Source organism: Caloenas nicobarica, chromosome 8 (genome assembly GCF_036013445.1).
Source record: "Caloenas nicobarica isolate bCalNic1 chromosome 8, bCalNic1.hap1, whole genome shotgun sequence".
NCBI lineage: Eukaryota > Metazoa > Chordata > Aves > Columbiformes > Columbidae > Caloenas > Caloenas nicobarica.
This window is the reverse complement of record NC_088252.1, coordinates 17,059,563-17,191,945: the sequence shown is the minus strand read 5'-3', so window position 1 is coordinate 17,191,945 and position 132,383 is coordinate 17,059,563. Positions and strand designations below refer to the sequence as shown.

Genomic DNA, 132,383 nt, shown 5'->3' with positions numbered 1-132,383 from the left:
AGGTGGCAGCAGTGTGAAATCTGCTTTGTGGTGTCTCTGCAAATGCAAAGTCAGCTATAACATGACTGTAGCCGTCACCTTGTAGCACCAGGTTCTCCATCTTCAGTTTTTCCATCTGTGAAATAGATCTAATTGAAAGGGAAGTTCAATTCCCTTTGAATTGAAGGGAACGTGTATATTTCTAAGCAGGGGCCAAAAAGAGAGAGAAAAATGTAGAAAATTCAAAAAAATATAATCATTTAGAAATGCTGATGTGGGATTGAAGCTCACCACTGCATTGTTCAGTGGAGATCATAACAGCCTTAGTCTAAAGTTGTCCTTCAGCTAGCAGCCCTGTTAAAGGACCAGCCTGAGCAAACCCCAGCCATGCCATCTCCTATGGCCACTCCTCCCAGTATGGCTGCTCCAAGAGATGAGCATCAGGCTCTCCTCCAGCCATACAGACTCGTGCCCTGGCATAGTAAATGGCTTTTAAAGTGCTGTGCACCCCTTCGGCACAGTCTGAAGTAGCACATGCATGGGGCAGTGACCATCTTACCCCAAATAATATATTGGAAAAGGGAACTCAAGAGGACAGTTATGCAGTCAACTTTTTTTCCTAGTTTAGGATGAAAAACTGGTTAAGTTGTATGGCCAGCTGTTGGTTTTTCTTTAAATATTTATCTACAAAACCTTTGGAAGCGCTATACCAACCACCAGCTTCGGCAATTCAAACTTGATATAGTTAGGGGAATGGTACGTGCTTGTCCTAATGAATATTTTCCCCAAGTCAAGGGAACATCAGGGAATCTGAGAAATGCAGAAAATGAGGCAAAATGGATTTACTGGGTAAACTGTAATTGTTTCAGATTTCATATGCTAGAGAAAATAAAGGGGTTTATGCCACTGTTTCCCTCAAAAAACTAAAGGTTCTTTACTTAAGGCTAATGAAAACTTTCAAAGTGAACTCTACCTGAACTATAGTAATTGTTCGTACAATGGTTAAAGTGATGCAATGTGGCATATTCTGAAATGTGCGTGTAATTTAGATTAATTGCACAGCATGCTGACCTTTCACAGCCTGCAGTGAGACTGTAGCTCTGCAGCAAGACATAATACAGGGAGGCAGGAGAACCAAGTTCAGGCTGAGCCCAACAGTGACTTGAGCTTTCCAGCACTTGTCGGTACCACTCATGACAACAAATTTCCTTGGTCTTCACTGATGAGCTGCAAGATCTGTCACTACTCATGATTCTCTTGAGTGAGTCATTTCAGCAGAAGGCTCTGACAAGAGACGTTTGGTCCGTTCTTACAGAAGGAACAGTAATAATTAGTCATAAAATGAATAAAATGAAAGCAATTGATATAAAACGCATTTTATAGAACTCGCTTCAAAAACTAGTAGGGCTCAGTCCTCATACTGTGTAAGCAAGCTCCACTGAAGTCAATAAATTCACCAATTTATGTCAGCTGACAACTGCCCCATTGAATTTAATGGGAAATTATTTCCTTTCTATAGATTTTTCTCTACTGCTTATAATGATAGTTCTCTCTTGAATTTTACAGGATGATTCAATGATCAACCTTCTTCATATCTTTTCTTAGAAATTGTTCAGCCCATAGTTTTGGAAAGCAAATGAATGTGAGACATTCAGAGCAGTTTTCAGACTAATCACAAACCAAAAGTTACTATTTATATTACTATGTAATGTCCAAAAGCTGACATTCACAGCCAGAAGTTTCTTCCAGTAAATACATGGGCAAATATGAACTCAAGGAGAATGGCACCGGCCATCACAGAGATTCACCTGGGTGCAGAAGCCTCCTTGTGTGCCTCAAATAGCGCAATCTACAGTTCACACTTCATCCCTTTTCAATGTCAGCTGAGTTCGTACACTATGTATTTAAAAGTTAGTATGGAATAGATCAGAAATCTTTAATGGATATCCAAATGCATTCAGAACTGAAGGGAAGTTTGAAGTTGTGGTGCCAATATTGTAATTTCTTTGGAGATGGAGAAAAATTTTTGGACAGAACCTTGGGTTATATAGTCAACCAGCTGATTTACACTGATCTACTCATTGCAGATAAGACTTATTAACATAAAACAAAACTGTGGAATTCATTTTTAAATGATACTTCAAAATCTACATAGAGAACAGACCCGTCAGTACTGCGAGAAGTAAAAACTGTCTCTTCCAGTGAAGTTGCAGATTAATTTTTCATAAATTTAAGTGATATATCTCAAGCTAGTGGGAGTTGCTTTGCAAGGAACTTTAGCGCATTTAACACACTCAGAAAGACATTAACCTCCCACATTTTATGTTACAGTGTTCCCTAGGTAACCTTGGGGCAGAAACACCTCATGCGATGATGCGCATTCCCCCGAGATGCTGTTACAAAGAAGATCACCCCAAGACAGCAATAGCATTCAGACATCGTCTTCCCTTTGTATTACACCCTCGTAACACCCATAATATTAATCTACTTTTCCTTCAAGTAAAGCAGAATCCTCCTGTTACAAGTAGAGAAACACACACAAAAGTGTTTAAAGAGCACATATAACTTAAAAAATAAACAAACCATTCAGCAAGCTAAGGATAATTGTGTAGGCAGATGAAGATCAGTGGTGAATCCCAGGGTAATGAAATAGTAATTAAAAATAAACAAACAGGAGATAAAAATAGAACTTAAGCAAAATATTTTCCCACAAGGGTTATAGAGTACTCAAGCACCCTATCAAAAACAGCAGGAGAAGAACAAATTTATTTCTATTTTAAGTAAAATTAGATTCTTTCATTTGTAGAAAGCAGGCTGCAACCTCAAATTAGGCCAAGTATCAAAAACAGACTAAATTCCTATTTTTGAGATTTGTAAATACTCATTATTATTGGAAAAATTCAGAGACAGTTTGCCTTTGACTCTGCAAAACTTGTTGGTATGACCCCTGCAATACACACCAGTCACACCCTCCTCTCTCACCTAAAAGAGCAGGAGGAACATGATGCTAAATGCCTTAGCCCACCTCCTGTGCCTTAGTTATTTAACACAAAATCAGAATGTAAGTTCAAGTGCCTTCTACTTAAATGACAGTCATTGCAAATGAGAGAGGGTACATCAGGGCACGTCATCAAATAACACAAATAAACTGGAAATCTTCCTTTAATTTCCTCTTTTTTCTGTACTTTGAGGAAGTGCAATGATCATTAATAGGTGATAGAAGAACTCAATAATTAGTGTAACGGACATGCAAAATACAGACCCACAAAAGGACACTCTAGCACAGTCCATTAATGGACCTTGTGCATATGATCTCTGTATTTTGCCTTTTGGGAGCAGACTCAATTTCAAGTGCAAAAATCAAAAAGAAAAATGGAGGGGATAAAACAATAAGGGAAATTAGTTTGCAGTTCGTTTTACTTCTACGTATAATTTCTGATACTTTATTACAGATAAGAATGCTCTGTGCAATTTTACTTAAACAGCTTTCATTAACAGTGCACAGAATAATTTAGTGTTAAAAGACACTAATGTGCAGCTGAGTTTAAAAAAGCAGTGTGTTTTATTTCTTGAGAAACTACACAGTGTCCAAAAAAGTAACATTTAAACGTGGAGAGGGACAGATGAGTTCAGCTCCTATGGTAGTCACCATTGGGCTATTTTCTTCTATCTATATTTATACTAACATTGTTACAGTTAAGCTATAGTTATTACTGTTCCATATCTTAAATCAGGTTCCTCAAGAAACATCCCTGTTATACAGCTGTGCTAAAATACTGCATGCCAGTCACCTTACATGCATCATAATTCAATTTTGCATATTGACAGTACCTCTTCTTTCTGGACACTCTGTAGGAGTAGTTACACTTATACAGTCCTAAAATTACATTTGGCCCTTTGAAGGCAACCACGAGGCTGATGTGCCCGCTGGTGAAAATGAGTTTGACACCCCTGCTCTAAATTAGACATAAAATTCAGCATAGATCTGAGGTGCAGTGTGAACAGCAACAGGGGGCTCTGGACCACAATAAAGGAAAAGACATTTAGGAAAGTCAACTGTCTTTAGAAAAGACATTTAGCAAAGTCAACTGTAATTCGCAATCTAGCAACTTAATATCCAGAGTTTTCACGCTCTGATCTGAAAAACCTGCTGAATATATACATCTTCTCTCTAATAAGATCAAGGCTCTGAAATGAGCCAAACCCACCTACTGCTTAGCTGGTGCTGAATCTACTAAAGTATTTTTTAGACTCATACATACTGAAAGAGTCTTGAAAAGTGCAAGCCTGGCTGAGGTCAACATGGGAAGGAACGCTGAAGCCCTGTTCCCAGCTTCCACAGAACAAAGCGGAGTTTTGCATCCAATCAGTCCTTTCTGCATCAATGACAGGAGTAGCTCTTCGCTGCTGCTTTAACAAGAAAATACTTTTTGCTTTTTTCATTATTATTGGAACTAGTGTTCTCGAACTCCTCTAAAATCACTTTGACCAAAAAATGGGTTTGTGATTGCAAAATGGGGGTAACAAGAACTGTTTTATCCTAAATATGAAAAAGCAACAGCGATCAAGGACAAATTGTTTCAGAATTGATGGAGAGTGGCTTTGCATACGTATCGCTGAAAAGCCCAATCACCTGTGTTGCGAAGAGCCAGCTGGTGAGCCCAGCGGGTGGCATTTCTGGAGAAGTTCCGTGCCCTCCTGCAGCTTATACCAGTCCTGTAATCGGGGAAGATCTGCCAGATTTTAGCAATGGCCTCGGACCGCCAGGCCAGAACCCATGGAGAGGTGAAAGGGTATTTAAAGAAGTTAGAAGTGTTCGAGTCAGCAGGAACTGATTTAATTTAGCTTATTTTCAGTCCTCAGGGACTACCTGACAGCACATTCCCAGCCTCTAACAACTGCCTTCGGGAACGCAGCAAAGAGAGGTGATATCCCAGAAGAATGGCACACAGCAATCAAAACAACTCATGATTAGAGGCTGGACTTGTGATACCGAGCGCTTTTTTAAAAACGGGCACCAGGTTTTGGCTGTTGCAAACTTTGATTTTCCGAAGTGTTAATATAGAAAAATTATGTTATAAATAATCTGGAATTAATGGAAATACCCAAGCACGTCCTGAAATGTGAAAAAAAGATACAAGTCATCTCAAGCTCTGAAAGTTAAACTAACCCATGGAAGCAGGACAAACTAGTGCTGCTTACACGACAGTTTACTGTAGGACTCATTGCATCTCTTTACTGTGTATATTGGCTTCTTCAAGAGCCAAGACAGTAACAGTTTGATCAAATATAGCCATTTCATTGTCCTGCCAATGATAAAGGTCCACAGAAACACTCCAGCAATCTAGTAAGTTATAGGTTAATTCACTTGAATACATGAATTGAGTTTTCACTAGCCTGGGGAGAACCGAAAAGTCAAATCAGTGAGTGGGTGGAACATACTTATATTTCTTATCGTACAACTCTGTCATTTTACCCTTGGTAATTTAAGTTATTGAGAAGAATCAAAACAAATATGGAAAAAATACCGCACCAATCCACATTGAGCAACTGCTAGTGTCAGATACCTTGTCTGAATTAACATTCTCTAGCCCAAAAGCGCCACTTTAAACCACAGTGTAATATTTTCTGTAATCTCTATAACACACTTGTATCCTTGTCAAAGTATGTAGCTATGTATGAACTTGGCAACATAAAAAATTGGAGTAACATAGGACTATATTAAATTATGCATAATACAAGAGCAAGTGGCAGATGGTATTGTAGAGTATGCCGAGATAGTGGTATTTATACAATAAGCATTAAAATAAATATGTCTAGATAAATGAGGTTATTTGCAGGTATGACGCACCTAATGCTGAAATAAATGTTTATTTTGGGGTTGTATGCATCATGTACAGATTATTTTAGAGGCTGCATCTGTCAGATTGCACGATTGATGTGACACAGAAATGCAGACACTAGTAAAGGGAGCTCACAGCAGCAGGTAGAGCAGAGAGATGAGTATAAGGAGACAAAGGCTTCATAAACAACAGCATGGAACAAAAAAGCTATCTCGACATCAGGGAAAACAGGAGGGACAAAGGGAGGTGGCAAAATGCTTCAAAATGCTTGAAAAATGAGATCAAGAAGTTAAAAGAGACATGTCTTGGGAAAATAAAATAAAATAAATAAAATTTTAAAAAAGGACTGTAAGATATAAAAGTAGCTGCTATGGAATGTGACAGCCACCTAGGAGAGAGAGAAAAACCCGAAGCTCACATTTCACGTTTCCCTCTTGCCCTTCGCTCTACTCTCTTGCTAATGAACATCACAAAGTAATGGCAAGACTCAAAGACAGGAAATGCTGTAATAAATCAAATCAGTGTCCACCTCCTCCAGCACCCTTCAAGTCCTCTCTATTTGGGCTTGCACTAATATCCTGGTACTGATGTGAGCAGCTGAAGTGTGGGTCCCTTCCACTGCCTTAATAAAAAGGACGTATAACAAAAATCCAGTGCAAACAGCTGGGTATAACGTTGCCTGAAAATACCCTGGCAACATTTTCCAGGGCATGTCAACAGATTTTTCACCTTAAAATCTGTTGCCTTAAATATATGCCTAAATCCCTCTGGTTATAAAAGGAGGTAAAGATGGACTCACAAAAACCTCCCGTATTTTTGTGACAGGCAGCAGGTGCAGAGCTGTAGGAGGAGAAAGGGAGGAGACAGGTCACATTCTGTTCTGTCAGGTTTCACTTGAAAGAAATTCAAATAATCAGGTGGGAATAACAGGAAGTGTTTGAGGAGAGTGGCAGGTGGAGAAAATTTGGTGGGGATAACAGTGAAACCTGGATGATAAAGAATATTAATGATGTAGGAAGAATGCAAATATCACAGCTTCTGAACAGAAAGGGAAAGTTCTCCTCTGTAGTGCCCCAGACACCCTAACAGCCCTGCGTGCTGAAGAGTTGTCCAGCCTTTCATCACTTTGTGATCACGTCACTGCTTAGTTTACCAGGCCCCTTTGGATACTAAGGGAGGCGAAGTGTCTATGCGCAAATGAAGCATTTTTCCTTTAAAAACATCAGAAATAAAATGAATTTATAAGTCTCATTTCACTGGTGCGTTTAGAAGTTCCTCAAATAGTCTATTCCAATTCCATAGCAATTCTATAAAATAAAATGAATAGCACAAATCCAGCAAATATATCTCCTGCCAAGATGAGCTCTCCTGTTTTAAAATCTTTTATAGCATCTAATGTATTTATTTGCATCAAGAGGGCATTATGCCAGTTAACATCTGTGTTCTCTAGAGTTGGTAATTCTGCCTCCCATAACCAGTCATCAATTCTGCAAGAAAATACACAACTGTCTTTCCACTATAGATTCTATGTGCTGCTCCATTTTTCCGCACACATTTAGAGAAATGTTTAGTGAAATACTTCTGCATTAAAAGATTTAGACAGGAAAGGATGATTCAAATGTCTTTGGACACCCAGCCCTGGTCTGGGGTTGTCATTTATGGACCTTTAGATTCAGATCAGATATTCCATTATGAAAAAAAAAAAAACCACAAAACAAAAGACCAAAAAAACCCCCAAATCTTCTGCTAATATAAATCAATATGGCTTATTTGAAATAGACAGAAAATTTCCCAGATGTCTGTCAGCTAAAGATTTCATCCTGAAACCCCGGGGCAGTTCACATCATGCAAATTAAGTAAATGCACATATACTTTAATGTGGATGAAATGACCACAACCAACAATAAAAATCAAGGCAGGTGTCTCCTCCTGAAAGGCAGACATAACAAATTTCACCAAAAGTAAGGAATTTTCCCAATTTAAAATAGCTTGAAAAACTAGGTGCCAGAATTGTAAACACATTCAATCTCTCTTCAAATTTAGGTGCCTGAATATCTTTCAGTGTCCAGCATTAAATGACCAGGAAAGAAATTACAAAGGAGAATCAAAGTCGCAGGAGACAAAGAGAGCAGTTGAGATTTGGACCAAGATCATGAGTGACTGGGTGGATCAAAGGTAAACGATGTGCCAAGCAAAATTATGTAATTCATTATAATGCAGTGAGTCAATTTTACTTCTAGCATCACCACAAATTTTCCTTCTTCGGCTGACGTTCCTGCCAGCCTGACCAAGTCCAGGGTGCAAATGCACAACATTGCTGACTGGCAACATCCCTAAAATTTGCGAACTCAAACTCTTCCTAGACCACCTAAATCTTTAACTCTCAGCCCTAAAATTCATTTATTGTGATGACTAGCTTATCAATGTCTATGTTCTTTGGACCTGGTTTTATGAGAAAAGCTTGTGCTCCTAGCAGTATACCTTCTATAAAGACTTACATTGCAACTAAAGTCTCTCCAATAACTATTTCTATGCATGCAGCCATTAAATGGAACCTCCTAGACCAACACATGGTCTGGTGACTGTCCTACTAGTTAGCGAACTAACCATTGCCTAAATGACAGGTAGTTCGTAACAGCCACTTACAGAGAGCCAGTAGAGTATTAGCAGAAGGATGACTGACCACTTTTCACCACTGAATTCAGTATTTGCAGTGTATATTTTATTGTCTGAATATCTCCCCAAGACCCTTTACGACTGCATGGTTGGGATCTGTGCTTTGGTTTCTGCATAGCTTCAACTGTACAAGAAAATAGCTATATAACACTTCAGCAATCACAAGAAGAGATTTCAGTGCTGTGTGCTCTGAATATCCAGAGAAGAAACATCTTAGAATGATGAGGTCAACAACATGCCCAGCTTCTCATCAAGAAAACACATAATAGTATTTACCACTTCTTGAGAGGTTTGTGAGGCAAATTATAGTTCCTATATTATTGTCAAACACAGCAATCAGGTTCCCAGTTTATTAGAGGCAGTCATTTTATTTACCTGTTGAGGTTACTGGTTTTTCTTTTTTACCTTCGGATTTCTCTTTGGCTCAGTGTTTTTTCTTGAAATTGTTCATATTTTGGACAAGAAAACAGATTTCTGTGATATGCTTTCAATTGGTGATATCAGAAAACAAGTAGAAAAATGTGATACAGGTTTCAGGTTACATGTAGTATCCAATTTTCTAGGATTAATGTCTCAATGAAGTATAACTTCAATATTCTTTTTAAAAATGTGTATCAAATCACACTGTCTCCGTCCTGGCAAATGCTTTAGTTATTTTACAGACCAGTGAAGTTCTGAGAGTCAGGTCTTTTTCTGTCTCAATCACAACAGGGTACACTTAATTTTCAAGCTTGTATACATACAGATTTCTTGCAGGAAGATTTATAGCAGTCCAGCTTCAGTCAATACCTTAGTTAAAGAAACAACAGGGCTTTCACACTAGCTATGACTGTAAACTACTCTTTACCTTACCATTCAGGTTATTAACTCAATTCATTCTTTTGTCCAGAAATCACCACCTTATACAAAGCCTTTATAGATAGTTCTCCAACACAGAGGGCTAAAGAAGAACCATTCAGCCAAGACATCTTTCGCCTTACCAGTCTCACTATAAATACTGAAAATGGTTCTAATTTAGTTTCATGCATTTAAAATAGGAAATGCTATACTTCTACATTTACCACAAAATGGCTTATATTGAGGTTTTTTGGGTTCTCACTGCATGATGCAAGAATCAAAAGCTAATGAGCAGATTACGAGGTAGGTGAAAAATCCTTTAGATATTTTTCTGACCCTTTCTAAACACTGAACTGTGGCAGTCAGAGACCTTTTCTAAGAAAAGCATTATACTGTTGCTGTGTATTCCAGCACGAATATACCACTAGCCAGAATGAAGGAACCGCGTACTAATCTTATGTGATTATATGAAATTCTCCCACACGGTTGAGTCATGGTCAAGCTGTTTAGCCTAAACGCATTGTGATTAATATAAGTAGCAAGTAAAATTGCTCTTCTCAGCCAGGATGTTTTGACTCCACCTAAATTTTTTTTCAGTTACCCAAGACCTGAATGCAAAGAAAAAAGGCCTAGGCAGAACCATCTGAGTAGTTCTGATACTTCTGTATAAGAAAGTGCTCTAATATTTTTTGGCAGGGACTGGTGCCTTCTGATCAACAGATCTACTTCTGCACAATGCAAACAGCAACAACAGGCACTGTCATTTCCCCTAGAACTGGAGTGCAAAAGCCCTCAATATGTTTGATTTTCTGTCTCAGAACTGAGATTTTCCAAGTTGTCCCTAAACACAACACAAAAGTTCTATTGTTCATTTTATAATTAAATATTTCAGCATTGTAGCTTATTGTTTGAATTGTAATGAAGTATTTTTTTATGTTCTTTTGAATGCTACTTTTTTTTTCTTTTTTTAAATTTCTTTAAACACTTGTTGTTGTTGAGCAAACTGAGGTATATTCCTGGCTGCTACACTACAAACAATTCAATTTGGCAGATGCTGCACCTGTCACTGTTCTGCGTGTCTCCACACAAGAACAAAGAATTGCATTGGTGCAAATGTCCCTGTTCTGTCTGTCATCAATGCCTTCTTTACAGTTTATGCTGGCATCCATCAATCCTCACTGTGTTCACACCAGGTGATACAGAAACACCACACATTCCCAATTCTGGTCACAGTATAATACAAACTTAAACCATTTATTTCTTAAAGGTCACCCTCCAACATCTGGAATAAAGAACAACTACAACGCAAATTCTTGAAGTATATTACTCTATTAGAAAATCAAGGAAGTTGGTTGTGCATCCATACGCATGAAGATCACATGTTCTACCAAAAGCAACAGAGCATGAGAGAGGTTAACTGCACTTTACTGAAAAGGTCATTATACATTTGAAATAGTAATTACTGAATCTATTCAGTATACCCTATGACATCCCTAATAAGAGAGTTCTCCTCTATCATGCCTCTCAGACAGTACCATTCACAGACACTGTAATGAGGAATGCCAGAACTTTATTATTGTTATTATTTTTACATTTTGAAATATTACTTAATACTTTGTGAGGGGTCATCTTCCTTTTATGAACCTTGAATGAGAAAGTGCAATGCCTAGTAGCAAAAACATTGACAAATATTGTTAGACTACTCTATAAAGAACTGTTAGTTAAACCTCAGAGCACTGCAGTGAGTTAAAATATCTGTTGCTAACTTCTCTATGTTAGAGACAGGAGAAGGCAGCGACGGGCCAAGAGAGCTATCCAAAGCAGAGATATTACATGATGCTCAGTCCATGATCAGCTGTTTCATAAAAACAAGATCAGACTACAAACAGCAGCAGCACCAGCCTAGCTGCACTTACCTTTTTTGTGTCACTGAAAAGACACTTAATATCAAGTTTAATCATCCAAGATTCTCAAACCCAGAGCTCTCTTATGGAAGTTCCTCTCACCGAAGGAATATGGAATGTTTTTTTTAAAAATTAAAGTCTTTGTACTTCACATTTCAAACACCTTTGGCTTTTCTTCTTTTTTGTACCTTCAGTGTAAGCTAAAAATATCTTTAATAGTGATTGCCATGGCAATAAGTAAGCTAAGCTCTCAATGTCTGAACTCCCAACTAACGCCTGACAGTTCAATGTTGCGCATTGACTCTGATTATTTATTACACCCAGGTTAACACCACAAACTCCACACAACACTGAGGTTCATCATGGCTCCACAAAGGGCACCACAGTGGGGAATTCACATCCAGCTGGGAAAGACACAAGGACACGTGAAGTAGTAGTAAGTAATTTCTTGAAATTAGCAGTGCTACACTTTAATATATGGAAATGCAGTCATAATAGTTTCTGCCCTCAGCCAGGGGACTGAGAGGTGGATATGGAGGAGTTCTTTCCATGGGCACCTCTACCCAATCCTACTGCTTTGCCTTTTTCTTCAGCATAAAGCCTGTTTTAACTGCATTTTTGCAGAGGCAATAAATCCAGTCCTAAGTGAAGACGCACAAGCCTTTGGAAATAAACTTGAATGTACTGAAAGTGCCTCCATGCCTTTGGTGAGATATCAAGAAAATGAACTTGCATTGATATCAAAGAAAACTGTTATTGATAAGGCATTAGGAGCAATTTTCTCTCTCTCCTTTGTTTTTAGTAAAGAAATATGGTATTTCTCTTCAAATCACTCTGGAATTTGGTATATGCTTGATTAAAGTGGACATAAAAGATGGGTGATCAAGAAAACTTTCAACGATTGTTCCTGCTTGGCTTGCAATATAAAGGGCAAGGAGCCTGATTTTATAGACCCTAAAATATAAAAAGGACTCAAAATCTAATATACAGCTTTTTGTTGTTGTTTGCTTCAATAAATCTACATTCTATCTTCTCTGCAGGGCACAAGTTTATCTTCCAAACACCGTCCATTTTCAAGATACACTCATCAGCACTGCAGTATAATTTTTTTTGAGAAGTGCTGCAGGATTTCTGACTCCTATGGAGTAGGAGTAACAGATTAGTATAAAGATTACAGCTTAAAACATAAGTACAGAAGAGTATATTTGCCCTCACCTTCTGTAACAGACAGTACTTCGGTATTCAGCCACACTGTTAGAAAATGTATAGCCTTACTCAAATTTGCAAGAAAAATATCAATATCATGCAGGTGTGTATTCACCAGGCATTCCAGGTGCAGGCAAATATGCCTGATTCTGAAACTACATGTAGCTACTCACCTGTAATTTAGAGTTTTTCACTGACTCACAGTTTCGCATCTCTATTTAACTTTCCTCAAATCAAAAACCCTAGCTCATCATACTGCACATTACCACTAGAACCTATTACCACAGCTTGATCCTTCATTAAGGTATCAATATTCATCCCAGCACTCTTTGCTCCAGAATCTTCAATTAAATTACTGCTTTAATTGTCTGCTGTCACTGACAGATAGGTAAGTGTATGTGCCTAGTCCACAGCAGTAACTGAAGCTACTTGCCTTAGTGTAGAATTTCAGTACAGATTTAAATGTTCTTTATGCATAAGAAATGGTCATAAATCACTATTTCAGCACAGGCATCTACAAATACTGGTTTTAATTTTTTTTCTTTTCCAAGTTGTGATTCACACGTGTACTTGCCGCTAGCCTCATTTAAAAGTTATGGTCCTTTCTGCTTTCCGATCCCTATCAATATTCTGAGACCATTAATAATCACAATAAGTATTTCTCTTAAAATGGAGGGAATTTTTTAAAGTGGTTTTCCATACTTTGAGTGTCTGGGAATCCTTTTTCTGTTTTGATGGACATTCAAGAACTAGGAAAGGGACTGACATGGACACACTGAAATTAAGTTAAAGGGCCAAATTCTCCAAGTTTCCTAATAAATAATGCTATTGTTTTAGTCAGGCTAAGCCTAACTCTCTGTTGCATGCAGAACAAGACCAGCCCAGAATGACTGGGAGCACCTGCCCGTGGTTAAAAGTGACAGTGCCTCCAACTACGCGGTATTCCTTTTATTTTTTTTTATTGTTTTATACTAGATCAGAGATTTAAATTGTGCAGAAGTAGTTTGTAGCTCTAGCTAAGTTAAAAACTGACGTTTTAATGGCACCTTTGAGGAATTTATGTAGACAAGTCATATGACCCTAATGTGATAGCTTAAATGTAGGCCTGAGGAATTCAGCCCAGACTCCAAGGGTTCAGGCAAAATCATAACTCTCTTTAGTCTTTGAGCCATTAAAATTGAGCTAGACTGTCAAGTTGACAGCTGTTTACTGTAAGGTTACCTCCTGCTTGCCAAATAATAGGACTGCTATTGGCACCCTTCCACCCTTTTAGTTGAGAAAAGACTTCTTTATAAGCAGAACAGAGCTAAAATGTTACATTCCTCAAGCTGGAAAGGTGTGTATCTTTAAATAAGCTTAAGCAAGACTGAACTGGTCCATTACCTTACTGTGGTTCTTATCAAAGTGAACGTTATCACAACATTTGAGTGGAATTTAAATGCCAAACTGGAATTCAGCCTAGTAATACTAGAAGACATGCAAGAAGATTAAGAGTAATGGACACACTCTTCCAGGGCCTCCTAGCTCACATCCTTCTCAGGATACCCACGTTGCTGTGGGAAGAACAGAAGGCTTCCTGGCTTGCTCTCTCGGCTATAAACCAAGAGAAATACTTTCTCTTTTGTCACATGGAAAAAAAAGCCATCATTTTGTATCACCAGTTTCCAAGAAGATGCATATTAACGATAACAAAAGACGAATGTCACGTCGAGGTCAAGAAATCGTGCAGAAATGTCAGCAAAATCCTCTCATTAGAGCACCAAGCCCCCTTTCTCATAAGTTTGTACTTCTACGTTTTACTGTTTCTAAAACCACTCTCATGGCTGTAGAAAACATTTTGCTTTACACCAGCATTAACTAAAAATAGGGTGGGGAACACAACGATTCCTTTCTAGCTTCCTAACTCTCCTGTGTGGTCTCTACTGCAAGACCATGATTTTTCACCCCCTGCCACAAAGTTTGTCCGTCTCACCAAAAAGGACAGACCCTCCTCATTTTCCCTCCTAGTCAGAAACACATGCTCAAAGGTACACTTTTGAACCACTCAGGATATGCGCAAACAACTAAAATCTTTCACTTCTCAGCCGCTCTAGCAGATTACATAAAAGGGAATAACCCTAGAACTGCTTCCTCTTGTTATATTTTCAAAGAAAATTAAGAGATATCTATTCATTTCTCTCAAAACCACAGAATACGTACATCGTACATACCTGCAATAGCAGAACTGGGCTTCTGATCCTCACGAGGAGAGCTGCCAGCCCACCAGCTGGCTCAGGAGCCCAGCCTTGAGGAAGGGGAGAGGCCCAAAACACCACTGCTTTTAGCATTTGCTGTTAATTAGCTCTAAGTAGCTTTTCATGCACCTGCCTTGCTTGGGTCTTAAGATCTGCGTAGAGAGACCCCAAGTCCCAAACTCAGCGTGGGAGTTGGCTGTAGTGAGCAGCAACTGCTGTGTGGGTGTGCCAGGAACTGACTGGGAGGCAGCAGAGCGCTTACTGATACTTGTAGTTTGAAGTCGTTTGATACTTCTGAAAATCTTATTAAAGTGCTTTGAACAACACCAAATGTCAGCAAAACTGCAATGCAATTAAGATACTCTTTGTGAACACAAAAAGCCCTTTCCTGAGTGGGTCATTAGGGAAGTGTTTCCATCTTAATATGAGCTGCAGAGCTGATATTTGTACAGTTGTATCGTGGAGGCACCAAGCCCAGGCTTAGCGCTGGAGCTGGTGCAGCTCTGACGCTGCGGGCTCCAGAGGAGCTTGCTGATGACAGTAGCTTTACGTGCTGTATGCCACCGCATCCCTCTCCATATTATCCAGTGAATTTTGATGGCCTGGGCCAGTACCCTCATTGTCTTCAGCATCCATCAATGGTCCATGGTTGTGTTCTCAAAAAAAAAAAAAAGCAATCTGCACATTTCATGGGCGTTAGGATCAACTATAATTCCCATTTATTTTACTTTTCTTGCTCATTATTATTTACCTCGCCTTCCTTGGCTTCTGTTTTAGTTCCTCTGTTTTCTGCGACTAAGATGGATGTTGAATTCTTTGCAAATGGGACTGTTCAACAGATGGCTGCTCAGTTCATGCTCTATTGGATTGATTGTTTGGTCTTTTTATAATTAGATTTTTCTGGTGCTTTGTATTATTTTAATGAATACTTATTAATGGATGGGACTAAACAAATAAGGCTTTTCTCAAGTGTAATGACTTTAAACAGTTAAGAGTATGCTTTCTTATATAACAGTAGTTAAAACAATTTTGGCCTGAAAAGCCATCTTCAGACTGTCATTGTGCGTGTGCAGGAAATTGTTTTGGATGCCATTATTTTTAAACACTTAATTAATTTTATTCAAACCAAGATTATTTTCTTCCTCTAATGAGAATTATAAAATCTGTCAAGTCTGAGGCTTCTATCTTTAGTCATTTTTTGGAATTATGCAAGTCCAGAATTTAAAATAGAACATATGGAGGCTCCTCGACTTGGTTCAAAAATGGCAGAACTAATTCCATAGAAAGATTTCTCAGAAAAAGCTAACTTTGAAGCCAAGTGGATCATGGAAAAATTTAGCAATAAGTATATTTTGAGAAGGTATGAGTTGCTTAAAACATTGTGTTGCATCTTAATCTTAACTTTAGCATTTGCTATCAGGAGTGCTATAATAACATTATAATTATCTATAATATCAGAGAATTTTCTGTTCATCCTACTTAAAGGTAATGCAGTGTGAGTCACTAAAAATTATGAAACCGAATTGCCATTTTGATTTCGGGATATCATTATCTCAACTTGGATGACCCAGATATACCTAGCTAGGCAGCAAGTTTTCTTATATATATATATATTTATATTTATATACATGTAGATATTCATATAGACCTTTGGAAAAACAGACTCAAAAAAATTTAACATCCCCGATATTTGGGGTAGTGTGGTGCTGGACACTGAGATGAAGTTACCCTGTGGTGCTTCTCTTCCCATCTGCTATTTCTCTCTCCGGCTCTTGGCAGTTTTTCCAACTGACAATTTGGCGGTGAAGGTCTGAATCCAGCGATCCGAGTGGGTGATATCTATCAATCTTGCGCCACACGTATGCAACATTGCTAGGCAACAGGTAGAAGCACGACACCCACATTCTGCAATTTCCTTTTGGTAACTGAGACTATTACTATATTAATTATACTGAACTTTATTTAATGTATATCAGGCATTGACTTCTATGGAAAATATTTTTTAAAACTCTTTAAGCTAAGATTGCTTTCTGTTGCGTATCGAATGAACAAATATTGGCAACTAATAAAGTCATCATTCTAACAATTGCTAAATATGAATGTGGTGCACGAAGCCTTCTAAAATTGCAGATAAGTGGGATATCAGAATATTTTGTGTTGAAGATAACTGCTACAAGGAAAAAAAATTGCAAGGACTTCAAAACACAGAAGACATAAAGACATAAAAATATAAAGTGAGGAGATAACTAGGGAGGAAGCTCCTTTTTTCTCTACTTGCTTTCTCTACTCTATTTTTTCGCTGGTTTCTCTTTTTCAGTGGTTAGGATGCTACAGAGGGACTAAGCTACAGATTTACTTTCATGCCCCATCACAGACTTTGTGTGACCACAGGCAGATGAGGCTGTGTCATACTACAGAGAGAACACAAGTGAGCTACACTCACTCTACTTCTCTTCAGTTAGCCTAGCTTAGGAAAAATAGTCAGCCCTTCAGCATTATTACACCCTTGCAGGTAATGTATTTTTCTATGGATCTGGGATTTCTCAAAGATGTGTTCTACAGTTATTTAAGCTGCAATAAACTGGATCATTCTCCACATTTAATTTTGAAATAATTTGCCTGTCCTTTCTGAATACACAAAGGAAATCCTTGAAATGAACTCATATGTAGCTAGTCTATTTGTTGTAAAGTGCTTGTGTTAGCCACTGATGAATAATAGTAAGTTCAGCTTTAGTTCGCACCCTCTGAGAAACCAGCCAAATCAAATTAGCAGCAGCAACATACTCATATTCAAAGTTTTGCAGACAGAACGCTATTCGGGGCAGCCCTTGAATTACAACCCAATCTTTGCAGCAAGACAAGGCTCTTTGAAGATATGATCAAATGATCATGAGCAACCAAATTACCATTAGTTGCAGAACTCCCATTGGTTTCTATGTTTTGGCTAACCATGAGTAACTCAGTATGCCAGTGTCATTTATGAGAACTTGAATGTAGCCTTCATCAGCTTGGGCTTTGAGTTCTCACCTGTATCACTTTCTCTCTCACAGTGTTTGTGAGCTGCTTGCAACCTACATGTGCAGGTACGTAGATCCTTGATATCTGCAAATGCTGTATCAGGGCAAATAGTTCCTTAGCTAGCAACTTAATTTTTGCTGTATTAAGATAAATGGAAAGAGGGAAGAACATTCCAAATCTTCATGTAATGTTTGGTCAACAAGACAGGTACACTTATATACCCTTTTAAGTGTATCCATGGGATACACTTGTCCCAGCATCACTTATTGTACAGTCATGACCAGCAGTTACATGTCTATCTGAGAGATACTTGCTGCTGTTACTCACCAGGTTTTATGTTTACTTTGTATCTATGACTGGAATGTACTTTCTGTACAGAAATTTTATCTGTATACAAAGGGAATGACTTCAAGAATTTGAAAGGCATGAAGAATTTATTCTTTTCTCCTGCAGCTTTCCTCTCCTGACATTGGCTCAACACAGCACACAGAAGTAAATTCCAAGTATGAACAGTAGACCTAAACCAGACAGGAAAACTGTTGTACGTAGCTGTGAGGTATATCAGGAAGAAAACAAGAGAACAGTTGCTTCGTAAGACATTTTACTTCTCCATTTAGACTTAGAAATTATTACTGGGATAGCACCAGATGGATAGCTTGCTTTAAATGCATTAAGTTCTCCTGGATAACGGGTGGTCTCCAGAAAGAAAGTCCAGGTGGACACACTGTCTCTAGCTCAGAGTGGCAGGTCAGGAGACAGCCCGTGTCTCCTTTGCTAGACTGCACCCTGGATCTGGTGTTGTGTGAGATACCTGTTACACATCCAGCTGGAATTAATGAGGCTGGAGATGAAGCTCTTCACTTACCAAACACGCCCTTCTAACACTGAATCCCGCTGGCCCAGGGGAAAGATGCAGCTTAACATACACACATAAAAATCTGGATGGGTTTTTGATTAGTTTGTTCCTTGTTGCTGCACATTTCTGTGCCAAGCATGAGCCCAATAAGAGCAGAAAAGCCTGCCATGCTTGCAAATACCTGTTGGTAGTCAAACAGGAGCACGACTTCGAGAGTCAGAATTTATCACTGAAAAATACTGACTCTCGAAGTCGTACTCCTGTTTGACTGTTTAAGCAAAAGGGTGGTTTCAGTTACCCTGTTAGTATTTGGATTTTCGTACTTTCCGTTAAGAATTTAACAGGCAACATCAAAAGCTTTAGCTTGGGGAATTCATAAGCAGGGATATGATTAATACAATTTCAGATGTATTTGTAGAAGATGCAGAACTTGCTGTAGGAACTGATAATTTAATTAGATTCTGGTTTATGTGATTCATATACCTAATATTCTGAGTACTATATTAAAAATAAATAAAACTTAATTTTTCATAAGGCATTGCTTTGTTCTGCTATACAAGCAAACAGTTGATTACATAGAAGGCACAGCTTTGATTGGCTGTAAAAATTAGGACCTCATTGTACTGTGAAATAGCTTTCAAATACAGCTAAAGAAAACAGGCTGCATATACATAAATACATAAAATCCCCAGGGGAAAATTAACAGCATATTTGGGAATTTTATGTTGAGTCTCACAAATCATATGAATTCTTGAATACCAGTAGCTTGAAGAGAAAAAATGTTCTTCATAAACTATTTATAATACACATTCCTTAAAATGTTAGCTTTCAGTTTTGCACCAAGATTTAATGCAACTGGCATAAGACTTTTAAATAAAACCTCTCTTGTATCTCTAGGCTACACACTGTGATCAACAAAAGTGCTGGCTTTATCATTTTCATAGACATGATGCAGCTATAGTTCTGTGGTAGTCAATGAAATTACACCAGCGAAAGTAAGAGAATCAGGCTCACATTCATTAAGTAGAATAGAAATATTTCTTTATAGATTCAGAAGATGCTTAATACATGTCTGGATGTAACTGATATACAGGGAAAAACAGTTTTCTCCTGGACTGACTGCATAATTTAAAATGTATATGCCCTGGGTATTTCTAAAATCTAATGTAAAACAAGTTTGCTGTATTTGTGGATAATGAGAAGGTCAAAAGGATTTTATAGACTTTTTTGTTATTTAAACAGTGCTTCAGTGGTCAAATTCTACAGATTTTGAAAACCCTCTAGCTACCTGCAACTAAGCAAAACTCTTACAATTTACAATAAATACAGTGGCAGAGTATCATAAATCTGGATATACATAAATGTAAGACTTGAAGATCTAAGAAAAAGAATTATTTGGCTGAAGAGACAATATTCGTATAGATTTTCTATACAAAGCCAAGATGACTCCCCTTCCAATTGCTTCTAGAAAGCGCAAAGGGCATTATGTGTGCCACCTATTGCAAACAGGTCATAATATTTGTTATAGTCCTTTAGAACCTATTCCATCCAGATTGGTGCCTCTGCAGAACCCCAGCTGCCGGTTTTTGTGTCAGGGAAGAAAGAACTGCAGCAAGTAAGCTGTAAAACCACAGACGTAGTGAATCAATTCTGCAGTGACTTGTGCAGCAGAGCGCTGGGAGGAAGCCATCATGGGGCGGCTGAAGTTGAGCTCCTACTACTGCGAAATAACTTTACCGTGTTGTAAACCTGCCATGTACCAGGAAGCAGAGAGATCAGAGACACATCCCAAATGGACCTATTGCAAAGAATTCCTCCTTTGTAAAGTGCCCATCGATGCTGCAGCTGAAATCTGCCCATGTCAGGATGGTTTCGTGCGTCAGGAGAAATGGACACAAGGGTGGAGTTGCAGAAAAGAAAGAACAGTATGATGAAGCTGTCCCTTATTTTCCGAGGGGACGTATTAAGTGAAACTAGTTGTTCCAGCAAATGTCAGTATTTTTTATTTTATTAGAAAGTACAGTGGGATTCAGTATGTTTATGTGTATGATTACTCTTTGTTTTCAGTTTTCAGATAAATTAAGTCTGAGAGCTATATGTTTCTAAAATTTAAAATATTGTTTACCAATCCAGAAGTATTTTGGCACTCAGAAGACATCAACATCTAAAGCAGCTTAGTTTCCTTTTGCCCTGCATGTTTTCCCATCCTTTACTCCTCATCAGAGTGGACAGAGAACACTACCAGACTGCAGAGGTGACATTTTGCTTATAAACAGGGCAGATGACAATAAAGCCAGGCAATATAGCTATGTATAGGGCATATGTGGGTTTCCTCCCAGTGCTGTGTGGTTGATTCAGCTTCACAGAGTGATGATTTTCTGTTTGCTTTTAAAAAGCTAGGATTATCTTGAAGCTATTTAGCCATTAAATTTCCTCAGTACACATATGCACACACAGATAATATAACTAGAAGACAATGAAAAGAATAGCACTGCTTGATTTCTTATTTCTTTTGTTGAATTGTTCCAAGTTCTCTTCTTGGAGGAAGATGTGTTTCTTATAGTTCCAGTTGGAATATACAAAGCTAATGATGTACATTGCTAATGTACAAAACAGATTTCCTATTACAAGGAGCCTTAGACAATAAACATATAATGAGTCCGCAAGTGATTTCTCACTGAAAGCTCACTATTCCAGAGTCCTTGACCCAAGTGTGGGATATTTTTGTCAAGATGGCCAACGCTATCACAAGTACATAAATTGAAAAAGGGCATAATGGCTATATCAATATGCCTAGAAAACTATTCAGATTTGTGAATGCAATCTACACTAAGATCAGCCAAGGTTATCAGTAGATGTTTCTTGTCCCACATGCCGCAGCTCGATTATATTGTAACTAATTCAGCTGAAAAGTCTTTCTGCAAGAACCGTGTCTTCAGCACAATTTCAAGCTTGATTTCAAACACCAGAAATCACTTCCGATTTCTTAAAACATCCTAGACAAATGTGAAACCTGCAGTTAAAGTAAGCCAAAACGTACTTATAAGAATTGCATTCAAAGTGCAGTATTCTCAAAGCAGTTATGATTAAAGCTAGACCTTTCCGCTTCAGAGACTTTGGCGTGTGTAGCACGAAGGCTTAGGGCCGCCTTCAGGAAAGTGTTTGCCCCAGACCATACTTCAAATTCAGAGGTACAACAAAAATTTGAACTCGGGTTTCTGCACTAAACCAGGGCAGTATCTATCCAGTTAGTCACCATAATATGAACAAACAAACAAACAAAAAATCAGCATTTCTTAAGGTATCTTTTACGGCTCACCCTCCATTTTTTATGGCATATCGGACCAAAGACCTACTATATTCTTGTCGTGAAAAAAGGCGCTTTTAGTTATTTGCAGTTTAAGGTCTGTTTAAAAATGAATTTCATTAAAGTCAGACACTCATTGGCATGGAGTTAAGATATAAATAAAACAGAACATATTTTATTGTAATATACCACTTCATTTTGTTGCAATATTTGCAGAAAGAGCACATTGAAATGCACTTCCAAACTGCCTTAAACCTAATTCTGGACAATACAAGCCTGAGACAAAATGAGATCTGTTAAAAATTATGGTTCTGGTTTTCAGAGGTATCGACTACCAAAGCCTATATTTAACTTCAGGTAGAATTGTGTTCAGCATGTCTGAAAATTGGGCCCTAAATTAAAGATAAGTGTTTTTACCTGGGTAACATCCCTTTAGGTACCACCCACAAATTATATAGTGATAGTTCTTCCCATAGGAAAATCGTCCTTTGGATTATCTTAAGATAAAAGCACAGAACAATGGCAGCCCTCTTACAAGCTGCATACTAATGTGAGGAGGAGAAGGAAGGATTTATTTGGAAACTTCTAATTGACCTCAGTAGAATTGGGTCTGGACCCATTAAAACATTTATGAAAAGCAGTTATGGAGCATGAATAGTACCCAATCTAAAACATTAACGTCTAGGTAATATTAAAAGTAATTTGTTTAAAAATAGCAAGGAGGGGAGAAGCAGGAGCCTGGTTGCGTTAAGGACTAAATTCCTCCAACTTTCTGTTGGTCTTTTTTATCATTATTTTTTAAACGGTTACAGAGACAGAAGTTGCTGTTTTTTCTTGGGCTTCTCCATCCCCAGCACTGAGCCAAGAGTTAGTGATACTCCTCATTTTCACCTCAGTCGTGCTTTGTCCTCATTTTTAGGCTAAGGTGCCAACACATCACAGCTTCATCCTTTCTCAGGAATGACGTAGGTAGTTAAATGCATTAAAATAAATAGGCCTCCAAAACTAATGCGTTTTGTAGGAAGTGTAGAGGTATCCAGAGCCAGAGGGTATGTTCAAGAATAGGGGGATTCAATTCCAAGGTGTCACAAAACGTATGCCATCACCACAGCATGGCAGAAACCTGTTCTTAATGCTATGATAGATGCTCTAAATATACCACTTACTCAGAATTGTTGGATATGGGAACATGCAAATGTACTGATAATGCAAAGACCTAAGCTTTATGAAGGGCGCAGCTACCAGAGAGATAACGGCCTCCCTAAGGATTTAGCAGGAGCTGTGTAACTCTGTGGTGTTTGAGTATGAGCCTCTGCTCAGTTTCATTAATCTTGATAAGAGAAGGGATTTACCTCCAATAAATATCCTAATGCTTGGCCTCTTGAAGCCAGTTTTCAGACAGCTCCTAGTCCTGACAACAGCTGCTGGTGGTGCATGATCTGTATCTAACAAGTACCTGTGTCATGGAGACAACCCAGAAATCAATTTAGGTGGGAGATAAGCTCCAAACAGACTTTGTTCTAATCAGAATGGTTTACTGGAGAACCAACTAGAAACGGGGTTTATCCAAAATTATTCGGCACTCCGGCAACATTTAATAAACTGCAGGTTCAATATACCAGTATGGGATATTATTAACATACAACCACACAAGAATGATGATCTCCAGCCCACAGGCCCTCAGCCACTTTCACTCAAGTGTACGCAGAAGAAATGATCGCTCGCCCAGGGTGGGCAAGGGCTCACTCAAGGATCTATCCAGAAGAAAATCATTCACCAAGGACAAGGTGGGGGCTCCCAATCGCGGGAAGTCTCCTCAGACGGTCCCTGATCTCGGGGGAGGCTCCAATCGCAGTCCCGCCGCTCCCAGACCACTCCAAAGCGGGCCGTGGTGAGGGCTCTGTTTATTGCCCGGTCGGATCTGGCTGTGGGCGTTACGAGCGTGGTCCAGAAGCTTCTCTGGGCCTGAGCGCCTCGTTGGCTGAGGACTCTGTCTGTTGGTCAGGGGTCCCACCCTTCCTGACCCCCCAGCCAGGGGTGGTGAACCTGAGGAGTCACCATGGCCGGGGTGGGGGGGACAGGACACAAGTGTAAACGTCAGCACCTGCACCGACAAAGGTGCATCTGTGAGGACAAGGACAGAGGCACAAAAGGTGCTAAAGAGCCATCACCTGCCTCACTAAAAGCTCTGGATCTCGTGGCGGGGAGGGAGAGGGTGGTGTGCAACTGCCACAACCTGCACAGAAATCCCCTCTGCTCCTTCACGACTTATTTCCAGAACCTCCCCAATTGAACAATGGCCGTATATACGTTTGGTTTGAACACACGATCGTTGGTGATGCATCTCTTCAAAAGCGGAAGGGCCGTGTAATCATCCTAGAACTATAAACCCCATACTTTGAATAAACAATGTAGCAGCACAGCTTTTGACCAGAAAATATCTACCAGATTACGTGATGTCAATGTTTCTTTTCTCTACGGCTGTCAGAGGGACATAGCAGCATAACAGCTCCATGAAGGCTGCCCATGCTGGACACCAATGCCCTGACACTTGTCCTGGCCCTCTCCAAAGCCCTCCTCTGCCTGCCTCTGACTACCTGTGATTTTTCATGGAAGTATTTAAGACAAGCCATTTTGGAGACGAAAAGCAAAACATTTTGATTTGAGAATTTTGTTTCAATGTCTCATGAAAGGTGTGGTCTCAACACTTCACGTCCTTGTATTTAATTTGTACTCCCCTGGTTGGGTTATATATCAAAGAGACCAATACAACCTGCTTCTTACGTCACTCGCATTTTAATCAAAAACAGCTACTTTATTTTCTTGTTTATTTTTCAACCAGAAGAGATATTTCTGGGGGTGCATATTTTCAGTGAAGGAACAAAATCTCCACTAAAAAAATACTTGATAAACATTTAACAAGTAGGCCTTTTTATTTTTTAAACTCTATTCCTAGTAAGGAGTCTTTGATGTAGTCAGCAAGACTTTTCTTTTGCCTAGAAGACCTATTGATATATAGCCAAACAGAGAGCAGAGAAAAAAAATCCACTCGTGTATGTCATTGGACTCTTAATCTATTTTATGAGCCTTAAACGCTACAACTCTTTGCACAGTAGGAATTTCAAAAGATCTGGAAACTCCATTTTTTCTCCTTATGTGGCTTTTCTAAACTTGAAGTTTTACTTTTCATGAATATTTTTAACCAGCACAAAGCTTTTTAGGCTTTTTCTTATATCTATCCTTTGTCGAGGAAGAAAGAAGCAATCCCGTGAATCAGATCCCATATGCATAATCACACCTCTATGCGAACTAATCGCATCCATAAAAAGCATTCGGTTCAAACATTGCTGTATAGGGAATGCTTAGCCCTAAAAATTATGCTGTTTGGACTAGCAACTTTGACTATATCTTATGAGCAATCCATCTGCATTAGTACTTTTTCTTTTTTAACTGAAATCAGGGGACTTGAGCAACCTGACAGTATCTATAATAAGCCTGCTGATTACTTCGCCTCTTGTGATTCTTGCTTCTTTTTTTGTTTCGCATTTCTGTTATACTAAGATTCACATAGTTAAAATGCTTTTAAAAATTGATCAGGACTTTATTGGCAATTAGGAAGTTTAGAGTGGTAACCTCAACCAAGTTTATAGCAAGTGTCAAATTTGTTACCCCTTATAGAGCCATCACCCATCGTAAATAATGCAAGTTGGATGAGCTACACTTGCTACTTATCCTGAGAGGACTCATTTACTGAACAAATTTGCCACCTTTGATTTCAGCCACTGAGATGTGGCCAAGCCTGGAGGCTCGCCATCCAGGTGAAGGAGTGGTGACAGGCAGCGTGGTGGCTGGGATGAGCGGTGGCGGACACATGGAGAAGCTGGGGACGTGGGGGACACTGGATTGTGCCAACAGGAGGAGTGTTGGGAATGCAGGGGACACAAGGTGGTGGGGGTGGAGGAGGAGCACAGGGTGGTGGGGACACTGGGTGGTAAGGACATGGGGAACAGCAGGGAAGCAGGGGAACACGGGGTAGTAAAGATGCAGGGATGCCAGGAACAGCAGGCAGAGACATGGGCAGGAGTGGGACGGCAGCTGGCGGGGTATCCAAGGAAACCCTGGAATGTTGTCTTTCAAACCCCAAAACATTCCGCCTGCCACTGCAGCTGCCAACAGCAGACGGAGACCTGTCCGGTAAGTGAGCAAGCTGCTTGTCTCTGGGCTACGCACAGACAGGGTCTAGGTGGGGCCTGGGTGATCGCATCTGGAATGTTTACCTTTGAGGAATAACAGTTTATTAACAGTTTCCTCTTCCTGAGCTCACTGTAGCTTTTGTGCTTGCAGTCCTGGGAGGGAATAGAGGGCTCCTGGCCATCAAAGAGGAAATCCACATCTCCTCCTCTATTACCGTCATGCTGAATAGGATGGGGACTAACGAGGGAGCAGCTTTTCATTTTCTTCACCTGACCCAATTTTACAGTCCCGCCTCAGGACTTTCCAGAGATTGCAATTGGTTTCTTCCAATCATCACCTCTCCCACTTACCCAAATCGCTTTGTTTCTATCACCTAAAACAAACCTCTGTACATGTCAGCCATCTCCACTCAGGGATCTCATCTGACAATACGGATCCTTTTAGGCATTTGTCTCAACTGCTCTCCAGTCTCTCTCCATCCAGAGTCTTTTTCCTCTCCAATTAGTAATTTTAAGTTTAAAACCAAAACCAAAAAACCCACAGCATCGAAGATTTAGGTAGAGAAGGTCCTTCTCTGTTTTTATTTCACTTTTGTTTCTGTTTTGCACCTTCCTTCCAGTCTCTCTTTATTCTGACTAGAAAATTTTTTTTAGGAAAAAGGTTTAGTTATTGCTTATCTGGATCTCCCTAGATCCTATCTCCAAATTACTGCATCATCAACAACCCCCTAAATACGCACTAGGAAAATTCACATGAGGGAGAGACACTGTGAATATTCCAACTATGGGGAAAGCTGCAATCAGAGCTTGCATGCTGTTAGACTCTAGAGAGCCCAGCTACAAAGGCACAGGAAACTTGGTTTCATTAATTCTATTCATCATCCAACTACATGTTGCACATTCCCATCATCTTCCCTTATTTCTCTATTCCCTCCTCAGATCTTTGATACTTCTCCCCTTTTACTGAATCCCAAGGCATTTCCATTTCATTTCTTTCCCCCTTTGTTGCTTCAGCCCTGCTGCACTTTTCCCCACAATTGTTTAGCTCTGCTCTGCACTTCTTTCAGTAAGTGAATAGGATGCAATGATTCATTCCTCTAGGTTTCACCTCAACTGCATAGCTAAAGTAGGAAAACTTAGATGCCATATCTAAGTTGCACCTGGGGAAGCAAATGTGCAGAGGAAGCAATAGGGCTGAAACTACTGAAAAAAAAAAAAAAAAAAAAAAAAGCTGGCCTGCCAGTAAATTTATTCATTTATCTGCAAAACAACATTTTTAGCAATATGGCACATTTGTTCTGAGATTTCGTATCTTAGCTACTTGATTAATTGTGCTGATTTTGCTTTGTGTTTCTTATTCACTTGTCTCCCTCTAGTCATGAGATTCTTTAGTTGTCGGTGCCTAGGAGAATAGCTTGGCACTGGGATGGAACTGATGTCTGTTAAATTTATGCCATTTTCCACTCTATTCTGAAATGCTTGTTGAACCTTTGTAGTGTTCCAAGTTGTGAACATAAGTCCAGTGTGTCTTCCCCCATCAGCTCTGTTTTGTGGCCTGCAGTTACAAGGTTTCTTTGTCTGGGTTAGAAGCAGCGTAGACTTCATATCTTACGGCATTTTTTAAATGTGTATGCAGAATTTCTTTAGAAAGTAAGGTTAACAAGTTGCTCTGATTTAAGTGTGTTCAGCAATTTAGTGTCTTGACAAATGAATAAGGACCTTATTTAAAATCCTTTTCTAGACCTATTTTAAAAATTTTTTTTTTTTTAATCACATATAATCAGTGGAGCTCGGGTCCTGATGAGCCTGAATATACCTCCTTCAGTGGTCAAGATGGGAAGAAACCTCTACTTACACTCAATGGTCTGAGACGCAGGTGATAGAAGTCAGCTTGTGGGGATATAGATTTTCCCACTATATAGAAGCAAGACACCTTCCAGCAGGTTCCCATTTTTAGAGAAAGGAAATGCAGGAACCCTAAAAGCAAGAAGATGATCTGCCACCAGTCTCCTCTGTGTCTCTGAGTAGGATTCATTTCTCTGTGTCTCATTTCTGTACTCCATTTTACCATAAAGGATACTCTTCTTTCCTCTGCTTGGTCTATTCAAAAACTACTTTTACAATGAACATGTAGAAGTATAATAGGAACCTGATCTCAGAAGGCACCATTTAATTTTATTGTAATAACAGTAATAAATGTACTAAGCACAAACAACGTGCACAATGTAGAAATAGATTTAATACATTTAACTGGATTTTGAAATTGGTTCTCCATGAATGGACACCCATTCTTGTTCATATCAGAAGTGGCATCTCAGATGCTACTTTGGAAGATGATAGAATACCTGTCATCCTCATACTAGGATAAAGTAGAGAAGGAACATTAGATTTCCACTCCAGGCCTGTGAAAAGATTTTTTTTTTTTCAGATACTTGGATTTTATTTCATTATGTTTCCTTTTCTTCATTTAATTTAATAATATGTTCCAAATCTATTTATCCAAATGCATCTGTTTTATAATGGGGGAAATACAATCTGAAAAGAAAATGTAACTTTTTTCCAGTAAAGTTTAAAGAATGGAAGGCAAATAATTTTAACATATTGCCACTTAATGCAATCTTGTTTGCTGATAAAATACATGGTAAAGCGTTTTCAGTAATCACTTCTTGAAACAAAACAGAGCTTTCCTGAGCTAATGAATGGAGATACATTTATTTATTTATTGGACGTTCATCATTCTAATTCCTTTGTGTGTTTCACAAATATTAGTAGGTTGATCCATGAGGCACTGAGAAGAAGTGAAGTCTTATTAACTCCATGAGACATAGAAGTCACATGATCTGCCCACACTTACCAGAAAGATATATGTGAAGTGTAATTAGAATGAAAAAAACCGTTGTTCTTATTGCAGTACCTAACCAATAAAACCCTTCCGCTGTCATTCAATATTGCTAACCTTAAACATTACAGATCCTCGGGCAAGCAACATCTAAATAGATAAAAATTATATGCTTTTTGTGCAAATACATTCTTTGATTTCTTTCTTTTTATTTCCTGAGCCTTTATATGATACTTGAGTTATAATTCCAAGCTTTTTCCTGCAGCCATGAGGGCTAGAGACATTATTTTAAAATAAACATCGAGATTATCATCTAATTGCATACCTTCTAGAAGTCAAGTTGTAAGCAGACTGATAAATAAGATGTCAGTTGTATTTCAAGGTGGCCATGCTGCTCATTCTGTACTTGCACTGATTTCAGGTATTAGAATACTTTAATTCATCACATTAGAATCAATAAATGAAGCATTTTATCGATATGTTCCCTTTATGGTGCCTACTCCTTAAAAAGTCACTAGTTATATCTGAGAAAATGGGTGGTATTGCCAGGATATCCATACCTAAGCTTGCAAAACTACTTACGAAACAGACAAAATGCTGTGGTTATAGTATTCAAGTGTTACCAATGACAAACTTATGGGTTGTCTCCAGACGCATGTAAAATTGAGTCCTTTAAAGCATTTTGCATTGGTTTATCTTTGCTCTGACAAAGTCACTGTGGCTTTTACCAACTGGTTGAAATGGTAAGGCAAACGATGAGGAAACTCCATGGATCATTGCTGTTTTGAAAGAAGATGCAGAAAATTCGAAGTAAAATGTTGTGTTATATTCCACATTTCTACTCTGTCACTGCTTGTTTGCATTTCTAATGTTATGCGACTCCGAGATTACTTCTATAAAATTAAGATGCTGCATGTGTGTGACCATGACCGCGAGGAATACTTGCTCAATGTAATAACTACCAGTTGAAAAACAAAATAAAAATCAACTCCAATTGTGCCATTTAAACTCAAACATTGAAAAATAGCTTAAATATGGTATTTCAGGATGTAAATGTTATAAAAAGTCTGAAGATTTTAGGATTCTGTTAGCTCTATATTCCCTCTGTAAATGAAGCTATTACATAGCATTGCTCAGATTGCCTTTGAAAATAATACAGCTGCAAGAGCAGCTGCGGCAAGTATTCACAGAAGCCAGGATGCAAAGCAGGCCCTGCTCAAAGTCCTGGTGTTAGCTTTCTGCTGTGCATTTTGTTGTTTAGTTTTGGTTTTTTCCCCTACTTATTAGCTTAATTCCAGCATCCTCTGAAATGACACCTTGCTGAGAATAACTGAGGGTTAAAGCTTTAATGGCTTTACTTAGCCTCACAAATGAAAAACCTGGAATTTACTCTTTTCCAACCCGAGTCACTCCGACAGAAGCAAATGCTGTTTTTTTCAAAATGAGCAGTTCATGGTTGGTCAACATTAAGACAGTAATAGTTAAAAAGAAAATTCAACATCAAAAAGAAGGAAAGACACCTTGCAATTATGTATACAGGTGTATAAGTACATCTTTGTGCTTCTGGTATTTAAAAAGACATTTATGCCTCTAGGCAGGAGCTGATGAACTCATAGGCTGCCACCTCAAACTGTTTGTAATGTGGCTGCAGGCAGGTTTTGAGGAAGGTGCAAGTCCAGCACCCACCCCTCTTGCTTCCTTTTTCATGATATACAGGGTGTGACAAGAACAAATTACAGCAGCAGAATGCTGGGCCCTGGGTAAACCCATGTTTTGATAATTCCAAAGGGATTTGCCACCGTCCTCACGCCATTTCCTACCCCTCAGGCCTGGGGATGATAACTGACACCTTGATTGTTGTTAGTTCTTTTATGGGCAGGTTGATATTAAATAAAAACCATTTAATGTAACTTAAACCCAACATGAATAAGTCACATCACTCAAATCTTTCATGGCCACCTTGTAAGACCTTCAGAAGAATAGCTCCCAGAGATATTTACAATAGCAGATGATAGAAGGAAGCAAGGTGTCATTCACCTTCCAAATCTGAATGTACCATAGCTTGTTAATTCAATAGATTGGGGTACCGGCCAAAAGTGACCTGTACTCAGGACACAAAAGCAATTTTAAACCCCTGTTCGTCTTTAAATCTAAATTTTGGAGCTAAGAGAACACCTTGGAAGATCTCTACTAATGGCCAAGTTTGTAACATGATGTTTGCATCCCAGGTGTAGCCATACCAAACACCACAGGTTTCTCCTGGCAAAATCAGCTAGATGAAAGAAACTGATATAGTTCTCTTTCAACTGATGTAACATGTTCGGTCACCTTATTACAAGTTAATATTCAGGTTGCAATATCTTGCATCCATTGGAGCTTTGCAGAATTTTCTCAGGAAGGTCATAAAATAAAACATTAGAGTAGCATAACTTAAAGGTTACAAAAGCATGGGCTACAGAATCAGCATTAGCCTGTGACAGCCTTGGCTCCAGTCCCAGTGTAGTTTATAGGAAATAAAGGCAAGAACCAACCACACATTTAATAAAATGAACAAAACCACATTACAATCAGCTGCTGGATAATTTTTTTTTTTTTCTGTAGCTCACCACCACCACTGGATTTCCCTTGGCTGTCATTCCTCTTACAAATTTGTGTCACTGCATACAAACATATGAAAGACCAGGTTCACTTGCACATCCTGAATAAGAAATTTGTACCTATAGAACTTGTACTATATACAAGGAAGTAAGAAAAACTTCCTTACTGTTCTTGTGACACTTCAAGGTTAAAATTCATTTTAACAAAAATAATGCAGCAGAGGTAATAAACATTCACAGAGACTGAAATAATTGCACAAAAGGCAATTTCTTCACTGGAAAAATCAAGACACCAAGCTAAAATAAGAAATTAAACCCAGAAGCCATACTAAGAAACTAAAAGCTGTCAAAGAACTGCCTTGAATGTTAATCTGAGGTATTTCAGCCAGTCCTTTTCCACCACCTTTTCTTTCCTGCTAACTTTTATGTTACAGCTCTATTACCTGTACAAAGTTGTTGAATTGAACTTCTGCCTGTCAGGAGCTCTCATCTGTGCATGCTTTAGCTCTCAGGTGTTGCTAGATTTGCTTCAGCTGCCACTGTTATACTGGTGCATGTCAAATTACAAAGCAATTAAGGGTGAAATGCATGGTTGCAATACACGGATTAAAAAACCTCCAGAAGCCCTAACTCTAAATTTTCTAGGTTTGCATTAACTTTGGAAAGCATTAAAATATCTTGGTAATTAGTGTAATCCCCAAATTACCAGCGTGTCCTTCACCCAGTGTCACATAAGTTTTTTATCTTTCTGCCTTTCTCTTTTCCTTCCTTTCAGGCGTGTTTTGTTTTGTTGTTGTTGTGTTTGTTTGTTTGTTTGTTTTGCCTAGGAATATTTAAAGTTCATCATTCCAAACTGTGAGAAATGGCATAAGCCATTTGCTAAAGTAGCTAATGAAATAAGGAAGTGGATAAACTACCCAAATGCTTTATTGTATATTCTGAGCTCTGAATTTTGCCACATTCTGAGTAACATTACTAAAGAAATACTTTATGTAAGACGAAATCCCTTGGAGGTATACCACTAACGTAAGGCAACTCTAGTGGTGGTGTGAAGGAGTCCAGAGGATGGATCAATGACAGCTGCCACCATTGTGCTCTGAATCAGGAGACAAGGAGTGACCGATGCACAGCTATGCCTAACTCGTTTAAAACCTCTGCTTAACATCTCTGCATCCCAGTGGGACTCATTATATTTAATTACATATCTAATGGGAAATTCAGCCTCACCCTGTGAGTTATTGTGCTTCCTTATTGGAGAAGCATAGCACTTCACAGGACTGGTCCTGCCATGAAAATTAATTAGTTTATGACTGAACAGGGCTTTCAACATACAGATCATTCTGTATGACAAAGTAGTATTAGATAACAAACTGAGTTATTCAATTGAATTATGGAGTCATAAGAAAATAGTCTCTTATTTTTAATCAAGCAGGCTCCAAGCCAGATTGGTCCCTGATGATGATGCTTCAGCTATTTTAACAGGTCTTATGGCCACCAGAAAAGTTCCTCTTTTTGCACTCGTGCACGCTGTATTTTGACTGCTGTATATATAATCCACTCAATACAGCCAGCTTTAGGTTTCAGGTTAGCCCTTACCTTCAGTGAACAGTAATCATTAAGACAGCTCCTTGCAGGTAAACAAAAAGCCTTGCTGGTTTGTTTCCAAACCTCTTCATCTTGTTTGGTTTAGTGGTGGTTTTCTGTTTGTTTGTTGGTTTTGGGGTCTTTTTGTTTGCTTGTTTTGTTTATTTCATTAACATCCTGTTTAACCTTCACTCACTGCAGGGATACCTGAGTCTAGAAACAGCTCAGAAAGTTTCAGAGAATTAGGCACCAGTAGTTCTGCATTTCTTTTCATGACATCAGAAAAATCTCAGGTTACAGATGTGCATATGATTTCATATGCATGAATGCTTCAGTGCCCTCCCACCAGTTATCAGACTTCTTATTAGCCTCCATAACCCAGGTAGAAGAATTTCAATACTGCCTTTAAGGGTCACTTGAGCAGAAGCTTCAACACAAATTGTACTACTGGGGTCATAGAAATTCAGTAGCTAATTTAGCAAAATAGAACTTAGTTTTGCTTGTTGAGGTATAAAGGTATATTGTTTGCCAGGTCTTCTTTGCAATGATTAATTTCTGATCATAGGAACTCATAGCTGGTCAAGAGAATCATCAGCTTCCAGCTTTCCAGGCTTGCTAAAATCTTTGGGACAGATCAATGTTAATTTATACCAGTGGAAGATCTGGACTAGGTCTTTAAGATTTTCAGTTTCTAATTTAAGCTGTGATCTCCCTGAACCTCTACTGCAAGAGCATCCTTATTATGAGAAGAGCAGGAGGGACTTGCCAGCATCCTCTGTCTGGTCTCTTGTTCCCTCATCCTGGATTGTACTTTACTGGATTTTTTACACTTTTTCTTCCATTTACTGCTCTTACATTGAAAATCAGCTACAATAGTCATAAAGAACACCACCACCAAATAAATAAAAGCCACAACAATAGAAGATGAGGAAAAGGAATTCCAGTTAATGACACCTATCTAGGGAGATTTCCCCTACAGGGAAGTGGAGCAATATGGAAGGACATACAGAAGGAAGATAAACACTCAGTCCACTAAAATTCACTTTGCATCTTGATATGATGGCCTTTCTAATATTTTTCTTAGTTTCTCAGAACCCTACTTGCTGACTCCCTTTTCTTCTTCCCATTCTCATGCCTTCCTTTTCTCCATGTTCCTCCTTTTGGTTGACTGATTTGAGGAATTTTTTGTGTTATTACTAGAGCAAAGAGTCAGGGACATAAAGAAAAATATTAGATTTTTTACTAAGTGCCCAATAAAAATGGCGACTAATAAAGCTCTAAACACTAGTTTGCCAATTTCTGTATACCCCAGCTTCATTCTAGTTACATTGTTAGTGTAACCAGAAAGAAGGATTGCTACCAAAGTTGTCTTTGTTTAAATGGGCTGGTCCTAGTAAGGAGTTTGGATGTCACAGCTGATGTTTTCCCAAATAAAACATCACAAGAGGTAGCGGTGGAGTTTTGCATTTGGTGAACAGAAACACCAACAGCTAAAACAGTAGCTCTCATCTAACACATCTCTTCGATTAACATGTGTTAATGAGCAGAACTGAGGGGACTGTAAGAGGACACCCATCCTGGGTTGGTGACCAGCACCAGGGGTTGGGTTCGATCACAGTAACCTGGCTGTCTGCTATAGCTAGAGCAAGAAAAGGATCTGTAAATCAGCCACCTCTCCTCTGCATTTGATTTCAGAGCCTGCAAGGTGCCAGGCATCTTCTTTGCTGTGGATCTGACGGCTGATATGTTTGTGCACCACACAATACATAATGGAAGTCGTTACCAATCTGCTAACGTCTCCTTTAGTTTTGGGCTTTCCTAGGGCCTGGTCCCATAGGAATGAGATTATTTTGTGAAGTGAAAGCAAGCGCTCTCTGTACTGTGAGCTCTCATTGAATTCCTGCCTCCTCCTGAAGGCAGGGCTGCCTAGAGCACTTCTGAGACGTAGACCTCTTAATAGCATGTTGGCAGATCTAATCAAGCCCACAGCACAGTCTGCACAACCCTCCTAAACCAAACTTTGCCCCTCTGCACTCGTTCTTTAGAAGTACTTGGCTCCCACCATTTCAAAGCAATCTTTTCAGAAAATCAATAGTTCTTCATCTCCTTCAGAATGAGAGCAAGTAGGACACTTGGACGTTTGCTTTGTAATCTCTTCAAAAATTGCTTTCTTGTCTTCCCAACAGAACTAGGAAATATTGCAGTAAGCAAAAAAAACCCCCAAACAAACAAACAAACCCACACCAAAAAAACCCCAAAACAACAACAAAACCTCTCAATCGTTTTCAGCACGTCTCAATGGTAGGACCAATCTTTGCATCACTTTTCATTTAGGGATTACCCTAAACTCACTGGTCAGTTTATACTTTAGGCACACGCACACATATCCTTGTTCCTCACACAGAGGAATTATCTGTTCTCACAACTCCCCTTTTCAGGAGCCTGCTGTAGAAACCTTCATAATTTTAAAACTTCTGTTTTCTCTCTCTTTCCTCTCAGTGGCCCTTTAGCTAGGAAAATGAACTGCTCTGCTCCCGCTGTGCTGAGCTGCCGGATCCAATCGAGGCAGGCTAGCAAGGCTGCACATTCCCGTCAGATACAGCCTTGACCTTTTTTTCCTAATTGACAATGCAGGGCTTTGTGCTAATAGGATGACATCATTACGCAGAGCTGAAACGCTTTCCCTGCTGTCTCTTTTTGTCTCTCAGTATTTTTCTCCCACACTTCTAGAGGAAGTATTTCACTAGGAGGGGCTCTGAGGAAGGCAATTACACAGAGCCTAAAAAACACATGCAGAAAACATTCTCAATCACTCTTTCTTTATTTTTTCTTAGTCACACTAGTTATCAATCACATATCCCAAACCCCCTCTATGTACTGAATCTTCCTTTTCCTTCTTCCAGGTTGTGATCACTGATGTTTCTTTTCTGTATCTGTTTGGCCTCACTGTCCTGAGAGATGCTGCTGGGGAGATTCTGATTCCTTCTTGATTTTGAATTGTAGTTGTTATCCTACTGTCCTTTTACAGCTATGATTTTATTCAAACAACTTGTGAATAAGATTCTTGTGCATCCCTACAGCAATAAATAGTACATTGAGGTGCCTGATCTTCTGTTAAATTGTTGGCAGTTAACTTTTGCTGTGATACTTAATAATACAAAGTTTTAGAATAATACTTTAAAGAACACATGGAGGGAAAGAAGCCCCAAAGAAAAGGAAAATACTAGTCTTTGTTTTAGCTCTCACATGACATTGGCTCACCCATTTCAGTGAGTACTATAACCTTTCAAGCAGCTGCCTTAAAGCTTAAAAAAATTGCCTTAACATTGGCTATAGATTGACAGCCATAGCCAAACCTGCATGCTTTGGTACAAGCCAACAAAACAAATACATATGATGGGCTTTCACTGGAGAAGACAGAAAAAGCAGTAATTTCCCACTTCTGCCTCTCTCCCTTTCTTTCTCCCCTCTCCTATGGCTGACATATTGGGTACTTCTAGCTAGTATGTATTTCCAGGCTGTTTCAGTGCCTAATGAAATAGATTCATTCAGATCCCAGGTATTTCTGTGAAGCTGTTTCAATTTGCACAGAAATGCACTGAGAGCTGCAGCAGTAAAAGAAAAGGGAAGTATTGGCCAGCTGGGAGAAGCAGCCCCTGAAATCACCCCAGCTGGCTCTACATGGCTGTCCACGTCTTTAATTCCAGAAAGGCAAGCAGGAAAGACAGACAAACCATACAATAAAGAAGGGAAAAGATTCATGAAGGAGAGGAAGCAAATCCCAGTACTATTCAAGACTATCCAAAGTTAGCAGGAAGAGTGATTTATCTATTTTCATTTTTTGCCCAATCAATGCCCAACTATTTCATAGATTCCCGCACACATGCCAGTGGTCCTCATGCCATCCTTTCCTTCCTGTGTTTAAACACTGTTCAAGAAGGGAATGACAACCATATTACTAACATACCTTGCCAAAACTTCTGTTGATTATTTTAATTGTATTTGCTGTTTCTTTTTGAACATTACCCTTAAAGACATGTTAAGTATTTTAACCAAGATTTGTTTCTTACATTCTGTTTCTGCCATATTTACCTTCAACTGTAGTTAACTTCCCTAAGCTATTGTAGTATAAATCATTGGAGTTGTGTTACTTTGAACGAGAGTAAGCCTAAGCTTACTGTCTTTGCATAAGAGTGCCTAGTAAACTACCTATCTGATAGCTATAAACAGTAACTATTAATAAAGTTTAATATTTCTCTTATGTCTGTAGCCGAATAAGATTAGTCTTTTGCTGTACTCAGCACCACTTAAACAATTAACATGTGAGTTTCAGCCTCAAAGAACAATTAGGATAATATAGTTAAATCTCTGCAAACTACTATGAAAAACACACAAACACCCTTGTCAAATTTCAGCCCAGAGCCCAATTATTTTTATTATTATTATTATTATTTTTATAAACAGGTTAAATATAGCGAGTGGAAATAGTGTTTAGAGTGGAAGTGCTGACAAAACCTTTAGTGTAGCAATGCACCTGTAATAATGGCAAGTGTGCCCTTATCACAGCAAGAAAAATGTAAGGAGTTCTGATTTTACACTGAATGAGCCATTACTTATGTCTATCACAAAGAAATAAGAGTACCGAACAAAAAAAAAAAAAAACACATTAAGGGTTGGGTTTTTTTTTCCAGAAAGAAAACTAAAAATAAAAAGATCAGATGTGACTCAGGCTTTCAAACAATAAAAATAGCAAGATGAAAGAACTAGGTTGCTTCATTGCCTAAAGAAATGGCTAGAATCTTAAAGTCTGAAACCCAATTGTGAGACTCACTTTATGGGCTGCTAAGAAGGTGCTGACCTTCGTCATCAATAGATTGTCTGAGCCTTTGTGGTATTCAGCAGTAAAGGAAGTGCTTAAAAAGTCATCCCGCTGAAAGATGGACTGGAAAAAAAATCTCAAGTTCAGATCTCAGCATAGCTGTCATTGGTGCACATGCTCATTCAGAACGTCTGTCTGTAAATCTAATACAGATAAATCTTGCTTCATTTTTAAGTAATAAAACTGGAGCATCCTCGCCTTACAGATGGATCAGGATATCTGGAATTCAATATAAGTGAAATTATTATAGAGGAGGGTAGCTAATGACTATCTGTTTTGTGGCTTTGGATGTGTTTTGTTATAGTACTATATTTCTGTCTGTACTAGATGACATCGAAGAAGTGAGATAACACTTGTACAAGTACCAGTGGTATAATTTTCTTACACTTGTTCCATAGTTTCGGATGCAGTTTCGCCTGTTCCAGCATTGGCACTGAAATGAACTGTAGCAGATGACCGCCCAGTGATTTCAAATGGCCTTCTGGGAGAAAAAGGCTATTATAGATGAAAGAGCTCAGTTCCTATATCTTTCTGGAAAAATCTCGTGACTGTCTGAGTAGTATATTAATACAGCAGTTGTCATTTTATGTATCTTCTAGCAGGGCAAGTTAACCTGGGTGGGGTACCAGGCTGGCACAACTATATGGTTGCTGGTATGCAAGTGAGCTCACTGAAAGACAGATGGAGTATCTGCACAAAATGCGTGTGTATTGCAGATACAGTCATGCTCTGGCTGAAAAATGTTGCCGTGTTATCCTCTAGAAATTATGCAGCACTGAACATTCACAGCAGAGAGCACAAAATACAGATGGACCACTAATGACTAGAGCTTCTGGGACAGCAGCTGAGGTACATATAGCCAGACCATCCCGAATGAGGCAGCTTGTACCTTATGCTGCAGAGGAAGTGGAAATAAAACAAAATAGTGACAACAGAGCTCTCTGCCAGTTCTGATTGGCGTGGAGGGAAGGAGAATTACTGCTCTCTCCTGATCTGATGCCTAATTTGTCTCTGAGTTTTAGCAAGGCATTTATGAGGCATGTTCAATGTCAAAGCATGGGTCCACTTGGACCACTCTTGAATGGTCAGCGTAAGGAACCTGCTTCAGAGTAAGAAATGTAACTGTTGAGTTGCCTTTCCACTTCACAACTGTCATACCATCTCCTTAGACCTCCAACCATGCAAGTGTATGATGCAGGAGGCCAACACTGGGGAGTCAGCAAGCTGGACCACTACCTGTTCCTCACCTGAAGCCACATTCTGCCGTTTGGAGGATGCTGTAACTTACACTTACTGTTCAGAGATCTCTCTGGGCCGAAATCTCTCCTTGAATTTGCTGCTATCTCCACAGCCTCTGCCATAAGAGGCAACTGTGATCCTCGGAAATAGTGACTTGTGCTGCTTGCTGAAAGATTGTACTGAAATTTTTACCTTTTTCTGAAGTGCTCCACAGAATTCATGCCCCAAAGACCTGGTAACGGCAATGTAATGGCCCAGTTTTGAGGCAGCTTAAGCCCCTCTGAGAACTACTGGAAGAAATTTCTCTCTCCTGTCCCTCCACTTAAATCAATGATGGATGTAGCCCAGTGGTTCTGCCTTGCTATATGCAGATTCAGGAAGACAGCACTGCAGTCTTTGGTGTTTAGAAAGCTTTTACTCACAACTCTAAGGGCAAACGATTTTTTGGGTTGAAATCAAAGTTTAAATTCTGAAGAAAAAAAGGCTCAAAGAGCTGCCAAAGAATTTAACAAGTAGGTACCAGCTCAAGTGCCAGTGTGATTTATCAGCAGGTTCTTCTCTAATCTGATGTGAGATAATAGGAGAAGGTGTTGAAAGCAGAATCAAACTAGATACAGAACAAAAAGCATAAGTAATAGGGTTCATAAGATCATGGACATAAGGAAGTTTACATTATCTAGTAGGCAGGCCACTCTCCCCAAGAACGTTTTCTTAGATATATTGGGAAATCAACAGACAAACCCAGAAGATTTTAAAAGATAAATGATCTTACGCTCCCTTTGCATTTGTATTTTTTTCAGGTAAGCCTCCCTATTTGCAGAGATGTGGTTTCCCTACCAATAGACCCAACAACATACTTAGCTGCAGCAGCTGGCAGTGTTACGGACAGAGGTCTCTTGGCAAAGATTAACCCTCAAATATGCAGAAAGCTGAACCTGCTTATGACTGATCAGGAAGATCATTCCTGAGAGCTCATAAATTTAGAGTAGCTTCCTTCTGATGATAGCACTAAATTGTCTATCTATATTCCCCTGCATAGTGATTCATTAGAAGAACTTTACAGTAAACGCTTCCAAAATAAAAAACCCGGACATTTTAACCAAACTCTCAGGAAAATACTTAACTGACAAAGATAACGATTTTCTAAAAGCTTTTCCCTGGATGTGTTTTTTTTATTGAGGCAGTGATTAAAATGAGCCTTCCTGAATTATAACATGCTTCCAATGCACAACCCAAAGTCATGTTAATCAGCTTGAATACCTAAAAATACAATAGAAGCAATACAAATCCACTTGATCCAGTGAAGTTCATTTCAGGTTCTGGTCCACTGGAAAAATATCATTTTAGTGATGAAAGCATTATTGGTCTGTATTTCACTGCTTGTGCTCTGCTTTTTTTTTGTTCCATGGCAAACAGCTTGGACCAGCCAATTTCCCATTCATGCTGATATCAACCCCACATCAGACATGGGGCTTTGCCTTTGTGAGCGTTCTGGTGAGGAGAAGAGTCCATTAATTTCCTTTGAGGGCTTCTCAGTACTATATGGTTGGTCAGAGGACAATTCCTGCAAACCGTTTTGTGATGTAAACACTTAAATCTTATTTTCTAGAGTTCTATAGGGCCCTCAGTGAACAGCCCACCCAAGAGGCTGTGAAAATCTTGTGTTGCCCCTCCAGAACATGGTATAGCCGTCTACTGCAGGGCCACATGGAGGTCCATCACAGGTCCCATATGTGATAGCTATGCTGGCATGACACGGCACCACAATCATCAGGCTCATCCCCTCAGCTGATCCTGGTGCTGGCTGGAATATATCTGCTCTGTGCTCTGCACAGGGAAGATAAATCATAATTTCCTAAATTACCTAGTGCTGAAGCCAGCACCGAAAAAAGCCGCTTCCAATCTTTAGGCTATGCTATGGTTTGTTTTAAAAAGGGATTGAATGTCTTACAAACAGGTAAAATTGCTGCCAGATGCAAGTACATTAGCCTTTTCCAGCTGCTTTACTGCTGCTATTCAAAATAGCTCGCTATAAATATGATTCCTTTGAGCTCTATTCTGACAAGTGCGGAGCACTATCTGGGAAAGGCCAGCGGTTTTCCATCCCCGTTGAACTCAGTAGGAGTTGCGATTGCTCAGCACATTGCTGAAAAACGTCTGCTGAAATTACCTTAAATCACGCAATTATCCCCTCACCTCTTGCTCTTCCTCTTACAGTCGTGGAAGGAGGAATAAATTTCTACAAAGCAGTTCTGCTAGAGTAAAGTTTTCAGCCTGGAGGTTGTGAACAGATGTCAAAAATCAACAGGTTCCCTGCTTCAAGGCTGGTGACAGGCCTGGCTGCAATCTGGCTTAGCCAGGACAGCGGGGGAAAAAAATATGATAGAGATTTGAAACTCTATCTACATTAAAATTTAGTATCAGCTTCTTATATGGCCTAAAATGCCTTCGTCTCTTCCCTTTATCCCTTTCTATAAATTTAAGCCCATTGCCTAATGCCCATTGCCCTAAAAAGAAAAGATTCACCATACCACAGCATCCAGGACACATTCCAGCAGCTTTGCCAAGCACAGTGATGCATACTCTAGGGCTCTCACTAGAACTCAACAAGTTGCTTATTGTTTAAAATCTGTTTCTAGCTGAACAGAAATGCATTTGTTATGTATCTTTCCTTCGTACAATCTGTACCTGTAGTTCAGTACATTGAACTGGTGCTAAACATATGGAGGTCTGTTAAACAATAACACAAGGTTAAAGGCTGAATGTTTATGCTTAACAAACCATGCTGTAAGACAGTCACCATTAAAGCTTTTTACAATTAAAATTTTTATAATTGATGGAAAACCTGAGAAGAAAATTATCTGTGCCTTACACTTTTTCACTCTGAATTCAGCAGAGGCAGATTAAAAAAAAATAAAAAATAAAAATCAACATTTCCTTTGAATTTGAGCACAATTATGAGTTTAAAATGCAGATCGAGTCACCTTGCCTGTTGTACAGGGACTGGTGTTGAGAAGAGGCTTATGAACTTGATTCTGCACCTTATGGTACCGGATTGAAATCACTATCTGTTCCCTGAACTAAGAATTAGGCTGTAAACTACTGGGCGAGGGTTGCTGCTTAATAGCAACAAACCAGTGTCCTTTGAGGACCGTTCAATAAGAAATGGCTTGGAAACCCAAATCCAGAGCTGACTTTGGCTCAAATGCAGCTGAAGTTGAGACCTCACCTGGAGCTCATGCCCATCTGGAATACATCTGTTCTGCTTGGTTTTTGAACACCCCTTTCTGACCACAGTCACTGTGCTTACCAGTTCCCAAAAATCAGGCCATGATGATTTTTTGCACCTCGTAACAACATCCAACACGCGTCGATCAGTCACAGTATTTTGGTTGTTTTTCTTTTGATTAAAAGCCAGACTTTCCCTCCTCATTGCAGATATAGAGAACTGATACACTGGCTTTACTTTACATAAACATCCATTATTGAGAGCAATCAAAATATTTAAGATGGCTTAAACTTATACACAGGAAAGGGAAAGTAATTACAGCGAGTCTGATATTCTATGTACTAACTATTGAAGAGTTTTCTCTCATAATGGTGCCTACAACATGCCTAGTGGAGAAAGCATTTGCATGCTTTTTTGGCTTTGCAACATTTGAGTATTCTTAACTTTTCTACATTTTCTCATAGGACTCTTTCTTTGGTGAAGTTATGGCATCAGAAAGCAACATTGACTTCAAAAAAAATCTTACAAGCATGGATGGCAAGAATGAAACCTCTCAGCAAATGCGTGGTAGTAAGAAATCAAACATAGCAGCAAACAAATTGAATGACATTCCAGAAGCATTGCAAGAGGTCAAAAACCACCTTGGGGATGGAGCAGCAGAAAATATAATGGAGAGAATAAAAATGACAGAGAAAAAGAAGAAAAAACAAAGTGATGACGTAGACGCAGTGAGCCGTAAACGGAAAGCAGAAAACAATGAAAAACTAGCTGTGAAAGAAGAAGAAACAACATTAGAGACTGGCAATCAGTTTATCCCAACACCTCTGTCTCATATTCCTCTGAAAATCCTAATGGACATTGAAATGGAGTTGGTCTACACTGATGAGGAGGAGATTTCCTTTGAGTTTGCTGAGCCTGTGGTGTCTACGAGCACACAATCGGCATGTCATGACCCTGAAAAAGCAGATGCTCTGAGTGCACCTGATGGCAGCACTTTGCCCCAAATTGACAAACAGCTTCAGATGACACTCTGGGAAGCCAGCGCTTGCTACAGGCAGGAGAACTACACAGCGGCAGCAGAGCAGTTCTCAACAGCACTGGAGGTACGGGGTTAAAGACGTGTGATCACCACAGCAAAGTAAATGAAAGGCTGTCATTGTCCTGACTGGGTGTAATAATATCAAAGTGAACAAGGAGCACAAACCTCGGATGTGTATGGTTTACTGAAATTCCACCCAAAATCTGAAAATTAAGAGCTATAAATAAATCACAGGAGGGAGGCACAGGACTGCATAAAAAAAAGAAATCTTAGGTGATTTTGTATTTTTCTCTAAGTATTCAGTTGTATTTACATATGGGGGAATTTTAAGTACCATAGAGTGGGGGGAAAAAATGCTTTTCTTTTTAAACCCACCTCAGGGACAAAAAAAACATCTCAATAATCAGGAGAGTTGCCACCCTGCCCCAGCTGTCCATCCACTACAAGGTAAAACATTTAATTCTTTGGTTAAGGAAAAAGTTCATTTTATTATCTTGTTTTCCCTACAACATTTCCATCATGCACTCTGTTCCCCGTTTTTCTCCAAAGCCAGAAGATTAATACTGAATCTGTGCAGAAATCCTTTTCTTTCTGCATGGGAAGGAACAGGTCCAGTGGTGTGCAACATCCTCTGGACATAAATGGCTTTCTCTGCAGCTGCTAAGAGTCCAAAAGCTGTTGGGTTGTGGGTTTGTTTCTTTTTTTTTGCGGGGGGGGGAGGTTGTTATGGTTTGGGGTGGTTTTTTGTTTGGGTTTTGTTTGAGTTTTTTGTGTGTGTAAAGACAGACTTCTTGCCTGCCTGAGATACTAAAGAAACAATATGACCTTGGCGACGATCTTTGAAACTGATCTGTAATTTTAATTACTTTCTGCCTTGAAGTGCTCAAACTGGAGCTGTCTTCAACAGTCTGTTTTTCAATAAGTAGTTATTTCTGTGTTTTTAAAAGTAGAGTCCTTTCCAGTTTTGGGCTGAGCCCCACTCCCCCCAAAAGGAGGTATCTAAAGACCTTTAGCATTTTTGAAAATCTCAGCAAGCCTTGAGTTTTTTCAGTATAAATTGAGAAGAAAAGAGTAAAAAAAAAAAGTGTTCCTAGCACTTTGGCAAGCTTGCAATTAATTTCACAGGGAGAGGGAAGAGAAGGCAGATGTAGGAAACCCCAGCAGGTGGGTCACGGTTACGTCCACCAGCCTCCTGTTTCCTGGAAGCCAGAGCTAGCAGCATTTACAGTAAAACTGACTGTTCAAAGTTGTATCATTGTTCCCAGATTTCTCTAGTGCTGCTAATCTCAGTTAATTATATTGGAAATCCCTTGTATTATGACCACGTAATTCATAATGTGCCAGCAGAAGTCATGGTTCATAATAATCACATAATGGGCGAGGACTTAGACGTAATCAGATTTTAGTTACCCTGTCGTGTTTCCATAATGCTGCTATAAAACCAACATAATCACAAAAAAGCCCCAGTTATTTAAACGTTTTTATCAGATTGATGTACAGTATCTTTCACTCTTTTTTTTTTTTAAACAATGTAAGATAACAAAAATTGGATTACAATTGCTGGGAACAGACTATGATAAACTGTTTGCTTGTGTGCAGAATGAAATTTAACAATGGCATCAGCCTCTCAATTTTTAGTAATGTTAAACCTGTTAAATAGTAGCACTCTGCAGCCAAATGCTGCTTTCAAAGAGGTAGCATTAGAGCATTTTGAAAACAGTACGTCCACACGCAGAGCTGTCTTATAAACCTTGAAAGATGCCCTATATCCTCACAATTAACCCAACTGCTAACATTTACTGTGCAGATGAGGGCTTGACTTTCTCCATGATACAAAAAAGCACTCTTAGCAGCATTTTAAAGGCCAGTGTCTGCTTCTCAAATAAAAAGCGAAGAAAAAAAAAAAAAGATACTTTCATTTTCCAGGAATATGGTTGGTGACTAGAATAGAGAACTTGCAAGCTGGAGTCTGGACTCTCAGTAATGTTTTATCTTCGCTCTGACCCCAATCACTTCAGCTATGCACTTGACATCCTCAAAAAGGGTCCAGCTGTACTTGTTTCAGTACCATACTGCCAAACTTAATTCAAATCATTTGTAAAACATGAAAGGTTTGCCGTTGACAAGTAAATATCCTATTCCTATTTTTTTCTACAATGCTGAAGACATTTTATTTTAAAACAATAAATATTATAGCGGTGAGTGAGTAAAATTAGAAAGTGCCACCCTCTTATGCTTTTTTTTGTCCTACACTCAGAAATGAACTGTGATGGGGACAAAAAAACCACTTGTCACTTGAGGAGAAAGGAGCACTTGTCACCCCCTAAGAGAAAATGGAAAGGCTAACAAAGAGACAAACTGGTGAAAGAATAAGTAGAGATTAAAGAATTCCTTCCTGGGATTGTGGGCAGACTGATTGGGAAATCACAGAATTGTAGAGCTGGAGCTTCTCAGCAGTCTCTTAATCCAGCTCTCCTCAGAAGCAAACCCCAAAATATCCCTTAAAAGACACTTCTGTACTCTGTTTCTAAAAATCTACAGTGAGACAGACTTCTCATCTCTATCAGCAAGCCGACAGAAAGTTTCTCCCAATCTTCTATGGTGCAAAACAGCCCATTGTGTGTTTTGTATCCTTGTTTGACACGAAGAGCAATTAAACACCACTTTACCTCTTTACTTGCAACCTCTTAGCATACCTGTTTTCAGTCTTCTCTAAATTAAGTAAATTCAATCACTGTAGTATCTCCTCCCAGGCCACATTTTATAAGCTTCTGTATCATTTTTTATGCTTTTCTCTGCATTGCCTCCATTTTGTCTATTCTGTGATTGGAAATGTGGTTGCTTGGCCCATATGGGTGAAGAGACGTGATACGTAACAAGAAAATTCAAAGTTATGGTTTCTGGTGTAAAAATGTTTACAGTCATTTTTCAGATTTCAGTGAATTAAGGTTTTTAGTCCGACATGACAACATTTTGAGTTAGAGACTGATCCAGAAAACCACATGCATAGTATTAAATTTCTATAGTATAAACTAGTGCTACCTTACATATCACAAATATCATGCACTTCTTGGCTCCTCTTTAAGCCAAAATTTTTCTAGATTCATCTATATATTCATGTGGTATCATAATTCTTTAAATCATGTTGTTTTTCAGATATGCAAATAACAGGCAGTTCTGAAGTCTAGCATTGAAATTATTGGATTGAAAAAAGAAACAGGAAAATTATTTGTCGGAAAGGAAAATTGAAATGCTTGTTTAATTTAAAGACTTCTACATGTTGGACAGCATGCTGCTGATTACCACAGACATCAGGAAGGCAATCTCATCAGAAGAATTGGTGGATTCTCACTATTTCTGCACTATTTAGCTACCATTAAATTAATCAGGAGGGACTTGGTGTTAGTCAGCTGCATTATAGTTGGCCGGGGAGAGGGAAAAAATAACGCTCCCTTGGAGAACTCTCACCATTAAAGCTTAAGAATCAAGTAGTTTCTGTTGATAATGAGGAAAATAGCAGAAGAAATTGGGGCAATAGCCCTCACTCTTCTACTTCCTATCTCAATAATAAATATATTATATATATTACAGTGAAAACCACTGTATATTTCCCTAAATTTTTGGCATCCATCTGCTAGAATATAGGGAAATAGGACCTGAACATCTGGACTCAGATACGAAGGGTACGAGAAATCCCTCTTTAGCTTGAAACCTCAGTGGAAGCCACATACGTATATCTATAAAATCTCTAGCCAATTAACAGCTTAGCAACAAAATAACATTAAACCTTTATGAGGATCGAAAGATCTTGTCTCAAACTAATCCCCTAATATCAGAGAGCATAAAAGACTTCAGAAACATCAGCCTGTTTAAAACCTGCACAAACTTAAATTTCAGACCCTGCTGTTCTGAAAGCAATCCTCCCCCTGTGATTAAAAAAAATAAATGAGAAAGGTTCATGACTGGCACACACAGAAATAAGTCCACAGTATCTCTGCACACAGCTTTCGGCATAGAATATCTCAGAGACATGAAATTCATCCCACGTGTGAGGCGAAGGCTTCAAACAGCATGTGATTAATTCACCAGAGTGCTGTTGTGGTGCCTTCCACAAGCTGGAATATCTCCATTTTCCACAGATGGCTATTATAGGCACCGTTCCTATGGCAGGGAGATAAACATTAGTGCCATCTTTTTTGCGCACCTTGAGTTTTAGATTAACCTTTTCTGCGGCTCATTGGCTTGTGATTCACTGCTTGCAGAGAAGGCTTTGTCAAGACCACACTGTCTCTTCCAAGCAACAATAACTGCAAAAAGGAAATCTTTTGAAAGTGGCTGTGGCACCGGTGCCTTGTGGACATAATTATGTCCCAATACAGGATCAGGCAGCATGGTTCGACCTAGCCTGCCATCAGTTTTGTAATATGACAAACAAAAAAATGAATATTTACTATATAAATACGTATGTGCAAAGAGGTTCATCTTAAGTACTCTACCCACTGGTAGAGCACGTTAGAAAAAGTGACAGACAGCTTCTTTTCCCCTTGCTTTATAGGGCATGAAGACTGGAATTCCTGATCATCCACAGGAATGAAAGGGGTTATAGAGTTTTCCCCGTCCCCTCTCACCATGAAGAGTTGTGCAAGGACTAGAAACAGTTTAACGCCATGAAAGTCCTCAAGAGAGAGAATATGAAAGGTTATATATTTATTTTTAGCACCAACTCTCTGGAGCTAAAAATCAGACTCATAGGTTATCTGTCCCTATCATCAATACAGGCCCTCTAGAAACGTCCTGGGAGTACATCAGGTCTTGGACAGAGAACATCAAAGATGACAGACACTGATCCCTCAAAGCCTGAGTGTGAGATGCTCACATTAGTGTCTAGAAATATACTTTTAACCTCTAATAACAACGTAATTTCCTAAATACAGCCTACTCATTTAACTTGCTTATTAAAAAAACAACAACAAAACAAGCCACAAAAAACTCATACACAAAAACCACCAAATAATCAGCAGGTTCTCTCTCCCTACAGTCCCATCACTACATTTTTAGGCTGCAAAGCCAAGAAATTGATTTTTTTTTTCCCTCTATTGATACTTATTGTCTTTTATGGCTGCAGAAGATTTTAGACCAGGAACATGAAGCTTACAGATGGCTCAAATCTGGCTTATGGGACAGAGTGGGAATCTGTTATAATGATCCATTTGGACATGGTCCCATTTTTTGATCACTGAATTTGAATCTATTAATCTTCTAGACATTTCCAGCATGCCTGTCACCGTGAAATAAAGCTGAGGAGCTGCGTGGCTATTTGTCTATAAGGATTTGTGCCCCCATCCTTCCTGCCTGAACTGCTGTTACGTATCTGGCTTATAAGGTGCTTTTTTTCCTCAAAGGAATACTATGTGTTGACCATAAAACAATGTATTTCTTCACCAGTGTGTATGTATAGGAGCAAAATCCCTGTTCCAGAATGGACAGACCATATTTTCCCATAATTTTTGTGCCAAAACAGATCAGCCAATTTCTAATTAACTCTAATCGGTTTCCTCACATGCTATTGAATTATTTACCTGTAAGTGACAAGTGCTCAAAGTGACCAAATATTTTCTCCATACTTTGTAAACATTATGCAGTATATTTCGTTGTCACAATCAAAAGCCTCATTGACCTAAACACACGCAAACCACGTGTTTTACAAACACTGAGAAACAGAGACAAGGTCCCTGTAGTATATTCCTCAGGAGGTAACACAAGGAAAAAAATTCCCTAGGTCCCTGAACCCCACAGCTCCCCACATGTATCACATGCATTGTGATACTGATAGCAGATAAACCCCAACATGTGATGCTGCCTCTTGTCTCTGAATGCAAAGTGGTGTCTCAGAGCCCATCTTTAAGTGGGGTTTATGTTGAGGGCCCCAAGAAGTTGGAAGTGTTTATCCTCCCAACTGCCACCTGCTCCTGGAAGGTATCATACAGGAATAGGGAGGGCAGAGCAATTTGCGGCTAATTTGTGGCTCTAGGTGCTTCCTGGCTAGAGCCAACACAGTGCAAAAAAAGCAGTGACAGTTGGCTTAATTTATAGCAAGAAAATTAGGCAAGTGAGGAGATTGTTCAGACACCAAAAGCAGCTAATACAGGCAAGCAGCAGGCACAGAAGGTATGCTGTTAAAGAATTTTCTATGTGAAATGTCTTTAAATCATATTGCTATGTACCTATATAGACTCTGCAGAGGAGAGGCAGAGACACAGGCTGAAGTGGGCACTGAATTGGAAAGCATTCATGGACTGATTTGAGAGTAACTTTATCCATGAGGACAGTTTAGAGAAAATGTGTTATTAAAGTACTTTATTTCCATTTAGAGATTCACACAGGCATACACAGACAGTAGGTGGTGACAGCTGCTACCAGAACCATTTGTTATCTTACTCCTGTTCAGCTTTGACAGGGTAAAATGAATATAAATGCTGAAAAGCTTTACAGAGGTGAACGAAACAATAAAAAGTAGGGGGGAATGAATTCTGGTTAGGTTACTTTAAGGAAGAGCTTTATTTCTGTTTATTCCTGAGGCATGGATATGTGCTGTGTTTTTAACACTGACAATACTGTTGAAAGGATTCTTGGTGGAGTTTGCCAAATCCACACCATCCTGAGGTGGGGAGAGAGGGGAGAGCTGGCCTTGCAGCTAACCTTCATGTCATATCCAAAAATTGCATGAAAATAACGCATCAGCAAATTATTGCTTTTCCCTAATAATCCTGTCCATCACAATGGAGTGAACCTTTCACATAGTTTGCGTTTAATAAAAGTGCCAGTGAGATATCTCTGTGTTTGGACTTAGCAGTAGCAAATCTCTTGGCAAAGGGATTAAATTAGTTGGCCTGAAATTATATTGCTTTTTCCAAGCAATCATGACAGCTCTCAAAATCTTTCTACAATATAGTCACATCACACCAGCTGACAGTTGCCTCCAAAAACACATTCATTTTGGCCAGCTCCTCCTGTGAACATTATCAACAGACTGGTGCTCCTGCTTTGAAGTCCAATAGGCATCTTGAACGACAAGCCTATCAAGAGGTGGTACTGGTATCAGTTTTGACTTCTAGCTGATTTTTTGGTTTTTACATGGAATATTTACACCATCCTTAGTTTGGTTGTGTGTTGGATGGACTTACAGTGGAGGACTGAAAGATTTTGTATTACAAAGGCAATCTATAACGGAGACTTCAGTATGTTGTACAAAATATAACGCTGCTCAGAAACTATTGTAGTATATTGATTCCACAATGTATGTTTCATTAGAGAGCTCTGGGGTTGATTTTTTTTTGTTTCTTCTTCTGTGACTACTCCTCTCACCCTGGCAATACTGATAAAAGGAACACTCCATAAAATAGGAATTGATAATGATAGGCACAGATTTATAGCACAGCACACAGATTAAGCTGAAGTCAAACAGATGATATTTTTCCAAAACCTTTGTTCCTCATTTAATGCTTCCAAATCAAATTATTTATAATATGAGAAAGACCCTTAAGTTTGCACTGGGGGAAAGTAAAGCCTTTATCTGAAGTGGGGCCAATAAACAGGAATGACTTCATCTTAGGAGTGCTGCAGGGGACGTCATTAGCTTCTGTAGGAGAGAAAAATTCAAATCAAGTTTATTTTTATAAAGCAGAATCCACGTAGGAAAAAAAGGACAAACTAAAACCCTATATCCTCTGAAGTTTGTGGGCGCTTGAAATCTTGTTTTTGCAAAGAGATTTTGTCTCCTGAAAGGCCAGAACAGTGACAGATTCACAAAACCTGTCAGCCTTTGGAGAACGTAAAATTTAGGTTCCAACTTCTCCAACATTCTGCCCCACCTGATCACCAAATCCCTTCCATGTACTTCTGGTTTCTGCAAAAAGGGCTGATTGTAGCCAAAGAAGAAATTTAAACCTAGACAGAGACAGGGCTTAAGACAAACCCAATGGAAACGTGGGGGGAGCAGGCAGAACCCCATGCCAGCAGACGCCATGGTGAAGGCAAGCAGCCTATTCAGTTCATCTGGTACAGTCAATACTTACCGGATCCAGGCTTTTCTGCCAAATAGTGGTTTTCTGAATAGAAAATAGGGATCATTTCTCAAAACTTATTATCTGAGGTATATTTGGCTCTCAGCCAATACTGCGTAACCACTAATATCCCCAAGATAGCAAATACGTTCTGTGCACGCATTACTATTACAGAATCCAGTGCTAACTCTGCATAGAGCAGCTAATATGCCAAAAATATCATATATATTATTTGAATTACCCATTGCAAAGCACATTGCAGGAAACCTAGTAAATTTAGTTGTTCTCTACCTGGCACCTGCATTCATATTTAGCAGTGAATTATATATTTTCAATATGTTTTCTAGCCAGTTATTTACACAAATCTCATTAGCAATAAAGACAGGGGGTTTATATACAATTCCTGCTCTGCTGACTGAAATTGCATACCAAGATGTCAGTATGACTTCAAATAGGAGCCGGAAAGTTATGCTGCATGAAAACGTATTATTGAGAGAATATCCTCTCTCTTTTTATTCTCCATACTGACTTTTTTTTTCTCTCTCCACTGAGACAAAACCGCTGTTAACTGGTTCTTTGTTACACTGGTTTCCTACGGTATTTTTTGGTAGTGCCTAGCAGTTGTAAGGACTGGAATACAGTGCAACATACAAAAAGCAGTTTGTTTTCGGCCCTGTGTGAGGCTTGCTATCAGGCTTTGAAAGTTATTTTCAGAAGTAGGCTTCCTTAGCAGACATTTTCTGGGATGTAGTTAGTGTTCAACTTGCCAGGTGCCTGATGTGCAATGCAGTGACGTTACCAGGCTGATTACTTGGATGGCTCTGAAGTGAAGGCATCTGGTTAGGACTGTTGGCTAGTCAGAAGGCAAGACACTAATTAAATATTTCTTGCCTTTTCAGGTTTGTCTCTCTGATTAGCCACTCTAAAAATCACCCCAGGGAAACCCACAAAGTAATCTTTAAAATGGAGAGGCATGATCAAACATTCCTCTAGTAACAACCACCACCACGACCACAATAAAACAAAACACGCAATCAGCTCCAGCAAGGCTAGCAGGTTACTGCTGTAGTCACGCTGACACTTAACCCTTTCAGTATGGCAGAGGTAAGCATGAGTGATCTCATGGAAGTTGCAAAAGAATCTCATTGATGCACACCATTTGAACCAATTTACCTGTTTTCCCAAGCTAAATTTGCTAACAAATATGTATCTATATCCACACAGGGAGATGGATATCTATTGGGCATCTTATTCTTTAAGGCAAACTGTATTCCTGAATTTAACAGACACCAAACCTATAGTAGCGATTAGTAAACTGTTACCATAGCCAGTTTCTTACACTCAAACATTTCGCCTTGTTTTCAGTAAAGAGTGTCCTGGCAGAAATGCAAATGTGCAGATGTACAAATCACCAGAGCTCTAATTTTATTTTTCCAAACACCACACATGCTAACTGGAAAGCTACCTTAACAATCAGCATTTCCACTGGTCTTTTACCAAAGTCATGGTGGGTTTGGGGGGACCTTTTCCTCACTTTCTTATTAGTCAATGCCTGGGAGGTCTTTACTCATAAAATTTCCTTGCTTGCTACTACCAGAATTAAAACCTTAGTACCAGAACAAGATCTATGCTAAGTTCATAGTGTCACAGACTTGTTCTGTGACCTCTGACAAAGTACTTTATCATGAACATTTATAAAACTCTGGTTTCAGCAATATATTTATAGGGTGCTACACATGGTAAGAGAAACTTCCTTTATCAGTGAAAGATAATTAGTGTCAGACACCACTTATACAAAAATTGCAGGTAACTGTTTCATTCCTTACATTTCATATACATACTCGGTAACTCTTTGGATGGGATAACAAAGCAGTCTTCTAAAGGATGTGTGATACACGTGCACAAAATCTGCATGACCGCTTCCAGTTGTAACAAGGGCCCCATAATAATATAAATAAGCTTTTGCAGGATTTTTAAAATTCAATATTATTTCAGGAAAAAAAAAAATATTCCTATCTACTGACAGGGGTACTCTCAGGTAGACCAAGTCTGAAAGTTAAAAATACTGTTAGTTTGCTAGCTATGGTAAAGGACATAAAATGGTACATTGCAGGTTTTTAAACCCCAGATTGGCTGTAAATCTTCCAATGTTTAAGTTGTTTACTCCAATTTCATAGCCTTAATAACCTTTAAGATATTGGCAATATTTCTGCAGACCAAAAGTTCAAAGTCTTGGTAAGAAGAACCCCCATATTTCCCAGTTTGGAATTAAAATAAAATTCCATAACATTCTGTTTCTGGGATAAGAAACCCTCAATGGTACAATATGTAATGACCTCTAGAAGCTCACATCTATATTTGAATGTCCTTGTGACAGGAGCTTAGGGTATTCAGAGGAGCAAGATGGAGCTGCTGTTAACTTTTACTCCAAAAACACTAACAGCCCTTTCGATCTTCAGAGGTAGTTTTATTGGGCTGTAGATTATAACAAGATAAGGAAAACTCAGTTCTGCTGGGTAAAACATGCAAATTGAAAACAACTCTCCTCCCTGCTCATTATATCTGTGCATGGCACAGCCTTTCTTCTTCCCTTGCTCTCAGTCCAGCAGGGTTTCCCAAAGTTACAACAGTCTGTAGCTACAGAGGTTCCTTTGGATCCCTAGGAAATTTTCCTTTTTCTCTTCCCCTTTGAAACTCAGATGTGAGTCTTTCTACAACTCCTCTCCACATCCCCACCTGTACTGCAAAATCCCAGCTCACTCTCTTTCCTGACTCACTTCTCTTCTGGGAACTTCCCCAAAAGAGCTTTCTCAGATGCTTTCTGGCACTGTCTTTGCCTCAACCCCCCAAAAACCACTCAGACTCAATATTCAGTGGCAGATCAGAAAACACAAGAAAACAGTCCTTCTCCTGATGCATAGACAAGTCCTTTTATCAGGAAGGCCAGCAAAATACAGTAAAGGGCGATGAAACACACAAAAAGGTGTCATCTCCATCAGAGTCTGGCAAATGATGACATGCTCATCAGTCTGTATCAAGATGGTTCACCCAACACAAACCTTTTCCAGTGGTGCCCATATTGCTACCAAAAAGATCCCTCGTATCAGCCAGTACATTTAATTGTGCATCTCACTAATAACAGACGCTAGGGCTATTTTGTATATTCGTAACCTTTCTGCTTAGTACAGAAGGAGCCATTTCTGTAAAATTAAGTTAAATCTTACTTCTGGTGCATGTTGCTGTTATTACTATGGAATTAGTGTGGATGAGTCCATCTCAAACACATTTATCCACTGCAGAAATGCTACATAAAAATCAGGAGAGAGCTTGGGTCTAAAAAAATGATACAATCTAGATAGTCCCAAACATAGGCACATCCTTTAAAATATTACTCTGATTTTTGTGAGATTAAAGATTGAGTTATTATTTGTTACTTTGAACTCTTACTCTGAGATGTCTTAGAGAAGACCTGGCAGAACCCAATCTTCACTGCATTGAAACATATTTTCTGAATCCTTATCTGTTCAGATATGGTTTACAGAGACTCATGTCTTGGTTTTTGTCAAAGATAACTGAGGGGTTACACAGGTCTATACATAACTCTTCCTATCAGCAGTAAGACTTGAGGAAACTCTGAATTGCGGCACTTTATACTGAAGAGATCCCTAAATGATTCTTTTCTTCTCACAATCATTCAAGAACTTGAAAATCCAAGAAGTAGCCTCAAATCTCTCATTCCCATAAATTTCACAGAGGTCACAGCATGGGCAATTCAGCTGAAAAGTGTTATTACAGAAAAACTTGACGATACTTTTATGTTCACTGATGTGAACATAATTCTCTGGGTCTTTTAGCTACGTATAGCACGTCTTATCCATAGAGACATTTCAGCAGATATATATGGCACCATGAGCAAAGTTAAAAGTGATGAATTCTCTGATTTATAACTTCTACTGATAACAAGATGATAGAAAATCTTAAATGTATGGGTGTTGTTATATACACTGTGTAACTTCACTCAGCAGAGAAGGGATGTGAAAAAGATATTTATCACACCTGAACTAGGGGCACAGTTTGCTGAATGACCCTTCTTGTCTGTAAACAATTGAGTCAATCTCTAACCAATGCACAAAAATCTTACATTTAGGGTTAGCTTTGTAGGTGCTAAGTGTGCATGTGAGTCTATAATCCTTTTTGCTTTGAAGGATCACACAGAGGAAGATGCATACATATATAGAAGAGCTTTTTTCTTGACAGAGTTAATCTTCTAAGGAGATCTCAAACTGCTGAGTTGACATGGCACCTCCTAAAAATCAACCACTGGATTTTAATTACATAGGCACAATAAACTAATTATTATAACTAAACTTATTAGTGATGAAGAGCCAGACAAATAGCCCAGAGCCTCCTCGTTCTATTTTAAAGCTTTGGTGACTGGCAAAAGTGGACTCAAGCGAAAGTCCCTTGGATATATCCATTTAAAGCAGAAGCTGCGTTCATCCACATGAGGCTGCAGTTGCACATCAGTGCCATAAGGGTCCTCAGCATTGGTCTTTGTGTGATCTGAGAGTTTAAGCACACAGCCTAGATAAATATTAATTTGTTAATCTTCGTTAGAAGTCTACTTTTAAAGCTGAATCACAGTGAAGTCACCTAGTCAGATGAAATCATCGCACATTAAACAAACCTCTTAGGGATGTTCAGCCAAGCAAAGGACCTTCGACTGCATTTTCATTAGTAGCACTATATCGTTATTGTCCTTAAAAGACAAGGCTCTTACACTTAATCTATTTGTTTACAGTTGTATCTAATTGCTTATAGTTGAATTTTCTTAAGAACTAAAAGTTAATTTTTACTACTCTTTGGCATTACAAAATCAGGTTGCCTGTAGATTAATGAAACAAATATTTGAGGACTGAAGGTTGTCCTGCCCACGATCATACCTCTGCTAGTGCTGAGGATTCTCTGAAACTTGGAGTTGTGGGTTACCCAATTCTAATGATGCACATTATCAAATAGAACATTATTTGATGGGAAAGTCATTGGATGTGAGTAACAGCAGGCAATTTATCTATCAGGAAGATAATTTTTTTTTTTTTTAAACAGAAGATATGTTTCTCTCTGCTAAATTCTGTACAGCTCAAGACGACGTAAAAGATGGTTTATCTCATCCTTGTTACTTCCTATGGCAGTTTCCAGGAAGGAAAAGTCCTTCCAGTAAGTGAGGGGGAAAAATTCTGGTTTCCTTGCCTTGTATCACACTCTGCTGTCCTACCCGTGAGACTAAGGCAGCAGAGCCTAAGGCAGAGCTCACCACTGCTTTACTGGAATAAATAACAGCCATCTGAGACTCCTCCTTCGACCTCTGTCTCAAGATGGTCATGGATTTTGGGAGCCTGAAGTTGAGCCTTCATTTTTGAAAACAGTGAAAAATATAGTTTCTTTCCTAAAATTGCTTTTTTGTTTTTATCTTATTATCTGCTCTCGACTATCCCTTTCAGGAGAATGACGTTGCATTTTATATTACATTCATACATGTTTGTACTGATTTTCATAGTGGTAACTCTAACTAGAGTCAGGGTATATTTTACTTAGAAGTCAGTTTTCTCCATTTATCAGTTACAAAAAGGTGTATTATAACATTAGTAAATATTGGTTGTGTTTCTTGCACAGCTTTGCAGTAAAGGTGCTGCTATAGACCATCCCTTTGAGTCATCTCCAGAAGACATTTCCAGTATCGCCAGTTTTATTGAGACAAAGCTTGTAACCTGCTACTTGAAGCTTAGGAAGCCTGATGATGCTCTGAATCATTCACACAGGTAAAAATAAATATTGATCAGATACACTGCTAAGACTGAAATCAAAAATTAAACAAAGACTATAAATCCTGGTGCAGGGAGAATCAGTCTAATAATGAGAAAACAGGAATCAATAAAACACAACTTACAAAGGGCACTGATGTATAGATTGGACTAATTCTCAAAATTCGAGCTATTAAGCCACAATAGCCATGCATACATTTACTGCTTTGATTATACAGCAGGTGAGGATATGCAAGTGAGTCATGTACATAGTTCAGGGCACCCTTAAATTGAAGCCAGAAAAATATAAACATTCTCAGTCTTATCTGACAGTAATGATACTATGAGCTCTTGATCTCTTTCAAGCCAGATTAGGTCAGGGATGGCTTCAAGTTATTTTTCATTACGTAATTCCTCATGTGCTCACTTGTGATCCACATCAAAAATCAGCACCACCAGCAATGCATAAAGAAGCCAGAAACAAAAGTTGCACATGGTGGAGATGAAATTCCCACTAGTTTCAGATGAGTTAGGATTTTGCTGGGTTTGTGCTGCCTTTAATTAGTATCCAGGCATAAGGATAGTTTTCGTCAAGCGCGTGCCTGTCCTGCCAGCAAGACTTCATTATTGAGGTCTCTTTTTTTTTTCCCCTTGTATGATATATATTAAGATTGACAATGCAATTAGTGCAGGGTGAGGATTTTTTCATACAATCATCTTGAATGTAGCTACGAAAGAGTAGTTACAACAAAAGAGAAGGCAGATGCTTATGCCTAATGCACAGAAAACAGTGGTGAAGAATAAGGTGCTGGTATAGAAATGCGATGCTGTCATGGCACTGGGTTCATTTAGATACACGCAAAGTCATGGGAAGTCTGAGAATCCTGACTTAATGATGAGGTCTTCTTCTCCCACCCCTGCTCCTCCACACCCCTCCCCCAATCATTTTTTATCTGTAAAGCTACACCTACCCAGAGCCTATCCACATCATGGGGGTGTATTCTTCAGACTGGTTCCAAGTACCATCTGAATGCCCATAAGTAGTTAGAGAACATTAGGTGCTCTCCCAGGGCACATCTAGCAGGGACACCACCTGTATTCCTTTCAGGTAGATTATTCTGTTATGTGAGCCAAAGCATTGGAAGTGGGAAAGACTGAGATATCACAATACAAAAAAAAAAAAAAGCAAACTAAAAACCAACCACATTTTTTCATGACTTCTTACAGACCATGTTAGAAAAGTGAAAAATAAACTTTGACTGGGCTCCCAACTTCTGGAAAAATGTAAAAATGTTAATGATCACTCTCTTCTTCTGTGATTTCCAAAAAAACACTAAAACAATGAAGCTATTAGGACAGTATAGATATAACTAGAACAGGAAATACTTGTCTTGACCTCCTTTAAATTACCTTGATTTCAAAATCATAAGGTGTGCTGACCCCAGTGCTACAGAAATTAAAGCCTATTCAGACATGCTTTGGTTTCAATTGTCTTAAAACAGAAACCCATGACCTACACAGAAAATAAATGCAGTCAGATTGAGATCACTGGAAAACTGAAGTAGGGAAAAAATCTTCACTCATCTTTCTTACATACAATTATAACAATTTATTCGTAACTCATTCAGTTACATAGCACAAAGAAAAGTGGCAGTCGGTAATGCCTATTTTCAATATAAATCATTGAATAACTTGCAGACTGGGAATAAATCTACTGACCATGGTAGTCACATTGTAAAATACAGGAACTGATATGATAGTATAGCAGCAAAAAATATTCTGCAGCATAATTAACACAAAGACAAAACTTGAAATATAATCAATAGCTATATTTTTCAAAAGGAGCAAATAAATTACTCCAAGCTATCCTCCTAAAAATAGCTTGCTGCCATCAGTTAACTAGTGCATATAGAATTTTTATTCCCATTGAGTTTTATGTCATCACCGCATTTTAACGGTTTGCTGGTAATCCTTTGGCATTAATCATGAATCCAAATTAAAATATTCATTTCTGCATTTATTTGCATTTACTGAACTATTCTTCCTTTAATTTCATGTAAATTTCACACCTCCTGCATTCATTTCTTAAGCCTTATTAACCAAAAAAAAAATCAGCTTTAACATTCTCACACCTAATTGTATCAAATATATAGAAGCGGGTTTTGCTAGGAAGATATCTTACAAGATATCACAACTAGACAAGTAGAGAAAAATGCCAGCAGCTCAGTTTTAAAGTGTTCAAGAACAGGCATCTTCAGAGGAATAGCTTTCCTATTCTTAAGAAGGGAAAAGAAGCACAATTCATATCATCAGCTTTATGTCCTGTATGAGAAGCCAAGTCTGAGTCCTCGTGAAAAGTGGAAATTGTGCTCTCTGGTTTCTTAATACCAAAATTTAAGGCTGCCTTTAGCATCACTGGCACAACTGAGGACACAGGCTGGGTTCCAATCATTTGTCAGGCCGATACAAAAGATTTACCCTTCACAATCAAACACTATTAAAATCACTTCTCATCTGTCAAAGCCTTAAACAAACATACCATGTATTGACCTCACCAGCAACATCTGCAGTAACCTACTTGACCACCACTTTTCATCATAAGATAGCCATCAAAATAATTCCTAATTTGCAGTCTGAAGCTATAAAATGAATCACACAATATTTACATGCCCTGCGGTCCTTTTGGCCCAGGCATTATGGCATACCAGGGTTTAATGATCTTAATAACCCCATATGGCTTGCTGAGAAATTAGATTTTTCCCTTTGGTTGCAGAAGGCAATTTTCAATTATAGCAGATGGCAAAACAGTGAAGGTCTGAGAAGTCAAGAACTGACTAAGAAACCACAGATTAATACTTAGGCCTTATGTTGCTCAGCCCAATAATGTCAGTGGTTAAATTTTTGCCCCAAATGAAAACAATCTTGAAGCAGAGCACAGCATTTCAGCAGAGCAGCCCCCCAATTATGCCTGCTCTTCAGAGGGCCAGGCCTAACAGAGAAATCCATAAAGCTGCAGTTGCATGTAACAACCCCCGGTGCATCACGTACACAGCCCAGCAACTGTTGAGATTTCAATTTTGCCTGAAACTGGAGAGAGTGATGCTGAACTCCATGACAATTGAAGATGGAAGAACCTTCAAAACATGAGATGCACTACTTTCTCAACGAGACTCTATATTCCTTTACAGTTTCTTTGTTTATTTTGCTTTTTTCCTCCAAGCAAGCTAAAATTAGCCTCCATTGACACCATGTGACTTACTGTTTGCACATGAGCAAACAACACAGGAACTTTCTATTGGAAATACAGTTTTGATGCTCCACTAATGCTTTCTCAGCTGCTGCGGTCCTCACAGCACACAAGATTTGAAGAATGACAGACACATGGCTTGATCCAGTTGCCTAAACATAGACTGCTGTTTGTAGAGACCCTGTACGTGGATTAAGCACTAGAACATATGGAAGAGCTTATCATCACCTGCCCAGCAGGAAGTGACAAAAAGCTTTTTGTTTCCTTTCTGCCTACTTTTGATCACCCCCTGCCCAGCTGCAACGTGGCTGCTGGTGCCACAGGGTTCCTCTGGAAAAAAAGCTCCTCAGCAGGGGAAGGAGGCTGCCCACCAGAGGTGAGGAGTCCCACCTCTTCCCAACGGGATAATCATCATGCCACGGGAAGCCCACGGTTGGTGGCGGGACATGCATTGGGAACTGCCATCTGGAAGGATGTTTGTTACCCACCTCCTCCCAGAGCATCCCTGGACTTTCCTCTCTGCCCTCCTTCCCTCAATCTGGAAATTCCGAATGTAAATGCTAAGGGGAGAAAGAGGTATCAGACATTGTGAGAAGTTTATTTAACATTTCCTCTAAGTAATGCCTGAAAAATATGTTCATGATAATGGGGACTGCTGTACAGAGCTATTAAAAATCTTAGGGGGTTAGCAAAGATTTTCCTGCGTCCTTGCAGATTCTACTCCACAGCATAGCCTGCTGCCAGTTCTCTCCCTCCATTCTGGAAAGGCAATGCATAGAGAATGTAATAAATCTGTAAAGCCTTTTCTACTCTGCCTTTTTATGTGTTCGGTGGAAGGCAGGGCTCCCTAATGCCTCTTGCACAATTCATAGGGAGACACATGAAGTAGAATATAGCACCTCTGTTAAGTAGTACATGATTGCTTTAGTGATGACTTAACAGAGGGAATTCTCTTATGGAGGCATGGTGTGAAAAAAATTTAAAACAGCTGAAGCCTCAGAGATTTAATTCTAAATCCTCTGCATTTTTCCCATCAACTTTTCAAATACAAAAGGTTTAAAATAATTATTGATGATCAAGCTTTATGCAATATCTGTCAGAAAAAAAAAAAAAGGCATCTCAAAACTTGGTCATTGTATTACAGACAGAATAAATCAGGACTCTTTAATCCAGATTAATTCAGAACTTCCAGACTAATAATTCAATATTCAGCTACTTCTCCATTCCCTAGCTTCCTTATTCTGCACCTTTAAAATAGGTCTACATTAGAGTAAGTTGAAGAATGGAATTCTAGTGAAATATTAGATAATAAAAAATAATGCAATGATGGTATGACACAGTGCAGGCAGTGGACAATAAAATGAAGACAATAGAAGAAGAGCACAAGAAGAGCATGGATTTTTAGGTAGAAGAAGAAAAATGAGAAACATAATGGCTGATTCAGCTCATCTGTGGGAAGTCTGTAGTGTAACATATACTTTTCTCTAAACTACTCTCCAAATCTCTTTACCTCAGAAAAGGGAAGAAAAGAATAATTAGCAGCATCTAATTACTTCAGGAATTGTGTTAGGTATATTGCAATATACATAATAGATGAGATATTATTAATACAAAGCTATTCCATTGAGATGCTCTGGATAATATAAACCAGAAGTATTCTTAAAATAATTCCTTCTCATGCAGTATTTCAAATATTTCTATGAACTTAAACTTTTTATTACTTTTTAAATGAGAAGGCACTTCTCTGGATTCCAATACTCAACTCTGAATCATGTGCTATTTCCAGGTTGATATATCAGTGACATAGTTCCTGTTTTATGGGCTGAGACTTCCTCCACTGAGGTCAAAGGCTATATTCCCCTTTACTTTGACGACACTACATTGCAAAAACACATCTACACAATGTGTGGTGGGATCCTATTTAGGAAAAGCATATTTGGAAAAAATAAGTGCCCCAGAAAAAATAAAATTCCTCGTAGAAGGAAAAATCTAGGAACATTGAACTGTTTTATAAGAGTTGAGATACATGGCAGCAGTCCTAATGGCATCAGAAAACTTGGTGATCAAGAAAGTGGCACATGGACAGCTGGAAAGTGAGTGGGCGGCACATTATGCAAAAAAGACAGGGAATGCAGAGTATCTCCGCTTGCGTTAAGATGCTTTGGAAGCTTTGAAACAAGATCTTTCTAAATATCTTTTTGTTCTGGATTGGAGAACATTCTCCTTTTTACCACCTTCACAGCTGAGGAATCAAGACCTATATAGCACATTTATCTTATGCTTGCAATTCAAAGCAAATTGCTGCTGCAAAGCCTTTTAGCATGGCAGTTATATTTCACTTTAGTGACAGAGAAAAGGCGTTGTGTGAAACCTTTTTTGGGAACCCACACTTCCTCCTTTCCTGTCTGTTTAGATATGAAAACTTCATGAGATGGTTTCTTTTTCGCACTGAAGGTCCTCACCCTTAGATGCCGTAACTGCATTTATTTCCAATTGGTTGTACAAAAATCCAACTGCACAAAGACAAGTCAGGTGTCCTCCTTCAGTGTAAAAGGATTTGGTCCCATTCTTGATCCGCATAAATTTACTAGAAGCTTTTCTGTCTTTGCAGGTGTTTGGTTGGTTCAACGGTGATAACTACATTAGAAGGGATCCCTAATGATTTATCAGATGGCCACCAAATACACGCGTTCTGGACTCTGCCAGATTTGCCTTGATAAGCAGTATTTGGTACAGCTACTCTTGTAGCTGCATCTACCAAGCAGCCCTGGCCTCTTCATCCTCCAGCTTTTATCCATATAACACAGATATTATGTAATTTTGCACGTTGCTTCTTTAAAAAGAGTGGCCAGGGCAGGGAGAGAAGGGTGCTCTGTCCTTCAGGGACCAGAGGGAACACAGGGGAAAAGGGTCCCAAGCACAGGGCAGAGTGGTCACAGTCTCAGCCAGGCATTTAGTGGCAATAGGTAGAAAATTCCTCATGGACTGATAGGTCTGAACCTGTCCAGCCACCAAGAGACTGAAACAAAACTCAGGAGAAAGGTCATACCTCTCTCACACGTCCATGCAGGTGGCTCTCCTCACCACAAACACCCTCCATCTCCATTTAATTATTAATACCCACTAGCACCGAAACCACCACTCTCTTGTCCTCTGGGAGAAAGTTACTTCTGCATGCCTGCTTTCACAAGTCTACCAAATATTTCCACCAGCTTGTTGCAACAGTGAAGTGGTTTGGGTTTTTTTTCCCCCCTCTTCAGGATGTCAGCTTTGGTAAACTCTCCCACAGAGCAAGGAAGTCCACAAGCTTTTATGTATCCAAGACGCATCTCTTAGTTCCCTACAACAGCACCAGGAGAAGCTGTTTAGCATAGAAAGTTGGCTACAGGCAAATGTACCACCATGAGGTCCTCAAATAACACTTAAGTGAGATCATAAAATAGCTGCACATGCACATTGCAGGAGAATATGTTAAGACTGATTCCTAGCTACCACAGAATTCAGAAATTTGACTGCCTCTAGTAGAGCTGAACTCTTAAACCAGCACTTGGGATCACAGAACAGAGCACAGCAGACTCAGACAGATGTAAGACTAGTACCACACTGCAGATAATAAGCTACCTGCCATACAGATGAAACAAGGAAAAAGAAGTTGAGGTTCAATATAATTGCACAGAATTTGTCAGGTTCATCTGTAAGTATATTGGGGCTGGATCACCAGCTCTACTGATTGACAGTATTCACTGAAGATAAAAGCATTGTATTAGTCCACAGAATCTGAATACGTGGTTCTGCTGAATACTAGTTGACACGTTACTTGCACTGACATTGTACGTAACGATGTGGTGAAGAGCACCTCAGCGACTACATCCGTGCAGTCACTATGCACCAGCAACACGTGGACCTGCCAGCAGAGCTTGCTGCCACACCGGCCCATGCTGGCTCCGCATCTCTCTGCAAGGAGGCACATATTGCTTTAGCACTGAATTTCCAGTTCTGATAAATCGCCTCATTCTTCTCTAATCATCAATTGTAATTGACTATCAAAATGCATTTGTATAGAAGACCACACTCTATCATAGGAAGGCACAGACAACTAAGAAAAAGCTTCTACCACTCTAATTAAAGGAATAACCGCATGCACCTCTACAAACCAGCCACCTTTTACTCACAGTACTAGCAAAAAAAAAAGTTCACCTGTTTTTTTCGTGAAGTGTATTTTTTTTTCCACTTGTTTCATCTATAGAATCATCTTATTGACTTTTTCTTGGCCTATAAAGGCCAAACACGGATGATGGGGTGGATAGTAGCAAAGGCACATTTCACATCAGTCAGTTTAGAGTTAAATCTCCATTGCATTTGGGAAGGAATTCAATATAGAATGAGTACCTTAGAGAAAAGGCAATGTGATTTCTAGCAGCTAGTTTTCATGTAGCAGAGTTTCTTGACACACCTGTTTTCTTAACACCGAGCAGTAAGATTGAAAGAAAAACTTGGAGAGAAAACCACAGACTAACGTGTGCCTAATGGGGAGAGAGTTGATGCCTTCTTCCCCTCTGCTCACAGTTTAAAAAAAGGATAATAGGACAAACACTGTATTATTTTTAAGAGAAGATGTCAAGATGAAAAAATGAAAATGTCAAAAACAAGGCTGATATACAGCATTACTTAAGGACTGGTTTGTTGAGAAAAACTGACCAAATGATTTACGAAAGGCTTTTAGCAGGGCAATCTTTGGATTACAGTGAAGATGAAAAATAAATGAAAATCTATTTCAAGTTTACTTTAGTCTAGTCGTTTGACAGATGGGGAAAAAACCTGGCAAGAACACAAGTTTTAATCTTCAGATGTAGTGACTTTATTTGCAGTTCTGTGGATTAGAAGTTTGCTCTGTGCAAAATAAGAGCTATCCATTTTCAGATGTTTCCTGTCAAAACTTTTTCTACCTGAAGCTCCCTTGAGAAGCACGTGAGTAAAAAGACCAAAGGGCTGATGCTTCTGCTTCTGGCACAAATTGCCACATACAAAGATTGTCCTGACTGTGATGCAGCTGGTGTGTCCAATACCTTCTTCCCTTCCTAATTTCGCTTTCAAGGCTCTCTCTTGAAACACATCCCTTCTAATTAATTACTGGGTTAACCAGCCTAGTATCAAGACTGCTCATGGCTGGAGGTGGATCTTGGAGCATGGACTTGTTCTCAGTATGCACAGCCTGGCACATTTCTGCCTGGCCAGATGGGTCTCCCATCTGCTCTTATTTGAAGGAGAACTTCCTGAAATTAGGATTTTCCTCTTAACCTTTGTTTGTGCAATTCCTTTGCTTCCTATTTTCATTCAGGTTTTATTTGTTTGAGGTTGAGTTGTGGTTTTTTGTTTGTTTTGGTTGGTTGGTTTTGTTGTTGCTTTTCTCCTTTTCACCAAAATCACCTGAAACACAGCAGAGTCAGTTTTAAAAGCCAAAGGAATGGCTCTGCACAATTTTAGTCACACCTGGCATTAAATTAGCACTGCTCTGCATAAAGGCTACTAAGCTGGAGCTGCATCAGTACAGCAAAGGGCTACTTTTGGGTAGAGTAATAATATAGCAGAAATTATTTTTAGTGTGTAGGCTACAGAGAGCCTAGCAACATCAAACCAAACTGCCAGGAGTCAAAGGTAGCTTTCTGATGTTTGTTTGAGCTATAAGGCATACTATAATATTTTTCAGTATAGAATTCATAGATCAAGAGAAGCAGTTGATCTTTTTGAGACTAGTAAAAAAAACAAGAGCCAATATCTAATTCTTTGAAAATCTGCTACAGTTCTATATTTATTATAAGCCTATCACAGCACATCCTGCTCAAAGACTTACAGAAAGTATGTTGCTAAGTACCAGGGAATTATTGATTTTTTAATTTTTTCCCCTCATAGTGCTATTGCTTGGCTGAGGTAGAACCAATAACTTGCAGAGGGGAGGAAAAAAAAAAAGAAAAATCAATATCACTATTATCAACTGTTGACTACAGTTTACAGCAGCAATAATCTCCTTTAAAATACCTTGCAGAAGTACCAGTTGCCATCTATGTAAGGTATTACCATTTGGGTCAAATCATTAAATACTCACAGTACTTGATCTTTCAATGATTTTGTTTTTGTTAAATTAAGTTTGGTGACCATTAGTATTGTCTAAACTTCAGATTTGAACCATGTTTGGCTGAGAATTGCAGTGTTTGCTGTTAGAATTATCTTTTTGTTACTGAAAAGAGTGATTTGTTCCTCTCACCAAGAGCAACTCCAGTAATGCTTTAAGTTACACGACTGGCACTAGTTTTCCCCCCACACCTTCTTCCCAGAGATATAGTTCCTGCAGGGTAATGCTGTGTCTCAATACAGTTTTCTGAGCTTTTTTTTTTTTTTTTAAATGATGGACTGGAAAAGCGTAGTTCTGAGATGGTTCCTAGTTCCTATATCACCCTAGAGTGGTCTTCAGCAAAGTTGCATCTCCAGAGCACAGTGCAGCTCTGCTCATACAGAGTAAACCCTTACTGTGCCAGAACAGAAATGTCTCTGGTTTCATGTAACTTACATTTGAGTTTAGCACAGTAGTAGGATTGTGATGCACTTGACCCAATTTCCTCCATTTCCTGCACACTACATGGTTCACAGACCATTTTTGGTATTCACAGACTAATGTCAGAGAAAGGTACCTGCATGTTCTGCATGTTCTGTGCACAAAATACAAGTAACAGCTAATGAAGACACAGGAATCCAAACCAAGGACGAACCTGCAAGACAGCTTTGAACGATATGTACTGGGACATTTTGTTTAAGGGAACAGATTACGTCTAGTCTGAAATAAAATCCCCAACTGCCTACAATATAGATATAAGGTCCTCAACATTAGCTTCTCTGATCTACTGATCCACTCCTAATATATCTAATTACTTGCAAATACAGATATAACCATTTGGAGCTTTAGGCCTTCTTCTGTATGCCTTGGGGAAAGTGCCTGCAGAGTGAACCTCATGCATAAGCCTACAGCATCTTGGAGACACTTTTAGGTTTTAACTGATTCTGAAAGTTTCCTTGAAGGCCCCAGACATACAGCCCAAGAGTGCTGAAAAACATATAGAAAAACCAGTTATTTGCCTTCTAAAATGCACTGGGTGTTTCCACACGTAACTTTATAGTTAAATGTGTTTACATATATATGTCAGTTTCAAGACAATAAATAAGCTTTAATAAATGATTTGGTTATGAAGAGGATTAGTTCTGTGGTTGTTAGACTGAAATCACAATAGCAGCTGTATTTAATGCTATCATGGTATTCAAAGCTATCAATGAGGAAACAAAAGCCAGTCTGCAAGTTTCCTTTGTAGTAGAAGGCAGCCTTAATCTCTTTGTTGACTTGGTAAATTACTACTGAATACTTAGTATTTGTCATTACATGCATGTTTTATAAAGCTTTGCATCCTAGAACACCCTTTATGTACCTTTTCTCCAAAGCTGGGGAGAAGTGCTGACCAGAGAAGCCAGTGACTTGCTGGAGATATCACAAGTGGAACTAATTAGATGTAGAAGGAGCTGTCACTGTTGCCCTCCCCCTGCCTACATCAGAAGGACACCCTGCCTGCCAATCTAACCGCTAAGCTTAGGCTATTTTTACCCTTTCGTTTTTTCTCATATTGACTTAAAGCCTGTAATTGGTTACAGCTGGAATTACATCTGTTGTAGTTAAAGGTCTGAGAAACATGCCAAGGTCCAGCCACATAGAACCTACCACTTGTACAGAAAGTATTTTAACATCTACTAAGCTAACATTAAAATACATTCTAGATGCACAGTTCTTCCAGGTAGACAGGTCAGACAACTGCCACTCATGTTAGTGGATGTAGGGTTTAACAAGAAGTTGTACTGCAGCATTTTGGCTTATGTTATCTGCAAGCTAAAGGCAATATATCATATTGCCACAGAACTTTTCTAGAACAATACACAAAACCCTAATGAAACTGCATTTATGATATAAGCTCAATACAATTTCAATAATTCTTGTTCATATATCACAGCTGTCAAGAGAAAGTGATAGTTCACATTACATTTGAGACATACAGTGCCAAGTTGCATAGAATAAGCGTATACAGTATGTGTCTTAGTCACAGTTTGCTTATCAGTAGCATTTAAGGATTTAAGAATCAGAAATCTAAACTTGTCCATCCCTCTTATCTTTTCAAGGAGCATTATTCTGAACCCAGCTTATTTTCGGAACCACCTGCGTCAAGCTGCCGTGTTTAGGTGCTTAGAGAGATATTCTGAAGCTGCAAGGTACTCCGCTGCTCGTGGATTTCTAATGGTTTCTCTGTATCTCTTTCATTTCAGCTCTCAGTAGTAAGGATATCATCTTATATCCAGGCTTTTCCGAAATCAGCGGGAGCTTTGCGTTGGCTTTGTGTATATGATCTCGCACGCAGCAGAGCTCCAATCCTCCCAGTTGGCATAACGTGAATAATCCAAATTATGTCCCTAGTTGGCAGTTAGACTAATGCACATAGGAGGACTTACTCGTTCTCAGGTGGAGGGGTGAGCCCTGGTCAGGTCCCAGGGCTGCACTGGGGGAAAAGCTACATGCACACAAGCACCTTCCACTCCCTGGTTTCACCACAGCCCTGGGCAGAAACTCGGGTGTGCTTAGAGTGGAATTGGGGAAGGAAAAAAAACCAAACAAACAAACACACCCACAAACCACATACAACACACAAGATCTCAGGGTACACTATGATATGCTTCAAAATTTAGCCTGTGTGCAGCTGATGAGACTGCTGGTGTGAACGGGAGCTGCTGGCAGGAGGAAAGACTGCAAGAGGAAGCTCTGCTCAGATACTTGCGTTAATGCTGCCAAAACGTAAAAGTTCCAAATGCAGCAGAAGTTTTTAACCATTTAACATGCTTAAAAGAAAATAATGCATGGGGAAATGCAATGGTGACTTGATATGTGTCGTCATTACTGCTAACCTTAGACACTTAGAGAGGACTGTTCAGCTGAAGACCATGAGGTGTACCACAAAATATTTCACAAATCATTAGCTAACTAATGGCAGAACAGTCAGTGCAAATTAGGCAAGAGACTGAAAGGGTCACTTTGCTCATAATTTAAGATTGATGTTAGTGGTAGAGCTCTGAAGCTATTAAAATAGCAGCAAAACAGTTTGTACAGGGAGTGGAAGATGACTTTATCCAAGCAGAGTTGCAGAGAGGATTTGAGAAGATGAACTTCAATTTTCTGTGCTGGATTCCAGCCAAATACTCCAGGACAAGCACTTTTCTTTCTGCAGGACACACATTGAGATTATGTCAAAGTAATCTGCACTAGCTTTCACATGTCAGGACAGGGAGTAGAATTCAGTTCCTCAAGACAAGGAAACAGCTCTTCTGAACTTCTTTAGAAACATGATTTCAGATAAACCTGGAATGTTTCACTTGACTGTTAACCCACCCACCCCTTCAAAAAACAACCAAACAAAAAAACCCCACCACACACAGCTCACTTCGCAAATAAAGCTGTTTCAAATGGAGAAAGTAAAACGCTTTGTTGAAAAACAATGAAGTGTTGTGATAGTTCCTATGTCTCCTTTTTTATCTCACTGATAGAGGTCTCATTGTCCTAAAAATCTTGTTAAGGCATTGATTCAGAGAGAAATTATGACCTACTGAATCCTCAACAGCTGAGATCCACTGATCAACCATACATTTTAAAGCTGTGTTAGGAGAATATTTTTTTGTAACAGGTGGGAGATCATGTCTAGTATACTTTCAAACCCCAAAATTCACTAATATTGCAACAGGTGAAGTAATACAAGGAAAAATGTTTGGGGTGCTGGGGTGAGGAAGGGAGATGGAAGGAGAAGGGGTTCTCCCCTTGAAGAAGTCACACTGAAGATTTAAAAAGAAAAAAAAATAGCCTTTCAGAAACTTATCTTTCTTGAGAAGCAATACATATACATGCCCATATTTAAGAAGACAGTATGAACACAAAGGTGTTCATAAATATGATTTCAAAATTTTAAAAAAATCATAGTTTGTGTTACTGCAGATAAGCAATCAGTAAGTTTACTACATCAGCAGGCAAGAAGGAACTTTGTCAGCCTTTTTTTTCCCTACATCAAGTAGCTTTCAGGAAACTAGATGATTTTAAATGAGATTATGTATTTTGTGAAAGAAAGGAACATTCTGACAGACTGAATCCAGAGTGGTTCCAAAAGCAGTGACTATAGCAGTATTCAGAGTTTAGCCTAGTTTAACATAGTGTTATAGCAACTGTGCAGAGCTGCTTCTGCAGATTGTGTTAAACTAAGCTTAGCACTACTTCTGTCATCTCACCAGAGTCACTGGTCTTAGTCGAACCCTAGTAATGGTGCAGAATGTAGTCTGCTCCTTACAGACATACTATGGCATACAAATATTCAGTTGCAGTTTCTGGAAATAAAAACTTGTTTTTTCTTAGCATAAACTGTCATTTATTTCTGCTTGCTTTTTGCACAAGAACAAGGTCACTGTACTTCTTTTTCTGCTTTAAGTATTCCTTACTTTCCCCCTCCACTCATTTGCTTTTTAAGTTATTGCATAGTCCATTAAATACACCCAGACCTGCATGGGTATGTGAACATGAGTGGCTGGATGTGAACAGTACTGCTTGGCACAAGCAGTGTAGCTAATCACATTTAACTCAGCCTACCTGTCAAGCTGAAATCCCCTGAGATTTTGTCTCTGAGGAGGTACCAGACCAAATTCTTCATTCAGAGAAAGTCATGGGCTAAAGTGGGGTCAACTGTAATTTAAGCATCTCTCAAATTCCTCTGTGTGTAATTTTGACCAGCACAGTGCAGTGTCAGGAGAATAAGCATATGAAGCAGTCTAAATACAAGGACATCTGAATTAATGTAAAGAGTCTGATATGCCCAGATCTGCATCACTTCTGAATTTTGTCAGCTGTGTAGCTATTCCTTTGGGATAGCACTGTGATAGGATGCCACCATGTAGAGTGCAGCCTAAGGCCATTTGGCATTGTAAAGCAATCCCAGAAATACCATGGTGTGGTCGCAGCATCTGCAAACAATGAATTCTAAAGTGCTGCAACCACTTTCACTAAGATGTCAGCTAGTAAATATATTTCTCCTCTGTTGGTATCTCTGATGTTAGGAGACTGCTCTTGAAAAACACAGTAAAGATTTAAACCTCAGAATGGGAGAAAACCAATTTCAGTTGAAAGACCATCCCGGCCCTTGAACAAATGGGCATAAGTGCACTATATACAAATTTAGCTTAGAAATTATCATGAAGTTTAGGCATTAGGATGCATTTAGGCTTAGGACCAGCTTCCAATAGCAGCTACTGAAAGTACCCTGCCAAAGACAAGGGGTCACAACTGATAAAAGACCACTTAATAACCAGAATGGAAAGTTCAGGAAAGGGTCCTGGGCTCACTTCTGTCACAAAACAAAATGCTCTTGGAGAAGGCTGAGGAGAACCCAACCTTCCTCACAATACAAGGACTGGTACTTTAGGGAAGGATGATATAAAGGACACATGTGCAAGGGAATGCATAAGCCACAGAAGAACCTTGGCAACCCGTGCTGTCTCAAGACAGCAGCCGAACCACCAGCCCTTGCTTTCAAGGACAAGAGTGCTAGAGAAAGAACATGCACCCAAAGGTGAGCCTCAGAGCTCCTGAAGAAAGAGGTGTCAGAGCTTGCGCATCCTTCAAGTCTCCAAGCCCACAGCTGCCTGTTACACAGCCACAGGAGAAGGTCTAACCAGATGAGCAATACGGCATAAAAACAATTTTTCTTCTTTACTCCAATAGTGAAGGCTACTCCTGACACTAAATAGCCTTGAATCAGTAAAGTGAAATTTTGTAACTTAAAGAAAAATATGGCCACCTTTGCTTTGAAACTAGAGTTTTAAACACAGAAGAGATTTTGCCCCTTTACATCATTAAGCTGCATAGCTCTCATCTTCCTGCTAATCAAAATGCTGTGCTGATTTAACAGTGTCAGTATGTTCTGTGAAATGCTTAAGATAGTTCTTTTATCACCAGCTAGAACACTAGTGACTTGAAATTAGTTGTATACATGAAGGGGAAAACAGACTGTCTGTCCCTCTGCCAGAACAAACAACTCATATTCATCTGACTGCACAGAATAGGGGTAAGCAATCCTTAAGGAAGTTTTAGGATCTTCATAGCTGTGGCATGGCTGACTCAGCTTTTTGACATTCCTATTTTAAAAAAAAAAAAAAGATAATCCCACTAGCTGAAAAGCAAACTAGGTCTGCAAGTAGTAAACCTCAGCCCTCTGAATGTGTTCAGGTCTGTGTCCACTTTTAGTGAGACTTGAAAATGCAGCAGGTGAAAGCTAGGTGAATAATTTGGGTTAGTTCGTATGTCCAGTTTTGTTTTTACAAAGCATAGAGTTGTATGACAGACAGATATATAAATAATTGGGATTGGGGATACAAGCTCAAGAGTCACCAGCTCACAGCCCACACCTGCCTCTGTGCTTCCCACCTTTGCATCCTGCATGGGCTTGCTCTTGGGGTTAAAAAAAAAAAAAAAAAAGGAAGATATTCTCTCCATCCTAATTTATTTCAGCTTAGGAAAACTGAAACGAACGATTAAAAAAAAATCAAATTTTGTTAAAAGAAAAAAAGAAAACCACCACATTGTTGCCATAGCAACGGACCCCCGCCCCCGTTAACACCGGGGTCTCTCTGCTCCCCGCGGTTCACCCACCCGGAGATCTCCCCGCAGCCAGGGAGCGCTCTGTGCACCCCGTCATTTCGGAGGCTGCTGGGGGGTCAGAGTCCAGCGGCTGCCCCGGCGGGGGGGGGCTGCGCAGCCCGGCCCAGCGCCGGGGGTGCCCCCGCGGCAGGAGGGGGCGCGCTCCCCGGGGCTGCCCCACGCGTGACTCCGACCCCCGGGGCCGCCCGCCCGCCCAGCACGGCGGCTTCGCGACGCGGGTTGGGCTGCGGCGGCGGGGAGCAGGGGCCGCCTCTCTGCCGGCAGGGGCATTGCACGGGGAGGACACGTCGCCCAGGAGCCGCAGGGAAAATGGGTTGTTTTTCCACAGGAAGGGATCCAGGAGCTTCTGCTGGTTTTTGTCACCCCTGTCCTCCCTAGAGTCACACTGTGAAAGAAGGCTTCATAAATTAGGTCTAGGAAAGCAGCTCGGCGAGTACCAGCATCAGCCAAAGCCCAAAGGAGAGTCCGCACGGCCTGCTATTCAATTTGACACCAACATCCGATGTTAGTCTGTGTCTAAAATTACCAGCCGTTATTTCTATGGCACACACGTTGTTCTTTATCGCTTGAGATTGTCTGAGCGTCAGACAACAGCTCGCTCAGACAAGGTCATGTCAGAGGCGAGAGGCAACCTTCAATACAACCTTCAACACCTCCTGCCAGGAGTAAATCCCAACACAGGCAGTACAAGGTGTGTCCCCAGCCCAGGGAGCATGAGGTACAAAGTGATACAAGAGAGCAGAGCAAGCACCAGCCAGAACAAGCACGGACCATGTCCCTCTGAAAGTGTCATTACATCTCTGTTGGAAGCAGTTCACCTCAGCTACACCATCCCTTCTCCAAACTGCTTGACTGAAACTAACACGGGCACTAGATGCTCCCACACCTCCTGGGATCTGTGTGTCGCATCCATGCTGGCTGCTGCTTCTTTCATACCAAGCTGTGGAGAGCCCAAGATCTTGCTGAACTTAGCAACCTATTTTCTTGAGCATCCCCTGCTATTTTAAAAGCCTTGTCCTGTCCCCTATGCATTGCTCAGCTCACATTTGTAAAGCATTCTCTGTATCCTTTGACAGCAGTTGCCATTAAATCAGAAATATTCATTATCACCACATAGCAATCTCCACACAATGTAGAGATATGTTACTTCCACACAACCATGGGAAAAATAGTAATAAATATAATGTTTGATGTTCACTGGTAAAATATTTTAAAAGAAGTTTTAGCCAGTCCTCTGCAGGAATTAGCAACATCAAGGTGTTAAGCATAGGTAACATGACATTTTGCCCCATTTTGGGGACGGTCTACGTATAGGTAAGTCTTGACATTAATAAATTCATTCCTGCTCAATATTCTGGAGTTCTATTTTTCTTTCATCATCAAGTAATGAGTTAATATTTATTTAGGATATATGGAGATGTTTAAAAATTAACTTATAATTTTGTTCACTTTTCAAATAGGATAATTGCATTAAAATATCCATCTCCTACTTATTCTGGTTATAAACATCATCTTCCTTTTATAATATCAGCAGAAAATAAGAAAGATCATCCAGAAGACAGCAGTCCTCTATTTTGCCTCTCAGACTCAGTACTATTATATTAAAGATCTCAAATAACCAGATATCTGCATTAGGAACATTAAAGATCCTGTTAAACTGAAAAAAATAGAAAAGCACTTACCCTTTCTAAACAGTAGGTCTGCATAGGGCTAGCATCACATAACAGTGGCTGAGGCCTCCTATTAGTACCACTTCCAGCAGATCCAGGTGAGATCACTTGAAGTAGGGAGCAAAGGTCATTTTCTATCACTTAATCAGCCTCCTGATCTTAGCAGCAATTAGGGCTGAATAGCGTAGCAAGGTGAAAGTTATTCTGATGTGCATGGGCTGTGATTATTCCTAAGGCTCTGCCATCTGCAGAGAAATCCCCCTCTCCCCTCCAGGGCTCCTCTTCTTTCCCTGCAGCTCAAGGGGAGCAGTCAAGTCCCAAGGCACTGACCTTGAGTCTTGCCTTCATATTTTTTCCAGTGTTTACAGTGGTAAATGAATACACAGGCATTTAGCAGCAATGCTAATTTCTTGTCTTCTTTGGCAATGTAGCACTTTGTTGCATTCCAGAAAACTCCACGTATTTCTTATACCTGTAGCATCCATTTTCTTGTCGCAGACTTGCGTGGCTGCTGCCAAGGAGTTGGCTGTGCGCTGGCTGTTAGTGCCAGCAGCTGTCATGCAGCACAAGCTACCTTTGACTCTTTTATTACAAGTCCTATGCGTGTCTGGAGATGGGCTGAGGGAGACAGTTTAGGATCTGTGGTGTGCTCTTTGCTTGCACATATAGAAATATATCTTATTGTTCTGCACCACCAAGTGGCCAGATTGAGCAGATATTGCAGGACACCTTTGGATCCGAACTTATTAACCCAGATGGGCTTGGCTATATTATGGAAGTTCATAGTGGCCCAAACTAGCAACTAGGAAAAAAAAAAAAAAATTGAATATAAATCTTCATGTCTTGAAAGAAGAAGGTGTCATATTTTCTCCAGCATCCCCTAAGGTGTACCTGAAGGTGTATTGTCAGAACTACTTCAGTTCTCATGTCAAACAGAGCTCTTTGGTGGGCTACCATCTGAAGCTCAGCCATGTTTTAAGTGTTTTAAAATGGTAACTCAAAACTGGAAGGTGGTTCTGTAAATATGAGGCCAATATTTCTGTACCGCACATGAAGTGATGGTGTCAGAAGCAGGAAGAGAATGCACACATCTTTGTTCTTTACCATTAGAGTTTGAGCCAAATATCTCTAAAAACCATAAAAATAAAACATGGCATTTCATTCAGAAAAATGCATTACGTGGTCTAAATGGGAGCTATTTTCCCATTTTTTTTGTATCTGATGTTCCTTCTGCTCAGGAAGGTTCAAAGTTGAACTCTTAAGTAGTCACTTTAGAGGTACAAATCAGAGTGAGGTCTGTTACTGGCCAACATCGCTTGTCCAAAATCTCCACATGACGTCAGAGCTGATCCCAATTGACCTCAACAGAAATGTCCTCCATCCAGCTCTTCACAAACTCCCATTTCCCCAGGACCCGTGATTGCAGGAGGTGGGAAGAAGGACCTACTCCGGTCTTTTCATACTGCAGAAATGCTAACATCGTTCTGTATATACTATCCTAAGTCATATATAGTATATCTAACATCCTAATATGACATATTTCATACATCAGCCATGTTGATAGCATGACGAGAGAAAAAGATGTTAATGATAATGGTTGAAGATCTTAAATAATAATTTCTGAAATAGTATTTCTTTAAATAGTATTTTACGGAAGACTCATTTCAGAGTGTGTCACGTGCTCATAAGTCTCTTACTGAAGCCTTTGTTTCCTGGATTTTTATGGGTGGCATGGACAGGTACTCCCCGAGAGTCAGGAACCCAGCTCAGTGCTTTAGGCCTTTGTGTATTTCAACGGGAGCCAGGCTTTTAACCTGCTCAAATATCTCAATCAGTCCTTTGGTTTCTGAGTGTTTACATCCCTAAGTATTTTTCAGTGCCCAGCCCTGTAACCATATTCACATAGCGTAATTTCACTTGTTTGCCCGCGTGTGGAAATTCACCGTTTTCTATTGAATGTGTCACTTTGGTTCTGTGAATTGAGCCTTGGAGGCCTCCAAAGAAAATGCTCTGACTTGGGCACATTTGGGGTTGGACATAGGCCATCCACATAGAGCCTTAGCATTTGTATTTCTTTTGAATGTGGAATTTTTAAAGTCCCTCATAAGCTTCGAGGTCACAGTAGCAAGCATTGGACCTGACCTGTGTGTGCTCCCCGGTGGCCGAGGAGAGAGAAGTAAAATTGGGATGGAGGCACTTGAAGGGCTCGGAGAGGTTTTGTGTATGTGCCTCGCCAATCCTGATGTAATGCACGGCAGTACGGGAGAAATCTAGCAGGGATAAAAGCAGATGTTGAAAAACTAAACACGAATGCTTGAAATGTAAATGCGTTTCTGATTATTTAAATAAGAACAAATTAAGAAGGAAGAATAAAGAGGAAAGGCGTTTGTCTGGAGTGCAGTGATGCCTGGAGACCTCTGCCATGATCAGAGTGACATTGTACTGAGCATGCTGCGAAGAATTAGCAAAAGATCGCGCCAGGAAGACTCACACACCAAATAGATAAATCAGTCAAATATGGTCGTCTGCATTTTGCAGCTGATGCTGAGAAACAGATAAGAACGAAGCAACCTGAGAACTGATTCCAGATTTGTCCAGGGCTCTGCACACATCTCCACCTCTGATAGCAGTGTCACAATGGGAGAGGAAAGCCTTGGCTACCACCGAGGAGTGGGACATCGCAAATTGGATGTCATGTTGTGCCACTGGTGGGATGCATCCTCACTCCAGCGGTCCATGGCCCGCAGTAGGGATGGCAAAGCACGGTGTGGGTGTCTGTGTGTCCAACACGTTCCACCCACGGCAGAGTTCCCACAGTGACAGGATGATGCTCAGGGTTAAGGATTTGCCAGTTTTAATCTTTGAAATGTCAGCATTAGGGGGGCACTATGTCTTTAGGAGCCCAAACTGCAAACGATGACTTGCAAATGCCCTTTGACTCCAAAATAGACAAGGCTTTAGTGCTTGAGAATTGCTCTAAATTCAGATTGAAAGTCCCTTCTTTCTGGTGAGGTGGCTACATGAAGCCACCACCACTTGTGTACGCTTCTGGGGACCGCAGTACCAGCTGCTGCCATTGCCACGGGAGCTGAAAGCTTTGCAGACCACCTCTAGTAGACCAAAGGCACAGAATAACATGGCAGATTTGGTTTTCCCCAGTTTTGTGCCACATGTTTATTTCCCTTTTATGCCTCAGGACACAGTGGATGTATTTCCTTAGAACTGTGGCTGGCATTGGGTCAAGCAGGCAGAGCTGGATGCTTTGCTCACCTTCTGTGTTTCATCCACAGGATCCATATGTCATTCCTGGGATTAAACCCTGGCACCATTTGGAGTCAATGAGAGTTTTGCCAATGATTTTCAGGGCAATGAGGATTTCATCCCTTGTTCATCCTGTGCCGGCTGGGCTAACGATGTTCAATTAGAAGCTGCTTTTTGTTCTAGTGCAGTCAAGAGGATCCTTGCCAACGATTTGAATGAGCATTGGATAAAGCGTATGGCTAAATCCAGTCCTTATGCGGAAATCCATGGATCCTGCTGAATTACTTTTCTCCTGGTGAAATTAATGGCAGCTGTGTGAGAACATCTAAGGGAAGATTTAGTTCCTGTTTGTAACAATATGTTACCCCCTGATACTGGGCCTGCTTTGAAATGTTTATTGTTAAATCCATGTATTTTTGGTTATATCTCATTAAGAACATAATACAGCCTTGGAAAGTACATTCTGAAAGGGTATTACAACAGGATTGGGATTACTGTTTGTGAGACACTTTTAACTAGGGGGAAATTTCAAATTCAATTTATGGTAATGTCAAAGAACAATTAATATATAGGCAATGATAAGGGGAACATGCAGAAGTACACACTGATAGCACTACATCAACAAATAAACTTTTGGTGTCAGTAATTAGGTACACAAGATTATTATATGTTTAATTGACTAAAGTGACAATTTGGAATTACATCTAGTCACATTTAATTGGATTTCGAATCTCTAGAGGAAAGGAAACAGAGAGCAGTGTGGAGAAGCAGCCATAAAAGCAAACTGATTTTCTAAAGTCTGTTAAGACTCTGCGTTAATATCCATTGCGCAATAGTTTTTTAGCATCCCTCAGTCTAGAAAGAGTAACGCAATGATTGTCACAGACAGCGGGAGTACTAAAGCATACTCAATTAGGTAGCGAGATAGCTGATTACTTTTGGGTTGGGTTTTTTTAAAGATATAGTTTAATCAAAGGTGAACTGTGTCTGTGTTTGCCATAGACGAGTGATATTCTCAGCCTGCCAAGCTACAGGATGTTACGTGTGTTGATGCTGTCCTGGAAAAAATGTACTTAGATATAAGATATTTTACCCACATATACTTTAAAGGAAAAAAAAAAAAAAAGGCAGACTAAAATATTGTGTAGAAGTCATTAAATATTTGCTAAGATGAAAATATGGAAAAGCTATTAAAAGAAAATGTAGGGTTGTTTGCTTGCAGATAGTTTAACTAGCTAAAAAATGTTTACTAATTTTGGTCTTGAAGTTATATGTAATCTTCTGAAACAAACCTCATGTTATAAGCTTTAAATATTGCCTCCTTTAAATACTGTTCTATACATCCTTTTCTCCCTGTACACTCATTTATTCTGCTTTTGTCACCAGGAGCGCCATGATTGCTGACTATATGTACTGCCTGACAGGAGGCACTGAGCAGCACATAAGCAAGCTCATCAAACTGTATTGGCAGGTAAAAATTGATAGCCCAATGAGGAAGGAGGTGCCCATCTCACTTTTAAGACCAAAATGAAGGATTACTGCTTAAAAGACTGCCGACAAAGGTAGCTCTTGGGCATATCAATCAACAGGACACTATATAGTACTACCGTATTTATAATGAAGTAGGTTTTCTTGGACTAATTTTAAGGGCAAAATTCAAGGTTGTTAACCCTTGGCTCATACTTCAATTTTATGGGCTGCTATAAAATTTAATTCTGGATACTATAGAGTCCCCTAAGCTATTTTTTGTGAAGTCTTCCTACCTTAGTGACACTTTCCTTTCACAATTTGCATGATACTAATCCTCTGACACCTTTCCAAACTCTTCAACTGGAAGGGGAGGAAAAAATGACTGTAAGGAATGGTCTCAGAGGAACCTAAAGAGCTCTGTGAAGGATGTCTAGGTAAGACCGTGGTCCACAAAGATTACTTATGTGGGCAGTAGACCATTGACTTCAATGAGACTCGTCTCTTTAGTGATACTTATGTGACATGGCTGTTCAGCCACATCAGCAGAAATTTAAGTTTAAGGGTACCCCCTGCTACTCTGAGGAGAGTTCTCCCACACTTGGAGGTGAATGGACGCTAGATCCATTGCTGGGAGAGGCTTATTGCTGCAGGATCTTACCACCGCCCATGGTGTCCCAGCGTTCATAGCTCCTGTTTCAATGCAACCAAAGTGCATTTCAGAGGGAATGCAGCCTTTGGGCCTCAGGTGGTGGAAGACCCTTCTGCCTTCCAGAGTGGACTTGGTCCTCCAGTCCTCCTTGTCTATACAAGGAATTTAATGATGCTAGGAACAATAGATGTCCATTGCAATAAAATTCACAGTCTGATTCTGATACCATTTATTTTGGGTTTATTCTGTGAGAACATCTGTGACATCTGTACTGTATGTGAAGTGGTGCAAAATATGTCTGAGATAAGCAAGACCAGAATCTGGTCTTTTACCTTCATTCACATGGTAAAGTCTTCCTTTTTAAAACTATTATTAGCTGCATTCTTATTGGTAAAATGGAATAAATCTCAGTCCTGGGAGCTGCTGAATTTCAGTACTGCTGTGAGTGCAAAGTGCATCTCATTCAGAGAATTACCCACTGGGCTAGTGTTTGCAGTGCCTGTGAACTTTCTTATATGCTTTCCAACAGAGAATTTCTTCTGTACAGAACAGTTTGATTTTTTTCCCCACTGGGTCAGACTCATTTTAAATCTTGAGTTCACAAATAGTTTTATGAAGGGGTCATTTCTTCAAATGGAATGTCTTTTTTTGTCTCTTAACACTGGTATCCATTGACTTTTCTTCTTGATGTCATGGACACGAAGCTTCAAAAAAACACCTTTAAAGGAGGAGCTGTCATAGCTGTCCTCTCCCACAGGGGTTCAGACTGTCCTGCCATGTAACAGGGCTGAAAAAGTGGCTTGAAGGGCAAGATTCATCACGGTGCCTCCTCACAGAGTCTAAATCAGAAGCTGTGGTTTGGCTAAGGTGGGAATGAACCAGACCAGAAGTGGGGCTACCGAATTGCTTCCAGCCATTAGCATCATTATACAATATTAGTGTCATCATGCAAAATGAATTTGGCCCTGGTAGGACTCTGTTTCATCTCTGCTTCAGCAGCTCATTTCTCCTCCTGATGGAGGGTTCATGCATGGGCCTTCTGGACCGCCGTGGTACCAAGAGGCGCCACCATGCTCTTTGTGCTTCATTCCCACTCCTGCCTTTCGCCTTAACCCGAGCTGCTCTCATCTTTGCCCGCAGAAGCTTTGAAATGTCAGTAGAGACCTAGCCATTTGTTTGATCCCCCACCATGCTTGTTTTTCACTGGAAGATGGAGGTTTCTCTGCAGTTTTGTGCCTTTTGTGCGTATGCCTTAGCGTGGGCTCGGGATTCAGCCGTATCGAGATGCTGACACACGTGGTCGAGGCAGCTGAGTGCCCGGTACCGCTCCCACTCAAGTTAATAGCTAGCACTTAAGAAACGCTGTTCATGAAGATATATCCCCAGCACCATCAACAACCTTTTCCTTCCCGAGCTGATGAGTTCTGTGCACTCGGCAGCAGGGGTGACTTCAATGTCATCAGCGCACACAGCAACAGCTATGCAGTATGATGCAGCATGTGACACTGCACTGGGACTTTCCACCACAGAGAGACCAAGCAGAGGTAACATAATCTATTTTATTAATATTCTCTCTATTTCATGGTGTAAAGCTGAAAATAACTTGTCACGACTATACATGCTCATGTGGCTTTGTAACCAAAGCAACAGCTATTGATGCACACTTTTCTTGCTGACTACTCCTCTGCCCCAGAACTCGCTAGTGTTGGCTCGCAACTGTGAGCGAAGTTTTCTGAGGAGGAAGGGAATAGACAGTGAACAGGACGGTTTGGTTTTTACTTTTGTGAAGAAAGATTTTTAGATGAGATATGTCACTCTCCACTTTGATCAGCGGGTCATGTATATAATCTTCTGGTGTGTCACTGACTACTTTTGTTTCCTCTTTCATGATTCTTTTAACTGCTGGAAAAGGCTTTTCTTCCTCACAGTCTGTCTTCTCATTCTTTCATAAATTCAAAACATTGTACACACCACTCGAATCCTTCAGCTGACGCCTTTACTGCAAAAAAATCAGGCCCTTAATTCACATCTGCAAAGCGCTTTATTATTTATCCTACTTCTAAATCACTGTTTTTCTCCCCTGATCTATTCCTCCTGCTCAGAGCAGTCTTTATCTTGTATCTCCTTTGGTTTTCATCTCCTGATTTTGATTTTATACTTTCCTTTGAACTACTTCTATCCCTGACATCAGCTGCCAGGAGGCCTCTTTCTTCAAAACTCCTCTTAAACATCCTCAAATCGCTCCCCTCCTCATTACTACCTTTTACATACTTTTTCTTCTTCAGCAGCGGTCTGTTCTATGTGACTGTGTACCTCCTCTTAGGCATACTGCAAGATTTGCACTGTCAGATTTTTAAGGCCAAATAGGATCATAGTGATGAATTATCTGACTTCCTGCATAAAAGCACCCCAGAACTGCACCCTCACCTTCCCGCACTGGTGCCAAGAAAGGCAAAGCAGAGACTGGTTTTGAGAAAGTTATCCAATCCCCATTAAACAGTTTAATAATATAATATTTACCATAACCCATCTAAACGATGATTTGTTGTTTGGTTGTCCCCTGTTTCTCCCCCAGTTTACAAACTGGGATCTTACTTGTCCAGTCCAAACTCCCAGCAATTTATATTAGACATTCAAAAGCTTAGAGATCCTTTAGTATTTGATATCTTCTCCCTGTATACATACCTATGGATCATGATCAAGGCAACTTGAAATATTCTTTTTGATTAGCTTTCTTTGATTATCCCCTGTAATGTAAACCATCTATTTCTGGATATTCTGTACAGCGATATGTAATATCTAATGCCCTGTGCTGGTTTTGAATATTAATACTCATCTTCCATTCTACTCTGAGATAAAGATATAATGCTGATGAGAGGTGAAAAAGTAATTTGCAATGGATAATATTATTCAGCAAGTTGGGCCTTTTCCTCTGTTCAAATATTTTATTCTATGGATTAAAAATATACATTCCAAGTTAACATATAATCAAATGGATAAATGGATGGGCTTTTTTCATAACCCACTACAGAATACACACTGATTCGTGTGCTGGCTGTTAGATTAAATATAGGTGAGTTAAATAAAGTTAATCACAATAAATAATAATGTGGAAGTTATTAAATGTATTATGGTAGATATCTTCAGAGTGGTAGCAGCAAGACAAAGTTTAAATTTACTTATTACTATGGTCAGATAAGCTCCCTAGCGTTTATGGTCAGCAATGCAATTTCTCAGCTGGTGATAGCAAAACAAACAATCGGCTTCAGATATTTCATCCCGCAGAAAGAGTCCCTCTCCAAATTCTCCAGTTCTACTCACACCTTTGTAAGCTACTAGCACTGGCTTGAAACTGTGCAATAAACTCTGGATGTTTCATTCCATGCGTAAAAATACATCACGCCCATTCTACAAAGTCAAAAATGCCTAACGATATCAAACACGAACTTTGCAAATATCTTGAAAGTCACAGCCTGATTTCAGGGATATCTGGCACAGACATCTTAGTATAAAATGCCTTTACTATGTAATTTATAAACAGCTCAGGCTTAAGTCATTAGCACGCTACAAATTTAATTGCTTTTACTATTCCATTGTGAAAATTATGTGGCCTTTTTTATACTGAAGGTTCTGCTTTAGCATCCCTTATGCACCTAAATCTGAAGTTAATCCCATCTAGCCCAAGTCTTACACTAAGTGCCATTGCACCAGAAACACATCACGTTGCAACAACTATCAGAATCCCAGGAAGGCATTTCAAAGCTTGTAGGTTCATATCTGGATGCTTCCATAACCACCTGTACTAAAAGCCTTAATTTCATAACGTTGTCAATGTGTATTTGCTACAGCTTAAATGGAGACATTTAATTATCATTGGAGCAAACTGGGCTTTTAGCTTTAGTTCAGTTCAACCCCAGTGTTTTAGCCAAGATTGCAGCCATCACAGAGCTGTTGTTAGCACATGGCAAATGCAGGCTCTGTGCTTCCTGCGTACAGAGCTCGTGATCTTGTGTTTCTCAGAATATTTCTGTCAGCTGAACTCAGCATCACAGAGAAAGCTTGCAGTAGCACATGCATTGGCTGACATGGAGGTTTGGGTATTCAGACATTTGTTTTGCTCTCGTGTTGCTGTTGTGAACATCAGGTGCTTCCATTTCAAAAATCTGGGCTGTTGCAAGAGCCCAGCAATACACACATCGCACAATATAGCAAACAATAACCCAGCCCTGCAAGGTGGCTGAACACCTACAGTGCAGCAACGAACGCTGTCAGGTCCTTTAGAGCTTTGTCTCACGCCTTGTGGGGTGATGATCCGAGGAAAGAAAGTCAAAAGGAAAAAGCTCTCGGTAGCCAAAACCACCTCCGCAGTCTCAGCCGGTGACGAGGCCCGTCAGCAGCCCTCCCTGCTCAGGCCTGACCCGTGTCCTGCTGTGGAGAGTGAGGCTTCCCAGCTGGCAACAGCTGGGATGTTTTGCAACCCTCCCGATGGAATGACTGATAGGAGCTGACAGGCAGGCTCCCTGGGCAGCCTGGCCATCATATCACTGAGAAAATGTGTCTCTCGTTAATTCCTGAGGCTATTTGAGCAGATCATGCTGTGCCACACTTCACTGCAGAAAAGTCCCTTCTTTAATCAAATCCGGGGGAAAATCCCATTGAGGTCAACGACTGTTGTAGGTACAGGCAGACCTGAGTGCCTAATATTAGTGTAAGTCTGTATTATCTCAGAGGTCTGTGGAGCTCGTTGCTGCTTTAAGTATTCATTTCTGAATTTTGTCATGTCAGAAAAGAAATAATGTTTCTCATCCCTCTTCATAGAAACAACAGGTAATCCTCTCTTTCTGTATCAATGGCCCTTTTGAAGGGCAACACCTGCCTCAAAGCACTGAGCTTTTAGTTTTCTTGTGGAAAATTAGGATGTAATGATTTTCCTCATGCTGTACATTACAAGAACAAGATGATTTTGGCCCATAAACAGGAAGATCAGTTCGTTCTTAAGACGCTGCACTCATATCCAGACAACCTCAGTGCAGCTTCAGACCAGTTCATAGGTTTCCTGTGTTCTCATTACATCATAGCTGAAGCAACCTGTTAAAAATAAAATTATTAACATTTCTTCAGGGCACAATGGGCCTCTTCACATGTATACCATTTCAGGGATTCAGACCAGTCTGACTTTGGAATACGCTGTTTGTAAGACCTAACTCCCAGCTGCAAAAATCAGCTTCATTCTGCTCTCGGGTACACTAGTAAAAATATGGAGTAATTGAAAACTGGATCAAGAATGCAAATAAAATAACACAACAGAGAGTTTCTATCATGTTGATACTTATTTGGGAGCTTTTTATTGCTGTTGTTATTGCTGATATTTCCATTCCAGAAACAATTCTGCATGTACAAACCCAAGGTATTTAACATTTTTCTTGTATTCTTTCTTCTTTAATAATATCTACCTCCACATATTTTCTACCTACTTCTGTTTTTCTAGTACCAGATCATTCACGGTAGAATAACTGTTGCTTGAATCATACTTATATTTACTTGCTAAGAGCAGTTATTAGTTTAAATGTCACAGTTATTGAAACAGATGGATTAATTGTCTCTAATTTCAGGAAAGATGGATTCATTTAATACTAGCTGAATGTATTAGGCAACACATACCTTGCTGTAGTTGGTAGCTGTTGAAATCCCAGTATGAAGCAAAATACCAACCCAATTAGGGTTTAAACTGTTAACAGAGGCCCATAAACCATGGCTCAAAGATGCTCAACAGGAACAACAGGGCCAGCAAAGCTCCAGACCATTAAAAAAAGCCTACAGGGCTGCTCAAAAGTAATGTGCAACTTTCCCAAGTAGAATTTTCAATTCATTCTGGCTTTTACTGGCTTGCAAAGCAGAGCTTTAAGATTTACAAAAGAAACCTGACAAATCAGCATAGAAAACCAGCCATTTTGTGCTCTTCTCAGGCCCTTATTTTTCCCTCAAGGTACAAAGGTCCTTAAGAAGTTACACATTCATTATCGTCTTCCCTTTCTTTGTATACCATCTCCTTTCTTTGGGGAGATGAAGCTACAGGCAGAGGTTTGTGCCGTTCCCAGGATCATTACTGGGTATGTGGCTTTCCAGCTCCACATCTGCTCTTGAAGAACTACATAGGACATCACACAGAAAGAGATGAAGTCACTTTTCAGAAACATCTCTATATTCAGTCAACTTGTCTTCTACTAAATTAGCCACCGCTCAGCCACATAAAGTAGTTCGCTAATGCAATGACTCAGGCATGATTTTCTGCTGCCTGTTTGAACAGTGCTGTCCATTTTACAGTCTAACCACATCAGTCACCATCTCTGGTTGTCTGATTCATCTCTTCGCATTTGAGTCAAGTTCCCAAATGATGTTGAGCTCAGTGCCAGGAAGGACTGACATCTCCTCCAGTTATTTTCTGCATTTTAGTTTCCTTCTATTTTTCTTTTTTTTTTTCCTCTCCTTTTTTTTTCTCTCTCTCTCTCTCTTTTTGGGCTAAAAGCCCTGAAAAGCCCCTACAGCAAGTATTCCACATCTCTCGCAGGAACATTTCCTTGCCAGGGTCACTCCCTGTCTCTCAAGCACTTGCCTGAATCACCAGATGGACACAGCATCCAGGTGTTGGCCAGCAGGTCTGACTATGTTTGTGTAAAGCACTCAGTGATGCTCAACCTTTAGCTCTGTCTGAGCTAAGATGTCTCTCTGAGCCCAGGCTACCAAAGCTGTTCAGCTGAGCACAGTTTATAATCCACTTTCACAACAAAACCCCTGCTGTTTAAACTGTGACCCATTCCTGCCATAGTGGGAGCCATGCAGAGCTGACCCAACACCTGCTGAGGACTCATGATGGTGAAAGGCTTCTCCCAGCACTGGAAGGACAGTCTTGCTGTTCAGACCAGTCATGGTGAATAGCCTTATTAGAATGAGGGTATTTCTCACCGTGAAAACTCTCTTATCTTTAAGAAATGGGAAATATTAACAAAACTGGTTAAAAGCTGTGGTTTTGGCCAGCAGGTTCGTGTAGAGGATAATGGGCCCGTTCATGGGGGCGGTTCATAGAATGTCTTGAGTTGGAAGGGACCCACAAGTACCATCGAGTCCAACTCCTGTCCCTGCATATGACAAGCCCACAGGTCACACCGTGTGTCTGAAGGAGTTGTCCAGTCTCTTCTTGAACACTGTCAGGCTTGGGGCCGTGACGCCTCCCTGGGGAGCCTGTTCCAGTGTCCACCACCCTCTGGGTGAAGAATCTTTTCCTAATGTCCAACCTAAACCTCCCCTGACACATCTTCCTGCCATTCGCTTGGGTTGTGTCATTGGTCACCAGAGAGAAGAGATCAGTGCCTGCCTTTCCTCCTCCCCTTGAGAGGAAACTGTAGGTACTTTGATGTTTGCAACCGCTACCTCACTGCCCCATTGCGAATTGATGTCTGTCTCTGTCACCATGCCAGGGAAGGGTGTGTGCACCGCGGCCAGCTGGGTGGCTGAGAGCCTGTCTGGACGAAATGTTGGTCACCCTGACTGTCCAAGGGAGCCTGGCTCACTCCACGGGACCAGCTCTACTCACGTCACAGCATCTCAGAGAGCCACAAAGTCCCGGCTGGGGCAGGGGCAGGTGGCCCAGGCCAGAAGACACCTCTGCAGGGATGCTCGGAGCTGGAGCTCCTGCCTGATTACAGATACACATGGTAGCTACTGATGGCAACAAACCATAATTCAAGCAGGGACACGGGCTCACCTTGTCGATGCCCTGGATCAGCTTCACAAAGCAACTATAGCCTCTCTTTCATTGGTTTCAGAGTTTCTCCACCATAGGAAAGAAACACGGAAATCCTTCACATTTATCCCTGGGCTGGGATGAAATTGTAGGATTCTCAGTTGGTAGCAAGTGAGACAAGAGCTGAAGACTCCGATAGTTCTCCGTGCACATGAGTTTGTGAGACCAGAGGACAGGCTTGTGATCAGAGAACCTCCCTGAACTAGAGCTGAATTCCCACATTCCTGCTCAGTCCCTGCTTTCCCACCTGGTGGCATCACCGACAGGGTGTTTCAAGAGCGACCTCCGGCCTTTTCCATCCTCTGTGTATTCCAGGGTTTTTCTCTAATGAATAGTGATCTCTGTGGAAGGATACAAAGCACAGATTTCTTTTCTCCCAAAACATAAAGAGATACTTATTGGAGTACCAAACACGTCTTGAAGCCCAAGGTAACCCATCTGCAATACGTCTGCCTTTCAGAAGTCAGAAGAATACAGGGATCTGTCACTGTGGCACTCTGCAAATCCACTTTCAAAGTAGATTGCATACAAAATAACTCACAAGGGCTTAAATACATTAATAACTTAAGAACCTAAGTAAGCTGATATTGGATGTGACCTACATTAATAGGGAGGCACTACATGGCAGATAAGCAACAAGTTCCCATCTATTGTATAGTATATGATTTATTCATACCATAAACACATTGAGAAAAGGATATGCTCTGGCATTCTCTGTACTTATTTTTCCTACAGAAAAAAAAATATGTGAGATCACATTGGTAAGAAGATATTCATATCACAACAGCAACAGACTTTCGTGGTAGGGCTGCTAGATACTTCTTTATGGTTGGAAAGATATAGAGAAAAGCACATAGGTTGCACCACAGTGCACCCATAATTCTAAATACCAGCCTAAGAGTGAAAGCAGTTCATAGAAGAGGCTAATGGCTTTACCCTGACTGATATAATTGCATTAATAAAAATCATCAATAAAAGCATCAATTCCTGCTGTACTGTGAATGAGACAGTGGCTAAGTGTGCACTGCAGCTGCAAGATAAGGCACTAGAAAGATATCTAAATTTTTGGCTAATTCTAGATGTCAAGATAATTGGATTTTCCAAATTAAACCTTTCTGTAGTTAAAGAGGATTAAGGTTAGGGACTGTAGCAGGGAAAGCTACTGTCACTGTTATAAAGGATTTGCTGCTACTGTACCATTTTTCTTCTTCTGTATCTGCTCTGAGCAGGCAAAATGGCAAGAACTTCATAAAAATATTGAAGTAGTTATATCATTTGCCATCAAAAGTTGGCATGGGAAAGCTTTGTTTCTTGTGCATTTACCCATTCATCCGAGCTCTTAACAGAATTTTAGTGGGTGTCGAAGGGTCAATATAAGATTATTTAGGCTGAAGTTTAAGTTTTATTAAAAGGTCTGTGAAATGTAACATTACTAGGTATGGTAGAATGTAAGATAATAGACATTGCAGAGCCAAGGTGCTCAGAGAAGAGGAGTATGTGGTGTTGGGTCAGATATATGTTTAAACCCTTGATCAAAACAAAGTTTGTTGTTGAGGAATGTCTTTTTTATTTTTAATTGTCATGATAGCAAAGTACATCCCTCAAATCTTGTGAATGCTTGTGTTTCATGGAAGGATTCATTGGCATTTTAATAGAAGTACTGACAATATAAATACTCCTTGAAACACTTCGTCTCCAGATGGTTTCTCTGCAGACTTTCTCTGATTCCTCACACTTTCAAAACAGGGATATAAACCTCCTGACATAGCAGAGCATGAGTCAGTCCCATAACTACAAAAAGAAATGTTCCCTATCATCAGATTACTCTGCAGCCTCTTCTTGAGCGAGTTCTTGCATCTTTGCTGAAGCAATAGATTATGTCTGCTGCTGAGGTAAACCACCAAATTCAGTGGACTCATGTCCATCATAGTCCTTACATTATTGTACATTGCCGTAGGAACTCTCATAGTTTAAGGTCATCTCAAGGACTTGACTTTTTCTGACTCTGCTGGAATTGAAGGCTGGAGTGTAATACTGTGTGATATTTCTGCAGAGCTCACTTGCAAGATATGCAAAAAATAAATCATCTTTTTTATCATCTTTGTCAGTTTAGCAGCTAGCCCTGTGCTAATGAAAGAGCCTGATACTTTTTCCACTCCAAGACCTGAATAGCAACATCCTCCATGATGTATCTGAGTGGACATTGCAGAAAGGACCTTTCAGATAGAAAGACACCAAAACCTATGCAAATGGGAAAAAACAGTTCTCCTGTCCTGTCTGGTGAGAGTCCATTGGAGCCCTTGCAATCCTCTCCACGGTGTGACTGTATCTTGAATAGCTGCACACTGTACAGCACAGCAGATGATGTTCTGTAGGCAACCCTCTTTCCTGGACACGTTGCCAGATATTCATCCACAAGTTTGGACTTCAGTGCATAGAGGCTTAAGGAGAAAAAAAATACTTAGGGATTTCATCGTATAAAGTTTTCTCCTCCAAAGTTTTTATGGCCTGAAGTTTTATATCCTTAAAGACTTCACCCCATAAAAATCCAAGAGGATAATAAAACAAATAGCATCTACATCCAGGGTCAGTAGCTTGGGGAAAAAAAATGCTGTTGGGTTGTAATACCTTCAGTAGCAGTATTGACCAGAAACTACAGATCTATTCTTTTCCCCCTTGGCTGACATTTTACCATTATTGCCCTCTGAGCTAGTCACTATTTGCATGCTGTGCAGAGTAGCCATGGGTACACGTCAATACAGAGAAATTGTAGGTGTGACTTCGAGCTGTTCTTGAGGATGATAAACCCAAAAGTGAACTTTGCAGGCAGAATACAGAGTTTGTCTGGTCCAACTGCTCAGGTTTTCAATTTACTGCCTTGCTCTATATATTTTAAATCTGAAGTGTATGGATATACCCCCAAAAACATTCACGTGCTCATATCAATCCAGATTTGGAAATGGCTGCCAAGCTCTAGAAAAATCAGCAGAATACCAAACATCTCGCACAAAATAAGGCTGACCTAATTCTGTGCCTCTATTTATACATGGAATTCAGTAAAACTTGAAACAAGTAGGCCTCTACTTTTTTTTAAATGTGCCTTGGAAAGCTAGATTGGTACCAATGTTTTGCTGCTGATCCTCTAAGGGCCCCAAATGACAAGATAATTGAAGTCCATAGAAATATGAAATCCTAAAATCACTTCCCTATAAATCAGTGCAAACTCATAGGTATTCCCACAGGGAGGAATGGGCACGGATCCATTCATGGGGCCCTGAGCTCTTGGCAGGAGGACACACTTGCTATTTTCTGGTCTGATACCTCCAGATCTGTGGCATTAACCATGGATAACACAGCTGTGCCCACAGAAAGGTGGAACTCCTCCTCACTCGGGGGGAACATTATTACTGCCCCAGGTGCTCATGATACTATTACACACATTTGAAGCTTGTTAATTTTCCAGGGCTAAATACTTCCCACTCCTGACTGCTTCCATTCCAGTAAATGCAAGATAATGGGCTGACTAACTATACTAATCTAAAATATAAGCAAATCTCCAGTGATAGCCTCAACATCCAGGCAGAGTGTTCAAAGTAAAAGCACTCAGGGTGCAGATATGGCAGCCCATCCCAATATCTGCCCAAAACAATCATAGCATTTCTATGGTATTTCTGCACACTCCACACCAATAAACAGGATGGAAATAAAATGGCATAACACCCTATCAGAGGATCTGTTGTCTAAAGCCATTAAGGAGAAGGACGTAGTTAAGAGGTTGGCACACTCAGCCTTCCATCGTGGGTCGGTGGGAGCAATTGTCAGCTTAACGAATGACTCACAGGGGCACACTATGTCTCGGATAATTTTACACAGGTGGAGGACAGACCGGAGAACAAAAGTGGGGACTTGTCAATAAAACACCAAGCTAGTCCCATAACGATACTTTCTGTGAATCACTTCAGCACATAAGGTGATCTAGGAGAACCATACACTCCATTAAAAAAATATATATATTTTCCTCTCACGCTTCTCTGACCACCTCTATTAACCTTGTGTTAGTGTTCTCACTATTAAGTGCGTTTAAGCTTATGCCGTCATACAATAGTGCAGCTCCTCCAGTTTCCAGAAAGAACCGTCCACGTCAGGAAGACAAAATCTTTGTTAACAACAGATGCAGCCGAAACAGTGCTGAACCTGGTCTTACCCAAAACCCACCCCAGGAGCAACTGCAGCTCAACCTCCCTTGCACTGATGGGCAGAAGTCCCAGCAAGGCTGTTTCCAGGCTGGTGGCTCCTCCGGGCAGTTCCAGCACCAGTTCATTGGGGTCCACTGACTGTGAAATGCACCTGTCTGCATAAGACCAGCACGATGCATCATTTCAGTCTTTCTTCAGGGGATGACAAGGTTCATAAGCTTCATGTTGCCCTCTGCACAGGAATGAATTTTACTCTTAATGCAAATGGGGTTTAAATGCAATATTTTAAGACCAATATTCTGTATAGACACAGCACCTGATTCATGCCAACCCAAGGAGTAATATGAATGCCTAGTATTGTTTAACCAGCTCCCAAGGACTGAATAAAACCCTCAGATGAAAGATGTGACCTTCAGAGAACATGGAATCACTTTTTCTTTTCATCTAAAAGATAATTTATCTAATACTTTTCTCCTCATTGAAGACATAGGCTCACTGCACTGAAAACTGTTTACAAATGTTCTTTCTCCATTAAATTGATTTTCTGAGTATAGATAGGCAGTGTTTTCTGGAGCTAATTTAAATTCCCCTCTAATTAATATTCAAGACCAAAATACGTTATCTTTGCATGACTGTGCAATTATTAAAGAGAAAATATTATCTGTGAAACCATTTTTTTTTTTAAACCAGCCGTTAACGGACATAAAACGTATCATTTCTTTGCCTTTTTTAGGCTATGATTGAAGAAGCCATTACTAGAGAAGAAGCTTTTTCGGTCATGTACACACCATTTGCGACAGAAGTCAAGGCTGGCAAAATAAACAAGATAAAGGACGTGTTTGCTAAAAAGCATCCTGATTACAAGGAGCACATATATACAGGTAACAGCTGATTTCACATGCTCTTAAACACTGTTTACTGTTTGTGCATATGGCTGACAAAAAGAATTTGAGAGAGTCTGGAGCACGAGCCTTTGTATTTCTACACTTCTTGGGGGGTGAGAATTAATGTCTGAGATTTGCTCTGTGATTGTACATGATTTAGGTAATCAACTCAGTACTTAGGCGAAGCACAGACTTTACACTGCAAATCCCCATAAAGATTATTTTTATCCATGAAGCCTCATGTTTCAGTTGTTAAATTTCATTAGTGCAATTAACCTTTTGTTCAAAGTTAGATTTGCAGTGTATTGTGGTGACAGGGAGACCCAGGTTCGTTCTCATCTCCGTGGGTTTCCACCAGTCACTGATCATCATCCCTGCCGCACAAATATCCTCCCTTCTATGAGCATTTATGGACTGACCAGCACCTTTGAAAGCATGTCAGCTGCAGGAATGGGAACAGATAACCAGGCTTCCTTTAGCCTGTTGATGACAAGTAGGATCCAGAGTGAACAAGGGCTTTGCAGAGCCTGTTGTTATCTCCAGGTAGAGTGAGCTCAAGTAGCATCTCCTGGAGCAAATAGACACTTAAATTCTAGTGACCACAGCCTTATTTCAAGAGGAATGGGTATGAGTTGAGTCATTGAGTCACCAGCCCTGGAGGTGTTTAAAAGACGTACAGATGAGGTTCTTAGGTATGTGGTTTAGTGCCAGATTTAGGTTATGGTTGGACTATGATCTTAAGGGTCTCTTCCTAACAAAATGATTCTATGCTTCTATGAAATTTTGGCAGAAGAGAGTCAGAGGGATGAAAGACATTTCTTACTATCATTAACCTGGTGACTTGGAACATAGTTAACCCCGATAATGCTTGGCTTTGAGTTGCTGATTGAGAAACAAAGGGAAAAGTACATTTCTCAGGTCAAATTCTGGAAAGCCTCTTTGTCACACAAATTAAATGTGTAGCTTACGTCCCACTGCCACTTCCAGCCAGGTGGTCCAAAAGGCTGAGATGCTGCCCGCACCCTGCGTGAGTTACACCCAGCTCAGAGGTGATGGCTTAGTCCTTGCAGCACTGCTGAGCCCCAGCACCCTGCAGATAAATAAGGCTTCCAAAAGAAAACATATTATGTCTTTGGGGAGGAAAAGAAAATCTATTTGCAAAACACAAATAGGAATTAGGAAACCAATTGTTTACCACAGAACTGTGCAAATATTTAACATGAATAATCTTGTTTGGTTCTTTTTTGTTTTGCTTCGGGAAAGCACTATAAAACTAGATTGTGTTTCGCAAGCTGCAGACCACCCATGTATTGTGTTTCTGGCAGTAGCTTTTAGGCTGTTCAAAGAAGGAAAATGGGGATTTATCTATCACAGAGGTTGTAAAATCCCCGTCCACTGTTTACTTGCTGATGCAACTTTGTGGAGAATTTCCAGGGACAAAATTATTGGCATTGGAAAGAGCATAAAATAAAACTCCCTGAATCTGATTCTTAAAAAGATAAATTCATATTTCGCATAATCCCCTCATACAGCAAGGGTGAGATATCCAGGAGCAAATAAGCAGCAAAAGGGTGCAAGTGTTGCACTAAAACTCAGTTTGTGTTGACAAATCACTGAATGACTGAAAGTGTCACCAGTCATTTTCTTAGTCTTCCCAATGAGGAAAAGGATGAAGAAAAAAAAAAAAAAAAAAGGTGGGGAAAAAAAGCCCTATGGTACTGTAGTCAATTATAAAAGAGATTGGACAGAGCCAGTTCTGCCATCAAACACGTTTGTTTACAAAAATCTATTGGTTAAAAGACTTGCTTCAATTTTATGCAAATTTCTCTGAGTGCAGGTTCTGGGATCACTGAAGCTTCTAGGAATTAAATGGGATAGATAGGCAAGAAAAAACAGCATGGATATCAGGCTTTTGAGAGTGCCGTGGCGTGAGAGGTCTCACGCAGGCAGAGCCTCTCCCAACCTCCCTCCGTTCCGTCCTGGAAACCCTCCTAGACAGAGCAGACATGGCTCTTTTTCCTTGACTCAATGCCGAGACAATTCACAACAGTGTTAGCTGAAGTCAACTGAAGCAGTAGGGTTTTCTCAACTTATTTATTCAGATCTGACCTAAAAATCACACTGCTCACAAAACCAAAAAAAACCCCAAGCAAAAAAACAAACAAACAAACAAAAATAAATCACAAGCAACAAGTTTAGCTCATTGCCTGTGTGATACCACTGAGCATTCTACCCGCAGGTCTGTATCTCACATAGGTGAAATTAAAAATAGGAGTTAGGCCCCATTTTAACAGGAAGTGTGAAATAACAGACATTATTTTAAATAACCTTTCTATTCTGTAGCAATCATCTATTCATTTTTAGTCCAAGTTTTGCTAGAGTGTAAGGACTGAATTGATTTCAAAGTTTTCCTTTTTGCCAAGGAAAAGGAGCGGATACACATTTAAATCCAAGCGTACAATGCAGTTTTTTGCAAAATTGAGATTCCATCAGAAGTAGAGCGTGCTGCAAGGGAAATATCAGGTCCACTCGCTTTGATTTATATAGGGGTAAGTCTGGAGAGCTCTGCGGGGGGTTCTCCATTTGTCACTGTGACCGCACTGCCTGGCATCTTAAAATCAGGTCTCCCTGAAAACAGAGCACTCCTTTGTGAAAAGTGACACTGACATTCAATCTAGGTTTATTTTTTTGCCGGGGAAGGGGATGGAGGAAAGGACTGGTCTGTTTCCCTAGGCAAAGGTGGTTTATACAATTGCTCTGAGCATCTGTCTTCACTGAGGTCAGGGCAGAGAGTCTCAGCTGATACACAGGTTTTTTGGCAGCGACGGTCAGGAGCTCTGGACAAGACACAGCACAGGCTGTCATGTGGCAATGGGGTGGATCAGAAAGGACACGCAGAAAGCCTGGGATTGTGGTGGTGGTGATGGCAAAAGAAGAAATCTGTAAGAAATCGAATCTCATTAACTCAGGGAATAACAAAACAGGGGGTTTTGCAGTTAAAAGATCAGGATGTTATGTTACTGAAGTGTTGAGTTATTAATGCTTTGGATGATCAGCACTGAAATGGAAAGAGCATAAATGGAAAGAATGTGTTTTATCTTGTATATCAGCAAAATGAAAGCTGTCGATGCAAAAGGTTGCAAAGTCTGGAATTTCAAAATCCAGTTACAGCTGGATGGGTTGGTTTAGTCACCTTTGTTTTGGCCGGCTTTTTGGGTTACATTTTACTCCTTAGACTTCCCTTCTTTTTCTTCCAAAAAAGTGACTTCTCTTGCAACTGGAAAGAAACGTGACGGTGGCAATTATTTTCATTTCCGTATTCCAGATCCTCATGGACTTCACATCTTACCGCAGATGGCTGGGTGGCCATCTCTGCCTCCCCAGCAGTACTTACTGACTCTGGGTTTCAGAAACAAACATATTGGAAAAGTCTTGGAAAGGTGGTCGAGTAGAAAACTGCCCATCTTTTCAGGTACGCCAACTTGCTTAATGGCTGTGACAGCTCAGGGGGGACCTCCATGATCCTTGCTAAATGGGGGGCTTTGGGGGGTTTCTCAGGACCCGTTTCTCTGTTCTGTCAGCCCTGACGGTCCAGACAGCTCTCCCCATCCTCCTCTCCCCTCCAGTTTGCCCTCCTCTCCTCCTCCAGTTTACCCATCATCTTGCTAGATCCTCTGTGGAAAATGTATATGAATAAAAACAGTATATGGTTTTGTGATCCCATTTTGCAGACCGGAAAGCACCTTTCTGTCCTCTCACGAGTGAAGAAACAAAAAGATATTGGGATAACACGGGGAAAAATGTTGTGCCAGTAATTGATTTTATAAGGAGCACCAAATTAACTGTGAGTATAAAATTCACTTTCTGGTGTGTAATGTGTGCGGTGGCAGAAGCCTGTGCATGTGTGAACGATGCGTCCTTTTGGGTGAGTAATTCATTCTGCACATGCTCCTCCTGTGTCCAGAAAGCTCAGTGAATTTCAATTGGAAAAGAGTTTAATTGGGTTTTCGATACTTTTAAAATGTAGCCCTAATTATTTAACATCGTACCCAGTTTATTTAAAATCACTCTGCATGCAATTGTCTCAAATCTTTATGGCCTATTATATTATATCCCTACTTCACATAACCACCAAAACTACTTGCTATATTTAATACACATAGTATACTACACATATCACCAGGACCTCCATCAAGAGTTAATAATTGCTACTTGAAGCTTTTCTAGTGATTTAGATCCTGATCCCTATGTGGCAAAGTATGTGAAATAACCTTCAAATCTATTACAACCACACTGAAGGTATATTAGTTAATTCTACTCTGTACTTTCTGCAATAATGTACACAGCTTTTTAGCACCATGGCTTTTGATTAGCACAAAAGGTCAAAAATCAAATTTGCATGTAGACTAGACTGTTTTAATGCAATTCTTAAATTATTCTCCTGAAAATAAGTGGAAGAAGCCTCTCCTTCCCAGAGTGTAAATGCTAATAATAACGCTTTTCCCCTAGCAGTAACCAGTTTTTAGTTTTCTGTATGTTGAAGGAATCACAGCCATTTCCTCGTCAGGGGTGCCTTAGCAAATCACAGGATTTATATTCTTAGGTTTTGATACCAGATAGGAGGTTGACAAAAACTGCTACTTAGCAACCCCTAGCAAGGAAGAAACATTAGCTAGATATTTGGGGAAACTATATCTCCTTTAGTCTCAGAGAGCAGCTGCTGAAACAACAGCAAGCGCTTGAACTGACGTGCTTAGTGGGAGGTAAAGGTGCTGAGTGCTTCGCCAAAATGGGTGCTCATAAAGCATCTGCATCGGTGTGAGGGCTGAGGGCAGACGACCCAAAGGAAACACACAGCTGCTTCTTTCCAGTTCTTTCCTGAAGCCATGTGCTATTGCCTTCAGATGACCAAAAGCCCAAGTTATTGATGCGCAGGCTAATAAAGTGGCATGTGTGGGAAAGTGAAACAGCTGTTATTGCCGTGTGCATTGCACCTTGGACATTTAGGAAGCTGGAAGTATAAACAGACAGTGGGTTGGGTACTGGATACAGAATAAAACCCTGGTCTTTCTGAAAGCCCTGGGAAAATTCCAATTTTCAACAAATTGTTTTGATGCCACAGTTCTCTCTTTGGGTACAAAGACAAAGAACTTTCAGAGGTGAGTTTCCTCTCTTGCAGTTATTCAATCTCTAAAGAGTATTGAGAAGAGAAAAAAACTTTGAAATTGGGTATATTTTGGATTTCCCATGACTACCCTATTCTGTATATTAACCTGAAGGAACAGGACCACATGGTTCAAGCAGAGATACGTGGTATCTAGTATCCAGGGTATAGGGAAAAGAAAACAAATAGATCAAGTAAGAGATGAGAGCAGCATGTGTTAGGATTGCTCAAGCCAGTCCCCACTAGCTGTATGAATTTACACTGCCCCCACACATAATATTTTCTACCAGCAGTAGACCTCACCTCATACTTTAAAATATTCTTGCTGAAACAGAAGAGGGTTCCCAAAAATACAGGGCGAAATCCCAGCACTACTGAAGTCAGCAGCAAACGCCTTTTTTTCAAGGAGGTCGGCATATCACGCACATGGTTCAGGCAAGGTCTACCCAAGTGCTGCCTCCAGCCACAGCAAGAACAGGATAACAGGTCTGAACTATAGTGTTATAGATTTATAACCAGCCACCAAGGCATCAGTATGGGAGCTTTAACGGAGAGGAGGAAAGTCCCAAGACACAAGAAATTATCACCGAGTTAGAACAAACAGCTGCCAGTTCCACATCCATTATCACTGGAAATATATTCATTTTCCCTTCAGTTTTCATAGTGTTGAATGATCCGGGCAAGACAGAACCTCTGACCCAAAGAGCAAATGACAAAGCCAATTATACCTGATAATACAGATAGGCACAGAGCCAGAACTGCTCTGGTACTGGTGATTAAAATCTCTTTATGGGCCTGGCAGTGATTTGGCCACTTTTGCTTCCTTGAAAGTATTCCAAAATTTTCTTGAGGCTAGAAGTACGATTCCATCGTGTTTCCATCACACACAAACTGAATCAAAAACTTCTAGAAGACAACCTTCAGATACAGACTCTAACTTTGCAACTTACTTTAAGAAGATAAAAGAATATATATTTCTTTCTAATAGAACAAACATTGCTTTCTGCCCTCTGCTTCATTTGCAGACGCAAACATACAATCCAAAATGCTTGTCCTAGTCAGGTTTTTTTTTCACAAAAATATCTCAGTGCTAAATCGGAGCTTATTAAGCCACGGCAACACTTAAAAGAAGTCAATTCTACTGCCTCAGTTTTGCAGCTACACAACTTAGAGTTGATTATATGATTTATACACGCACCACTGCTGGCAAGATGTGAAATAAAGGTTAAAAAAGAAGAATATTTTATATTGCCCCCCCTACTTCATAAGGAACAGCCAGTCTCATGTAAATCAAGGGGACATTTGTGTATTGTAAAGAAAGAGGTGTGCAAGAGAGGATGTTGCAGTCTGGTCCCTGCACAGCATCATCTGCTGCCGGTGGGGAAACGCCATAAACCTCATCCACCCAGAAATACGTACCATGACACAAACGTTATTGTGTGAGCCTTAATAAATATATATCAGTCAGACCTTCAGCTACTCATATTCCAAACAAGATTACCAGCACTGAGAAGCGCTTATTCTATTAAGTGATTTCACCGGTGTAATTTCTGCTGCTTTGTACACACCAAGTTTGTCTTTTTCCTGCTATAGTCCTGTGTCGATAGCTCATGATGCTATTTAACGGGAGAACCAGTGACCAGAGGGGCTTATTAAACTGCTCATGTTATAAAGGTGAACAAAACCAACCATATGATTCACAGCATGATGTATACATTTACAGATCTCACTGCTTTGTTGCCTATTTTTTAAGTAGAGGGAAAGTGTTTACTATGTACAGATTTCAACATACACATTTTCTGAAGGATACCAAGGGCATTAAAGAAACATTATGATGGATTTTTTCTGCTTATTATTGCAATACACTACAAAGCTGCTTGCAAGGCATAACTTCATTCAGATTTTGAGCTGAAAAATAGTGGTAGAGAGTCCACAATAGAAAAGAAGAACTACTAGGGGGCATTTCAGACTTTTGCAAAATGGTGCTCTTGAAGCTGATAGTTAAACATGCCACCCGTATTGGATATGACAGACCCTGCTTTAAATCCAGGCTGACCAGCCTCTTTGCTTTTCTTTTTCTTCAACACTCTGCAACTAAACTTTCTAAATGGAAGTGGCATAGAGATGACTCCTTTCTTGAATATAGAGAAAAGCGAAAAGTGGGGATATCATCCCAAAATTCTAATACATGAAAGAACACGATTCATTCTTCTCACATGCTTTACGGATCCTTTTTGCAATGAAAGCCTGACCTATCTTTGCTCTGGTTGTGAGCACCGGTTATTTAGCCATAGCAGGTTAAGTTCCATTCAGAGTAGGCTGATCTGCTTTGTGTAGGTGCTTTTGCATCCCAAGGTCAGAGAAATGAAAATTACCCAGGGCTGATCCTCAGACATCAGGACCTTATTGCTCTCCTAGAAGGAAGGTTTTCAAGGATGCCTCTGGGGATAAACACCCTCTTCTTGTGCGTTTAAAGGGAATTCGTGCAGCAAAAACTTTTCTGGGGACAGCTCTCTTGAAAGGACTCGTGCCTCAGGTGACGCTGCTCATTAAGTATAAAGTCCTCAAGAGAAAGTCATTTGACTGTTCATTTTTACTTTTTTTCTTTAGATTCTCCTCGGAATACCAGACAATAAGGGTGAGGCCCATTTAGAAAGTAACAGAATCGTAATTTAATCATTTATTGTCTTAATATGTTGCTACATTTCTAACCAGGATGCAACTGTGACTCCATATATTGCATATGTTGGTTGCTTTGCTACCTAATTCCTCAGATGCATCTCTCTTGTCTTTGTTAACGGGGCCAGCTCTTTTCCACTGAAGTCTCCATTTAAGTTTGCTCTTTACTTAACCTTCACCGTGCCCACCTGAGCTGGTTCCACCTTCATCTGATTGCTTGGCTACTTTATTATGGTTTTTACTGCAGCTTAGTAGCCCCTTGCATTCTGCTATAGTTCATGTAATTCTCATAATGTGGTTCAGCTCCCTGTGGAATTTTTTCTCCTGCCAGCAGCAGTTATTTACTCTCATTTTCTGCATTTTTCATTGTCACTGAAACGCCACCTCTGACAATGTTCGGCCTCCTCTAATCCCTCCAAAAAAACCCCCACTGTCATTTATTTATTTATTTACTTCCAACTTACTATAAACTTCAATAACGTTGCTATGTCCACAGAGTGCATGTTGGCACAGATGCCCAATTTGTTTCCCATAGCTACGTGGCATGCTCTCATATTTTTCTGGAGAGTCAAGCAGAGAAAAAATTGTTTTCTTTTTACCTCTACTTTCTTAATCATTAGAGAAGCCTCCAACAGACACAGCATGATGAGAGATGAATTTTACCTGCTTTCTTAGCTGATGACTCAGTATACTCATTTCTTTGTGCTTACACAAAAAAAGTTTGGTTGGATTTCAAGAATAGCAGAGAAAAATCTTTTGCTGCATCTAAAATGTTGTGAGACTATTTCATGTTGATAAGAGCTCTCTTTGTCACTAACTGATTGCTTCTCCTTATTTTAATGCACACAGCTCTCCCTGGGGACACAGCTATCTGGCTTTCAAACAGCGATGATCAGGTCGAGAAGGGGCTCCACTTTGCTCCTCGCTTTAGTGCCATAGTAACTGGACTGTGTCAGACTTACAATTTCACATACCAGAGATCACAGAGATCTTTTTTCTTGCTGATCTCTCCTACTAACGCTAGCTCAGGTTCTCAGAAAAGGACTCTTCAAGTGATAAAAATAGTTTGTAAGAAGATTGTCCTGGTCTCCCTTCTTAGAGGTGGGTCAACAGAAGTTCATGAGAAGATAGGCCTGGAAGGGCTCTCCTGGCTCCTCCAGTCAAATCATCTGCTGTTATACACCTTTGTGTCATGCAATATCCTATTCATAAATTGAGTAAAATCCATCTTAGAACTCGTTATGCTTTCTGCCTTTTCCACGGTTGATAAAACACACTGCAGACCTTCAGCCTGACTTATAAGAAGCTGAATTGCCACCCCAGACTTATTTGAACCTATTCATACACAATGGTCCTGTTATCATTGTCTTTTATCTCTCCTTCCCTGTTCAGTTGTTCGCTCTCTTTGGAATTTAGCCCTACATTATGTTTATCGAGAAGAATAATAAGCTCTTGGCATTTTCGTTAATAGACTAATCAAACCACGCTTCTCTCCAAAGAGGTATCTCCTACCGTGCTGGCTTCTCTGCTCTGTGATGCTTGGGTTTAAATTAACCTCTCCAAACACAGCTGACTGGAGCTATCTGCAATACTTGAGAACTGCTGACCAGAGCTCCTCTTCCCTGTTCTCTCCTTCAGCTAGTGGAAATACCAGTTCCTTGGCTCAGCTCGTTCTTTTTCAGTTGCTTCCATATTTGGAACTCCTAGATCACAGCTGCATTCCCGCCATTGGTCTCTGATGCACTGTCATTTATTTTATACTATTTTACAATTATATTAGGTATTATATAAAGGGAATAAAATTAACTACAACAGGATTATTTGTATTTTTTCTAGGGTTAAAAGAAAACTAAGCTTTTTTCCATTGTTATTCTTGTAAGATGTATAGAAAGCAAGGACAGAATTGTTATTAAATTCTTAAGCTTGATACAAGAACTATGTTTATAGCCATTTTGATAACATTTGATGCTTGCCTAGTGCGAATTTCTGAAAAACCAAGGTCAACATCAAACTAAAAGATCAAGATATTTTCCACGGAGAAGTTAATTTTAAAAAGAGGACATAATTTATTGAAAAATGTCACTCAAAACTTCCCATTCACCCTGTTCAATATACAATTGGACTTAAAAATCAGCTACCTGGAAACGGATGTTAATGGCAGCATCAGCAAGCCACCATATGCAACTGCCAGAACAAAGGTCTGCTAAAAATACTGGAAGTGGTTTTGAAAAATCAATGCCAATTCTTGGAATTTCAGGCACTTAAATATGTTCAAAACCCTGATTAGATGAATGGAAATTTCACTCGGAAGGGCTGAGCATTCATATATGCAACGGCTACATCTCGTGGGGAATCTAGGCCAAATTGCTTTTGAAAATCTCAGTAGGGTGCTTATTAGCATTTTTGGCAAGAGAATACTTTTGAAAATATGGTGGTAAGGCTGCCATCCATCAAACACTTCAGCAGGTGCTGAGATTTTATGCATGCGCTTGGCTGAGTTTCTGTATTCACATGCTGAAAATTTACCATGTGCCTAGCTGCCCGGAGGGTCAAAGACCACCTCTGCAGGTTTTAGTCCCTCAAGGTTGTATATCTGAAAACTATGGATTTGCCTAGTCTGCAAACATAAGCTGACACACTGTACAGTATCCTCAGCCTCTTCACTGAAACTTTAAAAGCAATCCATAAAAGTCAGATAATATTTAACAGAGGGGATTATGGAAAAGCCATTTCCAAATGAGAAAATTGCATCCATGTTTGTTATCTGCTGTCTCCCCTTCACATATGTTATGACTACATATTTATTTTTCTGATACTACTAGAGAGATTGCGGAAAGAAAGTCCTTTTTTTTCTTTTCTCTCTATAAATATCGCCAGCAGCATTATCTTAAAGGTGCTGGATGCCATATTGCTTGTAGTATTACCAGCACAAATATATATTATTATAAGCCTCAAGGCACAGAACTCAAAGGATAAGTGTATTTTCTGCTGCTCTCCTCTAACCCTCTTGCTTTTGCTGAGAAAACAGGACAATCGCTGTGCATGTTCACCTGGGATAGAGAAGCTGCATTACGCCAGCCTCCTGGGCCGTTTGGGAAGAGCCGAGGAACAGTCTCAAGTGATTAATCAAGCAATGGCTGAGCTAGCAACCATTCCCTACCTGCAGGACATCAGTCAGCAGGATGCCGAGCTGGTAAGTACTTATTTCTAATTCTTGTTTTGGCCTTTAAAGGCAGGGAGCCAGGCAGGAAAGGGTTGGGGCAGAGCACTGCGCTGCAATTTGCTCTGGAAGTCATTTTTCAGATGTGCCAGACCTGAAGTAGTTTTAAGATCTGACTGCAGTGCCTTGTCAGAGGAGGTGCTAATCACCTGCAAGGATGACTTTTATAGAACCAGCATGACTCATCCGTAGGCATATTTTTAAAACCTCTTCTTTTCCCTAAAACCTCTTCTTTTCCCCCAAACCTCCCCAGACCAGTCTGGGAAAATGATTGCAATTATTCAGATCATGCTATTTTAAGATATCTAACACCAGAAACCACCTGCAGCAAAACAGGCCAGATCAGGTTGAAGCTGTGGAGAGGAGGGAAAGAAAAGATTTTCTTTCCTGGCTCCATCTACGACTTGCTCCTTGTCTCTGAAGAAACCCGTCTTTCTGCTTTTGTTTTCCCTTTGTAAAATGAGGGCAGTGATGCTAGCCGGACTGTTGCAAGACCAGAGCCATTAATAGCTTGATAGTACGCTGAAAACCTGCAATCAGAAAGTGCCGTATGGTTATTCTTCCACAAGGCTGTCGGATTTTCTGATGGAGGAGAGAGGGAGCTCACATACATGCAAATTTTAAGCATTTCCTTCTAGAACAACAACAACGCTCCCTCCACAGTCCCTGCATTTAAATGCAGTCCAATTTCGATGATCCAACTTCGGTTCACTAAAAACTCTTGGTTTTCCCAAAGCCAGTCCCTTGACATTTGTCTGCAGTCCTGCAAAGCTCCTAAGCTCTGCAGAATTAAAGCTTCACAGCAGCTTGCTTTAGGGAAGAGGAGCAGCGGCCTGCAACTGCAGGAGGTGGTTGCCAGACTTTGAAGTCTGGGCTGGAGATAAGGGGAAACAGCATTGCAAAGAAACTGTGTCATTAAAAGACATTCTCCTTTTGATGCGAGTTTTCTAGTGTTAAACTTCAGCAGGCCCACATTTCAAGGCTGACTAAAGGGTCTTGAGTTATTGGTACATATTTCAGTGATAGGTTTCCTCCAGGGTACAATATTTTTGGTATATCACACGTTAGGCGCAGGCTATTACAGTGTTGCCTGTATCTTGTCATGTAGTAATCATAAGCCTGACCTCCCAGGAAAGCTTTTTGGGAAGGCTCTAAGCCACCCAAGACAAAGTTCTTCAGTTTCTTAGGGGTAGAACTGTGCAGAATGAGGGTCCATGCTGGGAGATTTAAGTGACAGACTGTAAATCTGCCAACAAAACACATACGCTTTGTTTACCAAGCTGAAGGTAAAAATCTTTTTTAAAAGAATAAAGGCAGAAAATCTCTACCAGCTATCCTGTCCAGAGCATTAAAATGTATTAATTCAGCATTCATTTATTCTTCCTTGCCCTGTCATCCTCCTATAAAATATTTCAGCCTGTGTGTGCAAATGGAAGCTCAGATGCTTCGTAGCTAGAATATTTTAGTAAACTTCAAGCACCATGGTGTTAAGGCACGAGACTAAAAGCAGGAACTTGCAGAGTGGCTTCACTGGGGAGTGACTGATGGGCTTTACCTTTCCTGGTGGCACCAGCCTGCAGGACACAGGTTCCTCTTATGCCAGCAGGGACCATTTCCCAACCGCATCCAACTGCATCAAGCACAGAACTTTGCTGCGCATCCTTGGGTCTACACACGCAAACCATCCAGGGAGTGAGTGGAAGAGCCTCATGTACTCAGCCTACCTGTCATCCTCCCCATTTCTCTGGGGTCCATGCAGGATGAAACCTGTGCAGGACTGGGCTGTATTGGTGTGATTCAGTGGCTCTCAGTGGATGCTACAGAGGCATCCTCACCATGTCCATGGGGTCAGAATCACAGCACCCATGCTGACTCCATGTGCTTCTCATTCTTCAGCAACATTTCTACGAGATATCTAAATTTTTCCATGTAGAAAATAGAGCTGGCCAAATTCTAATCTCACTTGTACGAATAAAAATTTAAAGTAATTCCTCTGAGGTCATTCTGACTTTACATTAGTAAAACTGAGATAAGGGTTTATGACCAGGCAAGGCATTTCAATTGTGGGAGTTAGAAAATGCTAGATGCCAAATGTTTAATATCACACACAGTATAACTTGCATGAAGTTTAATACACATTGAATTTATAATAATGCAATTTGCACTGATACAGCGAGGATCCCAAAGGCATATCAGTTATAAACTCTTCTCTGTAAACGTCTTCCTGTAACTAAATAGAGTCCTAATCTACGGCACAGAGAACCTCAGCTGAGGCCTTTTTAGATCAGTATTTATTCACAGACCCTTGGAAAATAAAGATTTCATTTAGCTTGAACAATTGAATAGGTGGGGGAAAACCCTGAAGAAAATCTCTCCAAGGTTTATGATTTCAATGTTACCATATTTGTGCATCATAAATCAAGATGAAATCTTGTTAAAATAGCGGAAATCTATTTCAATTTAAAAATCAAAGGAGGACAAGATGTTTTTTCGAATGCAGCATTTTTCCTTGGAGGGGATATTTTCCAAAAAAGATCAACTTTGGGAGAATTACTGTGGTTTGCCAACTGTCTGCTCTTGTAGGACGCACATTTTGTCTGCCAGCAGAGCTGGGGAAAAGCTTTGGGTGATAAAAATTAAAACCAGAGCACACGCTGGGCGACTTTCACTGGAGTGTATCAATACCAGTGAAAACTTTAATGGGAAAGGTTTACTCTTAACTTCAGCTTGGCTGGGCTGTCAGAGTGGTCCCTTGGGGGTGGCAGATCGATGTTCTGGTCCCTGCCCCAGCAGCTGCTGTTTGACCAGTTCTTTAGAGAGAATCACTCCATGAGCAGCAATGGGGAAATCCTGCCCTTCCCCTGACCAGTTCCTGCTCTGCCTGGTTTGACACAGGATCTGTGCTTTGCCCGCTCTGCCCTTAATGCCCTTAATCTCTGCGCTGTGTCTATTCTGGATTCATAGAAGGAGATTATCTGTCATGAAAGTATTGCGATGGAAAATTTCTGACAAGTTCTTGACTCTTTTTGCATTAAACTCAGAGGCAGAAATTTGTGGTTTTGTTTTTCATGAATACTGATGCATGACTTAAAAAAATAAAGTTTTTCCTCAAATATTTGGGCCACTAAGATTCAACTTAATGTCTGCACAAGCACAGAGAAAGCAGGCTGGAACCAACCATAACAAATTTATTTAGAGATTCAAAAGAAGATTCCTGCATCCTTTATCCAGTGTTGGGACACAAACAATTTTAACTCCAAAAGCCCGAATGCAAAGGTAAACTTGAGGAAATACAGATCTACTCCTTGAATCTCAAGGCATCATTTTAATATCTTGTGCAAATGAGCCTAAACACTGATGTTTTAAATTTCATCACCTTATGTACTCATATTGGACTGCTGCCCATCTAGGTACAGAAAGAGACGATTTCTCTAAGAATACTTGTGCTTATACTGTCCAATTACTTGCAATGAGTAACAAGTTTGGGAAGAGACACCAAAAACTATTGTTTGGGTTCACTTTAACTGACTAAACGTTTGGGAATAGATGTAATAGAGCACAGCAATATCACAGGTATTAAATATAAGTTTTTCCCAGTTTGTTCCTAAACACTGATGCTAATGGCCACTGACAGGAGGAGACCTTGGATCTGACCTTTTTCTCTCCATTACTTGAATTAAGAGGAACTGAAACATTTTCAATTGCTTGGGAAGGGTGCAGGGTGAGGCAAAGCTCTGACTAACCTGGAAGGGTACTGGAGTGAGGCAATACTACAACTAACCTGAATTTTAGCCTTCCCTCTAACAGTAAGGATTATCTTGATTAGCAAGTATTTTCCTACAGCTTCTTTTTATAGTTTACACTAGAAATTGTCAGCTTTGTTTTTATGCTCTGTTATGCTGAAAGATGGGGAGAAGGGAGGGTTTGCCAAAGAAAATGGAGAGTAAAAGCAGAGAAAATGAGCTAGATACTTGCAGCTACAGTAAAAGCATCTCAGCTTTAGTGTTGTCCTCTTGTGAGGTTTTACATGCTGCTTTAAATTATGATACATTAGCCTTGGGAGAAAATACTAAGAAGTATTCATGTACAAGACACAATATCCCAGAGAGCTAAAGAATGAAATACGGAGCCTTTATTCTTTACAACTCAAGTCTTCCTTTACTAAGTATAAACATTTACTACATTAAAACGTACAGGCTTGAATACAGTTTTTCCAGAGGATTTTTTTCCCATTGTTAAGTATTTTGTATCCACAATAATACTATGTAATGGCTGAAGCAAAGATGAGGTGGCAGTGCTCATTGTGTGAAAGATGAGTAATAAAATCATCAGCGTACAAATGATTTTTTAATTAGGTTTTAATCTGTGTATTTAGGGAAGTTATTTCTGTGTGAATTCCACACTGATAATTTTTATCTTGGTGCCACAGCTGCAGTCACTAATGGCAGATGCCATGGACACCCTTGAAGGAAGAAGAAGTGATAAAGGACGTGTGTGGAATAAAATTCAGCAGGTAAAAACCTGCAGCAAAGGGCAGGAGAGTATATTGTTCCTTGGGGAGTAAATGTGCACCTGAGTCATATCTGTTCAAAAGGTAGAAAAGAAAGCAGGTGCCATTTGAAACCTGACTGTGCACCTTGAGCTTGATTAGTGCTCAGGCACTAGCCACAGATGTGTATTTATTACTTGCTTTAGTCCCTATGATTGTTCATTGCCCAGGTTAATAGTCTGGTGTGGTTATCCAATGAGAGGGGAAAAAAAAAAAACAAACAACAAAAAAACCACAACACAAAAACCCACACGACACACACACAAACACACCACAACTGAATAGCTTATTTTTGGCTGATAATTATAATTCTTTTCCATCTTTGTATTTGGGGTAGTGTAGTAATTGGGTGGTAGGGGGGAGTTGTTAGGGAATAAAATTCAGCCCAACAAATTAGGTCCCTTAGTGGAGCTCAAATGAGACTTTGGTGATGTGAGAGGTAAAAGACATGTAAATGCCTTTCTGGAGTCTCTGCACAGCAACGGGTCAATTTAATTCTTAAAGGATTTGTGTGGAGTGTGGGAAGTTGGTTCTCTGCACAGATGAATCTGACCTGATGTAATGAATAATAGGTCAGGCTGGGATGTAATCTTACATTTTTACAAAGTTTTTCAAACCAGAGCAAATCACAGCTCTGGGCATTCAAGACCATTAACATTCAGCCACTTTTAAGGACAAGGACAGCAACACCTCACCAGGAAGGGAAAACATTGCTAATGGTTCAAATCCTTGGTCTGAGAGCAAGTCTGTGTAGGTGTATTACCCTGGTTACCTGTCAGATCTGTGGCTCTTAATACCATTTGCCAAGTACAGAATGTTTTCAGAAAGCAACGAAAACCTGAATGCCCCAAATTATAGACTGCCTGGGTTTCATATCTTTCAAATGCTCGTGAGGCAAAACAGAGGATAAATATTCCTACTGTTTTTACACTTCTCCAGGATAGTCTCTAAATCTCATACACCTGCCTACAGATCATATGAGAATCTTTTGCAACACAAACACTACCTATGATATAAATTATATATATTTATACTATTACATACATATTTCCTGCCATATAAAAAAAATTGATAACAAAATGAATGGAAAGAGTCAATGATATGTTTACAAATAGCGTATTCCCAGTGCTTCTCTAGCACTTATCCTTCCCATTTTTAGACATTAAACTTAAATATCAGAGAGAGTTTTTCAAAGTTTTTCCAAAAGTCAGGATTTTCATTCCCAGTTAAGTGTTTGAAGAACCAGCCTGATTTTCACAGCTCTGAACAACCACAATTCAGAGGCTGTTGAGAAAAGGTCACCGCTGAAAGTTAGACCAAGTACACAGACATCTCAATATTTATTAAAGGCTCATTAAAATCTGTTGGTGACACTGAAAAGATTCCCACGTATTTCGATAGACACTGGCTAATATTTAATTGTAAATTCAGTAAAGTATTTTCTTTTGGTGTTTTCGTATGTACATACGTATGTACACACTTTATATTTCTCTAAATACTCTTACTTTCAGTATAATCTTAATAGGAACCAAGCTAACATTTAAAAATGGACTGGTATCCCATGTTATGCCACATGAATCTGTGCATACTTCAATATTCACAAATAAAACTGAATCCATGAAAATCTGCTCTCTGACATTTTATAATCTGATGCTTCAAAATTTATTTGCATTCTAAACATAGTTTTGCATTTAATTTTCAAGAACTCAAATAACTATTTGGTTTGAGGTACCTTGTTCCAAGAGGAACTCAGTTTGTTTCATAATACAAAAATATTTTTCTATATTATAATATATCAGAACAAAGAAATAAAAAGCATCATCAAATATTTCTTCTCTAGTTTTTTCCAAAATTTGATTTCAGCATATTCGGCGTGTTCTTAGAGAGAAAATAAAAATAAAAATTGAAAAAAAGAGGAGACAGGAAAACACTCAGGGAGCTTGGTGGGGGTTTGGGGCTTGTTTGGTTGGTTGGTTTGTTGTTTTTTGGTGGGGTTTTTTTTACTTTGTTTTTGTTTTTCAATCAGCTGTAACTAAATGTTAAAAGAAGCTAGGTAAAAGAAGTTCAATACACCACTAAGAAGGAGGATTAAATCTGATGATTAAAAATGGTGTGGATTACCACATGTCACTTGTGCTAAGAACCATTTCGAAAAGTTCAGTATTTCTCCTTTTGCTCACCACGTGACACTGATTGTAGAAGCCTAGTAAGAACCTTCACATAGATTTAGTTACAAGGCAGTCATTTGTATTTTTTGCTATTGAATTAATTTACATATATTGGAAAGTGAAAAAGAACATAAAGGAGTTTATACAATCAGCTATAAACGCAAAACTCTGGGAAGCTGATAGCTATGCTACCACCAGTGAAGTTTGGCTTTTGCAATAGAAACAGCTGTTGCACCTAATGAAAGCACTCAAAATTTTTCTCTAATGCAGCAGAAATACAGCAGTGCCTATCTTCCAAATGGTTAAAGGATCTGTCAGAACTGCCATTACAAACTACTGTTTTCAGAGTGTTATATTCGAGAGTCAGCCGTAAAAAATTCATTCGGGCTGAAATCTGACATAGAAGGGCACAAAGTCTGACACCCAAACACTTTTTCTTTTGTCACAGTAGAGAGTTTATCAAATTAGTTTGAAATTAATTTGGGCAAATTTGAATTTACAGGAGTGACAAAGTAGCAATATACATGTAACTTCAAGTGTTTTGGGTGCCGTGCTGCTCACCCAATTCACTGACAAATTTATGGTTTTAAGCAAACTAATTTATCAAATGGGTTAATTATTTTTGGAAGCCTTAAATACAAAGAAATGAAAAATGACCTCATAATTAGCTGGAGAAAAGAGAACATCACTGCACTGAATATTCATTTCTCAGCATTACCAGGCTACACACTCTCCAGCCACAATAAGACCTGACCCAGGAGTGCCCATATTACTTTGGGAGATTAAGAAATATCCTCCTGCAGACTCTTTACCCACGTACTAGATATCCCTGGAAAATGCCTTAGAGGCAGGAAAAACGAGCTGTGTCAGTCTCCCAAAATCTCTATTTGCCAGGATTTTACTGACACTTTTCCTTGCAGTCCTCCAGATAAAATGTGAGCTTTGCATTAGCAATTTGGGGAATCAGACACCTGGGTCTAAGGTCTTGCAAGCAACTAACAGAAGGACTGAGTCCCATCCTACCTCAGGAACATCTGCCTAAAGAATTTTTTACCACCTCCTTTCTTTTTATGGTTGCTGGTCAGCTTGCTGGTGGCCAGACTGCTGCACTTAAAGAGGATTTAAGGCACCATACTAGGGCTTAGGAATTTTTTTTCATTACTGGCTCTGTCCAAATTGTGTCATAGGTTGAGTCGCGAAGGTATTTAAATATCACGCCATCAGCATGTCATGGGAGTGGACTTCTCTGAAGCCACCCTTGACTGGGAAGCCCTCCTAAAGTAGAAAACACTATGTGAAAGAGTATCAAACCCCCTCTTTAAAGAGGCTCCAGTCTTCACCAGTGAAGAGAGGTAGAAATATATTTTTGCTTACAGATTTTGAAGTGCCAATTCACTTCTTCATTCAAATTCTTGTTTTAACAAGACTGACTTAGCCCAGCAGTTGGAGCAATGACCTTTGATGCACAAGGCTCAGCAGCGATGACCAGGGAACTTCCAAGAGAGATTGAGGGGAACTAACCCGACAGTTCAGCTTGGTCCCACCAGACTCAGTCCAGCAAATGGGAGCACCCCCGGAACAGCCAGGTCTGGCCGTTATTGATGAGCTCCTTTGCCGACAGAGTTACATCTGAAGTGACATCTGACGTGAACACGAATGCTGGGACTAGTGGTAAAGCTTGGCCCTGAGTAACTCAAGGAACCACATCTCTGCATGGCCACTGCAGGACTCTATAGCAGCTACACACAGGCAGAGGGGTCTGGAGTATCTCAGATATATAAAACAGTAGGAAAGCTCCTCCTTTCCTCTACAGAGCCTTTGTTTCTCTGCACTCTTGTGAGAAAATAAATAAAAAGAGATTGCTTTCCTATCTCATAAGAATAAATTCATTAATAAAGCCTCACAATATTGTTGCACTGAGAGGCATTTCATTAAATAAATAGATACTTTAGAGCCTATCAACCAGAAACTTTTGACATCCAAAAAGAGGAGAGCCAAACAAGTGCAAGTGCCAGCATGGCTCTGCTTCCCCTGAGAAGATAATAATGTAGTTCTACTTCTCTCCTCCATTTAGCCCCTAGGCTTTCATAGCAGTTTCATAGGATCGTCTTAACATCATTTGAACAGCCAAAGGAGAGACAGGAGTTGGCAAATAAACACTTGCCTACACTTCCACATGTGAGACACTTCATAAAACCTTCACATGAGTTTACCTCAAGGGCATCACATACTTTGCAATTTAGATAAGTTATTATGCCCATCATTTGCTGAGCTCAGTGGAATGCCTGTTTCATAAATCTGAAAGCAGAGCAAACATGGATGAGTGAATAAAAGAACAGATGTAACTTACATAAGGATAAGTATATAACAAAAGCTGCACTAATATATGTGAATATGAAATGAAGTAAAATTAGCCTAACTTATTATATAATTTTTTAGCCAGGCACACAGATTTTCAGTAGTTGACCTCTGCTTACTACATCTCTGCTCTCTGCAACAGCAGGGGAACACTATCTCATGAACTGTGCTCTTCCACTGACACTATCTCTTAATTGAAAATCAAGCCATGGAAAAAGGCTGTAGACTTGCTGGGCTTTCGGTCAGCCAGAGGACCAAGGAGGGAGATTCATAGTACTTTAATGGAAAGTGGACACGTTGCCGAATAGCATTGTGCTGGCTACTACGGCCGTTATTTGATGTATATGACTTTGTAACGTCTTGTAAAGTCATCTTAGCCCATGCCACAGACATCAGCAACCACGCTCGTTCTCAGAGCATGGAGGCTTCAAAAGGTGTTTTTTTGGTGCACTCTCTTGGGTCAGTTTGGCTGCTCCTGAACTAACAGAAAGAAACTGGTTCCTGGTCTGTTTTGAGCTCTGGGCCATGATGCAGCCAGGTGTTTTGCGAACACATGGACCAGTTGTGAAAAGGGAGTGGGAAAGCAGATGGGAAAGGATAGGAAAAGCACATTTTCTGGAACAGGAGTGGAAGTCTAATATGCAACACCTGATGTGTGACGAATTCGGAAAAGTGCAAAAGCAAAATTTTAGCGGCACCAATTCAGGTAGAGTGAGAGTGAAAGAAACGAAGAGCAGAGCAACCAGTTAGAAGTGCAAAAATTTTTGTAAGAGTTGACCGAAGATTGGCTTCACACAAAGATTAGAGAAAACATATTAAGATATTCTGGAAAGGATTAACTCAGAATCAGCAACAGCCTTGAGAGGGACAAGAAGAAACTATGGCAGAGGTTTCTAGTCCATCACCGGGTACAGTTTTCGGACCAGGCAGAGGAAGTTGGGAGAGTGCATGAACAGAGAACGAGATCTGCCCCATTGAACGTGAGCCGATACAAAAGAAATGTAAGCAAACAGAAAGTCCCATTAATAAATTCGGCCCCACTCTAAGGACAGCAGAAGAGTGACAGCATTTGCAGAGCTCTTTGTCTAAGAGAGAGGTGACAATGGGATTTCCGAAGTTAATAATACTACTGGTCCTTGAAATAATTTCCTGCCCTTGCGAATCTCTGGGTTTTGTCTCTGAGACACAAGAGAAGAAAAGATGTGCCAGCGAAATGCCTGCGTGGCCCTGAGCTACACTGGAAGAAGCAGTTGCACTCCGCTCATTTCCCACCCTCCAGACACCAGTATCTACTACAAAGCTGAACTATTTAGTGACCACACGCTAAACAGCTACACCTCCTGATCACGGCTAGGCCAGCAATGCAATATAAAAAACAGAAGCTGTGACTACTAACAAACAGTGAGCTTTAGGGCATACAAAGTTTTATTCAATCTGAAGCAGACACAGGAAGTTTCAAGTTTGCTGTTCCACACCAGAGGGAAGTTTCTGTACATAAAAGCATGGGGTTTTTTTCCAGCTAAATTAGTTCATCTAACAACTGATATCATCTATACCCATAATTTTTAGGCCGTCACAGTTACAACAAAACACTCCTAATGCTATTGGGAAGGAGTGTTTTGTTATGAGAAAGGTTTTGGTCTATTCTACCAAGTGGAAGTCTAATATGCAACACCTGATGTGTAATGAATTCAAAAAAGTCACCGCAATAATTTTAAGTAGCAGCAAATCTAGCAACTGAGCAGTAAATGTCCTAAACATCGGAATAATGTAGCCGGTTGTAGCTGCCTGGCAGGTAAATCACAGGCAATTCTGGGCATTGACAATCCCCATGTAAGGATTTAGATAAACATTTCCGCAGCCCGTGCTAATCATGCTGTCAGTTATAAACGAGCCGTCTGCTTACCTGCTGCCCTCTACCAGAGAAGGTCTCCAGCCCTATAAAGGCTTGCTACCAGGTATTGTTGCTGCTGTGAAAAACAGCATGAGTCAACGAGACTGCTCATAGTAAACACTGCGCTGGACAGTGCTTTCAGGAGAGCTTATAAAGAACAAAAGGACTTGTCTGAGTTGTAAGGTAGTTAATAAGTGTAATTCATTACCAACATCAATGTTATTTTTATTCAGTTCCTCATCAACGAACACTCATCCATCTGCTTTTAGCACTGGAGCTTTGCTAGTGTGCTAAGAACCTGCTGGCAAACACTGTTTTCAAGTGGTTTGCTGAACTCATTCCTTTACCACAGAAATGCGGAACAGAGCTGCCTGTCAGATTTCTTTCTTTAAAGAACGGCAGTGGGTACGAATGAGGCATGTGAAAATATAGAAATGGAGAATGAGGGACAACATATTTATCTTTGACATCGGCATCTAAAGTGATGAACATTTCTAAAAGCAGGTCCAAGGCAAGAATTTCTGGGTCAGTCGGGTTACATCACCAAATGAATGTAAGGAAATTACTTTGGTCAGCCCATGGCAGTGAGGATCATGCACTATTGTGAAAACCCACCGCCTTCCAAAAGCAACCATAGCAGCTCAAATGAGCTCCACTTAACACACAAACAGTAAAAATCAGGATTTTTTTTCCAGATACCGAGCAACCATTGTTCTAACTGACCTTAATGGAAAGTTCATATTGGGGTTTCATTTTTATTAAATTATCAGTTGCTTTCCTGAAGCACATGCTCAGCTTTTCCTTCTCACTCTGTGCAGCCATCCCTACTTATTCATAGGCCCTTCAAGTACCGTTCCTTTGGTTATATTCACTCCAAAGAGAGCTTTAGCAAGTAGCTCTTGGAGAAAAAGGAAAACACTGAAAGGTACTTCATGTTTAAAGGCAGCTCATTTGCCTTCTATTACTAATCGCTCCCAAGCAGAAAAAAAAAAAAAAAAAAATCTGTATGCCAGAAGATCCTTTTTGTCATTACAAGGTATTTATAGCTCCTGCATATTTTTCCAAAAGCACCTGTTTCTTATTCGAGAGTGACTCCTCTGATTTGTATTGGGATTTAGGAAGTCTGGGTGTTTAGGCATTACAGAGAACACATGCACATGCATCCATGCAAGACATACTTCTACGTTTACATAGTCTGCTTGCTGCTTATCCATCTACATCTTTTTTCTAAACAAAGGTATTTTCCTACAGGAGTTTGTCCTTGTGGGATCCTGACTCCTCATTTCATTCTAAACTCTTTATCAAGTACTACAGCAGATATTTTCTATCCAAATTCATGCCAACCTTTTAAAAGAAGACGTGTGTTTTCAAGTTATCTTGTGACCAGAACAGGTCCTGCATTTTTGGATAAGCCACGAAGCTTCCTTTGGACAGTCAGTAAGCCCTCGAACATGGACATCTGTTCCTTGGAGCAACCTCCTTGCAGCAAAGGTTGACAAGTTTCATGACATCTGTGGCCCATCAGGACTTGGACAAAACCACGCTGAATGATGGATAGTATCGCACTGTTCCCCCATTGTAGCTGGTACTTATCACATAATTAGGAACCATATGTGGCATGTCTTATCCTGATGTGTGCATAGGAAGGGCAGAGAATATACTTGCTTTGTGGTATTTCAGGGCAAAACCAGAGGCATCCAGGCACGTTCAGAAGTGACTGGTAAGGCATTACCAGAAATGCAGTAAGTTTTTCAGAAAAAGAGATGTGAACTTCCCATAAAGCCCTGCTTTGAAGAGGAGGTTGGTCTAGATGACCTCCAGAGGTCCCTTACACTGAAATCTTTGGACGATTGTAATTCAGCAGCAGCCAGCAAGTGCTGCTTACACATCCCTCCACACCGCGAGCGAATCAATCAGGATGGCATCCAGGGAGCAGGGCAGAACGCTCACAGCGGCGACTCTCTCCCCTTTATCCATCACTGGACAACATGTACAAAAGGGCAGGATTAGAAATATTTTTATATGCTCCAAACAAGGCCTGTATTGTTCCTTATCTTTGTGTGGATCTATGAGGTAATTTTCAAAAACTCCTGTAGGTCCCAGTCAAATCCTAAACCAAATGGAAAGCACATATTGCCTCACCTGGTTAGACCTTCTCAGTTCATCCCTCCAGCTAAGCCTGCTGCATTGCCTGTTACCAAAGAGCTCTGTGTTTTCATTGCAGACATAAACTGCATTAGATAAGTGTACCAAAAACGTAAGTGTTTACAGGTTCTGCCCAGCCTTACAGAATGATGTAAAACCATTTCAGTTAAGAATGAGCTGATCACCTCAGTGTTCGCATGGACCACAGATCATTTTCTTCTCTCAGCAAACTCAGAACTGGAATTCAGAGCAGACTAATTGACTTACAGTCCATCCAGCTACTTCCGGTACACTAATTATGCTTTTCACCTCCTCGCTCTGTGTCAGAATAAAAACGCCTTAATGTGTGGCACTGGGGAAAGGCAGACACAACCTCACCCATTCACCTGATTTTCCGCAGCTCCCTGCTGGTGTCTTAGCAGCACAGCAAAGGCTGTGCCATCAAGGCCAGCAGCATCTTGGTCTGTGGGCACCCACGGAGGTTTTGTCCTTCCCATTCATTCCTCTGGCTTAAAAAATAGCATAATTCCCTTCAGGTGGTCAAATAAGTTTGCTTTTCATGCCCCATTTCTCATCTTCATTTGGCCACCAGCCTAGGCATTTCTCTATCCTACATTAATTCCCCCAAGCGTTAGGCATGTAGACCCAGCACCAGCACATTGCTTTGATTCCCCAGGTACCTCTATGGACTCGTGGATATAAAACTGAAGGCGGACAGTTGAAATGCCAACACTATATATCTGTACTCTTGCAGAAGCCCAGGTGTTTCCTCAGTGTTAATTCCTTTGCTTTTTGTTTTGCCCCTCCTCAAATCAACAACTTCCACCATTGATATCTTTCGCAACATATTATCAACGCAAGAATTTGAAGCACAAAGATAGAATTCTGGAGCAATGTAAAATAAATGCAATATTAACACCAAGAGCACAAAATAAACTCTACTGGGTATCTGGCTCATTTTCAAATTTCTGTTCCCAGGCATCTACACTTCTCTGCTTAGACTGATCCCAAAGCACCTATAGGTACCACACAGATGTGCTGTGGACTAAGCATGTAACTTGCTTTAAAGGCATCTTTTGTTTCTATTTCTTCCCTCTTTCCCTTTGATCTTCATCCTGTCCAGTCCCTTTTTTCCTCCTCCCTCCAGCTGATCGCAGGGGCCAGACTAAAGACAAAGAAAAATCCAGTGAAAGAAATAAGGTCAGGAGCAGCCTGAATTCAGGAGCTAACAAGGAAGAAACGAAAGGAACTTGAATGGAGGGGCAGTTGTGCACCGAGGAGCCTTCATCTAGGCCAAGGCTAGAGACATTAATCCAAAGTAAAAATCGTGCCACTGCACTGCTGGGAGCAACTGGGGTGGCAAATACTTAGGACATCTTGAAACTAAGATGTCAGAGCAGCAGAGGATTAAAAATAGATTGGAGTCAAATTTGTCTTCATAAGATCTCAGGTCACCAAGCACTTGAGAAAAAGATCATAAAGACCCTGTATATCCAGCTAGGTGGGAGAAGTGGTTTTGTATGTTCAGGAGAATATTTAAGGGACTTCTCTCCTAGTATGTCAAGCGGCATGTTCAGCTACCGGGAGCGGAGCACAGCCCCTGCAGATGGGACACGATGCTGCTGACCAGCTCCCAAGCACAGACGGTGGCACACGTGGACACTGCGTGGGTCAGGGGATGAGAGGTGGAGAAACATAATCCAAGCACAAAAGTGCAAAGGACCAATCCAACGATGTTGATCTCTGTGCGGGTTGCGATCAGACCCAAAATGAGCCTTGTGTCAATCCCAGGCAGCACCAGTAAGGAACACTCCATGGTGAACCAAGTCTTGCAGAGCTCTTTACACAGGCTCCAGAGCTGCGTTAGCCTATATAGTAGCTGCAGGGTTCAGTTACATAACCCTGGGGTTTGGTCTCAGCATCAGTCCGTGGCCAGTCATCGCTCTGAGAATAAGTTACAAGTCTTTTGCAGAATCTACTTTCCTACAGCAGCTGTGGCTCTAACACTAATCATGTTTGGGCTGCTTACAAACTATGTCCTTCTACTTACTCCCATCCAGATAGATTACTACTTAAACAGTTATAGGGAGGGGAAAGATAAAGGAAAAAAAAAAAAAAAAAAAAAGGAAAATAAAGAAAAAAAAGTGAAGCTATTGATTTAAAAAATTTGCATTTCCCAATGAGAGCCCCAAAGGTGGCTCGCCACAGTCAGACAACAGAAAAGCAGGGACAGGCAGGTTTTAAATCAAGGTAAAAAGGCAGAACATAATGCTTCCAATTTACTTTCTTAAAATGAAATGTGCAAGCTAAAAAGCCATGAATAAGCACTACTGAACACTGCAGCCACTGAAAAGAGATTTTTAAGCCATTCCCCCCCCCCATCTTTATCTTGTCAAGAGACTGTATTTTCATTGTGTTCGTATGGTAATTTAAATCATGCTAAGGCTCAGAGCATACAGTGTAATTGTAAGTCGGCGAGGGTTTGAATGCCATCACTGCTGTGCAAATAACATCATCAGCTCATCAGCTGTGTCAGTAACATTGCAATTATGTAAGAAACTATTATTTCCACCCCTGATATGCCATATTAGAACTTATTTTGGGGGCTGGAGCTGACAGGTATTCTATAAATATGAAAAGCACACAACAGCAGCTGAGCTGTGGTTCAAGGCAGGAACATCATTCCACCGGGGCTTTCTGGTGGCATTACCAGATGTGCAGGCACTGCTGGATGGTCCTAAAGGAGCAGCTGTAAAAATTGTTGCTTTCCTGATGCTCCCTTTGCCCTCACCCCGTACCTGCCCACCTGTCCGGGACCTGTTTCTCTTTCCTTCCCACCCTTCGTGCTCCCCAAACACAAGCACTACCTCCAAAATATAAACAATTACTTTTAACTACAGAAGAAAGTTATGTAGACATTTTAGTTTGGTCTGTTGCAGAAGACTGTTGGAGGGTTTGGTGTTTGTTTTTAATATTGTTAAACCCCTGGAGTGGAGCTGGGCACTAAGTGATTAGTTTTTCCTCAGACTTCCCGTGTGCTTTTGGCCAGATCAATGATTTCTTAAGCTTTTATTTCTGCTTCTTAAAAATGAGGCTAGAATAATGATTCCTTTCTCTAATCCTCCATATATTTATATGTTGAGCATGTCACAGCAGAGCCAGCTCGCGACGCCGTTTGCAGAGAGCCCAGCCTCACTCCCGGTGCGATGGATCTCTGGGCAGCACAAATGCAAAAGCCCACGAGCAAGTGCCAGCCCAGCAAGGTTCACCAGCGCGGTAGAAAACTCTTTCGCATGGCATCATGCACTGTGCTACACACAGCCGATATGCTGGGAATGTCACCCCTGCAAGTTTGGGGAGGAGAAGGAGGCAGAGCTCCTCTCCCAAACCATTCCTAGTGCCCTCGGCACCGCAGGGAGACAGAAGTAATTGTCTGTAAACTTTTCTGCTTGCCTCCTTGTCTCTGTCACACATGCACATCCTTCGCCAGCACAAACTGTGGCCAGAGCATGTGGCACGGCTTCAAGTTCAGGGCTGAGGAGCACTTCAGTAACAGCTCAATACATGAATAAATGCAATAGGAAGCCACGCTCAGATTAATTCAGTCAGATGTTCTGTGTTGTGCCCAAAGAAGCAACGCTCCACTGAATGCATGTCAGGATGATAGATTAGGACTTTTTTTTTTTTTTTAATTTCAGCTTAACATGCAATTGGAAGACTGACTTTTTAGATCCTTACATTATATAGGGTCTAGGTCTTGAGTATAATTCAGTGTGAAGGGAGATGATTCTCATCTCCACCTCACAGAAATGCTGCATATTGCACCAGATGACGAAGGGTATGAATAAAGATAAGGTATGGGGAGAGACAGCCAAAAAATTAGGAATGCCTGGTATTTACAGAATACCTGTACGCAGTACTATTAATCTATATTTTAGGGTTGTTTTGAAATCACCTCTGCAAAGGCGACGTGTCTATCTGAATGTACTCTTTAGCAGAAGAATTAAGTATTTATTTTGGGGAGACACTGAGGTCATCTATTCTTTTTTACAGTATTCTCTAGTGTATTATATTCATTGGAAAACATATTTATTCAGAACTTCATTTTGATTTAATAGAAAAATGCTTCTTGCCACAGTAATGTGAAATACTCATTTTTCTCCATGTGTTGATTTTTGGCATATAAATGCTAGAAGCCTCTGTTCTCTTTCCTTATCAAGAAAAACTTGCCTGAGATTAATTTCCTCATCATCCCTTCCTTTTAAAGTGGCTGTTTTTCAATGCCATTTAAAGACACAGTTGTGATAAATTCCTGTTTTCAATGTACAGATTTCAATGAAAGAGTCTATTCCACAGCAGTAATTGAATCCAAATGGATAGGAAAAAAAAAAAAAAAAACAAAAATGAAATCGGGTACCGCTGCTCCAGCCAATTGTATGAGAGGTGCCTTCATGTAGTTTTCTTTCTAATGACAATTGGTTTTGAAACAAATTAATTGCAAAAGTTTTTAAAGTTTTTATAGAGGGGAAGGGACATGCTTCTGACACCATTTCTTTATAATTGCAGATTGGACTAATTGAAGATTACTTATACCAAGTCGAAGACAATTACTTAAAGAACAAAAGGCTGAGAACAGCTAGGACACAAAGAATGAGAATGAAGAGGATTCAAGGTACACAGCAATGTTAGAGCCTAGGAAATACAAAACTGTCCCTTACCAGCCATGGCCACCCAGCGAACAAGAAAATTAACACTCTAGATATTTGATAGATAGGTCAAAAAAAAGCCACCTTTCCACTTAATGAGCTTTCTCCTCACTGTGAGATATCATCAGCAAGACAATCCTGCACTTCATTAGTCTTTACTGGTTGGAATAAATGTACATGAAAGGTTTATTTTAAATTGTCTTTTTTATTTAAATAGTAACAGCCACAAAGGAGTCTGTATTTTGTGCTCTGAGAATATTCTGCATCCAAACTCTACAAAACCCTCCTGGTTGGATTATTGCCCAAGAAACACTGAAAACAGGGATCCCTCCATCCTCAGCTAAGAGGAATTCAACCTCACATTCCCTTTTTTCCAGGTTAATGCCTTACACTACAGATATTGGTACAATCTATAAGTGCAAAATGGCATACTGCACCTTAAGGCTGCAGCAATTGCAAGTGCAAGAAACACAGCACTCTGAAAAGAGAAAGAAAAATGTAAAAGGAGCCCAGCAATTGCCCCATGCATAAGAATGTCCTTCACTCTCATCTGTGCCCTAAGGATGATTTTCCCCATATTAGATTTTTGTTTGGTTTGGTTTTTAAATGCACAAACACTCCTGGGAAGAGAATAACTGCACCAGCTTTCTCCAGTGCAAATCTCTTGGCTAAGGACCAGCAACACGTCTTGCACAACCTCAGCAGCCATCTGTCATGTAGGCACACACCTTCCATCACTTTGGTCTTCAAGGGAGCTCAGGTTCCTAAATCCCCTGAGACCCGTCATCAGTGAGCAGAGCAACGCACCTACTTTTCAAGAGAGATCACTTTATCAGATGAAGTTTGACAGGCATCACCAGCTGATGTGCACAGTCTCTTCTAAAGCAGGCATCCACTTTTCATTCACTGTGCTTGCTTTGTAAGAAAATAACCTCATCCTATAGAAGCAGCATTGAGTTCATTACATTTTCTCATTCAAGGGTAACTTTAAAACTAAAAGACAGAAAGAAATTAAAAATCGCGCCCCGCTCCCCACCCAGCCCTAAGACTTGGTATTTAGCCACTTAATTCCCATTATCTATTTATCACAGACAGGAGTCTAAACCCTACAGATTTTTAGCTGCTAGAGACCATCTTCCTAGGCTCTCATAAAAGATTTTTGAAAACCGAGAAAGAGCTGGCAAAAGCTTTGACGGTCCTTTGTTCAGAATAAGTATAAAGAAATCTTTTTGAGAAAATCTGAGCTAGCTTGAGCTCCTTAAACATGTGGTACAGAGAAATGAAGAATTATTGCCCTTTGGAGATGGCATTATTTTGCTATGGAGTTGGTTTTGTCAGATGAATTTTTATGACACATAGTGGCAATCATCCATCTTTGATGAGCAGACACACACTAAATCAGAAAGACTGCTCCCCACGGATCGTCAAGTCACAGTCAACACACAGTTTGTTAAATCATGAGGATCTTAAGCAAATACTCTTAATTTTATGCAAGCTGGCTAACTATGCTGCAATATGTCATGCAAAATCAAGTATTTTTACCTTGAAGGATGAAAAAGAACAAAGCGCACAGACAATAGGTGATATTTGGAACAAAAAGGCAACGTTGCCAGTGAAAAACAGTCGCCTGCGTGGCATGAACAAGTTGATCTGAGCGCACTGAGAAGGATGTACCAGTCTCATCGCGGAGCTTTGCGAAAGACTCAGATCCAAGACAAGATGTGACATTTCACTTTTCAGATACCAGGTAGGGCGGAAAACCTGTCTTACACTGCAGATCAATACATCACTGAGAGAGAGAGAGGCCACAGCCCAAATCCATCTGTAAGGTGTCGGGAACATGGAGACCAGCACCTGGGTATGGTGCCCTTCACCTCCAGCCAGCCACAGACTAGAGCCATCGTCAGGAGACGAAGTCCGCTGTGAAACAACATGAAGCAAACATGACAGGAACCTCTATGGAGAAGGGTGTTGCTGTTTTCTAAAAATACCCGTCTGTAATGCACGGATTCCCAGGCCCAAATCTGCATAGTATTGTATTCAGGGCTCGCCGAGAGTCAACTTTACTCCATGAATACAACTACAATTTTGCTGCACAACGGGAAAGAAGTGTGAGGGGCAAGAGGGATTTCTAATGTTGGCTGCATGCAGTATAGTTTCTAAAGCATGAGATTCACTAGGATTACCTACACAAAAACAAACAAACCAACCCCACACAACCACCACCAAACATAACAATAATAATAATAAACTTCCTTTTGAAGAAATTGCAGACTGTTATAATGATTCTCTGGCCTCTTACTGGCAATTTCTGTAGGGTGACAACACATACCATGGCCCCTCTCGTTCAGGAAATATTATTAGAAGTTGGACTTCATTCCCTCCCTTTTTTTGTTTTTTTTAAGGACGTGTTAAAAACAGCCTGGCACACGGTTGCTGTGGCTATTTTAGTCCTGTACACAAGGACACACCTGAGACCCTCCCTGAGAGTTCCACTTTCAGGTCACTTTTCTGTCAAAGACTAGTTTCCAAATGAATGATGGGGCTTTGTTTCCCTCTATCACAGATTTTTTTTGGTCACAAAAAGATTAATCTGTTGACAGCTAGGTTCAGTGGCCCCAGGCAACTGATGTCAGCTGAAACCACTCAATGAAAAGCAAAGAACACTATACCAATTTAAAGAAAGGGGGGGAAAAAAAATAAAGGTGTACATATTCTCTCCCCTAAGACTGCTTTGTAACTCTTGTGTTTGCTGTTGCAATCCTTGCTTCCTTGTAAATGCCAGAACTTCTGTACTAAACCCTGGGAGGGACAATGAACACCAGCAGAGTCAGCTCCTTCAGGTGTCAGGTGTATGTTTATTGTTGAGTTACAACACTAATTACAACGTGGAGAAGGTACACCAGGCAGTGGTTGGTCGTAAAAACCATTTTTGACTTTGACTATTTTTGAAGTCTCTTCTGTCAAAGGGGTAGGGTAAAAGCTCTTGAAAAACGTAAGGTTGTGGTTCAAAATGGTGGAGAATGGGTCTACAGCTGAAGTATTAAATTGTACACATCACCAGAGGAAGAAGATGAGAGTCGCTCGTGACATTCAGTGTTAGGGACTAAATGAGGAGATGCACTAATGGCATCCACTGCTAGGGATTAAATTAGTAAGCTGCTGTTGTCTATACCCCTCTGTAGTTAACTAGAGGAGCAGTGCTCAGAAAATAGTTTGGAGCACCTCAGTCATGCTCCCGCCTCTGCCAGTATCTCCCTCCACCACTGTTTCACATCAAAGGAGAAGGAGAAAACGGTTACATCAAATTTGCCTTCAAATTTGACTATTAGAGATTGCAGACTCCTGAGAACAAGTCTTACTGTCCGCTCTAGGTAGACTCTCAGGAATTAGCATATTCATACTTCTAAACAAACACCACTTAAAAAGAAGTCTCATATTAGGAAATCTATAGACTGAGTTTGTCAATACAGAAGACATAGGAGGGATATTAGGCCCCACAGAGTACTTCCCAATAAAGTCCATGGCTAAAGTCAGAAGAATCTGTAAACACGCACGCTGTATTATACTTACAGCCCGGCTGAGGAGTCGTACAAATGTAGCCTGCTGCTCATTTAGTGGCTAGATGTGATCACACATCTTTAATCTCAAACCCAGAACAACAGCAGGCCACAGTTTTACATTTTTCCATTTGAACTGGAATCATTGTCACAAGAGCCAATTTCACATTGGGCTATTTCTGGTTCTTGTTGCAATTCATCACAAGAAGACATGAGATCTAAGATAGCTCGGCAAGGCATAGTCCATGAATAATACAGAGCTTTACTTTGACCTTTTCAGTTTGCTTTGTATTGTGATTGGCCAACCATTCCTGTCCTCCCCTGTTAACCACCCCATTAACCTGGGAGGAGAAGGTGGAACCGACAGACAATTGGCCACCAGAATGCTAAAATGGTTAACACAGCCCCGGCTTTCTTAGGCTTTAATGGGTATTAAGATTCTGAAATCTCTTTCGTCTTTCAAAGTGTGCAGGGGAAAAAAAATAAGAAATCACACAAGATGAACTCTGTTCTCATTTCAGATTATAATCATGTAGTTCCTTTCAGATGTCACACTTGGATGATTCTAGTTTATGCGTGAATAAACTCAGAAGAATGTTTATTTTTACCACTCTTCATATGAAGAATATTCAATTAGAGCGGTGAACTTTTTCTTTGAAGCTGGTCATTCTTGAGTAAAGGAAAATTGGAGAAAGTAGAGGCAAAAAAGCTCCATACGGCAGTCTTCTTTAAAAAGGTCACGCTTGCTACACTAACTACATGAGCTGAATCATTGCAGTCATTTCCTAGTCGAAGAACGGAAACGGTGGAATTCCCCCATCCTGTGGGCTGTCAGCTGCAGAAAGCTTGATCTTGGTACTCACCAAGACTGCAGGGCAGGAGGATCTCATGTCTCCAGCACATGTAGAAAACGAGGCACAGTAAGTGTTGGTGGAGTTTCAGAAGTGCCTGGTGAAAGCAGCTGCTCCCTTTCTCTGTGTCTTCATACATCTTCATAACATCTTGCAATTTTTTTTGAAAGATCACACCGTCATGAATGACACAAAGTGAATTAGATGAGTATCAGAAAATGCTTTCTCAAGTCTTGTAGTCAAAAGACCTCATTTCAAGACTTCTCATGAGCTGCTTTTGCTTGTAAAGGTTTTCTAAACATTACTCTGCTGGTTCAGTTACAAAGATCTGGGATAGTTTATCTTTTAGATGCTGCCATATTCTTGTCCTTATACAAATGTGTTACTCTGAGTTGCTACTAATAGCAGTGATATGAAATACTTCAGATGGAAGAAGTGGGGACAAAGAGAAGGGGACCTTTCTGCCACCCATCAGAACACCAAATTTTACATTTATCATGGGTATTATCCACAATAACACAGACTCTTTTTCATTATCTCGCAGTAATAATATAATCTCTATTTTGCTTAAGGTGAACAGTGATATTCAGACAGGAAAAATTAATAACAAAGAAAAGATAAAGCTTTAAATTATAAAGATGACTTTCATGATTTCTCTCTGTAATACGTTTTAAGTCCAGAAGGAACCATTAAGATCACCTGTACACCAAGGATTTTTGCACTGTGCTTTTTGATATGTGGCATCCCAAGTAACCTCCCATTTCTTTTGACCCTTGCTCTTGAGCATTATCTTTGGTGGATTTTTACAAACTCCATATAGAAATATTCACATACTTAAGGGCACGCTCACAAACTGAGAGATTAGAGAGCACAATCTCCTTTCACAGGTACAGTTGTTCTTTTTAGGATAAAAGTTTTATTGTGTTTTTGTAACAATTCCACTGACTGAAATCAGCACAAAGAAATGTTTATCAGGCTGCAGTATCTTTAATATGTTGATTTGAAAAGATCTGTGGTAGTTTTAATGAGCCCTTATTCTTGATTTAAAGTCTGGAATAAGACTGAGTATTTCTGGGCATTTAGTGAGAAAAGTTATAGCAGAGTTCTACCATTTACCAGCTGTCCACAAATACACCCACTGCCATTCAGGACTAGATGGACATCGTCATCATCATGAGAACTCCAAATCTCAACATCTAATACCTGCAAATCACGATCACGAATTCAAACACAGATTAGGAGAGTAGTAACCCTGTCAAAAGCCACATTAAATTCTGGGTACATTGCATAGAAGAGGCACATGCAGAAAAAGAAAAAGGCAATCCATTCTTGCACTTGTCCTAGGGTTTGCGTGACCTAGGGAGCACCTCTAGCAATGAAAGAGTTGTCCCCTCCTGCAGATAAAAGACTAAAAATCTCATTGTTCTTTGTGCTCACTAAATAAGGGTTGAGGTGATCCATAAGAGAATGAGATTGCCAGGAACCCTGCCGAGCTGTTATACTGCCTTGAACAGCTTCTCTCCAAAGCCTCCTTCATAAGCAACACAGCAGTAATTCCATTTTTGAAATATATTTATCCACCACTATTGTTAAACGTGCCCTAAGAATTTTTTCTTTTCCAGAAGGATGAGAACTTCAGCTTTTACGTACCAACAAACAAGCAGAGAAAAAGCTTTTTTTATTAAGAAGTGGAGCGTCACTTTTTGCAAGGGGTAAAAGCTGGAGGTGCATAAAACCAAATTCTTCCGTTTAATTAGTAATCAGCAATGATCCGTCAGTCAGAGTTACTGTAATTCATGAACTGTTAAGTCAAAGCAAAAATGGCAAGTAATTAGACTATATCCATTAGAGCTTCGCTAGCATTCACTCATACAGCTAGGGTTTCAATCTGAGGAAGAAATGGAAGTGTGAAACTCCTTAATACATTCAGCTTTTTAATTAGCAATCAGTGCTGATTTGTCAGCCATACCAACCCTAATGCATGAGCCATTGAAAAACAGAAAAAAGGCACATTTTCAAAATCATTTATGCTTATATTTACATTCCCTCCAGGCTGCAACATTGGAGAAACTACTGAAATATCATCTTTGCCATCACAGAGCATCAGAAAACATGTAGGAGTTTACAATCCAACATACCCCATACTGACTGTTTGGGGAAAGACAGAAGTCGAATATTTATGAGAGGTTGTTAGTACTGCCAAACACTGACAAATAAACATTCCCGCTTTTAACCATACGCAAAACAAAATCTCCAAAAGCTCAGGTAATACCATTTATATTCCAGTCAATCCCATTTTAAAGAATCCATTCATAAAATGATAGTGTGCTTACCAGGCTGTTGTGCTTCCCTCAATCTCTGGACGGAGCAGGAGGTGGTGGAAGAGAAGTGCAAAACGTCATCCTTCACCCCATCTTCGCAGGTGCCTGGGAAACCTGAGCTGGCAAAGCGGGACCCAGCCTGGTTCTGGGCTTGAGTAAGTGCAAGATTTTACTTCTCTCAAAATAGGATGGTCTCCTAAGCTGAACTCCCCAGCATTAGGCTAAAAGCCACATCTTCTTCAGCCCTCAAAGAAATTGGGATGCTCCAGGGAGAGAAAGAATAAGAGGTATAAAGGTTCTCCTCTTTTTACTTGTATTAATATAAGTATCAGTTTAATTCCTTAATTTCACCAATATAAAATATCCACATTAGGCCTCCCTATGTAGGGTAAAAAAAAAAAAAAAAAAAGGATGCTTCACATGTCTTTGTAAGCATCTTTTTTCACTACTTCATACATGTATGTGTTTATATATATAATAACTTGCTTTAATAACAGAGGGTAGCTCCTCCTATAGTCAGACTCCACTTTAAGCCAGTGTCAGTGTATGGATCAGCTGATAAAGTCACCAAGACAGCTTAAACTAATTACAATTTGCAGGTAGGGTGGTAATTGCACTTCTAACTGCCTAAATTAGGCATACAAAGGCATGGTTGCATTTGTATGGAGGCTGACAGAATACTCTGTGCCAGCTGAAAATACAGCCCTAAATAGTGGTAATGTTCTTATTGGAAGATGACTTTTGTTTGCCTAAAGTCTGACAGTGTTATCTATCTCACTAGATGCTTAATTAGTTTGTTTTCATGTTGTTCTCCTCTCTGTTTTAGCTTTCCTTACTGATGGCAGTGAGCAGGTTTCTGGCTCCGCACTTAAAACTCGTCCCAAGGCAAAGAAAGTGGTACCAGTTTGCCTTCATCCTTCCAATGTCAGCTGCATGGAGCACTCAGCCAACATTTTAAGCTCTCAGCAGCTTCTGTGTTTTCAAAGTACATTTTAGCTAGTCCCTGTTTTGTCTCTGATGGCTGGCTTTCAGGGGTTGTAAACATCCATCTCGCAGTGGAGTTTTCAGCTCCTATTTTTGAAACAGCAACTATTTTGCTGCAAAATACAGGTCAAGCCGTCCTGTTGAATCTACAACAAACAGGTGCTTTCAAGCGGCTGGAATCTCTCCAGCTTTTCTCTCTGAACAAAAACCTAGAAAAGATTCACCATCTTAGTCCATAAATGCTTTAATAGTTTGCTGTAAATATTTATGAATTCTAGGTACAGGTTTGTGAAAGGCTGGACCGCTCAAGCCCAGACTACACTACACAAGGAAGTTCATGTGATTCAGATGTCAAAATAGGCGAAGAATTCAGCTCCAACCTGTGTTCCAGACTTCCTCTGGTCTCTTGGCCAACTGCTGGCTTCTTTAATATCTGGGGGGGTTTTTTCTAATTTTTTAAGCAAGCAAACAAACTGTTGCTTCTTCATACATCACCCTGCCTCAGTACAAGCTTAGTCTACATACTCCCTCCAAACTGCCACCCAATAGCTATACAAGCTCCTTAAACACCATTTGTAATATAAACTTCTGAGCACTGTTCCATATTTCAACTAGTAACGAAGACAGGTTGGTAACACAATACCTTTCTCAAAATGCTGAAGGGCATACTTAAAGAAACTCCAGGGCAATGTACATATAGGACCCCTACTCAAAGGAATTTCCGCTTTGGAGCACAACTACCCAGAACCTCAGGGTACACACTCTAACAAGTGAGCAAACATGCTGCTAGAAAACTGAAGCCTCCTTGAAAGTTCAGATCAGAACAGCAAGACATCCCCACCTACCACCCACCTCACCTGCCAGAGGACCTTTTCCTTTCATAGCTGTTCTGCAATTTTAAGTCACCAATTTAGACCGATGGTTAAGAGTAAGGATTCTTGTAGCAATGAGCATGAGCTTGTTGAACTGCTTGATTTTTGGACTGCCTACAAGAGAAGGTTGTGTTTTACACAGAGATCATTTTTTGCCCTCCTTTTCAGGGAGTTCCAGTCTTTCTGAGTGAAAACAATTCTTCTGTGTGCTGAATGTGCACTGGCTGACTCTTCAGCAGTGTGGTAAGTGAATGAGAGCTAGGTTAGAAATGTCCTTTTTATCCCAAAGTTTGTTCCTTAAAGAGGTGCAGAACAGATCCTATAGTTTTACTGATACAGAAATCTCAGCATAAAGACTTAGGAAATCATATTTAATTCAACTAAAGTCTCTAAATTGAAGTTTTAAAACTTATTCAGGAGATTGGAATTGTCTGTATCATGATTAGGTATTGTACAAAACCAGATGGCTACTGTTACTCAGCAAAGCACATCCCATAGTGGCTAGACAGTAAAAGTACTGTTTAAAATCCTGGGTTTGAAAACCAGTCTCTCCTGATATTTAAAACAACTCCAACCAAAATACTCCCCTGAATGATGCACTTGTTTTAATGCTACATGTGCATGTAGTATTGGAAGTGGAAAAGGCAGGTGAAAACCTCTTATTTGTAAAAATTTCTTATTTTTGCTTGTTTCTGTTATTCTGGAGCCCCTCTCTGACTTAGAAAGCTCACCTCCACCTGTAATCCTGGGCTGTCATGTACTCAAGTTTCTTGCTGCTGTGTGACAGCTGTAAAACTAAACAGCACACTGTCCATTATCTGCTCAGTCAACAAACACAGAACAGACCCCACACAACGTGACCACAGTGGATACTATAAAATAATAAGATCTGCTGCCGAATGGGTAGAGATCAGCCAGTTTTGTAGTCACTCACTAGTAGCTTCCTTTCTGCCAGCAAAATTACAATACTGTCATGCAAGAGAACGCCTTACAAAAATTTCGTTAGGTGATTCCTACTTTTTTTTCTCCAGTATCCAAGACTTGTTACACTGCTCTAGGTAATTGAGAACAAGCTGTCAAATCAGTAAATCAGTGTTAATTACTACTTATCAGCTTGTTATTTTAACCCAAAATCTCACTCTTTTGACTTCTCTGTCTCACTGAACAACTTCTGGTCCTCTGACAGTCAATAGCCAAAAAGCAGCTGAGGGCTTCGTTCTGCTTCTAAGAGCCACAATAGTGGTGTATCCTATTTGGGATGAGCATGCCTCCAATTAACTGTGCCAGAGTAGAGTACCTTGGAGAGCAGCAGACAAAGTAATGAGCACGTTGTCTCTTTTAAATAATCTCATGACAAGGAGACTGAGCTGCCATTTTGCTCTTAGTCCTAATACAGGGTTTTCTTATTTTAACAGTACACCTGCTTTTTAAGAGAGGCAGCTCAAGCTGAAACTTGACATGACAGGTTAAAATAATAATGCATCCAGAATGCAGGAGGGGGTAAAGTCACACTGAAGCAGGGTAACTCCTCGAGAGTTCACAAGACTGAGCAGAACTAGTTACTCCATGAGAAAGTTGTTTGCAACAAATGACGAGCAGTAGAACTCAGCACTCTGAACAATCACTTTCCCCTCATTTA

At 40.1% G+C, this 132,383-nt stretch overlaps 1 protein-coding gene across 1 annotated transcript; it reads left to right on the top strand.

Moving 5' to 3' along the window:
* Positions 1–42,905: 42,905 nt before the first annotated feature.
* On the top strand, positions 42,906–122,139 carry SPATA16 (spermatogenesis associated 16). Its single transcript, XM_065640429.1, has 10 exons — positions 42,906–43,523; positions 57,196–57,341; positions 68,782–68,871; positions 79,660–79,744; positions 93,123–93,270; positions 96,599–96,745; positions 97,005–97,117; positions 104,145–104,309; positions 108,766–108,849; positions 122,017–122,139. The coding sequence occupies exons 1-10, from the start codon at positions 42,906–42,908 to the stop codon at positions 122,137–122,139; spliced, it is 1,719 nt and encodes a 572-aa protein (XP_065496501.1).
* Positions 122,140–132,383: the final 10,244 nt, after the last annotated feature.

Coding starts and splice junctions, on each gene's coding strand:
- SPATA16 (XM_065640429.1), top strand. CDS start 42,906: ATGGCATCAGAAAGCAACATTGACTTCAAAAAAAATCTTACAAGCATG. Junction 68,872..79,659: donor AGATATTCTGAAGCTGCAAG/GTACTCCGCTGC, acceptor TTTTGTCACCAG/GAGCGCCATGATTGCTGACT. Junction 97,118..104,144: donor TAAGGAGCACCAAATTAACT/GTGAGTATAAAA, acceptor CTGAGAAAACAG/GACAATCGCTGTGCATGTTC.